A 144,179-nucleotide genomic window follows, 5' to 3' on the forward strand; every position below is an offset into this window, starting at 1 on the left:
TTCCTAATAGAAAATTGAAGTCTCTGACTTACCAGAAGTCCTTACCTTGAGTCATTTAAAAAAGGTAGATCCGGCCAGGCGTGGTGGCTCACACCTTTAATCCCAGCACTTTGGGAGGCCAAGGCGGGCAGATCATGAAGTCGGGAGTTCGAGACCAGCCTGGCCAGCTTGGTAAAACCCCGTCTCTACTAAAAATAAAAAAAAAAAAATATATATATATATATATATTAATTGGGCTTGGTGGCACGTGCCTGTAGTCCGGCTACTTGGGAGGCGGAGGCAAGAGAATTGCTTGAACCTGGCAGGCGGAGGTTGCAGTGAGCCAAGATCACGGCACTGCACTCCAACTTTGGTGACAGAGACTCCATCTCAAAAAAAGAAAAAAAAAAAAGGTAGATCCCAGACTCCAAATTTAATTACTCTTCTACAAAATTATTAAGGTAAGGTGAGGAGAAAGGGGTAAAATGATCTCGTTTTTCCTTTATGAGGTTCTCTCCTCCACTTCCATGTGTACATACCCTACCCTCTCCTTCACTCTTTATGCTTAGCCTCATGGACTCAAGCCAGGCACTTAAACATGACCATGTCATTGAACAGCCAGATGGGAATGCAGGCTGAAACCAACAGGAGATGCCGCAGAGCATGGGGATGAGGGACTGGTGGGTGAGGAGCAGGGATGGTGGCTGTCATTCAGGGTGACATGGCTGCAGGTGACGGTACCACTGCTGGGTCCAAGGTTGGGCCCAGGAAGATGCCATGTGGGACTCTTGCCCAAGATGAATATCAGAGCACTTCTCTGTGTTATTGTACAAAGTGGTGGTGGGGAAGCAAAATGCCCCAATTATATTTCCAAGCAATAATGTCCCATGCTTTGCAGGGACTGGGGGAGGTGAGTATTTCCTCAAGCTGCTGCTGCTCAGAACTGCCTCCACTGTGGGCTGCATCACACCTCGTGTCTGAATTCCTCAGCCCAGCTGACACTTATCTCCTTATACTAAGCCTTAGGGCCAATGTCACTGTAGAATTGATTCTTTCTGAAGAGGATGGAAAGTGAAATGGGGAAGCCTAAGATCTCTGAGGGCTTACTGTTAAAGGCGCTTGGCTAGGTATTTTCCTATGTGTTACTCTTTTCATCTTCACCTTTTTTCCCCATTAGGTAGTGCTATGATCCTGCATACTCAAATAATGAAACTGGCACTCAGTGGGGTAAATTCCTTTGCCCCAAGTCCCACAGTTGCATTTGAAGGCAGAGAGCTCTTATTTGAAACCAGTCCTTCCAAAATGGAAGTCACCTCTTTTCCTTCAAGTCAAGACAGGTGGAAGCTGGATGGCGAGCTGGCGTGGCTAGTCTCCCTGACCCCATCACAGAGTTCCTGCCTCCTACCCCTCTCCTCATCCCTGACTTTGGATCACCCATCCAGTCTGTGGACTGCTCTGGCTACCTTGATGGAGAATATTGTGCTCCTCTGCTTCTAAACAGTGTATCTGGGTTTTGATCTATGGTTTTAGAAGTGTGCAGCTTCTTCCTCCAGTTCTTTACCTGGCTGACATCTTGAGCTGGGCTCTTTTACTGTGTGGCAACTCCCCACTGACCCCACCGCAGAGATTAGCTCAACCCCTGAGAATGAGGTCAGTTGGAATGCCAGGTGTGTGGCCTTGGACCATGAAGTTTAAGGGAAAGCCAGTCACTCTGTTGGACGGGCCTGATACACAGGACACATGGGTCCAAATGCTACTGTTGATGCTAGCTCAATGTCTTGAGTAAGAGACACTGATTCCCTATGCCTCCTACACCACCTATAGCATGGGCCTCATACTGCCTTTCAGACTTGTCCCAGGGCTAAGTAATATAATGGTTGCAAACTGCAAAGCACACACAGTAGGAGTTCAATAAGTAGGAGCACCCCCTTAGTGCTCCCTGGCAGACAGAGACAGTGCCTCAACTAATTGACAAAAAGAGCCATTTTCCCTAGGTCACAAAAATGATCCATATCTATTTTCTCCATGTGTTATTTTCCTCCTGGATCTCTCTCGAGACATCTGTAACCAACAGAAATTAGATGCATAAATCCTTTTTGTTCCAGGGGGGCTTTGCAAACAGTTTACTCTCAAGCTGATCCCAGACCCTGGGTTTCTCATGTGGTCTTCAGACTATCCATATTACAATAGAAAACCCACTTGGGAAATTGGAGCTGACAAGTCTTGAGCTGGTTCCCCCACTAATTTCCATCCCTGCACCATTTACTAAAAGTGACACAGGTGGGTGGAAATCAGGTGAGGCCTGCTTCTCAGAAGTAACCAAAGATGCCTGCACACCTCTGTGTGTCACTCGGCCTATTCTTCCCGGGATGGCGAATGCAGTCAGGTGTGGGGCCTGGGCTTGTAGGGATACCCAAATATTTTCTTGGGAAGTAATCTCAGTTTATTAGAGTTTCTTGTCTCAATTCAGAGTATAGATTTTTGAATGCGTTTGCTGACAGATTGACCTGGACTGTGTTTTCCCCTTATTCAGGGAGCGATCGATCTTTATCAAAAGGATTTGTTGACTGACGGGCTTTCACGGTTCTAATGTGCTGTTTGATACTTTTAAAAGACATATGCCCCTTTGTATAATGAAATTATCTGATAAAACAGGGAATGAAGCTCAGGTTTTCTGAAGCATCTTAGCTCTTGACTGCTTTGGTGACTGCCAGGGAATTTTGTTTGTATTTGCCTGTGATGGAAACCTTACAACCTTAGTGAAATTGTTTTCGAATATTCAAGTTTCTAGACCATATACTGTGCTTCTAGGCCTAAGGGCCTGAACTAAACCAAGATTGTGTTTCCCTCAGGTAAGTACTTCCAGACACTCTATCCTCTCTGTCTTTACAACCCTCTTCTCCTCATTACTGTACTATGTAACACTAGATGCGCATTATAGTCCACATAAAAAGCCATTTCTGTAGCATCTTGTCATCGGTTCATGGACGCTGCTTTGAAGCCGTGTTGAGTTCTGAACTCAGAGCCTAACAGCAATGGCTCAAGTGCACCACACCGTATTATTTACCCAGATGGGGTTAATTGTTAAATAAAAGAATGGGCCCTTTCAGTTTACTTTTTTGCAATCTCTCTCACACTGATTATGGAAGACAGGGAAGTCTATGATAAATATCAAACTTTCTAATCAGAAACGAGTCCAGTTGTATTTGAAATCTTGAACTTAATCCAGAATCAGGAAATGTAGCCACTTGTGTTACTGTTGCTGAAAGAAGAAAATGACCTTTTTATTGTAGCTTACATTCACTATTGTACTTGAGAGCTACAGGGAATGGAGCAAGTAAATGTAAGGGCTTAAGTAGAGTTTTCCTTTTAACAGGAAGGGTACAGCTTGGTGTGCTGAAACCATCATCTTATATTTTCAAGGGATTTCTGCCTAGAGTGAAGCCTGCACTGAAACCTAAAAATTGTATTTTGCCTAAAACATTTATTACAAAAACCTTTAAGGTTCTAATGTCAGTGTGGCTAAATGGCTGCTACTATTAGCTTTATTCATTGACTGAGACATAATTTGCAAAGAGTAAATTTCACGGATCTTAAGTGTAGGGGTTTACAAATGTTTGTGTATGTATATACATATGTAATACTCATGTATGTAACTATACAGTTACATACAGTTACAGTGGTAACTGCCTAGAACAAGAACAGTTTAGTGCTCAGAAGTTTCTCTTAGGCGTCTCTCAGTCAAAGCCCTCAAAGGTAACCACTCTTCTAATTTCTGTCACCATAGGTCAGTTTTGTCTGTTTTTGAATTTTATGTCAATGGAATCATATTCTACATACTCTTTCCTGACTGGCTTCTTTTACTCAGAATGATGTTTTTGAGTTTTACCCCCGTTGTTGCGTGTATCATACCACCATCTTTTCAGATATCACTCTATTTTGGAGAATCATTGTTAAGTGCAGTAGATTTCCTGAAGAGAGGTGTTCAAGGCAACAGCAAAGTAAGGAGCAAAAGAGATTTTACTTCTTATACTCCAGTATTTCTTGTCGACCTTACTGTGGTAATATCATAAAGAGGTTCAGGGGATTTACATATCTAATACATAAAATATAAAAATAGATTTATTTACATGTACACATACATGTACATATGCATATACAAAAATATATTCACATTTTCATGAAATATCATCCACAGACAAGTAATTTGCCACTAAAGTCAAATTCAGGACAAATCAGCAGATTTTATAGGACTACATGTGGAAAAAATCTCTCTCAGACCTAATCAAGATGAAAGGATCAAACATTAGGACTTGAGCTGCCCAGCCTTCTAAGAAGCATATACTGAATGAAATTTTGAAGTTATTCTGGGTACATTTATTGTGAGCTAGGCTATTGCAAACTCTTCACCACTGTCTTATTACCCTGAGTTTCACAGGAATTGAAAAATTTGGCCGGGCATAGTGACTCACACGTGTAATCCCAGCACTTTGGGAGGCTGAGGCAGGTGGATCACCTGAGGCCAGGAGTTCGAGACCAGCCTGGCCAATGTGGTGAGATGTGATCTCCTTTAAAAATACAAAAAAGTAGCCAGGCATGGTGGTGTATGTCTGTAATCCGAGCTACTTGGGAGGCTAAGGCAGGAGAATTGCTTGAACTCGGGAGGTGGAGGTTGCCACAAGCCAAGATTGCGCCACTGCACTCCAGCCTAGACAACAGAGTGAGACTCTGTCTCAAAAAAAAAAAAAAAAAAGAAAGAAAAAAGAAAAAAAAAGAAAAGAAAAGAATGAAAAAAAGGAAACCTAGCATAGGCTAGAGTTCCCATGAATTATTTCAATCATTAACTCCTCAGACATTTATTGATCCACTGGATAATTGTTCTAGTTACTGTGGATTTACCAGTAAACAAGGCAGATTAAGGTCCCTATTCTTGTGGAGTTTATATTCTAATTGGAAATACACAATAAAAAGTGAATGACTACATAAATTAGCAAATAACAATCACTTCAGGTGGTGATTATTGCTAAGAAGCCAATAAAAAAGGTTACGGGTAAAAAAGCAATGGTGAGATTGGGTCTATTTTGGGTGGGGTGCACATGGGAGGCCGCTCTGAAGAGGTGAGATCTGAGCAGAGAATAGGGAGAAGGAGCTGATCATGCAGTGATCTAGGGGCAAGAGCATTCTGGACAATAAATAACAAGTGCTCAGGCCCAAGGCAGGAACTGGCTGATCTGGCTCAAGGGAGAGAAAGTATGTCAGTGTAGCCAGAGCTTGGTGGAAGGAGGCAGTGGTGAAGATTAGGTCAGGGAAGTAGGCAGCAATGTCCTGTTGATTCTGGTAGGGACACAGTATCTTTTAGTTTCAAATGCAATGGGAGATCATGGGGGGATTTGAAGCAAGGGTGATGACATGACCCGATTGATTCTGTTATTGAAAGTTTATTCTGGCTGCTCTGTGGAGAATGGATGGTAGAGTGGGGGAAAAAAATGGAAATAGGAAGACCAGATTATTGAAAGATGACTTCAGCTTAGACTTGGATAGCAGCAGTGATAAGGAAAGAAATGAGGATGTAGTGTTCATTATTACTTTGGCAGGCAGTAAAGCCAACAGACTAACTAATAAATTGGGTGTAGGGTATGAGAGACAGAATGGTTACCTTTTCATTTGTTGGCCAAAGCAAGTGAGTAAAAGATGGGGCCATCAAATGCCATGGAGAAGACTGGAAGAGTAACAGTTTGGGAAGGAGATACCCCTAAGTTCCATTCTGGCTATGTTAAGGTTCAGATGCAGATCAGATTAACAAATGAAGGCGTTAAGGAAGCAGTGGATATAGTCATCTGGCAGTCAAGGGAGAAGTCAGACCTGGAGACAAACATTTTGGAGCCATCAATATAAAGTCAGTATGAAAAGCCATAGGATTGGATAGGTTGACTTAGGAAAAGCTTATGAAGGACAAGACAGAGTCACAGGTATACTGGCTATGTTGCCATCAATTTTGTCTTCATCACAATGAAAATCATCATTATCACTATTATATTTTATTGAGCACAAAATGTTCTAGGCAAAATTGTTCTAGGTTCAAGAGAAATATTAATAAAAAAGAGGATTCCTTGCTATAAGGAGGAGAGGGGGAGGCAATAAAAACTTGGAATAATAAATGCTATGATCATGGTTAACTCAAGGGGCAGTGGAAGCAACAGACTCTGCAGGCCAGCCAGGCTTTGATGAGGAGGTGACATTTGGATATTTCAATTGTATGTGTGGATCTAGAGCAGTGTGATCCATGGAGAAAGCCTTCCCAGGCAAAGGGGCGCATTTATTAAAGTGGTAGACACACAAGGGGCAGGAAAAATCTGGAAGCTGACAGTGGTTCTGAATGAATGTGGTGCAGGGAGTGGACGTGGCGGGAGTGGAAGTTGAGAAGCATCTGGATCATCAAGACCTGTGAACATCATGCCGGGAAGATTGAAACTCTATCCTGAAATCCTGAAAGGCAATGGGAGAGGGATACATGGTAGACCAAGAAGTCCTTCAGAACATGACTTGAAGCTAGAGAGGACAGTGTGATGACATTGGTGACTATTGTTTAGCTTCTCTAGACCTTAGTTTCCACATCTGTATAATGGGTAAAATAATAAATACATGGCAAAGTTGTTGTGAGTATTGAAGATAGCAAGTGTAAAACATTTGTACCCAATGCAGAAAAAGTGACAGTGATTATTTCTGCTACTATTATTAATGGACATTTATAAAAGTTTCTTTTATAGGGGAAGGATAATAAATCGTTATATTAATGTGGATAAAAATGATGAGCCCTTGGTGGTGGGGAGGAGAGGACAGAAGTGAGACGGCTTGCTAACTGACAGGCCAAGGGAGAAATGGGGGTGGGAGGGAAGGAAAAGGAGGAATCTCAAATGACTCTCAGGTTTCAGAACTTGGCAGCCGGGTAGGGTGGTAAAGTACTTTTTCGAAATTGGGAATATTGGGAAATAAGCATGTTTTGTGGAGAAGGGGATGAGTCCATTGTCAATGTATTATTTTGTAAGATCTGTGAAGCTTACTTTATGGGTCTGGAGCTCAACAGAAAAAAATGGGCTGGAGATACAGATGTGTACAGCTCACAAAGACAAGGGAGAGTGTATTGAGTGAGAAGACCAAAAAAGGTTTATAGACCCCTGGGGAACATTGAGATGTAGAGATGGAGCTGGAAGTGTTAGGGATGTAGAGTAAGAAGAAGTGAGGCAGATCCATAGAGGGAGGTCCAGAAGGGCAGCTCTGAGGCGTGTTCCTCCTCCCACTCACCCAAAGGGATGCTCACACACACTGGCCCTCCAAGCCCTTGCCTCTTCTTAGGGGAAGGAAGAGATATCTGCACCTTTGTGCTATATTCAAATATGATTGATTAAAGTTCACAGTAGGAAATGTTCCATCAGATTGGCAGAAATCTTAAAGAGGTTTGGCCTCTTCCAACCTCCCTTTTAGTGCCAGGCCCTTTACTTCCGGACCCTACACCAGAAGGGTGTTGGCTGTTGAAAGCTGTTGGCCCTCCTGGGTCCCATTCATACAGGGCCAAGGGAACTGTAGTACTCAGAGCTGAAAGCGACCTCATGGATCACCTAATTGAATGCCCAACTCCCTTATATGAAAGGTCAGGACACCGAGCCTCAGAGAGGGCAAGATGTTCAAACAATTGATATTTTAACTGTAATTAAAATGCTTTCCCAAGATCTCTACTCAGCAGTACTGCTGCTCTACCTCATTAGGTGGTAATGGCCTAAGGTGAAGGCCTGCGCTGGAGCTGGAGTTGACATCTCACTAGTACTCAAACCCTGCCAAACTCAAATCTAATGGTGGTAATCCAGACTTCAGAATCAAAGAGTGGGAGAGAGACGAGGTCTGCCTCCAAACAAATATACTGTTCAAGCCAAAATTGGGAAACACCTCACAGAACAGGAAATACAAAGAGGATAATATGATTTTCCAACATCATTTTTAGAGGAAAATTGCCCTGCAAAGGCTCTGGATGGGATGTTGAATAAGGAAAAGGAAAAACAACATGTGATTTTTGTTGCTTCTGAGATCCAAATAATCAAAGGAGATTGTTCCATGAAGCATTGCAGACCTTTATATTGAATTATTGAGAAAAACCAGACTGGGAGGTGATCCAAAAAGAGGGGATAGCCTAAATTTACTAATAGATTAGCATAATTATTTTTACTCTAGTCTAGAAATTAGTTCTTATGGCAGAGAGGGTAGTTTTCTACCCCACTCCTATTTTTGCTTTTCTCCTTAGAAGCAGAACCCTGGTTTTTAGCAGGATATATTCCCACATGGCCGAAATAATCCATTTCCCAGGCTCCCAATGGTATAATGGGTATAGAATTGTAGTACTATTAACAGGAAATACAGTGTTATTAACAGGAAAAGTATCCATTCTTTTCTTTTCTTTTCTTTTCTTTTTTTTTTGAGACGGAGTCTTGTTCTGTCACCCAGACTGGTGTGCAGTGGCATGACCTCGGCTCACTGCAACCTCTGCCTCCCGGGTTCAAGCTTTTTTTTTTTTCTTTTTTCATCCAACTGCATTCAACATGGACTTGGTGGCCCTAATTCTAGTAGCCATCTTGGCCCATGAAAATGAGGGCCAAAAAGGAAACGCCCATATCAGCTCTGTACTTCTCCCTTCTGAACTTCTGTTACACAAGAGAGAAGTAAACTTCTATTAAGTTTCAGCCACATTGTTCTATTAATGCATCTCAACTTAATCCTTACTGATGAACTTGTTTTCTTTTATTGGGTTTTCAACACGTATTACAGCAAAAGCCATTGATAATAGTAACTTAAAGAATATGATCAAGAAGTTAATTATGAGTTTGTTACATAAAAAGGAGTACCTTGTATTTGCAGAGTGATTTAAATTTCACAAAGCACTTCTTACCTTATTCCTAAAATACATCTTTATTTTCAAGCTGAATTATTTAAAATAGGACTTTTAAAAATTGCTAAAATAGGCTGGGCGCAATTACTGGCTCACACCTGTAATCCCAGCACTTTGAGGCTGAGGCGGGTGGATCATGAGGTCACGAGTTCGAGACCAGCCTGGCCAACATGGTGAGACCCTGTCTCTACTAAAAATACAAAAATTAGCCGGGCATGGTGGCACACTCCTGTAATCCCAGCTACTCAGGAGGCTGAGGCAGGAGAATTACTTGAACCTGGGAGGCAGAGGTTGCAGTGGGCCAAGATCATGCCACTGTACTCCAGCCTCCAGCCTGGGTAACAGAATAAGACTCTGTCTCAAAAAAAAAAAAAAAAAGCTAAAATATAGGCGAAGTGCAGTGGCTCATGCTTGTAATCCCAGCACTTTCGGAAACCAAGGTGAGGATCACTTGAAGCCAGGAGTTTGAGAACAGTCTGGGCAACATAACAAGACTCCATCTCTCCAAAAAAAAAAAATCAGTTTAGTTTGGTGGCACACACCTGTAGTCCCAGATACTTGAAAGGCTGATACAGGAGGGTCACTTAAGCCCAGGAGTTTGAACTGCAGTGAGCTATGATTGTGCCACTGCACTTCAGACTGAATGACAGAGGGAGACCCAATCTCTTAAAAAAAAAAATAGCTAAAATATATACTCAAGTTACCATGGTGATTTCTAGCTTAGCTATTTATTGTTTATGTCCTAGACAACAATTCTTAATTTCTAACAGACTGATTTTTTTCCTAAGTCAATCATGGATAATGATTTCTTATGTATATAGAATTACAGCAAATGACAGAATGCAATACAATACACTGATTATAAATATGAATCTTTGCTGGGCACGGTGGCTCATGCCTGTAATCCCAGCACTTTGGGAAGCTGAGGTAGGTGGATCATTTGAGCCCAGGAATTCAAGACCAGCCTGGGCAACATGGTGAAACTCCATCTCTACAAAATATAAAAAAGTTAGCTGGGTGTGGTGGCATGCACCTGTAATTCCCAGCTACTTGGGAGGCTAAAGTGGGAGGATGGCTTGAGCCTGGGAGGTGGAGGTTGCAGTGAGCTGAGATTGCGCCATCACACTCCAGCCTGAGCAATAGAGTGAGACCTTGTCTCAAAGAAAAAAAAAAGTATTAATCCCAATTAACTCCCAAATTGCTGTGTGACCTCAAGCAAATTACGTTTCTGCACCTTGATTTTCTGGTTGTACAGTGGAGATCATAATGCATATGTCACTTGAGAATTTTGTGAAGTCATTGAAAAAATGCACATGAAGTATTTATCGGAGTCCCTGACACAGTGTAAGAGCTGAAGAAGCATTATTGTTTTACCCAAACTGTCTAGTAAAGAACCTTGATATGTCAGGGTCACTCAACAGACTGCATTGCTCCTGCTGTACATCCTTTGCAACTTTTAGAAATCTCAGAAAAATTTGGAGATTGGAGTAAGTTCAATGGTCCTGAGAAAGAAAGAGAGGCCCAAGGCCAGAATTAGAGGAGGAAACCTGGCTACCTGCCACAGCTGTCTTCTGGGGCATGGAGGAGGTCCTGGGTCCTGAGCCAGAAAAAGAACTGCACACTAGCTGACGACAGACCATTTTGCTCTGTACCCTTCACGCTCCCCAGAGCATGCCAGAGTCACAGACTCAGACTATTTGGGATTGAGTCAGCCTCTAAGATCATTCAGAGAATAATAAAGACCCTGTGGGAGTCTCCAGGGTAAGTGCACCAGCCCTGACAGGTGAACAGGGCAGATGGGGAAGGAAAGCACAGCCCCATGTGGACAGAAATGACACCATGAGAGTGAATGCAAGATGGGCTCCTGCAGGGGCAAGAGACCCTCAGAGAAGCTCATGCACATAACCATGGAGGCAAGGAGCCTGGGGCGTCTGCTGACTCCAGCAGTGAAACCAGATCAAGGAAATGCGAAGAATGTAGACTGCATGCCTAGCACTAGAAAGAAGCTTGTGGGAAAGGGTCTATAGTGAGACTACAACAGCTATCCTGAATTCTCAGGGAGGATACTGCCTAGAAGCCCCATGCCATCCCATACCAGTGGGGTGACCTTAAGTAAGTCACTGAGTGTATAAAATAGGCTTGTGATCAACAGCAAGGCTTCTGGAACTGGGTTCAGGCCTGGATCCAATTCACTAGCTCTGTTTACATAACCAGCCAAAGCCTCCATCTTCTCATCCTTAATGTGGATATTGTAATGCCTGTGCCTACCTTACAGTATTGCTCTGGGGCAGCACTGATTGATAGAACTTTTGGAGATGACAGTAATGTCCTACACCTGCATAGTCCAACACAGTAGCTACTAGACATATGTAGCTATTGAGTACTTGCAACATGATTAATGTGATTCACAAACTGAATTTTCAAATTTTATTTCATTTGAATCTAATCCATTTAAACGTAGCCACATGTGATTAGTGGCTATCTTATTGGACAGCTCTACAAACTAAATGAGGCCAGGTGTGGTGGCTCACGCCTGTAATCCCAGCACTTTGGGAGGCCGAGGCAGGTGGATCACTTGAGGTCACGAGTTCGAGACCAGCCTGGCCAACACGGTGAAACCCCCACCTCTACTAAAAATACAAAAATTAGCCGGGTCTGGTGGCAGGTGCCTGTAATCCCAGCTACTCAGGTGGCTGAGGCAGGAGAATCGCTTGAACCCAGGAGGCAGAGGTTGCAGTGAGCTGAGATTGCGCCGCTGCATTCCAGCTTGGGTGACAAGAGCAAAACTCTGTCTCAAAAAAAAAGAAAAAGAAAAAGAAAAAAAATAAACTAAATGAGATAATGTCCTTTATCACTGTGCCTGGCATCAGGGCTCAAAAACTACTAGTTAGTGTTTCCATTAAACTTTAGTCTCAGTTTCCTCATCTGTGAAATGATCTTAAAAATATAATAGTACCTAAAGTGAGTCCTGGCTGTTCACACCTGTAATCCCAGCACATCAGGAGGCTAAGGAGGGAAGACTGCTTTGCTTGAGCCCACGCCAACACTCTTATAACAAACCTATTGTCCTATTGTTGTTCAAGACCAGTCAGGGCAACATAGTAAGAACCTATCACTATAAAAAATAAAAAATTATCTAGGTGTGGTAGTGCATGCCTATAGTCCCAGCTACTCGGGAGGCTGAGGTGGGAGATTGCTTGAACCTGGAAGGTTGAGGCTGCAGTGAGCCATGTTAGCACCACTGTACTCCAGCCTGGACAACAGAGCAAGACATTGTCAAAAAAAAAAAAAAAAAAAAAAAAAAAAAGCATCTAACTCATGAGGTTGTTGGGAAGATTAAATAAAATATCATGGGTGAGACAACTAGCACAGTGGTTGGCACATTATAGGTGCTTAGTGAATGTGAATTTCTTTTCTCCTCTATTTAAAGTTCTTTGGGATGAATGAAATCACTGTCTAATAATGCACAAGGCCATTGAGAACCTATAGTGAGATTCTTGGCAAGCAATTGGATTGTTCAGTAGTCACATGCACATCTCTAATGCTGGCTTTGGCTGGGAAAAAAAAAGTCTGCTTGAGCAAGCAAGAAAAAAAAATATTGGCAGTGATATGTGCACTACGAGAGTTCCACAAATATGCATTTGGCAGAAGCCTGATTGTCCAGGCAGATCACAAACCACCAGGCAACGCACCTGCTAGACGACAGGGAATGTTATTACTGTTATAAAGATATGATTTATGAGTAATCTATACCCCAGGCAAAGACTCTCTTATAGCAGACCTATTGTCCAGACTAGTCATCATCTCTCCAACTGGGGAAATGACAGCACTGATGGAAGAGACAGCAGAGGATGCCATGGAATTAAGCAAAACACTTGACCCTTTGGTCCACGGGAGGCTGAGCCCCAAGACAGGAAAAGACGCTGTGTTGTAGCTACTTATCCAGATGTTGCACACTGGCTGGTGTGGCAGAAGAAAACAGAACAACTGCAGGTGCGTTGGTCTCCAAAGGAGTGACTGTTTTAGCCTTCTAACAGATATGGGAATTTGAAGCAATGTCTTGTCTGAAAGAAGTCAGAAAAAGAGAAAAGACATGATCAGAGATTGTCTCAGGAGGAGCAGCTTTGCTCATGTCCCCCAGATCATTCCCAATATCTACTCACTGCTTCTTGAAGTTCCAGCTAGAGACTGGATTCTTTCATTTAAGGATGCCCTCTCATGGGTAAACTGATAAAAGATTTGATTCCAAGTGCAGGTTTTAACTCTTGGGCTGTGGTGCTTTTAAATCTTATAAGTTATTTATTATGTTTTCAGATTCTTCCTAAAAAATAAGGAGAGGAGGGGCAATAACCTAAGTATATGGAGTCATCGAAGTGATTTGTGTCATGGAGGGATGACATTTGCTATGGAGATGGTAGAAAGATATTAAAAAGGGGACATTTCCAACCAGGGCTGTACTAAAGAAAACACATTTATTTCATGGGAGATTATCAAAATGCTGTAATAGTAATACAAAAAGCATTCTGAGGACAGAATTTGAATTCTCTTCTCCTTCTTTATCACCACCATCGCTATCACCATCATCATCATTTACCTTGCACCAGTCTGCTAGGTAACTACAGGCATGGAATTTATAATTATCCTAGCAAATTCTCACTAACAATGTAGGTATTGTTAGTCCCATTTTACAGATGAAGAAACTGAGGCTCAGAGGGTATAACTAAGTCAAGGTCATATAGCTAGTAAGTCACAGAGTCAGGATTCAAATCCAGATATCTCCCACATATGCCCATGAGTTTTTCATTACCAAACTGCCTCTCATAGTTAAAAACAAACAAAAACCAAAACTCTTTCTGTCTCTAGCACCCAGCTCTCTGTTTACAGTGGATACCGAATTCAGCTAATGTGAGGAACTAAATTTTTAGTGTAATTTAATGTTAATTAATTTAAATGGTCACATGTGAACAGTGGCTACCTTGTCCAGTGCAGCTCTGGGGGCCAAACAAGAGAATGTCCTTTATCACTGTGCCTGGCATCCAGACTGAAACTGGTAGACCTTCATTCTGATGTCTAGAATTTGTTGAATACAATGTATGGACCATTTCTTCCCAACCAATATGTTATTTCAATAACTTAATTGAGACCAGACAGTATTAAGTAATAAGTTATTCTTGTTTTGTGATTTTTCATTCTCTCATACTGTTTTACCTCTCCTTTCCATGTTTTGATCTTCTTTGTTTCTTTGTTTATAGCTGCTGTAGTAGCTGTAAACCCTGTGGTATTAAAGCAAAAAATATATTCTCTAAAATAAAAAAAATATGGTATTAGGAAACATATGAAAAATTATGTGATGGTACACTAACCAAAATCCAAAATTGCAGATATTGATACATAGCAGTATTTGCATAGTGACTGACAATTTGATACTTTTACATACTTTATTTAGTACTATTCATGAAATTCTCTACATTCTCTACCTATCCCTAAATTCATCAACCTTTTTTTTAATGTTTATTTTAATGGTCTCTTCCTATGTGTGTCTTTTATTATAGACTACTTCAAATACTTAAAGTCAAATTCTAATTATACCACACTAATCAAAATAAGTTAACCTACAAATAAATGATTAACAGCCTCATTAAAGGAAAGGAGAAACATGATGATCAGATATTGGCAGGAATTCTCTTGAACTGGCTTCGGTAGGCAGCACTAAAATAATATTTACTGTGAAGAACAAATTATACAGATCAAGTCTGTGTTGTCCCAATAGACGAACCAACACAGACAGAGAGAATTCAGAGTCAGCTTCACGCGGGAGGGATGGCTCCTACTGGTGCAGCTGCCCAAGCATCTGGATGGACACCAGGGCTCTGGTGTCCCTGGAAGCTTGTCTGTCAGGAGGACAAAGCTGTGGCCCCAAACCTGAAAAAAAAAAAGGATCACCCACAATTTCGCTGTTAACTACCCAAGTTCCCCTACAAATTGACTGTTCCATAAAATGGTTTTGTGGTTTTGTTTTGTTTTTGTTTTTAAGATTTACAAAGAGGAAGAAAATGTTCCTTTTAACAACTTCTCAGATTTCAGTTTTGTCCCTTTTGTTACATTTCGGGTTATCCATTCCAAAACATTGATTCTATTTCATGTCAGTATCATGAGGGCTAAGAGTTCCTATGTGCATTATTTCATCTGGTCCCTCAAAAACCTGTCAAAGCTGTATAATCATTATACATTATTCAAATGAGAAAACTGAGATAAGAAGTGAACTAACTTACATTTAGGTATTTAATCGAACATGTATCTGTGCTCACTGTATGCCAGGCAATGAATGCACCACTTGCCCATGTTACCTCCTTGGATCTACATAACCATCCTAGGAAGTGGGTTTTATTCTCTTTATTTTAGAAACTGACACTGAGAGGATTTAAATAGCATGCCTGCAGTTATCAATCATAGTAAGCTAGAATTCCAGAATTCATGGAACTTATGTCTGTCTAACTCCAAAAGCCTTGGTGTATTTATGTTGACAGATATGAGGTGGAAAAAATATATAATGTTTTACTCATTCCATCACTTAAATAAATATCATGCCTAAAATTTCCTGTAGTAGAGGAATGGAGCTTCTCTCCCACTAGCTAGCAACGTTTTGATCTTAATTCTATGATGATACTGATGTAATCAATTACTTCATTATAATTACTTCAAATTAGTTCAATATTTAAATAAACATTGGACATCTCTTTCCAGTGTAGGAACTCAGAATTAAACGGAGGCTAGGAACTGCCTTAGAGGTCATTATCTGACATCGCATAGCTCAAATCATGCTAAATCAAGATTAGAACCAACTGTCCCATCTAGTGTGCTAAGAAGACCATCTAACTGGGTGATAAAGACTGGAAGATCACACGAACCTCCGCGAGTAACTGAATGCAGATAAAAAACTTGGACATCGGCTGGTTCTTCAAAGTAACAGGCACCTTTGCCCTTTCCATGCCCTTCGCTCTGCCCTCAGCCCCTCACCTTGGGGCCGCTGCAGGAGTCCTGGAGGTTGCGCTGCCCCCAGTTTGGGCCCCCAGGAGCTCTGGCCCTGCCAGTCTATGGTGAAAACCTTCCTCTTAACCTATGCTCTTCTGATCAAGAACTCCCAACAAATCCTTCGAGTAACACATCTCCAGTGGACACCATCCACCCTGTATGGAAAGGAAAAGGTGCCCCATGGCCTTGGCCCTTGCTTGTAACAGAACATCCGTTATTTTGTCTGCCTTATAGTGGGGGTACTCTGTGAGATTTAGTTTGAAAAAAACTGAAGGCCACCAGCCTCCTGCATTATGTGCAGGTACCTTCATTTGTCCCCAAGGCCATTTCTCAGGACCTTTTTCCACAGTCATTAGTTACGGCACACAATAATAAGATTGATATTCTTTTGTGGCTCATGGGGATTATTTCTACAATTCTGAGCTATATCTAACTATCTCATATATTATCACCCTCAGCCCAGAGGCTGTCTCCCTGGCAGCAAGACAGGTCCTTAATTGTCCACAGGCTACCATGGTTTGCCCCATGTCGGAGCCTTTGCTACATCAGAGCTTCCTCAACTTGTGAGTCTGCTGATGAAATGCCAACTCCATCTTTCCTGCTAATGTTCAAGGACCTACTTCCACCATGTCTCTTAGTTCAAATTCCCTAAAAGGGTAAATTTGTGGTTTTATGTTCATTGCACTGGTAGGTCATAGGTCATGTGTCCACTCTGTTCCAATCATCTGTGGCCAGTGGACAGCAATGTGCTATGATATGGCATTGAGGATTGTCCCTTTAACAGGAGCAATGGGAAAAGAATGTTCCCAGAGTAGAATGCCATTGGCAAGGTAGACTATTCAAGACAGTCTGCTATGAAACTGTGTACAATCAAATTACCTGAATGCTTGTCAACCTCACTATTCTAAAAATGTCATTATTTTAGAGTTTGTATTTTGCCTGTGGTCTCAGTCTTAGTACTGAGCATAAGCTTGGGGTATGGCTATTCAATACATGTTTGTAGGACAAATGAATAGATGAAGCAATAGCTATGAGGATGAGTAGAGAGATGGATATAGCACTCACGAATGAATAGACAGAGTCTCCATAGCACATTGGTGGAGCACATGAGCTCTAGAGCCACACTGCTTGGGCTCAAATCCTGGCTCCCCTGCTCCCTTGGCAAATAGTTAACTTTTTTATTTTTTGGCTCAGTTACCACATCTTAAAACAGGAATAATACTACTACTACCCTCATAAGGCTTCTGTGACAAGTTAAATGAGTTAATCCATAGGAAGCACATAGAATAGCACATGGCATATGGGGACTTCTCAACCAATTCTTGCTATTAGTGTTATTGTAACTATTATCATTGATGGGTGAAGTCATAGGGCAGGATGCATAGGTAAAGGACAGATAAAATGTGACAAAATGGCTTATGAAAATCAGAAACAATCTTGAACTAATGACAAAGAAAAACAAGACAGAAAATTGTTTCCAATATCAGAGGAAATATAAGACTAAACTTGCAGCCTACTCATCAGAGGGAAAGAAAATGTTGGAGAAAAAGTCATGGAGGAAAGAGTACTTAGGCTGGCCAGGTGTGGTGGCTCACTCCTGTAATCCCAGCACTTTGGGAGGCCAAAGTAGAGGATCACTTGAGTCCAGGAGTTCAAGACCAGCCCGGGCATTATAGTGAGACGTCATCTCACACACAAAAAAAATTATCTGGGCGTGGTGGTGCATGCCTGTAGTCCCAAGCTACTCAGGAGGCTGAGGCAGAAGAATTGCTTAAGCATGGGAGGTTGAGACTGCAGTGAGCAGTGATTGTGCCACTCCACTCAGCTTGGACAACAGAGTGAGACCTTGTCTCTAAGAAAGACAGAAAGAAAGAAAAGAAAAAAGAAAAGAGTACCTAGGCAGTGTTTGTGTTCAAGATTTGTGTCCAAAGAGCTGGTAATTACTTCCTGGAACAGGACAGTGCAATGAAACCAATGTTGTTGCCTGTTTCCATCAGTTCATCTGTCCCATGGTGATGTTCATCAATATCTCTGAGGGGACTCTGCCTGCACAGTATTTGTTAAATGCAGAGGATTAAGAATACAGGCATAAGCAAGAGGACTTGGTTAGGATTCCAAGCGCATTCCAACTATGGACACTAGTCAGTGTCGATTTTGTGAGCCACAAAGGATGCTTTGTTGCCACGGCCACTGGACACAGTGGGGCCCAGCTGAGGGAAATCTTTGGGGGCCTAAAATCCAGAATGTACTCTGATTGCTGAGCCGTGAGCCCCAGCACAGGCCCGAGTTCGCCTGAAAGAAGGCGCCTCTTCACTAATTGGCCAGCCCAGAGGGGGCGTCTTTCTGCAAGGGTCCCTCCCAGAGGGACCGTCTTTTTCTAATTAGCACAGAGGCCCATCAGCGCTTGCAGCAGCCCCTATGTGCAGGCCTGGGAGGTTTTTAAACCAACTGCAAGGTAAGTTGGTTTTCAGGAAGAGAAGAGATTAATGGGGCCACAGAAAGATGGATGGGAGCTTGGCGCTGCCTCTGCCGCCCCTCACACACGCTGTGGCTAGCAGTGAGGCCAAGGGGAATGACCCTGAGTAGAGTTACATATTTTTCACACCTCCTACTAAAACTCAGCAAATGCTTGACTTGCCGTTCCCAGCACAATTTTTCTTCCTGCAAAACATGTCGGGATTATCGCTTTTAGCCGCATGTGTGCTGGAAGTATTTTGTAGGGGCCCCAGGGGCTGCAACTGTTCAAATCCCTATCCTGGAGAGGGAGCTTGGGGAGGCAGGGACCCAAAGTGCCTGTCCGAGAGCTCCCCCATAGAGGGCTGGCTCCCACTAATTAAGTCCAGTTTCCAAGACTGAATCAAAGCTGCCATCCCAATGATTTTAAGAGTCAGGAGGTAAAATACAAGTTTCAACCCCAACACCTTCCCCTTATCCATCTTCTTGAGCCATTTCAGGACATTGGGTAACATATGACTTTTCTTTAGTCAATTCGAGATAATTATCTGCTGAAATAGCTCTACTGGTATGAGAGGGAGGTTTCAAAATATGTAACAGATGCACAGCTGCCACCTGAGATGATGCATTATGAAGTCGAAACTGTCATCACCTCCCCCACCACCCCTACCCTCACCCCAAGCACATATTTGTTCATGTGGTTTACACCTGCGAGATTATGGGATGCAAGAGAGGAATCTGATTACTGTTTGGGAGACAACCCCATCTCTAAAACCGGTCCATGTATCTTTGTTTCCCTGGAGAAGCTTGAAATCTCTTGCCAACTCTTCTTGTGGCCTAGCTGAGTTAAAGCTCCAGTCCAAGTTTTCTGGAATTTGGTACCAATAACTAACTCTTGAGGCCATCATACAATAAGCCTTATGATGTCTCTCCATCTCAGTCTCTCCATTTGTATCCTGCCAGGAGGGCAGAGCAATTTTTCAGTGTCTTCATAAGTAGGTGCTCTTGTGTACTCTGGCTAAAAGGGAAATGGAAAACTCCTGGCCCATGCTCATCTGAGGCAAATGATGATTTTGTTTCACTGTATTAGAGGGAGGGTTCCTGCCACTGTCTGATAAAAAACACCATCTAAGTAAGTAAGTACCAGCAATAAAAAAACTCCTGAGAAGACAAAGACAAGCAGAAGGCTATTCCAAGAAGTTGCCATGGGTAGGCAAGAGACACATAATGAATGTCTGATTAGAGAGGGCCCTTCTGCAAGAATACAAATTGAAAGAATTTCTGCTCACCAAGACCCTTGCACAGTTTTTAATTATATGTTGATATATTAACTTGATTAATATTGATTTACTCCACTAGATTTTAAACTTCATGAAAGCAGAGAATCTGTTTTGCTCCTCATTGTATTGCTTATGTCCAGAATAGTACCTAGCACATAGTAGGTGCTCAACAAATATTTTTTGAATGACAGAATACCCCCGGAATACAAGCCATACATCTGAATAATTGATCTCTAGGATAAACTTCCCATTCTCTATGGAGGGAACTCTGCCTGCAGATGTGAATGTGAGGCAAACTTAGTCGTATTAATTCAAGCCCTTTTTTTTTTTTTTTTTTTTTTGTCAGTGTCTCTCTCAGTCACCCAGACTGGAGTACAGTGGCACAAGCTTGGCTCACTGCAACCTTTGCTTCCTGAGTTCAAGCGATTCTCCTGCCTCAGCCTCCCAATTAGGTGGGATTACAGGCGCATGTCACCATGACCGGCTAATTTTTGTATATTTAGTAGAGATGGGGTTTCACCATGTTGGCCAGGCTGGTCTCGAACTCCTGACCTCAAATGATCCGCCTGCCTCAGCCTCCCAAAGTGCTGGGATTACAAGTGTGAGCTACTGAGCCCGGCCAACCTTTGTCATTTTATACACAGGTTGGCAAGTGCTACTGATCACCACAGAGTCTGCTCTCCCAGTCTGGGCTCTGCAGCGGCACCCACACTGGAGCTGAAGCACTTCTTAAGTTGTTCTTATTCTTCGCTCCTAGAGGAAAGGCAGGAATTCTTGTCCTTGGCTCTGTAAGTTGCTACTTCTCATCAATGCATAGGTTTTGTGTGCTATCCTAGATGGGTCAGCTGAGGATTGAAGTTTGTGTTCACTGACAGTCCCAAGGCATAAAGTCATATCCTAGGCCTCCCTAAAGCATCTTAATTATGCATGTAGTCCCAGCCCTTCTCACACCTTTATTAGTCTATGAACCTAGAATTTGGTTCATGTCTGTTCAATCCTGGTTCCAGTCCCATATACCCATTTCTGTTTATCTAAGTCAGGAGAAGGGAAGTTAGTGGCAGGACTATCTCTGAAGAACTCACAAGACATTCACAACAGCATTGTAGGTTGGACTTTCCTTTTTCCCTAATCAGGAGCTCAAACTAAGTGTTTGAATGGGAATGTCAATAAACACAGGGGTCAGAAGTCAAACCAGAAGTTTGACTTAGATGCTTAATTATTAAGGCAGTGAAGATAAATGTCTCAGCATCACAAATGTATTGAACACTCATCCACCTACCAGAGGGAGTTCCACCCAGCCATAAGCTATTTCAAAGACTTGGATCCCAAAGGAGAGAGCAAGAAATTGATGTATTTATCACAAACCCTGGACAGAGGGATGAGATTTTAATTGATGTTTTGGTTTGTCCTTTTGGTTCTCTATTCTGACTGCCTAGTGATGAAGGATCCTTAGTTTTGGTCTGTTGAGGAAAGCCTCTCACTCTAATAGTAATAATGATCAGAGCACCAGAAATGTGGACTGCTCGAAGCAGCACTTTGGACCACATTCCTCAGTTTTGGGGGCTTTTAGTTGACTAGCCCTCTTCTTGCTTCCAAGTTTGCAAAACTGCTGGTAGCCAAAGTGAAAAAGCGGAACCTCACATTATTTGCTTAGTGAGCACATTGGGCGGTGTGTCTTCACTCAGACTATTTCTGCCTTCCACCCCCAACAAAACATTGGAAGGTGCAACACGTTGCTAATACCTTCCTTGTATAGCAAACATCTCCATCCCTCATCTCGTGCACACATATCAACACACCCCACTGCAAATAACTAAACAACTCTAAACCCAAACTTATGCAAGTAACACATTACCTTAAGGAGGATCCAAACTCTGAAGTCTTCTCCCAGTTCTACTCTCACAGAATGGAGGGGATATGATGTTTGGTACAAATGGAAAAACTAAACCTGGCTCACTGTTTAGGTTTGCAAGAATATATTTACTCCTTTCCTGGCCCAATAGCCACAGAGTGCTCTGTTGTTGCCTACATACTCTGAAGAAGTAGCTGCTCATCAGATTTAATAAAATAAGAGGAAAATGATAGGAAATTATTTCTGCTTTGAGTATCACAGGACTCCAAGAATTTTTTAAGATTCAAAACACAACTATTTATTAAAAGAACAAAACATGATTGCTAATGATTTTTAAGTTAAAGATGAGGTACAGTTTAGAACAATACCTAAAGAAATTCCTGGAAGCAACCTAAATGCCCATCAATTAAATTGTGGTACATATATACCATGGAATACTATGCAGCCATAAAAAAGAAAGAGATTATGTTTTTTGCAGGAACATAGATGGAGCTGAAGGCCATTATTCTTAGCACACTAACACAAGGACAGAAAACCAAATACCACATCTTCTTACTTATAAGTGGGAGCTAAATGATGCAAACACATGGACATATAGAGGGGAACAACAGACACTGGGGCCCATCAGAGGGTGAAGGGTGAAAGGAGGGAGAGGATCATGAAAAATAACTAATGGGTACTACGTTTAATAGCTAGGTGATGAAATAATCTATACAGCAAACCCCCATGATACAAGTTTATCTATATAACAAATCTACACATGTGCTCCTGAACTTAAAACAAAAGTTAAATTAAGAAAAAAGAAATTCCAACACAGGGATAAGCAAGTTCCTTACTCATTAGTCCTTGTCTGGTATTAATCATCCTGGTTTCTCCTAAACTGGAGTATGACATTGCTCATCTCAGTTAGACCCTCTAACATTAGAGTAAATGATTACTGGGCCATAAAGACAGATCCAGAAGAGTAGAGAGCAATTTGCTATTAAAAGCCTTTGCTGGAAGTTGCTTTCAAATTTTCATTGCTTTCTTTCCCTAACTAGCATATGAATAAGTCCCTTACATGACTGAAAAAGGCAACCGAAGACCTTACTATTCTCCCTGAATCCTCTAAGGTTAGCTCTTTCCTACTTTCTCTTTTATACCAGTTGCACAACACTTCTCCCATAAACAGCATGAATGGCCTGGTTACCTTCATTCCATGCAGAAGTGGCTCCTCTTTATGTGTTGTGGAAACTTCTCCCTTGCTCTCCAGCATTCTGTATTAGCAAGCGGTCTCCATAACAACAACTTCTACTTCACAACCAAGATATAAGACTGTTTTCTTCTTCAAAGGGATCAAATCCCCTTTCTTAGTGCAATTTCAAATTTATCAGGACATGATTTTAACCTACAGGGTTGCTGTTTCACCAATCCAAATGTCTGACAAAACTGAGCAAACTTACGTTGTGTAGTTTTATATGTACATTATATACCATAATGTATGTGTAGGCTGGGATAAGAAGTGAAGAGTATGTTTTCAAAAACACCCTAAAATTTTAATAAAAATAGTCTCCAGCCATATTTCTTGCCAGTTATCTTTGTTAATGTATGATTCTAACTGGGCAAGTACTGGATCTTAGTTTCCTCATTCATACAATGAGGGGCTTGGACTAGATGGGTGGTTTTTGTCTCTAGAGTTACAGGATTTCACAAGCATATCCTCAGTGGCTACAGAGTGTGGGGTAGGGGGATCTGGGGAGCTGAGTGAATAGAAGTCATAGCTTCACATCCCTACTTCACAGAGGAAATCTACTTTTTATGTGTTTTATACATGAAGTTTCTAAGTAAGATTTAATAAAATTAAATGCTTGTAGCTTAACCATTTCTTTGGAAACCACTGGCCTATGTCAGCTCCAAATTTTGTCATTCTTGCTCTCAGCTTTCAAGAGACTGATTAAAATTATAGTCCCCGTTATACCTCATTGGTATAGACCCTGTTAAGGTTAGAGTGAATTAGGGTGATGGAGTAGAGAATCAGGAAGCATTGGAGACCTGGACTTTAAGCAGCAAGGCTTTCGAATCCTCAAAGAAATTCGGTCCATAAAATAGTGATAATTACCTACTAAATATTTTTAGTTGTTGGGAAAAAAATTATCTTGTGCTGCTCAACAAATCCCCTGCAAACCTCTTTAGCGAACATTTTTACAGTTGTCAAATCTGAACACCAAGGATTTAAGGTGCTTCCAAGTGAGAATGCTTAAATTTGTCTGAAGCTGGAAGCATTCTTCTACCTAAAGGAAATAAGTGAAATGTCAGTTATGTATTAGACAAAATTCCCCTGCCAATTAAAAACAGATAAATAGATTGCAAAAATTTTCTCCCATTCTGTAGGTTGCCTGTTCACTCTGATGGTAGTTTCTTTTGCTGTGCAGAAGCTCTTTAGTTTCATTAGATCCCATTTGTCAATTTTGGCTTTTGTTGCCATTGCTTTTGGTGTTTTAAACATGAAGTCCTTGCCCATGCCTATGTCCTGAATGGTATTGCCTAGGTTTTCTTCTAGGGTTTTTATGGTTTTAGGTCTAACATTTAAGTCTTTAATCCATCTTGAGTTAATTTTTGTGTAAGATGTAAGGAAGGGATCCAGTTTCAGCTTTCTACATATGGCTAGCCAGTTTTCCCAGCACCATTTATTAAATAGGGAATCGTTTCCCCATTTCTTGTTTTTGTCAGGTTTGTCAAAGATCAGATGGGAGAAAATTTTTGCAATCTACTCATCTGACAAAGGGCTAATATCCAGAATCTACAATGAACTCAAACAAATTTACAAGAAAAAAACAAACAGCCCCATCAAAAAGTGGGCAAAGGATATGAACAGACACTTCTCAAAAGAAGACATTTATGCAGCCAACAGACACATGAAAAAATGCTCATCATCACTGGCCATCAGAGAAATGCAAATCAAAACCACAATGAGATACCATCTCACACCAGTTAGAATGGCGATCATTAAAAAGTCAGGAAGCAACAGGTGCTGGAGAGGATGTGGAGAAATAGGAACACTTTTACACTGTTGGTGGGACTGTAAACTACTTCAACCATTGTGGAAGTCAGTGTGGTGATTCCTCAGGGATCTAGAACTAGAAATACCATTTGACTCAGCCATTCCATTACTGGGTATATACCCAAAGGACTATAAATCATGCTGCTATAAAGACACATGCACACGTATGTTTATTGCGGCACTATTCACAATAGCAAAGACTTGGAACCAACCCAAATGTCCAACAACGATAGACTGGATTAAGAAAATGTGGCACATATATACCATAGAATACTATGCAGCCATAAAAAAGGATGAGTTCATGTCCTTTGTAGGGACATGGATGAAGCTGGAAACCATCATTCTCAGCAAACTATCGCAAGGACAAAAAACCAAACACCGCATGTTCCCACTCATAAGTGGGAATTGAACAGTGAGAACACATGGACACAGGAAGGGGAACATCACACACGGGGGCCTGTTGTGGGGTGGGGGGAGAGGGGAGGGACAGCATTAGGAGATATACCTAATGTTAAATGACGAGTTAATGGGTGCAGCACAACAACATGGCACATGTATACATATGTAACTAATCTGCATGTTGTGCACATGTACCCTAAAACTTAGAGTATAATAAAAACAAAAAACAAAATAAATAAATAAGTAAATAAATAAAAATACAATTTTGAGTGTTTGAGGTCAATTTTCCATGTGATGATACAACAATCTGTTTGCTCAGCTAGCTCAGCCTTTTCATTCCTGGTCTCAACCTGAACACACAAGGCACTACATCCCCCAGGCAGCCCACCTGGGGTCCTTTTGATCGCCAATTGGCCCTTCACACTTGTTCGGCCCTCTGTAGTAGTAACTGAACCCTGACCTCTAGTGGCGGGAAAGAATTAGCAAGAAGAACAATGAGATAGTATCTGAATTCCTAACCAAGGGAGGTTTCCTGTGGTTCATGGGTCCTATGTGGCCCAGTGGCAGAGGCAGCTAATCTGGGAAACTAGTGACACACAACAATGAGTAACCTGTAAAAATCTCAGTCTCAGGGACCTCAGATGTTACCATCCTGGCTCCACTGAGAAGGTGGAGGTATAATCCTAGCATGAGAAACTTTTTTTTTCTAATCTAGTAGGACGGACCCACATTGGACTAAAGGATAGGAGTTGGGGATGGATGGCAAGGAAAACATATTCATCATAAACCAACCTTATATACAAGGCAAAGAAATTTGGTTGATAATTTTAGAAATAAAAAAATTTCCTTCTTAGGGGGACATAAAACTTCATTGGAAAAAACAGGACCTGTTTCAGGTAACAGCATAAATAATTCCCACAAAGATAATATTGAACAGAAAGGGATACAAAGAATATATGCAAAATTCTAATCATATCAGGTTCAAATCTAATCTCTGGTGCCAGAGGTCAGGATAGTGATTAAAGGGTGTATTGACTGCAAGAGGACACGAGAGAGCCTGCAGGGAGAAGGGAAATGTCTTTTGTCTTGACCTAACATTTAATTCCACAGGTATGTGCATATGTGAAAATTCCTCAAGCTGTACATGTAAGATTTGTGCACTTCAATGTATGTAAATTATGCTTTAACAAAAAAATCAAATTAATACAGTAGTTCCTGCTTATCCACAGTTTTGCTTTCTATAGTTTCAGTTACCCGAGGTAAACTCTGGTCTGAAAATATTAAATGGAAAATTCCAGAAATAAAACAATTCATAAATTTTAAATTGTACAGTACACCTTCCTGAGTATTGTGATGAAAGTGGCATCCTGCTCTGTCCTGCGTGGGATGTGAATCATCCCTTTGTCCAGTGTATCCATGCTGTGGACACTAGCCATCCTTAGTCACTTGGTAGCCATCTCGGTTATCAGATAGGCAGATCACAAGAAGAAGAAGAAAGGTGAGTACAGTACAATAAGATATTTTGAGAGAAAGAGGAAGAGAGAGAAAGAGAGCGGGAGGGAGGGAGGGACATCACATTATAACTTTTATTACAGTATGTTTTTATTGTTGTTCTATTTTATTATTAGTTGTTGTTAATCTCTTACTGTGCCTAATTTATAAATTAAACTTTACCATAGGTACATATGTATAGGAAAAAAACATATAGGGTTTGGTACCACCCAAGATTTCAGGCATCCACTGGGTATCTTGAAATGTATTCCCTGCAGATAAGGGGGGTCTACTGTAAAAACGTACCTGGCACATAGTTTGAACTTTCTAAATATTAATGAAAGGAATGAATTAACTAATATTTCAGCCCCATATTATCACCAAAAGAAAAGTGATTGGTGCCCAGTGCGGTGACTCATACCCGTAATCCCAGCACTTTGAGAGGCCAAGGTGGTGGATCACGAGGTCAGGAGTTCGAGACCAGCCTGACCAACATGGTGAAACCCCATCTCTACTAAAAATACAAAAATTAGCCGAGCGTGGTGGCAGGTGCCTGTAATCCCAGCTACCCAGGAGGCTGAGGCAGGAGAATTGCTTGAACCTGGGAGGCAGATGTTGCAGTGAGCTGAGATTGTGCCACTGCACTCCAGCCTGGGCGATAGAGCGAGATTCAGTAAAAAAAAAAAAAAAAAAAAAAAAAAAAAAAGTGACTGGTTTAGAGAATAAATAGGACAAAGAGAAGGAGAAGAAAAAGGAAAAGAAAGACAACAGTCTTTTAAAAACAGGTATGGAAGAAGGTCAGGAGAAGAGAATAAATAAAGAGGACAAAACATGAAAAGAGAAGGGAGAAAGCCAGATCCATGTGAGGATAGAAATGCTTTTCTCACGCTGTTGCTTTTCCCTATGATTGCCCCTGAAAACTATTCTCTATTTAGAAATAGCCTTTTAGATCTTAGGAAAGATCTAGTCTTTTTTTAATGTTTAATTTCAAATTTTCTTTTTAAAATATTTCTTCATAAAATTTTCATTTTATATTTTTTAAAAGAATGACTAAAGTTGTAGCTTTGCACTTTGAACCATAAATTGTCTCAATTATCTGTGAAATTTATCAGCCATTCCCTGAAAGGTCATCTATTGAACACATATTTATTGAATACCCAACATGTGCCAGACCCCGTACTGGCTGCCAGGAATACAACAGGGAGCAAAGCAGACAGAAACCCTGCCTACCTGATGCTGCCACTCTTAGTTTCCTGTATTTATTCTTTAAAAACACTGGCATATCTAATTCACAATATCTAGCAGCTGTCTTAGAAGCCATCATATCCCTCTTAGCTGTTTTGTTTGTGTTGGTGTTAGTTTTAATTAAAATCAGGTGTTATTTTGTTTGTTTGGTGATTGGGTATAGAGAGGTAATAATAATAAAGCAAGAACACTTCTGGAATATATAGGTTAACTATTTTTTTTTCCAGTTGTCAAGCTGCCCTTAGTATTCTGGCTCTTGCTTTTCTCACACTATAGCCAGAATGGCCCACCAGGAGTGAAGTTACAACTCAAGCTCTGCAACCTGAGCAATAGCTTCTTATACTGAACAGGATGACATGAAGCAATAAGCCGGACACTGGATGTGGGCTGCAATGCTCACCCTTGCCTCCAACTGTCAATAATTAATAGCCATACAAAGTCTTGAAGGCCTTCAGTTACAGTTCCTTCCTAGTATGATGCAAGTAATAAATACAACAATAGCAAACCCTTGTTTACCATATGCTAATTATTATTTATACATATATTTAATTTACAACAATCCCATATAAAGTGGGTACAGATGGGGAAACTGAGACACAGAGAGTAAGTGGAAAAACCAAGATTTGACCAAGCAGTCTGGATCCAAAGTCAGCTTTCTTCGTATAACCTTATCAATCAAGAAGATTTTCATAATTTTATAAAATCAATGTGTACAGGACAGAGAACAGGGGATTGCTTGGATTTTAGACTTCTCCACTATCACTTACTAACTCTGTTAACTTTAATCACTTGACCTCTTTGGATCTCAGTTTCCACATTTTACTTTATTTTATATTTTATTTTTTGAGACAAGAGTCTCGCTCTTGTTGCCCAGGCTGGAGTGCAATGGCATCATCTCGGCTCACTGCGATGTCTGCCTCCCAGGTTCAAGCAATTCTCCTACCTCAGCCTCCCCAGTAGCTGGGATTACAGGCACATGCCACCATGCCCGGCTAATTTTTTTGTATTTTTAGTAGAGACAGGGTTTCAGCATGTTGGCCAGGCTGGTCTTGAACTCCTGACCTCAAGTGATCCTCCCACCTCGGCTCCCACAGTGCTAGAATTATAGGTGTGAGCCATCACACCTGGCCTAGTTTCCACATTTTAAAATTGAAGGTGTTAGTCACTTCCAGCCTTTAATACCCTTGAGCTTGTGGGTCTTACATTTCAAGATGCCCTTAAATATCGTTTAATCCGGCAGTGATTTTACCTAGATGATGGAATAATCTGGAGAGCTTCGAAAAGATATAGAATCCAGAGCCTCATCCCAGGTCAATTGAAACCAAATTTCCAGGGGTAAGGCCACAGATTTTTGTTGTTTAAGTCTACCCAAAGGATTCTGATATGTTTTCGAAGCACTGAATTTGTTCACCTTCTCTCAGTGCTTGTGTCCTCTCCGTATCATTTTTTTTCTTAGAAAAAATGTTAAAGATACAAAAAACCGGAGAGAATATGATAATAAACCCATCACCTAGCTTCAACAATTATCGACTCATGACCAATCCTATTTCATTTTTATTCCCACCCACTTCATAAAATTCTTGGCAGGTGATGGTAAACCTGTTTCCCTTCAATACCTCCAAAGTTGGAGGCCTCACTACCTCCCGAGACAGCTGGTATTAGTTAGAGCCCTTTGAACTGAAAATGACAAAAAAAAAAAAAAAAAAAACAACCCGACTCTAGTTTAATTAAGAGAGGCCACCCTTTGGAATGATACTAGGGTATTTCATACTCTTCAAGAAAGAGCTGAGTGACAGGATTGTGGGAGAATAAGAGGATTGTGAGATTCAGGAATATCTGGAATTCAGAACTCAATACTTTTCTCTCTGTTTTCCATCTCTCTCTCTTCTCCTATCCTCTCCTCCTCTTCTCCCCTCTCTTTCTCTCCCCTCCCCTCCACTCTCCTCACTTTCTCCTTTTGATGAGAAACTCTTCTCTAGGTTAGCCTCTTAGAGCTTCAGCCACAGGCAGCCCAACTGTTCTTCACTCCTAAATCCCATAATCACAGGGACAGGGCTCTTTGGCCTGACTTGGGTCAGGTGCAATCTACAGTGTATTCCTATAATATCCATGAGGGTGTGGAAAGCTATTCCCCAGAAGCTGGGGTGGATGAGATAAATGTTCTGGCACCCATCATGTGTCCAATCCATCGTATTTTCAGATCTCACTGACTATTGAAAATGTCTTTCTTGTAGAAGACCAATCCCTCCCTCTGTCAACCTCTGCCTCTAGGTTTCTACTCCACTCTGGAAACACACAGACCCTGTCTGTTTCTCTTTTCATGTGATTTGAAAACAACTACGAAATCCCCATTTAATCTTCTTTCCCCTAAGCTAAACAGCCCTGGTTCCTTCAACACTTCCCCGCCTAATATGATTTTGAGCCCTTTCTTCGTCCTGGTCATTCTTGTCTGGATGTGCTCCAGTTTGTCACTTAAAAATTGGCACCCAGACTGAAGGCAATAAATATTCCAGATGTGGATGGGCCTGCAGAGCCAAGAGCAGGCCTAAGCAAGCCCCATACACCACACACGTGCACATATACATTGTGGATACAACATTGTGTCAGCACCACTCCAGCCTGCACTCCTCCTCTGGAGCCTTGAAATTCTTAACTCAGGCTGGGTTTGCAGTCAGCTAAATCCCAGCTGTCTTCATGGGAATGGCCGTTAATCCAGCAACCCCTCCTTTTCTTCAATCTTTTCCTTGAACTCAAAATATTGATTCCAGGTTTTAAATCTATCTTGTTAATTTGGCCTGATTATTGACTGCCATCAGAACCTTTTGGAATCTTTATTTTGCTCCCTCAAATATTAGTTGTCTTTCTCAGTTCTGTCAGCTGCAAGTGTGAGAAGCAGGCCTTCTTTGTCTTCAAGTCATTGGTAAATGGTTAAAGAGAACCAGTCAGAACCCCAGGACACAGGAACATACTGTTAAAGACTTCCTTCTTATTAACGTGGCTCCATTAATCAGCTTCTTTTGCTGTGATGATTAGTCACTGTACGGAACTACAAGTCCACAATTCCTTATTTACAGTTCTAAAATTTTAAAATAAAGAAATTAAATTTAAAAACCCTCTCTTCAACAAAATACTAGAAAATCAAGCCAACAGCACATTTAAAGGGTTATATGTGATGACCAAGTGGGACTTATCCCAGGAATCCAAGAGTGGTTCAACATATGAAAAATAATGTAACACATTACAAAAAGAGGGAAGAACATCTCAATTTTTGCAGAAAAATATTCAACAAAATCCAACACCTTTCTATGATTAAAATCTCTCAGAAAACTAGGAATAGAAGATAACTTTTGAAACATAATAAAGAGTGTTTATTTTTTAAAACCCACAGCTAATATCATATTCAATGGTGACAGACTGAAAAACCTCCCTTCTAAGATCAGGATGCCTGTTTTAACCAGCATTATTCAGTATGGTACTGAAAGTTCTAGTCAGAGCAACTAGAAAAAAAAAAGAAATAAAAGACATCCAAACTGGAAAGAAAGAAGTTAAATTATCTTTATTTGCAGAGGAGACAATCCTATATATAGAAAAGTCCAAAGGATCTATAAAATAGCTGCTGAAGCTAATAAATTCAACAAAGCTGCAGAATATAATACCAACATATATTAAAAAAGTTGTTTCTGTATACCAACAATGAACAATCTAAAAAGAACATTAAGAAAATAATTCTATTTATAATAGTATCAAGAATAAAATATCTAGTATAATTTAACCAAGGAGGAGAAGGGCTTGTATGCTGAAAATGATGAAACATTGATGAAAGAAAGTAAAGACTTTAAATACGTGTGAATACATCTACGTTCATGGATTAGAAGATTTAATATCATTAAGATGGCAACACTACCAAGTGTTCTACAGATTTAATACAATCCCTATCAAAATTCCAGGAATTTTTGTTTGTTTGTTTCATTGGTTGTTTTTGTTTTTGTTTGCAGCAATGGAAAAGCTGGTCCTCAAATTCATGTAAAATTCCAGGGAGCCCTGAATAGCCAAAACAATCTTTTAAAATGAAGAACAAAGTTGGAAGACTCACACTTCCCAATTTCAAAATTTATTACAAAGCCATAGTAATCAAAACAGTGTGGTGCTGGCATAAATATAGGCATATAGACAACTGAAATAGAATTAAGAGTCTAGAAATAGACCCATACATCTATGCCAATTAATTTTTGATGAGTGCCAATTACAGTCAATGGGGAAGGAATAGTCTTTTCAACAGATGGGACTGGCACCACTGTGATTTCCATGTGCAAAAGAGTGAAATTGGACCCCTGTTTCATGCCATATATAAAAGTTTACTCAAATGGGATCAACAACATAAATATAAGTATTAAACCCATAAACCTTTCAGAGTAAAACCTAAGAGTTAATTTTCATGATTTTGGACTTGACAAAGAATTTTTAGATATGACAGCAAAAGTTTAAATGACAAAAGAAAAAATAGATAAATTGGCCTTTATCAAAATTAAGACATTTGTGCATCAAAGGATATTATCAAGAAAGTGAAACGACAAATTACAGAATGGGAGAAAATATTTGCAAGTCATACATATGATAAGGGTCTAGTCTCTAGAATATACAAAAACTCTTACAACTCAACAAAAAGAAAAACGAACCCAATTAAAAAATGGGCAAAGGATTTGAATAAACATTTTTGAAAGAAGATACACAAATGGCCAAGAAGCATTAGTCACTAGAGAAATACAAAGGAATACCACAATGAGATACCACTTCACACCCACTAGGATGGCAATAATACATTTAAAAAAAAACACATAAATAACAAGTGTTGGTGAGGATACATACCTCTTGCCCCCACACATGCATAAGACCCCCCCCATTATCAACATTCCCTCCAGACTGGTACATTTGTTATGATTGATGAACACATGACACATCATAATCAACCAAAATTCTTAGCTTACACAGGGTTCACTCTTGGTGTTATGCATTCTTTGGGTTTGGGCAAATGTATGGTAACATGTATCTGCCATTATAGTATCATCCAGAGCATTTTCACTACCCTAAAATCCTCTGTGCTCTGCTTATTCATGGCTTCTCTCCCCCGCACCCTAAGCCCTGACCACTACTAATCTTTTTACTGTATCCATCATTTTGTTGTTTCCAGAATGGCACATAGTTGGAATGTCATACAGTATGTAACTTTTTCAGGCTGGCTTCTTTCCCTTAGTAATATGCATTTGAGGTTCTGCCATATCTTTTTCTGGCTTAAAAACATATAGCTCATTTCTTTTTATCACTAAATAACATTCAGTTTTTCTGGATGTACCACACTTTATTTATTCATTCACCTACTGAAGGACATCTTGGTTATTTCTAAGTTTTGACAAATAAAGCTGCTATAAACACCTGTGTGAAGGTTTTTGTGTGGACATATATGTTCACCTCCTTTGAGTAAATAGCAAGGAGTACAATTGCTAAATCATATGATAAGAGTTTGTTAATTTTGTAATAAACTGCCAATCTTACAAAAATGCAAAGGATCATAAGAGACTACTATGAACAATTATACGCCAACAATTTGGATAACTTTGAAGAAATGGATAAATTCCTAGGAGTGCACCACCTGGAAAGACCTAATCATAAAGAAATAAAAACATCTAGTATCTAAGCAGACAAATAACATGTAAGGAGAATCAGTGATCAAAAACCTGCCAGCAAAGAAAATCCCCAAATTAATGGTTTCACAGGTGAGGTCTATCAAGAATTTAATGAAGAATTAATGCTAATCTTTCTCAAACTCTTCCAAAAAACTGAAGAGGAGGGAAGATTTTCAAGCTAATTTTACAAGGTCAGCATTAAACTTACAACAAAGACAGATTAGGACACTATAAGAAAAGAAAATTATAGGCTGATATCCTTGATGAACATAGATGTAAAAATCCTCAACAAAGTACTAGCAAACCAAATTCCAAAGCACATCAGAAAGATTATACACCGTGATCAAGTGTGATTTATCCCTGGGATGCAAGTCTGGTTCAACAGATGCAAATCAATAAATCTGACATACCACATTAACAGAATGAAGGATAAAAACTGTATGATCATCTCAACATACACAGAAAAAACATTTGACACATTTTGGTATCGTTTTATGATAAAAACTTTCAACAAATTAGGTATAGAAGAAATGTACCTCAACATAATGAAGGTCATATATGATAAGGCCATAGCTAACATCATACTCAACAGTGAGAATCTAAAAGGACTTCTGCTAAGATCAAGAATAAGACAAGTATGCCCACTCTTGCTACTACTATTCAATATAGTACTGGATGTCCTACCTAGGTCAATCAGTCAAGAAAAAGAAATAAAAGGCATCTAAATTGAAAAGGAAGAAGTTAAATTGTTTCTGTTTGTAGATGACATGATCCTGCATATAGAAAACCCTAAAGATTCCACCAAAAATTGTTAGAAGTAATAAGCAAATTCAGTAAAATTGTACAATACAAAATTAAGACACAAAAATCAGCTGCATTTCTATATAGTAACAATAAACTACCTTCAAAATAAATTAAGAAAACAATCCCATTTACAATAGTATGGAAAAAATAAAATACTTAGAAATAAATTTAACCAAGTAGGTGAAAGATTTATATACTAAAACTTATAAGATATTGATTAAAGAAATTGAAGAAGATACAAAATAAATGGAAATATATTCTGTGTTCAGGGATTGGAAGAATTAATATTAAAATGTTCACACTACCCAAAGCAATCTATAGATTTATTGAATCCCTATCAAAATTTTGAAGACATTTTTCACAGGAATAGATAAAACAATCCTAAAATGCGTATGCAACCACACACACACACACACACACACACACACACACACACACACACACACACACACCCTGATGAGAAAGAAAAAACTGGAGGCCTCACACTTCTTGATTTTATACTACATTACAAAATTATACTAATCAAAACTGTATGGTACTGACATTAAAACAGACACATAAACCAATAGAACAGAATAAAGAGCTCAGAAATAAGTCCAGACATATATGGTCAACTAATCTTTACAAGTACACCAAGCATACACTATGGAGAAAGGACAGTTTCTTCAATAAATAGCACTGGGAAAATTGGATATCCATATCCATAGGTGCAAGAATAAAATTTGATCCTTGTCTTACACCATACAAAAATTAATGCAAAATGGATTAGAGACTTAAATGTAAGATCTGAACCTATCAAATTTCTAGAAGAAAACAAAGGGGAAAAGCTTCTTGACATTGGTCTCAGTAGTAAATTTTGGATATGACACCAAAAGCACAGGCAAAAAAAAAAAAAAAAAAGCAAACATAAACAAGGGGGACTACATCAAACTGAAAAGCTTCTGCACACCAAAGGAAACAATCAACAAAATTAAAAGCAACCTGCAATTGGAATAAAAATTTGCAAACCATAAAACTGATAAGGGGTTATGTCCAAGTAGATAAGGAACTCACACAACTCAATAGCAAACAAAAACAAAACAAATAGCCCAATGCGAAAAATGGGCAAAGGATCTGAATAGATATTTTTCTGAAGACATACATCTAGCCAAAAGGAATATGAAAAGATGCTCAACATCACTAATCAATCAGGAAATGCAAATCAAAATCATAATGAGGCATCACCTCATATGTATTAGGATAGCTATTATGAAAAAGGCTGTAGATAAGTATCGGCAAAAGAATGGAGAAAAGAGAGCAGAGAGCCCTTATACACTGTTAGTGGGAATGTAAATTGGTACTATGGAAAACATTATGGAGATTCCAAGCACTCCCATATTAATTGCAGTGTTACTCACAATACTCAAGATATGGAAACAACCTAAGTGCTCATCAATGGGTGAATGGATAAAGAAAGTGTGGTATGTGTACACAATAGGATACTAGTCAGTCTTTTTTTTTTTTTTTTTTTTTGTCAGTCTTTAAAAAGAAGGAAATTCTGCTATTTGCAACAACATGGATGAACCTGGAGGACATTATGCTAAGTGAAATAGGTCAGACACAGAAAGACAAATACTGTGTGATCTCATTTATCTATGAAATCTAAAAAAGTTGAACTTCTAGAAGCAGAGAGTGGGCTGGTGGTTGCCAGAAGTTGGAGGTGGAAAAAATGGGGAGATATTGGTCAAAGACTACAAACTTTTGGTTATAAGAGGAATAAGTTCTGAGGATCGAACGTACAGCATTGTGACTATGGTTAATAACTATATTGTTTACTTGAAATTTGATAAGAGAGCAGATTTTAAGTGTCTTCACCATGCACACACACACACACACAGTGGTGATGGATGCAGTAATTGATTGTGGAAATCATACACAATGTATATGGATATCAAACCACCATATTATACAACTTGAATATATATATATAATTTTGTATGTTAATTAAATATTTTTAAATAAAAAAAATAGAAACTGTTAAACTGCCTTCCAAAGTGGCTGTATTATGTTGCATTCCCACCAGCAATGAATGAGGGTTCCTGCTCTTCCACATCCTCATCAGCATTTGGTGTCATTGTTCCAGATTTTTGCCATTCTAATAGGTGTGTAATGATATCTTGTTGTTTTAATTTGTATTTCTCTGATGACAAATAATGTGTAGCATATTTTCATATGCTTATGTGCCATGCGTATATCTGTGGCTTGTCTTCTCTTTCTCTTGACATTGCCTTTTGGAGAGAAGTTTTAAGTTACTCAATTCTTTCATAGATTGTGCCTTTGTTTTTGTATCTAGAAATCCATCACCATATCCAAGGTCATATAGGTTTTCTCCTATGTTAACTTCTAGTTTTATAGGTTTGCATTTTACATATAGGGCTATGATCCACGAGTTACTTTATGTGAAAGGTGTAAGATCTGTTTCTAGATTCATTGTTTTGCAAGTGGATGTCCAGTTGTTCCAACATCATTTGTGAAAAGACTCTTTGCTTCATTGTATTGCTTTTGCTCTTTTGTCAAAGACCAGTTGGCTAATTATGTGAGTCTAATTTTGGGATCTCTATTCTGTTCCATTGATTTATTTGTCTATTCTTTTGCCAATACCATGCTGCCTTGATTAGTGTAGCTTTATGGTAAGTCTTGATTAGTGTAACTTTATGGTAAGTCTTAATGTCAGCTAGTGTTGGTCCTCTAAATTTTGTTCTTCCCTTTCAATACTGTGTTGTTTATTCTAGGTCTTTTACCTCTTCATATAAACTTTAGAATAAGTTTGTAAATATTCACAAAATAACTTGCTTGGATTTTGATTGGGATTGCACTGGATCTGCAGATCAAATTGGGAAGGCTCACATCTTGACAATATTGAGTCTTCCTGTCCATGAACATGGAATATCTTTTCATTTGCTTAGTTCTTTAATTTTTTTCATTGGAGTTATGTAGGTTTTTTAATAAATATCTTAATATATTTTGTTAGATTTATACCTAAGTATTTCATTTTGTGGGGTGCTAATGTAAATGGTATTGTGTTTTTCATTTCAAATTCCACTTGTTTCTTGCTGGCATATAAGAAAGGAATTGACTTTTGTATGTATGTTAACCTTGTATTCTGCAGCTCTGCAATAATTGCTTATTAGTTCCAGGATTTTTTTTTTTTATTTTTAAGATATGGGATTTCACAATGTTGCCCAGGCTGATGTGCAGTGGCTTTTTCCAGATGCAATCATACTGCACTACAGCCTTGAACTCCTGGCCTCAAGTGATCTTTCCACCTCACCCTCTTGAGTAGCTGGGACTATGGACACACACCACCATATTTGACTTTAGTTCTAAGAGTTTTTTGTCCATTCTTTTGGGTTTTTACGTAGACAATCTTGCCATCTGTGAATAAAGACAGTTTTATTTTTCCTTCCCTATCTGTATACCTTTCATTTCCTTTTTTTATATTATTGCATTAGCTAGAAATTCCAGTACAATGTTGAAAAGGAATGGTGAGAGAAAAATCCGTGCCTTGTTACTGATTTTAGTGAGAAAACTTTGAATTTCTTGCCATTCAGTATGATGCTAGCTGTAGGTTTTTGTACCATGCTGTTTTCATTATCTTGTGAGCTCTTAACCAGGGCTCCATAACCCCAGGTGAATCCCCTGAAACTTAGATTTCTGGGGAGGATAGTTCTATTGCTTGCAATAGATTTTCAAATGCCATGTTAACTCAAAAAAAAAAATCACATACATTGTGAAATAGAATAACAGAATCTAAATATGCAGAAACTTTAATTACCAAGAATTTTTGGTCTTCATTTTTGGAAGTAATGGCAAATACCAAGTGAACAAATTCATACTAAGTTTTCATTCCAAAAAGCAGCACACCAGACTCTGCTTTTTCACCTTGTGTGCCAGCATCACAGCAGGGAGCGTTAGTAAGCATATGTGATCATCAGCTGGAACATCCTGGACCCCTGGCTCCAGGTGTTTCAGGTTGCGATTTTGTTATCCAAATAATACTTAAAATAGTCACATTTTTTAAAAAAAAGAATAAGTGAGGCCAGTATGAATGCTGGTTGCTAAATCTCCTCTACAAGGTGTAATTGGATATTTATCAATTTCATACTTCTGAGAATCATGGGGAATCGGAGCTGAGGAAAGCTACATTCATAGGAATGTAGACATCCATTTTCAAGGGGTAATGGGATTTACATAGCTTTTGGCTCTAAATATCCCCATTTCAATGTATTTGAATATAGATATTCCCAAGTTTCTTGTGCTGATGAAATGAATGTTCTAGAAGCCTGTTGTATATTCATTGCTTGTCATGAGTGATTGTACCCTCTGGATCTACTAAGATACCTGTGTAGTGAAAGAAAGGCTCAGGGGATTCCAGTAGATTAGCCCCAAGCTCTGTAATAATACTCTTTGCAAAAAGTATTTTTGGCCATAGCTAAGTACATAAAATAGCTTTTTCTATCCTATTGACTATAATCCCAAGGCTTTGGGAATTTTACTTTTACAACATGAAGAGAACAGTTAGTTACAACTTATACAAGCAATCTAGCCAGCCAAAATAAGAACAAAAACTCAGGCTCCATTTTTGTTTCATTGAAGTTAATAAAAACATTTCTTTATCTCTCTGTTCCCCCTTCAAACAACAACAACAATTAAACCAGATAACCTCCTTACTGGAGTGTCACTGACACTGAAAGAAGTAGGATTATTTGTTGCAGGTCTGATCCTCCAGGGAGTCTTGTCTAAACCTTATTAAGAGAAAACCATGATTATGAAGGATTATTCAACAAATTTGAAGGAGGGTTTTTTACTGATGTAAAATAAGGTTATTTTATCCTTGTCCATGACCTTTCACATGGCCTAAATACAAGAGGTCAGTGAACAAAAAGGTCATTATTCTTCAGAATCCAAACATGCAGATTCTGGTTTTATAGCTGAGATGCTAGTAAGTAAAATGAAAAGTCTTCCTTAGAACCACAGGCTTGATCTCCACCAGTGACCACTGACAGTGTTCTCTTGCCCCTTGTGGGTGCCTCAAGACCTTGTCAACAGGCAGAGCTGCTGGGCATCGATTCACCAATAATAATTTAGTAGCTAACATAGGCAGACTTATTAGGGATTGTCAGAAACTAGAATAATTACCACACGGAAATCTAAACCATCTGGCCCATAACAAAGTATGTTCTTCCATAGGTTTTATCTTGTTTTTTCAGTAATAAATTATTCTATCACATTCTCAATAAAGTGCTGGAGAGAAAAGGTCAGGTGACCCTAAAGTCTCTGATTTAATTCAGTCTCTGCAGCTCCACATTTTATCACCATCTCAAAAGCAGAGGAGCAGTTCTTTCTTTTCCTACTTGCCTGACAATCAGGAATGCTACTAGCTGAGTTATAGGAACCGTGGAAGCATTAGTCAAGCCCTGTTCACATGGGCAGGTGGCAGGAAGGAGAATAGGGGGTGTAGGTAGTCCAAGAGAGTGGTTCCTAAACTTGACTTATTACCAGAATCACATAAAGAACTTTTTTAAAACACAGATTCCTGAGCCTCAGAGCATGTACTTCAGTGACTGTGGAGATTAGTTTTTGCTAAGGTAACACACCACCTGAACATCTCAGTGACTCACACAAACATGTGTGCTCACGTTTCATGAGAGTTGTGAGTCTGCTGCAGCTCTGTTGGGCTTGCCTGGGCTTGACCTAGAAGCATGTGTATTCTTACTCCAGAAGCCAGGCTAAAGGAGTATCTAGTAACTAGGGCATGCCATTCTCATAACTGAGGGAAGAAGCTCAAAGGGATGCCAAGACAAACCATGCCAACACATCTAGGGTTTCTACATTGGTGTGGCATGCATCATGTCCACTTATAATTCATTGACTAAGGCAAACCTGTGGCCATGCCAATGTTTATGAGGTGAGGACTAAACTACCTAAAGGAAAGCATGGCACATATGGCAACTCCTCGTGTAACCAGGGAAACAAATGATTGTGAACAAGTAATACACCAATTACACTTAAGAATATATCATTTTAAGAGCTTCCTAGAAGATTCTCATGAATCCTCCATCCCTGCTATTTCCTGGAAAAGCCATCTTCCTTTATGCACCTGCTGTGACAACCGAGCATCCATTAGTATAGACTCTTCAGCAGACAGGTTGAACTAAGTAATTGGTTAGTGCAGCTCAAACTCTCATTCCATCAACAGACATGTCTATCCAATGCATGATGAAGTCTGATGCTTCTGTAAGTCTTAGCAGTTTGTGCAAAGTACATTTATATCCTTAATCTCATGTCATCTTCATAGCTATCTTATTCAATAGCTATTGTTATTCCCATTTTGAAAATGTCAAAACTGAGCCTTGGGGAGATTAAATGCTTGATGGCAACACATATAGAAGAGTGGAGCTGGCTTGATCCCTTACTTGTCCAAGTCCAGTCCTCCTTCTTCTACATTGAATGTCCCGAAAGCCAATCCTTGGTATTGCCATCACTTCTTCTCTGAGGTACATTTACACAGATATGGGGATCTGTAACATAAATGTTAACTAATTTACTTATTTGGCAAATGTTTTTTAAGCACTTACCACATTCCAGGCACTATTGTAGGCACCAGGGAAGTAACACAAACAAAACTGATAAAAGATTACAAGCAGGGGCTTATAATCTAGCCAAGAGAGATGAATGTTAAACAAGCAAACAAGTAAACTCATGTTAAATGGCCACAGTTGGAACATATGCCAGGTGAGGACAGTGCAATAAAGGAAAATGACAGATTTTTGGCATGGTCAGAGTCAGCCATAGCTAGATATTACAAGAAGCAAATCCTTTTAAATAAATGAAGAAAGAATTATTAAACTGTTTTGGTTCTCAGACTTCATCAGAGGATGAAATATTTCTAGAACATCCTTTAAATTACTCCCATGCTGCAAATATAAACAATAAACTCACACTGAATTTGATGGGATAAATCACAGTTTTTACAGGTCAATTACTAAAATCCAATCTTATTAAAATGATACATGTGGCCATTTCAGATTCTTTAGTTATTAGTAATAGTAAAAGTAAATTAAAATGAGCACATTTTTCTTCTTCTGTAATGTTAGCTGATAATCTGGAAGGAACATCATTGGCTGCTTTGCAACTTAACCTTGGAATTAAGAGCACCTATTACAATGATGAACAGGTATCCTGAAGTATCTCGGTTTTAATGAAGAAAATTCCTGTAATCAGTATATTCCCTACCTGTGTATTTCTGTTGAAATTTCTCTTCCCTTGAGGAAAACTGAGGAAAGACCTTACTGTTGGAATCTCCTCTTATTCACTCATATAACAAATACAATTTGAGCAGCTATTATATGCCAGGCACCTATCTAAGAACAAGGCATACAACAATAAACAAAACAGACAAAAATTTCTTGCTCTTATGGAGCTAATCATCCAGCTGGATGAAGACAGATTATTAACAAAATTATTTGCTTGTTTGATGGAAGTTCATGGGATCTTAGGATGAAAAGTCCAGATGGGCCCTTGCCCTCAATCCCTGAGGCCGTGCAGACAGGAAGCAGCTCAGTGTTTCAGCACAGTTGTTACCACCTTGTTACCACCGACACAGTTGTTAGGTGTGGGCCCTGGGCACGTCCCTCACTGGCAAGTTGGTTGAGAGATGTTGTACTTTAAGCCTTCTGGCTCCAACTTGGATCATCTGTCAGGCAGTATTTCTGTCTAAACTCTCAAATGTGGTTATGGGCCATCTAAAGGGAGTGCGACACGATCAATCGTTGCAGAATAATTTGTTTGAAGAGGCATCATGGGCCACAGCTGGAAAGGAGCACATTAGGAGTGACAGGATCTTGGCAGTGACATAATCTGAGACTTTGCGTCTTGCTTTTCAACCAAACCAAGTGGGATGGCTGGGCATTCATTAGGAAGAAACAGCCTTCCCCATTTCAAGACTCTCTCATGACATCAACACCACCAGCTCTCATCCAAAGACTGAAGAGGGCAGCCCCAAGGTTTCAGTTGATCAAAAGTAGCCTTGATCGACTTTCATTACAGAAATAAAATTTATTTTGTGAGTCCAAAAATGATATAATAAAATCATTACTAATTTGGGTGTTTACTTTTTGAGTAGCTTCAAGCATTCAATAAAGAAAACACAAACGGAAGAAAATTCCTATAGGCACCTTTTGATAAAAGTCAACAAACTTTAACCAAGAGCTTGTTCTGTATATTATGTGCCTGAAGTCCAGCCATTAACTCAGCGAAAAAATAATAATGAGGAGGTTGGGGAATTGTCTTAGCAGCTGGTAATTTTACACTGCAGGCAAAAGGATCTTAATATCTGGAACATCTGTGATATTCAATTGGACACAATTATCAAATGCCTACTTTGTGCCATGCCCCATGCCAAGACCTTTTCATGCCTAACCTTTCTGCCTCTCCGTAACCTTATGAATTAGTGCTGTCATGACATTCGACATCTAAGAAACTGAGATTCAGAGAATGTAAGTAACTTGCCCAAGGTCAGAGCTGAGATTCAAGTCTGGGTCTGTCTGGCTCCAAAACCAATGTGCTCTTTTCACTGTTTCTAACCGACAAAAGTCCTGTTTTTGACTTGCAGCAGCAAAGACCAAGAACCTAGCCACACTCCCTCCTGAGACAGTTCTTTATTAAAGACCAACAGCTAATGGTAACACGCTGAGGGTGGGATTTCAGAGGAATTTCACTCTCTTTATCAAATACGACACAATATTTTACTTTTAAAAATAAAGGGTGTATACTTCTTTTGTAATATAAGAGCATAACTTGTATTTCATAGTTATAGAGCAAAGTTCAGTGCCCTGAAATCTACTCATTGTCTTTCCTGTCCTTTGACCTTTCTCTTTCTGATGCTATCTTATCTAGGTTCAAGGAAACCCATGCATTGTTGTGAAGTGGTCTAATCTCTAAGGAATCAATGGCTAAGGAAGACTTGGATTGCAAATGACAATTTATGTTCAAAATCTTCAGAAAGGGGCCACATTGAGAGGTTGAGAGGCTTCTCTTCCTGGAGGCCTTGGGGGAAGAAAGGACAAACATATATCCTGGTAATTCAGGAATTCCCCCAAGGGGCTGGATCAAATGATCCCTTATCTGCAAAGTGGAGATAACATTTCAAGTCCTAGCCATGGTGTGAGGATTAAACAAAATAAGCCATATAGAATAACCAATGTTATGCCTGAAAATAGTTGGAGCTCATCTGATGCTACTTCCTGGTCATCAACCAATGGAGACCAAATGACATCCAAGAAGTCATTTCTAATGGAAAAGATCATTTTAATATAGAGCCATTTATCCTCACCCAGTTGTGTGGCTCAAAATTGCTTCAAATTGAATTTGATTTTAAACTTAATGTTCTTGGGTTAAAAGTTCACACAAACTAAAAGAGGCCAAAGAGGAAACAGAGCAGGGCGTTTTATTACCTGCTTGTCTTTGTCTTGCAGATGGGCCTTGAAATTGCTTGGTTCTAATCCCAATTTCCAAGACTTTGTCATTTACTAAACACTCGGAAATTTCATTGGAGTAGGATTATTCTTTGTGTGAAAAACCTCAAAGCAAAAACAGTTCATATTTCCAAATAGAGACCCCACTAGTAGTCAAAACAACACTTTGGATCATACCAACTAGTTATTTACTTAAAGTTCCACATCTTCTTTCTATGACTATAGATAGTCTCTGGGGAGCATGACTTGTTTTTTCCTTACAGTTATTATATTAGGTTACCCCAGTTAACGCACTACATCAGGAATGTTCCACTTGCTAAAGTTTTTGAGGATTTCTTCAATTCACTAACATATTCATCAGCTAAATGTGAAATCCTCTAGAGAGATTTTGTCTTTCCCTTTCGTATTCCTCCCTCAGCTCTGAAGTGAAAATATAGGCTCGATAAATAATAGCACTGTCACGTTCTTTGGGGATACCTGTAACTTTGCCAGAGAGGGGCTTTCTGAGGGCTTATGTAGTTCAGCTTGACTTCTGAATATCTGTACGGCTCACAAAGGAACCATTCTGGGACAGCTTGCCCATCTGTGTGCATTTTCTCTGAAAAGAAAAGGATCAAGAGATGAAAGAGGAGAGGATGGAGGAAAAGAGAAGGCTCAGAGGTGAGAAAGAAAGACATGGAGACAGGACAGACAGAGTATCCCACACTCTGGAACTCCTCCTGGTATGATATTGAATGGAATTGCTCCTGGCTTTACCTTGCGAACCATATCCTTCCCAAGCCCATGAATAATCTGACAGGGATCAAAATTGCCTCTGAGTAGCAGAGGCCCCAGATTACTCACACAACATTCAGGTATGCAAAGGAAATTAGCTACTTTCTTTCTTTATACTTGATCTAATTTTTTAATGAGCCTTCCACCTGTTTGGGTAGCAAGAAAAAAAACCAACTATATTTAGTCCAATTTAGTTTAAAGTTAGTTTGGCCCAATTATTTATGCAGAAACTCTGTATTAACTAGTTTTTCTGCTCAGTTCTTCACAGCTATCTTCTTCCTTTCTTGCTTCTCTCTGGGTCCCATGGGCCGTGGCTCCGGGGGAAGGGAGGCTGTGGATTTGCACTTGTGCTTGGGTGTGAGGTGCCTTGTGTCTGCTGAGGAATGATTGGCACCACCCTATGGCTGGCATCCCCAGCTGGTGCCCACAGCTGACGTCTGTGGCTGATGGACTTGTGGTCTATTTCTGCTTTGCTTGCTCAGAGTATGGGGGCCCCTCCATGAAGCCTTGCCTCATTCCCCACCCCACTCTTGCTGGTGAAGACCCTTTTGAGTCTCTCCCATATCTGCGACTTTTGGACCCAGCTGACAACCCTGGAACTGAGGCTGCAGGTCACCTCAGCCTCCATCCCAGCAGTCTGTGGCAGGTCTGTGGCTTCTCAGATTGGCATCCATACTGTGGGAGGACAGGGAAACTCAGGTGTGCACACATTTGTCCCTTTCTCAATCTGCATGTCCCACTCCACACTCTGAATTAGAGGAGGCTCCTGTAATAGTTGTCTCCATCCAAACAAGGGGTGGGTCAAGAATCCCGATGTTCTTACTCTGGTCCTAACATATCCACTGCCCTCCTCACGCCATGGGGTTTGAAGACCCAGAGAGGAGATATTCAGCTGGCTGCATTCTTTCCCACTTCTCTGGGCTCTTCACTCCATCATTCCCTCTCCACAATCCCTTAGGTCTAGAAGAGGCAAACTTTTCTTTTATGTTCCCTTCTTTTCTCCCTTACATAAAACCATATAATGTATTCCAGTAGGACTAGTATTGACATGTTAAAGGGCACCAGAGTAATTTAGAATATTATCACTCTAATAGCCAGTGATGGTGATCATTTTTTCATGTGTTTTTTGGCTGCATAAATGTCTTCTTTTGAGAAGTGTCTGTTCATGTCCTTCACCCACTTTTTGATGGGGTTGTTTGTTTTTTTCTTGTAAATTTGTTGGAGTTCATTGTAGATTCTGGATATTAGCCCTTTGTCAGATGAGTAGGTTGAGAAAATTTTCTCCCATTTTGTAGGTTGCCTGTTCACTCTGATGGTAGTTTCTTTTGCTGTGCAGAAGCTCTTTAGTTTAATGAGATCCCATCCATCAATTTTGGCTTTTGTTGCCATTGCTTTTGGTGTTTTAGACATGAAGTCCTTGCCCATGCCTATGTCCTGAATGGTAATGCCTAGGTTTTCTTCTAGGGTTTTTATGGTTTTAGGTCTAACGTTTAAGTCTTTAATCCATCTTGAGTTAATTTTTGTATAAGGTGTAAGGAAGGGATCCAGCCTCAGCTTTCTACATATGGCCAGCCAGTTTTCCCAGCACCATTTATTAAATAGGGAATCCTTTCCCCATTTCTTGTTTTTCTCAGGTTTGTCAAAGACCAGATAGTTGTAGATATGCGGCGTTATTTCTGAGGGCTCTGTTCTGTTCCATTGATCTATATCTCTGTTTTGGTACCAGTACCATGCTGTTTTGGTTACTGTAGCCTCGTAGTATAGTTTGAAGTCAGGTAGCGTGATGCCTCCAGCTTTGTTCTTTTGGCTTAGGATTGACTTGGCGATGCGGGCTCTTTTTTGGTTCGATATGAACTTTAAAGTAGTTTTTCCAATTCTGTGAAGAAAGTCATTGGTAGCTTGATGGGGATGGCATTGAATCTATAAATTACCTTGAGATACCATCTCACACCAGTTAGAATGGCAATCGTTAAAAAGTCAGGAAACAACAGGTGCTGGAGAGGATGTGGAGAAATAGGAACACTTTTACACCATTGGTGGGACTGTAAACTAGTTCAACCATTGTGGAAGTCAGTGAGGAATCTAGTTCTAGATTCCTCAGGGATCTAGAACTAGAAATATCATTTGACCCAGCCATCCCTTTACTGGGTATATACCCAAAGGATTATAAATCATGCTGCTATAAAGACACATGCACACGTATGTTTATTGTGGCACTATTCACAATAGCAAAGACTTGGAACCAACCCAAATGTCCAACAATGATAGACTTGATTAAGAAAATGTGGCACATATACACCACGGAATACTATGCAGCCATAAAAAATGATGAGTTCATGTCCTTTGTAGGGACATGGATGAAAGTGGAAATCATCATTCTCAGTAAACTAGCACAAGAACAAAAAAACCAAACACCGCATGTTCTCCCTCATAGGTGGGAATTGAACAATGAGAACACATGGACACAGGAAGGGGAACATCACACTCTGGGGACTGTTGTGAGGTGGGGGGAGGGGGGAGGGATAGCTTTAGGAGATATACCTAATGCTAAATGACGAGTTAATGGGTGCAGCACACCAGCATGGCATATGTATACATATGTAACTAACCTGCACATTGTGCACATGTACCCTAAAACTTAAAGTATAATAATAATAAAATAAAATAAAAAAAGAATATTATCACTCTATAATATTTGGCTTCAAGACCACTGTCTTGCTGTCAGTTCCTATTTTGAATGTCAAAACTCCAATAATAATTTTTCTTTATTTTTTTATTACTTTGCAACAACATTATTTTGTATTGATTAGGAAGCTGATCATGGGAGAAGAAAAGAGAAATAACATTAAAAAGAAAAGATAAATAATATTAACATCATTCAGAAATATTCAAAATATTATGTTATCATATGTGTTCTGAGAAAGAAATTTGACCACCAGTAGGGGGATAGTAGAAGGGAGAGATGTCCTCCCTGGGCTCTGCCCTCAGTGGGTTGTGCCTCAGGATTTCTAATGCATCTGACTGGTGCTGGGGCTTTCAAGGTAGCAGCTCCTACTCCATCTCCTAGAAAGTGTCTGTCACTGTTTCTTCAGGCTCTAGGCTATGGGGGCCACCTTCTCATGGGATGCTGCCAAGATCCTGTGACTAAAAATGCAATCATTTTGATATTCTATCCATTCATCAAACATTTCTTGAGCACCTACTAGGTAATATACACTGATCCAAATGCTATATGGCACTGAAATGAAGAAGATGAGATAAAATAAATCTTCCAGAAAACATTTTAGCTAAGAATTTGAGCAGCTTGAAGTAGTGAAAGTAGTTGATTTCAGTTGCCTCTCCGTGGCTTTCTGAATAACAAGAGTTATTTAAGCCTCTTCATTTATTCGTTTGTTCATCTTTCCTTTCAAGATATGGTTTATAATTATCCATTATATGTCAGGTGCTTTGCTAGGTTCTAGGGAAGCTGAGATGATTAAAATATATCTTCTTACTCAAAAAGTTCTAGTTCATAAGGAATATGGGCATTTTACTGGCAAGAGTAATGCAGTGTTACAGCTATTCCCTTTACCCTTTGTTGGTGGACTGTGCACAGATTCATTAAACCACCTGCAGTGAGCACCAGGAAAGGCATGGTCAATCGACATTTGATTGAAGGGGAAGGTGCTCAGGAAGGCTAAATGAAGAAGATGATGACTTAATTGAGACTTCCAACATTCACAGTGTATTCTTTTTCTGTTTGTTGTTCTCATATAAGCAAGGAAAGATTTCTAGACAGAGTGAAGAGCAAGAGCAAAGGCCTGAAGGTGATCAGTGCATAAAGTGTCCAGGAAGCTACAAGCAGATGGAATGAGTATAGAAGGAGTCAGGAGACAGAAAGAGGTGGAGACCAGCTCCTTTTGCACATGCCAGACAGTGGGGACAGGGGCCATTTCTGGGTGGAAACTTTCCTGGTTCTTTTCACATCATACTCCTGATATGGTTTGGCTGTGTCCCCACCCAAATCTCAACTTGACGGGTAGCTCCCAGAATTCCCATGTGTTGTGGGAGGTAATTGAATCATGGGGGCTGGTCTTTCCTGTGCTATTCTCATGATAGTGAATAAGTCTCACAAGATCTGATAGGTTTATCAGGTGTTTCCGTTTTTGCTTCTTCCTCATTTTTTTCTTGCCTTCGCCAAGTAAGAAGTGCCTTTCGCCTCCTGCCATGATTCTGAGGCCTCCCCAGCCATGTGGAACTGTAAGTCCAGTTAAACCCCTTTTTGTTCCCAGTCTCGGGTGTGTCTTTGTCAGCAGCGTAAAAATGAACTAATACAGTAAATTGGTACCAGTAGAGTGGGTCATTGCTGAAAAGATGCCCAAAAATGTGGTTGAAACGTTTGTAGGGCTCAGAAAAAGACAGAAAAATGTGGGAAAGTTTTTTTTGTTTGTTTGTTTGTTTGTTTTTTTAATGGAGTCTCACTCTGTCACCCAGGCTGGAGTGCAGTGGCACCATCTCGGCTCACTGCAACCTCCGCCTCCCGGGTTCAAGCAGTTCTCCTGCCTCAGCCTCCCTAGTAGCTGGGATTACAGGCATGCACCATGACGCCCAGCAAATTTTTTTGTATTTTTAGTAGAGACGGGGTTTCACCATATTGGCCAGGCTGGTCTCGAACTCCTGACCTTGTGATCCACCTGTCTCAGCCTCCCAAAGTGCTGGGATTACAGGCATGAGCCACCGCGCCCAGCCCAAATGTGGGAAAGTTTTGAACCTCCTAGAGACTTGTTGAATGGCTTTGGCCAAAATGCTATAATGGTATGGACTATGAAATCCAGGATGAGGTGGTCGCAGATGGAGATGAAGAACTTGCTGGGAATTGGAGCAAAGGTGACTCTTGTTATGTTTTAGCAAAGAGACTGGTGGCATTTTGCCCCTGCCCTAGAGATTTGGGGAACTTTGAACTTGAGAGAGATGACTTAGGGTATCTGGTGGAAGAAATTTCTAAGCAGCAAAACATTCAAAAGGTGACTTGGATGCTGTTAAAAGCATTCCATTTTAAAAGGGAAACAGAGCATAAAAGTTCAGAAACTTTGCAGCCCGACGGTACAGTAGAAAAGAAAAGCCCATTTTTTGAGGAGAAATTCAAGCCAGCTGCAGAAATTTGCATAAGTAACAAGAAGCCTAATGTTAATCCCCAAGACCATGGGGAAAATGTCTCCAGACCATGTCAGAGACCTTCATGGCAGCCCCTCTCATCACAGGTCCAGAGGCCAAGGAGGAAAAACTGTTTTTTTGGGCCAGGCCCAGGGTCCCTGTGCTGTGTGCAACCTAGGGACTTGGTGCCCTGTGTCCCAGATGCTCCAGCCATGGCTGAAAGGGGCCAATGTACAGCTCAGGCTGTGGCTTCAGAGGATAGAAGCCCCAAGCCTTGGCAGCTTCCACATGGTATTGAGCCTGCAGGTGCACAGAAATCAAGAATTGAGGTTTGGGAACCTCTGCCTAGATTTCAGAAGAGGTATAGAAACACCTGGATGCCCAGGCAGAAGTTTGCTGCAGGGGCGAGGAGTTCATGGAGAACCTCTGCTAGGGCAGTACAGAAAGGAAATGTGGGGTTGGAGCTGGTGTTTCCTGTGCTAGCCTCCTGATAGTGAATAAGGCTCATGAGATCTGATGGGTTTATCAGGGGTTTCCGCTTTTGCTTCTTCCTAATTTTGCTCTTGTTGCCACCATGTAAGAAGTGTCTTTCACCTCCCGCCATGATTCTGAGGCCTCCGCAGCCATGTGGAACTGAAGTCCAATTAAACCTCTTTTTGTTCCCAGTTTCAGGTATGTCTTTGTCAGCAATGTAAAAATGAACTAATACAACCCCAGAGAAAACCATCAGCTTATGAAGTCAGTCACTAACCAGCACTTCAAAGGAAGGCCACATGCAAAGGGCTGGAGAGAAGGGAGAACTCATACTCTTGTTGTGGACAATCTGGTCTCATAATTTGGAAAAATCTGCCAGTGGCACCTGCTCCTTTTGTTACATCACTAATTCCACATCCCCAGTACCCAGAAATTTCAACACAACCATCTCCCTGGAGTGACAGGCAACAGTTTCCAGTACTATGGACATTTCCCAATCATTTAAAATGTCAACTTGAATCATATGACTTTTTAAAAATTCACCCAATTTTGCTCCTCATTTTAAGTTTCTTTCATTTTTATCCTCATAAGCTGCTCGGGCCTGCACATAGTAGGTCTTCTGCACTGCATATTTCACAACCACTAAATGAGATAAATGCAGAAACTATCAATTTTCCTATTTTTACAGATATAACATGGAAAAGCAGAGGGCAAGGAAGGACTAGTTACAGAAGAGAAATAGCTAATGATTATTAAGTACTTGTGTGTGCCAGGCAATATTCTTAGCAGTTATGTGGATTAACTCTTCAAATCCTCAAGATAATTTTGTGAGATGGGTACTATTGTTACTATACCTATTTTACGGATGAGGAAACTGAGTCACAGAAAGTTTAAGTGACTCTTGCAAGGTCACACAGCTAGGTAGTGACAAGGTAGGCATTCAAATGTAGGCAGCCTGCTTGAGTCCACACTTATTTATTTATTTATTTGAGATGGAGTCTTGCTCTGTCACCCAGGCTAGGGTGTAGTGGCAGGATCTCAGCTCACTGCAACCTCTGCCTCCCGGGTTCAAGCCATTCTCCTGCCTCAGCCTCCCAAGTAGTTGGGATTACAGGTGCCTGCCACTGTGCCCAGCTAATTTTTGTATTTTTTAGTAGAGACGGGGTTTCACCATCTTGGCCAGGCTGGTCTTGAACTCCTGACCTCATGATCCACCCGCCTCGGCCTCCCAAAGTGCTGGGATTACAGGCGTGAGCCACCACACCTGGCCTGGAGTCCACATTCTTTTGGGCCACTTAGGCCAGGGATATGCCCATGAGCAGAGAGCTGGGTAGTCACAGGGAAGAAAAATTGTTTATCTATCTATCTATCTATCTATCTATCTATCTATCTATCTATCTATCTATCTATCTCTATCTATCTCAAATCCGGGACAAAATAATTTATCCAAGTCATGAAAAATATTATGAACAAAGAGGGAATTAAATTAACATTTGTTAAGTGACTTCCATGAACTGAGGCCTATGCTAGATGCTTTAGAGCAAGGGTCCCCAACCCCCAGGCCATGGACTGGTACTGGTCGGTGGCCTGTTAGGAACCGAGCCACAGAGCAGGAGGTGAGGTGTCAGTGAGCAAGCATTACAGCCTGAGCTCCACCTCCAGTCAGATCAGCGGGGGCATTAGATTCTCATAGGAGTGGGAACCCTACTCTGAACTGTGCATGCGAGGGATCCAGGTTGCAAGCTCCTTTTAAGAATCTACCTAATGCCTGATGATCTGAAGTGGAAGAGTTTCATCCTGAAACCATCCTCCTGCCCCCCCGCCACACCCCATCCATGGAAAAATTGTCTTCCATGAAACCAGTCCCTGGTGCCAAAAAGGTTGGGGACCACTGCTTTAGAGTGGTTGCCACACTGAATGCTCACAACAGCCTGGGTCTGCATGAAATGGTGAAGTCGCTGCCAAGAGGGTGCCTGGGAGTGGTGGCTTGGACGTCCTCCTCAAGTGTCACTCTACAGCGCGCCCACTGCATGCTACCTGCTCACAGTGTGGAGTGCAGAGAGATGCCAAATATCCCACACAGCCCCTATCAGATTTTAGGTAAACAATGGGGAGAACGAATGAAAAAGGAAGGTTCCTTCTGCAATAATTTTAGTTTATGATGGATGGGATCCAACCAGGTGCCAAGTCCTAGCTCTGTATTTCTTTATTTTTGTGGGGTTGATTAGCCCACAGGCAGCCTGCCAGGTCCCTGTCCTCTTCCAGCTCAATTTGCTTCAGAGGAAATGCCACACGTGGAAGAAACGTTCGGGAATTGACAATTTGGTTACATATGCCTGGGGGACAATATAAAGTAACCACAGAACGATGTGGAGCTCTGTGGCTCCCATCCTGCCTCATTCTCGCTATGGCTGTCCTGGTGAGCCGAGAAAGGCAGAAGTGGTTTTTGCAGCTAATTTTTACAGAGCCCAGACACACTTAAATATCCGTTTCCATCTGTCACTCAAATGTAACCTGTGTCTGCACAAACTAAGCAGGAATAATTTGATACCTACTCTCTTAGGTCTCATTATTCAAAACAGACAGAAATAGTGGAGTGTCACCCACAAACCAGAATCAATGGTTAGCAGTCGCTGGGATCTCAGGCATATCACCTAATGTGCCCCTCAGTTTCCCTCTTTTTGTGGGAGGCAAATGAGATCAACCCTGGGGTGCTTGGAGAAATTCTTGATTCTAGGTAAGTAAGAGGAGGCATAAGAGTTGAGTCTTTAGGAACACCAAGGAATCAGATCTATTTGAATTCCAGTGTTTCATTTGCAAATCACTTATAACCCCCAAGCCACTGATTCCTCATCTATAGTATGGACATGATAATAAAGTTCACCCGTGAGGGGCATTATCAAGTTCCAATGAGATAATGCATTAAAAATGCTAAGCCCAATGCCATTCTAGAAATAAGGAATCAGTAATCATTTGCTTTTTTGATTAAATAAGTCATCTTTATTCTCTATATCAGCAAAGAACTCTTGTTTAAGTAGGAAGCACCATAGAAGAGAAGCAAGCCAGATTATTAGAATGCATTAAACAGCATTAAACAGATCACTTGGCATTAATAAACACACACACACACACACACAAAATCTAAAAACAAAACATTTTCATTGGTATTTGAAATGGTTATCATATTAAGAAAAAGAAAAGTCCTAAAACTGGGTGATTTCCCAGACAAAATATATAACTGAGGGTGATAATCAGTTTTGATGTCTAGCTGAGGAATGCTGCACAGAGATGGGGAGTGAAGAAAGGGATATTGAGGGCTGAAGGGATTCAAAAGCACAGGATGTTGAAGAAAGTCCACAAGTTGGTTGAAAGTTTTTCGCTTGGGTTTGGTTTATCTACCAGCCCTGAAAACAGCCTTCTGTTTTCAGATCAAAAGCACCTACTGGAAATGTATCATGTGCCCCAATAAATGCCTCAAAGAATTCATTAAATTTGCACACAACTAACTCAACTATGAGGAATGCTGTGATAAATTCTTTAATGAAGACACAGCAAGATCACCCTTGGAGCATAATGGAGGGGGTGGAATTGGGTACTGGAAAGGATGGAAAAAGATGACAGATATATCTCTGACCTCCAGGGATTTACGGTTTGGCTATAGAGACAAGACAAAAGCGTTAGGAAAGGACTAACAACTTAAAGACAAGTTATGACTAAAAGGGGTCAAGTTGTCCCGGAGAACATATTTTTGCATACAATTTTTTGTTGATTAAAAATGCTATTTCATTCACCAAATGTGCAATGGTAACTATGTGATGTGATGGATATGTTAATTAGCTTGATTGTAGTAATCATTTCATAATGTCTATGTATATCAAAACATCACATTGAACACTGTAAATATGTACAATTTTGTCAATTATACCTCAATAAAGCTGGGAAAAACTAGACACAGGAAGATTTTATTCTTTAAAAAAATTAAAAAGCTATTTCATGCATGAGTTATTGGATCAGAAGAAAATATCATTTTGCATACCCATTCTTCCCAAAACAGCAGAAAACCTATGTCCTCTACTTGAGGAAATATTTTATTTAGCAAATAGGTATTGAGAACCCACTATGTGTATTGCACCTTAATATTACAGACCTGCTTTTTTTTTTTCTTAAGTCCAATCAGAACAGAACTAACCTACATGTGGAAGTGGTAGGTTTCTGTACAAAGGGGCTGTTTTGTCTGGTTCCAGACATGGCCTCTGCAGTGAGGCTGTGTGAGAGTGAGTGTGTGCTTCTACTCACTTATTCTGTGACTGAGCAATTCACTTAATCTCTCTGGGCCTCAGTTTCATCTTCAGCAAAATAAGCATAGTAATGGAACCTGCTTTGTAAAATTGCCATGAGGATTAAATAAGGCATTGTATGTAAAGTTTTTAATAGTGCTTGGCAGATAGAAAATATTCAATAAATGAAGGAATAATATTATGATTACAGCCTAAGTAATACTATTATAATGTTCATAATCTGTTTTCTGTATACACAAAACATTGATAAATTTTATACTATCTCACAACCAGTGGAACTGAGGCTGCTTGGAATATCCCTTCTCTTTGCCATCCACTTGACCTGACTAGTCGCGATTGGTTCTTTAGGAGCCTTTCAAGACCCCTTCAAAACCAGGGTGAGCGGCTCTTCTTTGTGTCCCTGGGGTACCGTATACGTAGTCTTGCCATAGCAATGTGGCTTTTAGAATGTGTTTAGATGTGATTTTCTACTCATTTGTCTGTTTCTGCCTCACTCACTACCACCATTACTGCCCACAAAGGCCAAGGGCTGCATCTTGTTTTTCGTTATTTCTCCAGAACCTAATGTGATGCCCGACATAATATTAAATACCTACATGTTTCAAGGAAGGGAGGGAGGGACGGAGGGAGGGAGGAAGGAAGGAAGGAAGGAAAGAAGGGAGGGAGGGAGGAAGAGAGAAAGGGAGGAAGAAGGAAAAGAGAAAGAAGGCAGGAAGGGTGGGTAGAGGTGCTCTGGTCCTGGCAATGTGACATTTGTCTGAGTCTGCACAGCCTCTTCTCTCCATGCTCTGTCCCTCCTGCCCTATAAAGTGGAGGGAAGTTTGAGCAATGAGAATGTTTTACTTACCCTGAATCGCCACTGGAGAAATCCATTGCATTACTGAGCACTGGTAATGGGTTGGCCCTCGTTCAGAATATAGGGTTTTGCTGTCCCTGCCAAGCAGGCTTATGCACGTGGGGCTTAGATGGTGCCTTGCCCACACCTGTCTGGCTCAGAGACCCTGCTGGGCTGTCAAGGGGAGAGCTGGGCATTGAGAGAGGCTGATGGACTTTGACGAAAAAGAGAACCGGGCACACAGATCTCATTTATAATCCATTCCAGCTGCTCCTCTGCTGGGGGAAACTGGCATTCTGTTTTGTTGGCCCCTTTTCCATCAGGACAGCTGTGAAACCCTACTCAGTGAAGTAATCGCAATAACAACTGCCACTTTGCATGTTGATGCCTTTCTTCCAAGGAACTCAAAGTTCTTTGGAGACGTAACCTCATTAATCCATCCTGCATGAAGTGGTGGCTGATGGGGAGGGGTAGGACTTCTTACTCATATTTCCAGGGCTGGGGGATTTAGGAAGGGAGAGTAAAAAAGGAAGAGAAAGAGGTTTCAGAGGTGGGAAAGATAAGCAATGGTATCCCTTTCCCCTTGAACCCCACTCTGGGACAAAGATAACACTTTGCAGGACAATACTCAGCTAAATGTGTGAGTAAAAGACACACACCATATACTCCTCACTCTCCCCAAAAAGGAAGAGAATTCTAGATGAGGAGTTAGAAAATCTGATTTCTAGAACTGGTATTGACCCTGAATAGCTGTGTGACCATGAGCCAGCCCCACCCTTAGAGTAGTAGTTTCATATTAGAGCATGCGACCTCTTGGTAATGTCGAAGAAGCACAGAACCAGAAGTCAGTAGACTGATGCCTGCCTTGAGAGGGGCATGGTTTAAGCTCCTGAGTCTCAATTTTCTTATCTGTGAGATGAGGAAGTCAGACTGGATTATCTCTAAAGTTCTTTTCAATTCCAATAAAACCAATGGTTTTAGAATTGGTGGGCTGGGGAATATCAAATCTGCTTGGGGCTTAGATTTTAGGAAAACCAATGACTATTTGTTTCAGTTTTCTATTACCGCCACTCCAAAACTCAGTGACTTCTATGAAATGGTAATTTATGATTTCTTACAATTTTGTGACTTGCTTAGGCAGTTCTATGGCTTCACCTCAGTGCCCAGCCCACCCTCAAGCTGAGGTTTGGCTGGGCAATGAGCTTAGCCAGGACATGTGAGATAGCTGGGCCTTGCTGGACTGTAGTCCTTTCATCCTCAAAAAGGCTACACCAGGCTTCCTCATACAGTGGGCTCAGCACTCCAAGAGGGCAAGCCTCAGTGCTCGAGTGCCCATCAATCCATCCTTCCTTCCTTCCTTCCTTCCTTTCTTCCTTCCTTCCTCTTTCCTTTCTTTCCTTTCCTTCCTTCTCTTTCTTTCTTTTTCTTTCTTCTTTCTTTCTTTTTTTTCTCCCTTTCTTTTCTTTATTTCTTTTATGGGGTCCCACTCTGTTACCCAGGCTGGAGTGCAGTGGCACGATTTTGGCTCACTGTAACCTCCACCTCCCAGGCCCAAGCAATCTTCCCACCTTGGCCTCCTGAGTAGCTGGGACCACAGGTGCAAGCCACCATGCCCAACTTATTTTTTTGTATTTTTGGTAGATACAGAGTTTTGCTATGTTGCCTGGGCTGGTCTCCAACACCTGAACTCAAGCTATCCACCCATCTTGGCCTCCCAAAGTGCTGGGATTACAGGCATGAGCTACCATGCCCAGCCCAGCCCAGCCTTTTCTATGTCAAATTTATTGCTGTCTTGTTGGCAAAAGCAAGTCATATGACCCAGAATCAATGAGGGAGGAAACAACACAAGGCCATTGTTATGAGCTAAATCGTGTCCTGCAAAAACAGAAGTTGAAGTCCTGACCCCCAATACCTCAGAATGTGACCCTATAGGGTAGAAATAGGGTATTTGCAGATATAATAAAGTTAAGATGACACTGTACTGGAGTAAAATGGGTCCTGAAATCAAAATGACAAGTGTCTTTATAAGAACAGGGAAAGACTCACAGACACAGAAGGAAGACAGCCAAGTGAAGGTGGCAGAGATAGGAGTTATACCGCCACAAGCCAAGAAACACGTGGAACTACCAGAAGCTGGAAGAGGCAAGGAAGGATCCTCCCCCTAGAGGCTTCAAAGGGAGCATGGCCCTACCAACACCTTGATTTCAGACTTCTGAGCTCTAGAACTAAGAGATAATAAATTTTTGTTTGAAGCTACCTAGTTTGTGGTACTTAGTTACAACAGCCTTAGGAAACCAATACAGGCCCAAACACTGGGCAACATGGTTCTTTGGGAACCATTAGTGTAACAATCTAACATATCACCTATTTTAATCGGCATAAATACATAAGTATTATGGGATTATTGTCCAAAATATGAGAAAATGCAGGTGTGATAGATTGCAATAATGATCTCAATTCTTTACCCTTTCCTAAATCCATGCCTTTTGCCATATGACCACATGTCCCAGTGCTGCTAAAGAGGTAGAGTGTATTTCTTCTCTCCTGACGTTGCAATGGCCATGTGACTTGCTTTAGGGAGAAATGCCTGTATGCCAGTTTCTTAAGAGGGTTTTTATGTTTCTGCAACACACTGCCTACTGCCACTGCTCTTGGAAGCCAGTCTCCTGTCGGAGATATTTTCTCTTGGTGCTCCCAGAGCAGTCTCTCCTAGGTTGAACACAGCACCTCCACTCTCAGCATGCTCAGGGTTCCAGAGCCATGTGCTACTTTCGGTTGAAACTGGAGAGAATGCCCCCATCTCTATAGGGATCAAACCATTACCTAGGTCTGCCACGGTCTTCCCTCCTGCTTTCTCCTTTTCCTCCCCTGGGCACAAGTGTCCCTAACACTTCTCTCTGGTGTCCTTTTCTCCCGTGCTTAGCATGCATGCCAATAGAAATGAGATCCAGCCTTCCTACTCTGGTTAGAGACATGCAAATGCCTTTATTACTGAGATGGGATCCTACTATACCAATTACTCTGCAACATGCTGTTTTTATTTAACATTATATCATCAAGGTTCTTCCATTACTGTAAACACAAACTCATGTCATCATTTTAATAGCTGCATATATTTCCATATGCACATAGAACCCTATTTTACTTAATTCTCTATTATGTAACTTTCTGTTTGTTTCCATTTCTACTTATAAATAATGCTGCAATAAACACACTTTTAAATTAACCTTTGTATACTTGTTCAGTTATTTTCTCCATATAAATTCATAGAGCTACAATTGTATGCATAAAATGCTTTTTAAGGCTTTTGATATTTGTTTCCCGATTACCTTCTAGAAACACTATATCAATTTACACCCACCAGTGTATGAGTGCTAATTTTTTTATTTTCATATAACCACCATTTTTTACAACCTTTGCCAAGTAATAAAAAAAGTTTGCATTTATAGTGTATTCTTCAGCCCATTTTATGTTTCTTTAGTTCCCTTTTAAACAATTGGGTAGCTTAAAAATGCATATCTAATGTTGAATAGAACAGGGATCACGAGAATAGAGAATATTGATGAAACTAGAAATGAGTTCACAAAAAGAAACAGAGAGCAAGGAAGGAACAGATGCAGTATATTGAGGCACAGTTGATAATAGTAGTGCCTCATGGGTTTTTATCTGGCTCGTTAATTTAAAGTGGCTAAGATCTGAGTGAATTCACACTGTAAGTCAGCCTGCTCAGGGAGGTTGGTAAAGCAGTATAGAAATACCAAGGAAGAGAAGATCTGGAAAAATATAAAATAATACATCAGGGAAGAAAATTATTCCAACAATATGATACTAAGTAGGAGAAAAATGCAGTACTCAACAAAATATACTGGGGAGTAGCCAGATTAGATATGTGCTTGCAGAGTGGGAGGACTGAGATCAGCCAAGATTAATGATTTGAGCATGGGGCTGTGCCTGCCATATTGCTCTAAGATGGGACTGGGTTCTGCAAACTGTGGACAAATCCACTTGGTTTAATACCTCTATATCATCTACAGTGGGTGGCGGTTTTAGAAACGGAAGGCCTGTTCTATCTGTTAGCTAGAGGTCAAAGGAATTAAAAGGATAACATTATATCTGTCACTTTCATTCAGTGCCGATAGGAGGAAGTTGGTTCAGCCTCCCTAAAGGGTATATAACATATATGTATTTGGTACATGTCAGAGGTCTTAAACATATGCATACCATGTGACCCACAATCCTACTTCTAATAATTCATCCTAATTAAATGATTTAGCATTTACCCAAAGATTTAGCTATAAGGATGTTCACTGACCCACTTCTTATAAATAAATTGTGAGAAAATCTATATGCTGAAACCACTTGAAATGCTATTACAGAAATATATTTACTGGTGTCAACAGAAAATCATAATATACTCAATTCTTAAAAGCAGGTTATAGAGTATGACACAACATTTGTATGTGTATGTTAGGGAGGACATGACAACAGTCTGTGAAGTTCCCATTAAGGACAACTATTATTGATGCCTGAGTTTTACCAGCTTCTTAATTCTCTTTTTATGCTGAGGTAAGGAAGAACTACTGCAAGGTTGTTTGGAATCCTAGATTTTAAGCTCTCACTTTTGCCCACTGTGTCTTCATCTCCATAGTGTACTAACCTAGGAGGCTGGGGCATTGGGAGCGGGATGGACAGGGGTTGACATTATAACTACACCCTGAATCCAGAATCATGACTTTCTCCTTCAGTCCCTGTTTCTGAGTTTGCCCCAATTAGCTTGACTTTTAGGATGGGTTCTTTCTCAGGGACTTCATAGATCCTCTTTGATACTGGCTTCTATGGAGTAAACATCACTCCAAACATCTACACACTAAGTTTTCCAAACATAACTATATATGTCAGAACCTCAAATTTGGACATGTTTTGAATTCCTTTCCCATAAGACTCCTCAGGCTCCATGTAAATCATGTGGAACAAACAGGTATTTGAGAAGAGCAGGAAATAGGTAGATGGTGACACCAAATAACATATACCAAATGTATCTGAATCTTAGCTCTGCCCCTACTCAGAATATCTTGTCACATGTGTTTGTGTGTATATTATATACATATACATAAATATATTAAATATTACTATTAAGTCTTGAAGGATATACATCAGAAACATCAATAGTCTCATGATGGAGTCATAGATAACTTTTTATCTATGTCTTCTAATTTTCTACAATGATCATGTATTTCTTATGAACCATTAAACATGAAAAGTAAATTTTTAAAGGTACTCTTAAAAGTACCATTTTGAACAGCCACTGAGAGGAATCTATTAGTTCATCTTCAATCATTCTATAGTGACAGCTATTACATTGGTTTTCGATCCCAGTGCTATCAACTCCATTGCTTTTGCATCTTATAGTAATTTTTAGTCTTTTTCAAAGGATCCAATCCATTATTTCACAGCAAACCTACAGATGGTCTGTTTATTTGGGATTGATAATTTTGATGAGTACTGTGGAAAGAATAGGTAAGGTATCCAGGTTTGAAAATACAAGAGAAAGCCTTACAGAGAAGCTTCATGAAACACTTGGGAAAGCAATTGGAAATTATTGTAGGATTATAAGGGGTACCGTACAAGCTGGAAGGTTTGTAGTATGATGGAAGTGGCCAATTTATGATAAAGACACTGGCTTAAAGTGCAGGAGATGGAATGAAATGTGACTGCAAACAGAGAACAAATAGAGACTCCGGTAAAGACTGGAGTGGGGGGGGGTGAAAGATATAAATGCAGATTCCAAATTTATGGTCGAAGAAGAGGAGGAGACACTTGGCAGCAACCACAGATTGACTCCTTCAGTGTCTGTTCAATTTTTCCCCAACATTCCAGCCCCTCTGACTTTACGTGGGCTGCCCCACCCTTCAGATCCACCCAGCCTTGATCTCAGGAGTGACCTCCATGTTCATGAAGGCATTCGGCCACTATTTGGTCCAGCCTCAACCCCACCAGCCTTCTCAGAGATGTGACATGCCAAAGTTCTTTCGCAAGTATGTAGTGAGAGTTTGAGTCACACTCTTGCTTAAGAGGATACTCTATGCATTTTCAGACGTATGACTAACTGGGCAAAAAGTTTAAAGAATAAAATTCAGAATAACAGTGTTCAGCAGGACAGTTGTTCTTTGCTTTCCATGTTATTTGGGGAGCTTAGGAAAAGGACAGAATAGGATTGGCCTGAAACACGGAACACCATAAAGAGACAGATAGAGAATCAAAAGTCCCTGAATGGCATTTAATTTCCATGTTGCTGTTTTTCCTGGTCTGGTTTCAGAAATCCTCTGACAGTTGGACTATTTGCTATTTAGTCATTCTACTGTACTCATTTTACTGACAATCAACAGGCATTGCCTAATTTGACACTCAAATGAAAAAAAAAAGACCAAAGTAGATTACGATGTAAAATATACATTTAATTTGATGGTACTTTGTGAATATTTTCAAATAACATATCAATCATAACAGCAGCAAATATCCACCGTTGGAAGACATTTAAGTACATTCGGGTTTTAGCCAAAACAGCTTGCAATAACTAGATTTAAAAAAAAAAAAAAAAAGCCTAATTGGAGGCTTTCACATTAGGTTCTGACACACATTTTTTGGTCCCCTTGTGTCTTATTTCCAAGATGGTAGCACCTGGAAAAACATGCAGCTTGATTTTCGTAATAGATATGAGCTCAGATAGTAAGGACTGCATTACAGCAGTTCCTTTGAAACTGGTGGCAGTTATTGCTGGAGTCCAAGTGGCTGAATCGCATGCTTGGAAATAGGAGTATATTCATCTGTTTGTGAAAATCACCAGGCATAGACCGTTTCCACCCAACACACCGTAGAAACTCGCAAGCCTCCTGTTACCAGCAAGAATTGAAGCCAAAACTCAGCAAGAGCAATGCCAGATAATTGCTGCTGTTTTCCTTAAGCCTTTATTTTGAATGCTGGACCTTGCATTACTATACATTCTTTCCTAAGTGAGAACCTTCTGCCAGACTAATGACAGTGCCCTTCATGAGGCAGTGGCAATTTCCAGCAAATCCCTGACCCAAAAAAAGTGTCCAGTGTGTGTTAGCTTTTCATCACGACTTGATTAATTACCCCAGGAAACTTCATTTCATTCTGCTTGCTAAAATGAGAGTAATTAGAGCAGCCTTTGACCCTTTCTTCCCTACCCCTCTTAGTTTACAGTGAGCTGTGAAATGTGATAAGTTAATTCTTAAATATAGACTTTTATGCCAAGAACAAGTATCTCCTATTTGACTTGCTCTTCCCCCACAGGAAGTTGGTATTGTTTGTTTAAGAATTTGACATCCAACCTTTTCGTCAGATGAAATTGAGAAGAAATGTCCTCCAGATGACACAACTGCCCTATCAATACAGGGTTCATGAACTTGCCCCTTATCTTAATATCTGTAGTAATAACTGGACTCCTGCTCCATGTGGAAGGTACCGTTTTCATTACCAGTTTGAACTAAATGTGCAACAGGGATAGATCCAGTAGGTGAGGATCCACTGTAATGAGATACACAAACACCGAAGGGATTGCATTTGGAAGTTAAATACTCAATTGTTCAGGTGTTTTGAAACACAACCTTTGATATGTTTGGAGGTGCACTGTGGGCTAAAGGAAGCTATCTTGAATTAACTCATAAGTATGAATTTTCAGACTTTAATAGTATACTGTTTATTCAAGATTATAAACAGTTTATGTGTAGTATGGAAAATCTGGGAAACAAAGAAAACTATAAAGAAGAAAATTAAAACTAAAATTTTTAATTCTACCTACATAGATAACCACTTCTAAAATTCTGGTATATTTCTTTCCAGTCTACTTTGTATTGAATTATATAAATATATCTCTCTCACACACAAAAAAACTAGATCTTGCACTATAAACAGTTAACGGTTTTATCATGAGCATTTTCCCATGTCGTTAAGCTTATGCCAAAAACATGATTTTTTTGTGGCTGCAAAGGTTTCATAACATAGGAAGTCTTTCCCACTGCATCAAGAGTACCCTGCATTCTTACTGAAATGCAGTGAACAAAGAACACCATATAGTTGCTAGAACACCTCAGTTGCAAGAGACACAAACACAAATAAGTGTGATTCTTGATCCATGTGGAAGGTAGTGTCTTCATTACCTGTTTGAACTAAAAGTGTATTCTTGCTGGAACGCAATGAACAAAGAACACCATATAGTTGTCAGGAATCCTCAGTTGATATCTACTGTTTCCAGAGTTTAGCTATTGGCTTCAGGTCTCAAAATCTCTCCTCTCTCTCAGCAAGAGAGCACTGACATATCTAAGCCTACTTTCCTCACAGATTGAGATCAACGAGAAAGATAAAGTACTTTTTTTTTTCCACTCTATCTCTTTTTTATTTAACTTTTATTTTAATTTCGGGGTAAAAGTGCAGGTTTGTTACACAGGTAAACTTGTGTCATGGAGATTTTTTGTACAGATTATTTAATCACCCACGTATTAAGCCTTGTACATAGCACACATCAGTTATTTTTCACGACCCTCTTCCTCCTCTCACCCTTCACCCTCCAAAAGAACCCAGTGTGTGTTGTTCCCCTCTATTTGTGCATGTGTTCTCATCATGTAGCTTGCACTTATAAGTGCGAGCATGCAGTTCCTCAAAGACTTGAAGACAGAAGTACCATTCAGCCCAGCAATCCCATTACTTGGTATATACCCAAAGGAATATAAGTCATTTTACTGTAAAGACAGACACATGCATATGTATGTTCACTGCAGCACTATTCACAACAGTGAAGACATGGAATCAACTTAAATGCCCATCAAGGATAGACTGGATAAAGAAAATGTGGTAATATACACCATGGAATACTATGCAGTCATAAAAAAGAATGAGATCATGTCCTTTGCAGGAACATGGATGGAGCTGAAGGCCATTATCCTTAGCAAACTAACACAGGAACAGAGAAAGTACGTTTCTTAAAGGTCCCAGCAAGACCCATGGAGATGATATCTGATTTCTGTGTAGCTGACTGTCCTCCTCATAGTAAACACTTCATACATATTTGTTGAGGGGGTGAGTAAACACTCAAGACATAATTTCCCCATCATCCTTGTCCATATATCTGATCTGCCACCACATTTTCTTGAGGGAAAAATAGCTCTTTAATCTGCCCAGTTTCTTATTTCTCAACCAAATTCTGCCCTTGGATGATGGAGTGCTCTGACTGAACATGTCTAGACCACATCAGGGTTATATATAGGAGTCAATTGCACAGGATGGGGCTCCAGGCAAGGTCGATGGGGGGAAAGCCTACATCCTCATCCTCTCTCTACTGCTTTTCTTTCTTTTTCTTAAAATTTGTCCTTATTAAGCATCAGCACCAGTTGAACAGTGTGAGTCAAGCCTTGCCTCTCATGTGATATCTTTAGATAAATGTACTAAATACATTTATGAACAGTGGACTAAAAACCAACAAAATTGTTTTGTCAGAACACAGAAGAAAAATTAATTCCAGAAATCATGAGAAAACTATTTATCTTTGCATTTTCAAACCTTGGGACTGTCATTAAGATTATCATTCAATCTGATAGATAGCAAGTGAATATAGCTTAATTTTACAATACTGAATGGAAGTTAATAATATAATAACTTAGAAGGAGGGTCAACACTTAGAATTACAGGCACAGTTTACTTAGTGTTGCTACCATCACCCCTGATTCACTAAAGTGCTATTTGTCTCAGAAAGAGAAGTTAATACAGTTTTCCCCTGGCTTACCAGCCAGAATGAGAGACAATGCACAATCTTAGGCGCTCAGCTATTGGAACACTATGTAGAGTGCATTCTCTTTTTTTTTTTTTTTTTTTTTTGAGGGTGTAGTGTAGTGGCATGATCTTGCCTCATTGCAACCTCCACCTCCTGGGTTCAAGCGATTCTTCTACCTCAGCCTCCCGAGTAGCTGGGATTACAGGCACGCATCACTACACCCAGCTAATTTTTGCATTTTTAGTAGAGATGGGGTTTTGCCATGTTGGCCAGGCTGGTCTCGAATTCCTGACCTCAGGTGATCCACCTGCCTCAGCCTCCCATAGTGCTGGGATTACAGGTGTGAGCCACCATGCCCAGCCTTTCCCCATTCTTAATGGTGGTGAACAATCTGTTCCTTATTCCTCTGGGGAACACTATTTCTCCATTTTAGCCCATAGTGGCTGAAAAAAAGGCATGCATGTAATGGTTTTGGAGGTGCTAGATGATATCTTATCAAGTTAAAATGCCAATTCTGCAGCAGGTTGAGGTATCTTCAAGGAAATAGTTATGACTTAGGGACTCAAACCCAGTAGAGTTTGATGGAAGTCCTTTGACCTTGTAAAGATCATCTTCATAATGCAACCTGGAAAGATTGGCTAATAACTCTAAGAATACCAGCTGGGAGGATGGCACTGTTAGTGGCATATCATGGCTTCAGGGGCTTTAAAGAAGACAGAGGAGAAATTACAAAGATATTATACCAGGGACACTTCCCCATGGGGACTAACTCTGCTTTATTATTCCTGGATAACTACGATCCATTTGGCACTCCCATTCCCAGGAGTGAATGCTCTGGTCTAAACTTCATAATTTGGATGGCTGAGAGGCTAATTATTAACAAGTGAAGATAAAATAACCCACGGAAAACTGATTCCATTCTGAATTAATTTCCTGAACTATTCTGGGCAACTGGTAAGTGGTCTTCTAGGGCCACTCAAGTAGAATCCATTTATGATCATCTGTGTTGGTGGAAGTAACCTTGATTGTGCTAGTTTTTAATGAGATCTGGAATGTGCCACCATCATAGCAACTCTACTGGAATTGTCTGTCTACATCTCCATCTTCCTTACTGAACTGTGAGTCACTCAAAGGCCAAGCTGGAGTCTTATCAATCTTGGGATTCCTCTGTGTAGCAGACTGTCCTCCTCATAGTAAGCACTTCATATATATTTGTTGAGTGGGTGAGTAAATACTCAACACATAATTCCCCCATCATCCTTGTCCTCATATCTGATCTGCCACCACATTTTCTTGAGGGAAAAATAGCCTTTAATTTGCCCAGTTTTCATCATCTCCACTGTCACAAGTGTCACCAGTCACTAATCCATACCATCAACCTTCCTTCCCTAGACTACTGCAACTACTTTGGAAAAGCTTCTCTGCTTTCCCTACTGCAGAGCACAATTTTTTATTTTTTTACAAAAACCATAGAGGGTTTTCAAATATTTTAAAATACCTCTACTGGCTTTAAAATCCAGAACTCAACCGCCTACATCTCTAGCATGTCTCACTCCTCTCTTCCCAACTTCCTCTCTCTGCTGAGTCATGTTGGGGTCTTTCTGTTTCTATAGCTCACCAAGACCTATTCTGCCTCCAATTTTTGCACAGGCTGTTCTCTCTGTGATGTCCTTCCCCACCACTTTCTCCTGACCATCTCTTGCTCATTCTGCAGGTGTCAGCCTAAATGTCACTCCCGCAGAGAAGGCACCCTCATCATCCCAATTTAAGTTAGGCTTGCCTGTTATTCTCTGTCCTGGCACCTGCCATTTTCCTTCATGATGCCTCTTAAAATTTGTAATTATGTAGTTGGTTAATGTATTTAATAAGCATCTCTCTTACTAAACTGTAGGCTTTTCCTTGAGAATAAGGACTGTATCCATTTAGCTCACTACATCGGACATCTTGGGCACTACCTCATATCCTCTCAGCCTCAGCTTGTGGCCCTGGCAAGGACTTCCAGGAAGTTTCATACTTCTCTGCATTAAAAGAGAACACATGAAGCTTGCACCACATACCTCTGCTGCCTGCCCCGAGGCTTCCCTGACTTCCCTGGGTGAGGCACCTGTAGGTGCCTGCTTGACATTCATACATGTGCAACCCAGAATTGTGCAAATGTTAATGCTGTGTGGGGTAACTTCCAATAAAAGCAGGCCAGGAGCCAATGAATAAATGCTTCTTCCTCCAATCCCTTTTATGCACCTTTTGAGAGGTACCAACAGGACTGAGCACCAGCCACCCAGACTGGTGGCCACCTCTATAATGTATCCTTCTATTGACTTCTCCCTTCCTGTTTCACTCTCCCTGGCCCCTCACTTCTTCCCTCCAAGTTTACTTCCCAAATAAACCATCTGCATGCAAGCCTTAGTCTCAGGCTCAGTTTTAGGGGAAACTCAGGCTAAGATGACCACTGCACACCAATTGCCTACCACAGTACCTGGCATACAGTAGTGACTGAATAACATTTTTAAGGCAATGAGTCAGTCAAGTATAAATGAATGAAAATTACTGCAAAGCCAAGGGATAAGAACAGAAGTAGGATATTCAAAAAGCATTTCCCCATTTGGTACAATAAAATTCATCATTGCTTAAACTTACCAACTCAGCAAGGACCCTCAGCATGCCATGTTGGAGAACTCAGAAATGTGCTTTATTTTTAGGCAGATGACTTTTTGCAAAGACCTGTCCACTTAGCCCTCCCCCCATAAGCTTTAGATAACTTGGGATAGTGAAACAAGAATGAAGTTTAGAATTAGACCTAAATGGAGCTGAGTCCCCACATTGCCACCACTTTCAACCTTACCAAGTTCTTCAAGTTCTAGTTCATCTGTCTGTCAAATGGGAACATAAACATTTGTTTTATAGAGTTGCTATAAAGATTTAACATTAGGTCCTTAAAAATACTGGTTTTCTTTTCCCAAAATATCTACCTTCCTTTCCTCCCCTCTTCAGTGAAACACACACATTGCATTTAAGAATTTGTTTCTACAATGAGACCACATGGGCACAGGGAGGGGAACAGTACACACAGGCCTGTGAACTGGGGGTGGTTGTTGGGAGAGAGAACATCAGGAAAAATAACTAATTCATGCCTGGCTTAATAACTAGCTGATGGGTTGATAGGTGCAGGAAACCACTATGGCACACATTTACCTATGTAACAAGGCTGCACGTCCTGCACATGTACCCCGGAACTTAAAAAAAATAAAGAATTTGTGTCTAAATGTGTGGCCCATGGCTCTGAGCTGAACACTTGGTGCAGGAAATCATCTGACTAATTTTTTTTGTCTTTGCAGTCTCTGCACCCTACAATACACCAACTGGCAGTTCCATCATTTGAAAGAAAATCTTCAAGGTAAAGACATTTACAATGACACAAAATCCTTTCAAAGGTATCATGGTCCTAAAGGGCTTTCCCTAAGGGACAGCACAGTGTGTTCCAGGCCCTGACAAGAGGTGAGTGTGTGGGCACGGGTGTCTCATGAGCCTGATGCTCTCCATCCCTCTCTGACCATTTATGCCTTTTGTCTATCTGTGCTTTCAAAGGTCAGACCCTTGTGAGAAATACTTGCTCTATTAATCATCTTGGAAGACTGCTCCAGACACATTTTCAGAAGGGATGCAGTAAGTTTTGTCTGCACAGTGCACCCTGGGAAAAGAGTTTCCCTTCCGAAAAGCAATCTTGCTTTCAGCCAAGTCTTGTCTTTTCCTTTTTTTTTTTTTTTTTTTGTAAAGCAATGAAGTTATTGCATGTTCCAAAGGCATCGTGAGGTATGGCCACCCCTTTGGCATGGCATGTCTGTATGCCCAGGATGCATATACCCAATTAGTGAGTTCCACATGACTGCTGGTGTTGGCAAACATCTACATCCAGCTGGTGCTCAGACTTTTGGGGATCAGTGGAAATTTTAACAATTATTTGACACAGACTTATTCAGTTAGAGAAACACAGTTGTGTCACAGAGTGCTAAGTGTCCAGAGCTAATGAAAGATGATCCAGTGATTAGATTGACTCGCAATCTGGGTAATAATTTCTATACTTACATTTTTACCACATAAATAAAAGAGTGGGACTGATTTTCCCACTGCATTGCATATGAGGAGAGGAGAATGTTATTCTCTCTTCCCTCTTCATCTGAACATTAGAACTTTTTAAACCTTCAAACATGGCAGGGGCACTTCCACCCATCATTTGAATGAAAGCCAATCTCACCTGTCTGTCTTTCCATTCAGCAGGGAATCACTTCATATGTGAAGCAAGCAAAAGAGATAGATGTGTCAGGGCTTTCTCTGTCTCCTGTAGAATTTTTATCTTTTGGCCTTTTCCACTTCCTAGTCTGCATATGACCTAATATCCTATTCCTCATGGCCAACTCTTGATAACAATGAGAAAACAAGTCCTGATAAATGTGTTATGTATTCATTAAGCATTTCTATCTCGCAAGACCTTTTCGTTTTTGTTTTGTTTTGGCAAAATCATGACAATATCTGTTATATTTCAGATATTGTTTTAACAAATCTGTAATCTGAATGAAAGCAGGATTCATTCTATAATTCTCAGTTTGGATGAGAAATAAATGATAAACAATGTCCTACTGGAAGAGACCCCTCCAAAACATCATGCCAAAGGTGGTAGACCACCATATTCAGTGAAAATATTTAACACCTTGGACTGTTTCCCAGTGGGATGCAGCCCAGACAAGAAGAACAATTCAGGCTGCTTAGGATACTGTCTGGGGATCTCTGTGAATGGCATCTGCACTGGGTAGATATTTCTTCTCCTCAGATTCCTGCTCCTGTGTATGTGCACGACTTACAGCTGAGTCATACTTTTCAAGAATGAATGTGGGTGTCACAGTCAGTGATCTGTGATCTATTCCTGCTCCTGTGTATGTGCACGACTTACAGCTGAGTCATACTTTTCAAGAATGAATGTGGGTGTCACAGTCAGTGATCTGTGATCTATTCCTGCTCCTGTGTATGTGCACGACTTACAGCTGAGTCATACTTTTCAAGAATGAATGTGGGTGTCATCGTCAGTGATCTGTGGCCTATCATTTCACAAATAGATTATTCCAAAAGTACTCTAGGCACAGCTGAGCACAGATAGTCTTTGGATGGCTTTAATCCAAGCCCATTTCAATATGCCTCTTTTTATTTCCACACTTCTTTCTACTACCACTAACTTAAATAATTCCTATAATCAGCTAGAAGAGTTTTCAATGAAAAATCATCTTTGAACACAAGAAATAAGGACTGGGAAGTGGTAAACAACTTGCAACTGAGGTATTCTGAAAATAGTCCTAACATAATGTCCCACAGGTGTAGCCATATATGGTAATTTGGTAAATCAACAAAGAAGTCTTATGCAACAGTGAGAATCTAAGTATCAAGCACTAGATGAGGTACTGGGCAAGAGAAATACAAAAGAGAACACTGCTTTACCCGAACCCCAAGGAGATCTCAGGGACAGAAATGTCAGCATCTACCTCAATACAATGACAGCTGAGTGACTATCTCAAGTGAGAACTGAAGAACATATCACAGGAGAGCTGATCTTGGAGAAAGAAGAGGAATTGGCTTATTAGAAAAGAGAGACTGGTCGTGGGTGCCTGTAATCCCAGCTACTTGGGAGGCTGAGACAGGAGAAATGATTGAACTCAAGAGGCTGAGATTGCAGTGAGCCAGGACCACGCCATTGCACTCCAGCCTGAGCGACAAGAGCAAAACTCCATCTCAAAAAAGAAAAAAAAAGAAAGAAAGAAAGAAAGAGAGAAATGAAAAGAAAAAAGAAAAGAAAAGAAGAGGGCATAGTCATTGAGAGAACAATGGCTCTGTGGTCAAAGGCATGCCAGTGTGAAAATCATGACACGTTCAGAAGATCGTATAGCTGGGTATGTCTGGAGAAGGTCATGGGTGGGCCACGGCACAAAATGAATTTCTTTGTCAAGACACTATAAAAACCTACACAGATAAATCAGGGGAGATTTGTTATAGGGAATAATGATATTTCATTGAACTCAAGGCTAGGAGATACAAGTAGGCTGAGGAACAGGAACAGTATTGGAAACTGAAGCTCTCTACCTTTGTCTTTGTCTTCCTCTTACTGGGCCATGAGGTCACTTGAGGCTGCAGCTCAGTTCACTGGTCGACAGTTCTGAATTGTTCAGTCATTCATCATTCAGCAAGAATGCATGTGCCCATCCTCTGTGCTCTGTGTGCTCTTTATTAACTACATTGTGGTGGAAAATGGATCAGGGCTGGCTTCATGGGCAGAGACTTGCACAGTCAAATGGTCCCACATTTAGTTTAATGCACCGCTACCACTATCTTGCAATTCTGAATAATTTCATGGAACTTGTGTTTTGTAAGAAAGTCTAATGGGATGAGGGAGCATGCACATGAGCAGAGGAAATGTCCACAGTGCCTTCCCATTCACATATAGCATTTGTGATGACACCCCATGAGCACAGAAGTTGGCGGCCCACAATATTCAAGCATTCACTGAGACTAAAAGCAAGTACAAGACAATTGTGTTAGGGCTACTACTGAGAAAGGTGGGGAGGAAGCAGGTGCTGACATCCTAGAGGTCATGCTTTTTTGTTTGAAAGAGAACAAGAACCAAGGGACCCTATTTCATTCTTTCTTATTCATGTTGTTTCCCTGTATTAGCCAACTACTTTAATGTGGAAATGCTAGAAGAAGAGAAAATGTTAAGACAATAGTTTCTTTTCCTTTCAATTTTTCCTTACCCATCAGTAAGCTGAAGGTAAAGAGTGTTGGTAGAATGTATCAAGATGTGAATTAAAAACTGTTGAGTTTCGTGTAGCATTTCCACTGTTCTGGTAAGAGTGAAATAGATATGCATTTTTGAGCTACGAATATTAATTGTGTAATTTTGGTAATTGTTCTGTTTTGTTTTATTTTGTTTGTTTTTTCCCTCAACTTTTTTTAGATTCAGGGAGTACATGTGCAGGTTTGTTACATGGATAAATTGAATGTCGCTGAGATTTGGTGTACGAATGATCCCATCACCCAGGCAGATAGCATAGCACCTGATAGATATGTTTAGCTCCCACTTATAAGAGAGAACATGCAGTATTTGGTTTTATATTTCTGCATTAGTTCAGTTAGGATAATGGCCTCCAGATGCATCCATGTTGCTGCAAAGGACATAATTTCATGCCTTTTTATGGCTGTGTAGCATTCCATGGTGCACATGAACCATATTTTCTTTATCCAGTCCACCATTGATGGGCACCTAGGTTGACTTCATGTCTTTGCTATTGTGAATATTGTTGCAATGAACATATGAGTGTATGTGTCATTTTGGTAGAACAATCTATTTTCTTTTGGGTATATACCCAGTAATTGGATTGCTGGGTCAAATGTTGGTTTTTAAATTATTTGAGGAATCTCCACACTGCTTTCCACAGTGGCTGAAGTAATTTAGATTCCCACCAGCAGTGTGTAAGTGTTCCCTCTTCTCCAGGACCCAATTTTAAAAGTGGGCAAAGGACATAAACACAAACTTCTCAAAAGAAGAAATACATGTGGCCAACAAATATATGAAAAAATACTCATAATCACTAATCGTTAGAGAAATGCAAATCAAAATCACAATGAGATACCTTCTCACACCAGTCAGAATGGCTATTATTAAAAAGTCAAAAAGCAACAGATGTTGGTGAGGTTGCAGAGAAATTTTCATGATTTCTGTGTAAGAGTTACATGCTGTTATATTTGCACTTAAAACTCACATTACGCATTGTAAAAATAAACAGTAAACCATGCTAATAATTTTAAATTTTCATTTTTTAACTTAGAATATCATTAAATAGCAAATAAAGAAACACAATGGCAAGTTGAGAGACCATTCAAGAAAGGAAAATATCACACTTTAGTGCCTTTAGCAGCGCTTTTTCCCCTTCTTTTTTTGAACAAGGAATCCTACATTTTTATTTTGCACTGGGCCTCACAAACTGTGTAGCCAGCCCTGACCTGGAGAGGAGTGGGTGAACAAAGCAGACAGAGTCCCTGTCACCATGGAGCTTACTTTCCATTGGGGAGAACAATAAAAATAAATAAACAAGAAACCTCATGGTCTCAGAACTGTTTTGAGGAAATAAGAAGAGTAACATGATTAGGCAAATCAAGGGAGGGAGATCTACTTGGGTGACAGAGAAAGTCTCTCCAAGGAAGTGATCTTTGAGCTGAGACCTGAAGTAGGGACTGTCCATCAACTTTGCTGAAGTGAATTCTCCCCCTCCATTCTGATACCCTCTATTCCACACTCTGCAGCCAGTCAGACTGAGCCTGTTTCCCTTGCACAGTTTCAAAGATCCAACCAGGTCTTCCCCAGCCTTCCACATTTCTATCCACTCCACCTCAGTTCCTGGGTGACCATCCTCTAGGCTTCCTTGTCAAAAGAAGTTCCAGAGACTTTTCTTGTCAAAGCTATCAGTAGGCCAGAACAGGTTGAAGAGAATAACATGAAGTGCCCTGTTTCTTCCTGAAAGCTTTGAAGAGCCCAGAAACATAGTCTCTGGAGTAAGAATTCCCTTTTTCCCAGTAACTCCTGGGAAAAGCCACCTGACCAAACCTCCTGCCTTTGTGAGTCATGGCAAAGAAAGTCACATCAGAAGGAAGGGTGATTTCAATGAGCCCAGATGTTCCACTTAAAACCACAACCAGGCATAGCATTTGAGCAATTTTTATTTGCAGTCATTTCTTTTCATGTCATGCAAATGATCAAAAGTGGTCTAGGGAGACTGCATGTCTTAAAAGATGACGATTGCAAATGGCAGCAAATAGCAAATGCAATAATAGCTTGTCATGTTTAACACAAAGTTACAGCAAAGGCAAGCTGTTTAGCAGTAAGCAGATGTGGACTAAGTAAAAGATAGTTTGCAGATAGCTAAATGCAGGCAGGTCACAAAGCATTTTGATAAAGGATTATAAAAATACTACCCATGGTAGAACATATATAGTAAATATAATATTTCAAGAAGGATTTAGAAATATACAAGATTTACTACTGGAGAGTTAAAAAAAATCACAGTTGATGTCTCAATCATAGAAGTTAAGAGTTTTGCCAAGTGAAGCAGAATATGATTATGTAGACGATTTTAAACTAGGATTTACTATTTTTTTTTTCCAAAAAGAATGCTGCACTTGGCAGCTCTCTCAATTCCAGTGCACAGAAGTTAGTAAACTGATGAAATAGCAGGGGATTCTTCTAGAGAGGCTAATTGCTACATCAATTTCTGCCAACACCATTTGAAAATAAACCCCTCTGTCCTTTTTGTGCTGTTTCTGGAAAAAAAGACTGGAGTTGACAATTAAAAGCTCAACAAGTAAGATGCAAATTTAGACATCTGGGCATAGTATGTTTTCACCAAATATTTGTTGAATTAATGAAAAGATAGAACCTAGAAATTTAGGCTGTAGGACAGTCTTCTGGACTGTGCCATATATACAGAGCTATAAATGCTTTTCAAGAGTATAAGCATAGATTCTTACACAATCCTGTACACATACATGTGAAATTACCTGGCATACCTGAGCTGGGAAGTCCTAACTCATGCCAATAAGGAATTTGAGAAGTTTGGTCAAAACATGGAAAAGATAAGTTCACTTGCCAATGGGACACCTTTGGTATGAAAGAGGACAAGGTGGCTTTGACAGGTGACTGCAGTCAGTAGCACAGGTTGCATAGAGGCTGCCATTGCCTCTTCCTGAAAAAGTTGGGACTGTGACCTCTGTGGGGAGGTCCATGTGTGATGCAATGCAGCAAATGATTCCAACTGTGATGGTTCTTCAAGCCAGTCCCCACAGCCATCATCATTTTATTAGATATTTTGAAGCACATAAATCAGTGTAGGCAGATGCTGTTTATTTTTAAGCCCTCAGATGGGGAAACCTCATGAGATTCACTGAGCTGCCTCCTCAGATCAAGAACTTTGGGGATGAAGGACTGAGAAACCCACATTGTTGGAGTGCTTTTTGTTCACATGACGATGCTTTCTCATGGTTGTGACAAAACATGGATGTACACTGAATTCAAAATTTCAAGAGAAAAGCAAAGTGCAGAGCATCACCGATAATTTCAGAAGTGCAGCTGTCTGTGTTCAAACTGGATAGATACCTTTTGAAGAAGGCAACCATCATGCAATAAAAATGTTGAAGGATTAAAGAAGTATTGATGAAAACAGAATTTTCATCAATTCCAGAAGCAAATTATGGTCTTTGTTGGATTGGAATCACAAGTTCAAAGAATGAACAAGGATTTACTTTGAAAAAGTAGCACTATTTAAGAGCCTCCCATAGACTTAAAAGCAATGCAACTTCCACAAACAGCTTTGTTGATAAGTACATGAATTCCAGTAACTGATATTCCTACTATGCGTCAAATTCTGGAAAATGTTTAGATTCCCCTGGGTCTGTTAAAATGGATTGTGATTTTTATGCTTCTGAAAATCCAAGCAGTGAGTCACCATTGATGCTACAAACCTGGAGTCTGAATCAGGATGTGGGTCCTAATTAAATATTAGAAATTATTCATTACGTTAAATATCAACATTCTCATCAACGTGCTCAAAATGAATCAAATATATAATCTGGCACATACGCTATATGCAAGCAGTAATAAAATTGATTAAAACTTGTTATTTGGGGGCTGGGTGCAGTTGCTCAATCCTGTAATCCCAGCACTTTGGGAGGCTGAGGCGGGCATATTGCTTGAGCTCAGGAGTTCAGGACCAGCCTGGGTAACACTGAAACTCCTGGCTACTTGGAAGGCTAAGGTGGGAGGATTCCTTGAGCCCAGGAGGTCAACGCTACAGTGAGCCATGATGGTGCCACTGCACTCCAGCCTGGGACACAGAACAAGACCCTATCTCAAAAAACAAAACAAAACAAGTTTGTTATTGGGAGGGACTTTTAAAAATTATTATTGTTGTTACTGTTTTAAGTCTTTCATAATTTTGAATCACTAGTGAGCTTTTCCATTTTTGTTACCTTTACCTCTTAGGATTTCTAATTATGTGGCTTACTACCAAAAATAAGTAAATAAACAAATAATGCATCTGGGTTTTCCAGCTGTAGGGCATAATATTTGCTGAAAGTGAACTCTGCCTTGGAATTTAGTCCTCACTCCCTGAAGCCACTTTGTACTCCCTCTGGGCAGGCAGTAAGATCCATCTGTTTATCTTCAGCCTTGTCCTCACTGGCAGACCCACTCACACACTGGTAAAGAGATGCTTGTCACCTTGCATTTCATGGAGTCCCGTGGACTTTGTGACTCAGACATTTATGGTCTATTCTCTTCCATGCTGTCTGGGTCCAGGATACTGGGGAGTGACATAAATGGTTAGTCATCAGCTGTTCTGAGAAGACTTCCAAGAAAAACTGCTACAAAACTTTTAGCAAAACTGAGTTTTAAAGATCTAGAATGTTGTCCATCAACTGGTCTAGAATGGAGACCATAAACTGATGGCCAAATCATCCCACAGGCATGTTTTGTTTGGCCACACTAGGGTTGGCTTGCGGAGTGCTTAAAACGTACTTAATTAGTTCCCAACATTGAAAAATCGGGAGATTTCACGTAAAAAATCCAGATTTCTGGCATTACTTGACCTAGTCACATGGAGTCTGCATTCCCACCTGGCAATCATCTGCTTGCAGCTAGAGAGCAGTTGCCCCATCTACATGGGGCAAGCCAACTCCAGTTCTCATCCCTACCATTCTCCACCAGGCCTGCTTCACTTGTCTCCATAAAATGCCTGGCTTTGGTAGGCCTTTGAAGTTGTGATATTTACTTTAGAACTACACTGTGCTAAGAAGTGTAGGGAAAAACAGGAAAAGGATAAAGCATTTGTAAGTCTTCCTGGGTTATCCTCTGGTTAGAGAAAACAATGATATAATAATAAACAATAATAGTAATAAAGCTAATTTATGGGCCAATTAAGGTCTTCATTGTGAGGTATCAAGCACAGAAGTGGTCCTGACCTACTGTGTTAGTCTGTTTGTGTGGCTATAAAGGAACACCTGAAGGTGAGTAATTTATAAATAAAAGAGGTTTAATTGGCTCATGGTTCTTCAGACTGTACTGGAAGCATAGTGCCAGCATCTGCTTCTGGTGAGGGCCTCAGGAAACTTACAGTCATGGTGGAAAATGAAGGGGTAACCAACGCATCAAATGGCAAGAGCAGGAGCAAGAGAGAGTGGGGGAGGTGCCACATACTTTTAAACAAACACATCTTGCATGACCTCAGAACAAGAACTCCCTCATCACCAAAGGCATAGCACTAAAACATGCATGAGTGATCTGCCTCCATGATACAAAATACCTACCAAATCTCACCTCCAACACTGGGGATTATGTTTCAACATGAGATTCAGAGAGAACAAATATCTAAATGATATCACTTACAATACCACTAGTACCTGGCTCATCCATAGAAGTGATGGCCAGGAACAGCCAGTTTGCAGGTCCATTCATGAGACCAGTTGAAGGGTTCAAAAAGAATTTGTCTAGTTAGGCCATGTGGGCTCCTCTAACATGGAATTCAGAGATTTATCATGCATTTATCCACTCATTTTTTCTTTTAACAAATGTCTAGGAACTGCTGCGGAGACCTTGGGTTCACCATTCAGGTACCTCTTCAAGTTAATCTACATGGGGAGCCTTGTGACTACAGCCCCAGAAGCTGCCCATTTGGGTCCACTATGCACCCAGCTTTCTCAGGCTCACTCTCAGCTACTATCTGAGCATGGTGGGGGGCCTGGAACCAGCCCATTCCTGTCCAACATGGGGCTTTTTTAATGGGCAACCTTTGAAAGGGCTCTCCTTTTCAGCCTGACCAAGACTTTCTCAGAACTACACTGTGGTCTGAGGTTCTTCTTAATTAAACCTCCCTTCTCTCTCTTCTTTCACAGGTTTAAGACCTGTGACACAGTCTGAAGCTCTCGTGGCATACTCTGAAACTCTCCGGGCACCCTCCCCTTTATCCTTCACAGGTGTTTCTCCTAATAAGTTTCTTGTATGTCTCATCCCATCTGGGAATCTGCTTCTCAGAAGACTCAAACTGACACATCTGCCCACTATGCATCAGGCACTGTGCTAGGTGCTGGAGACCTAAAAATGGATAAAACAGATAAGAGCCCTTCATTCATGGTGCTTGCATTATAGTGAGTGTAAATATTCCATAAGCAAGCGAATAAATAGATAAGATAAATTTAAAAACTAGAGAATGACTTGTTATAAATTGATTGGTAATCAGGGAAGGTCTTCTGAGGAGATGACACTTAAGCTGACAGCTGAATGAGAAGAAGGAGCTGGTCAGCTGAAGACCTAGATGAGAGTATTGTAGGCAGAGGGAAGAGCAAGGACCATGGGTTGAGAAAGAAACTAGTTTGACATATCTGACGGGGGAAAAGCCAGTTTGAAGAATAATAAAAAGGGAATGAATGGAATAAACAAGGACATTAAAGAACTAGAGAGGAGCCTGATCATCACAGTAAGGCATTTAGAGTAGGTTAGGGAGAAGACCATTCTCTATCAGGGTAGAACTGAAAAGGCTATGTTTGCTGCTAAATGCTGCTATAAAAAGACAAGGGCTTTCATCATACTACAGAAGCAATCTTTTGGATCCACTTACATTGAGCAGACTTCGTGGACGCTCCTAAGAAAGTAGGCACCACAAAAATATTACATCTATACAAAATGCAGGGCTCCAAGCCACAGATGTATATATCACATTGTATATGTGTGTGTGTGTGTGTGTGTGTCTGTAAAGCCAGCCAGTTTGTGAGCTGAACATGACTCCTACATGCTTTCAGAGAGAAGAGAAAAGAGAGATGACCGTGCACTGGAATAAGCCCTAGAGAACTTCTTGGAAGAAGGGGAAGTTAGCTGATCAAAATTATGTTGCCTTCTAGAAAAGAAGTAAAAAGCCAGGCAGTTTCTTTTGCTAAAACAGTCTGGGTAGATTTCCATTCTAAGAAAATGACAACAATGTATAGTTTTAAATAGCTAGAAGAAGAATACTGAATGTTCCCAACACAAAGAAGTGATAAATGTTTGAAATGATGGATATATTCATAGTCCTTATCTGATTGCTATACATAATATGTATTGAAACATCATTATGTACCCCATGAATATGTGCAATTATTATAATTCAATTTAAAAAATAAAATTAAACAAAGAAAGCAAGGAGTCAACAGCATCCATTGTAAATGTGCTACCTCTCCACCTGTCTCATTTATGAAGTTGGGGGAGCTCCTGAACAGATAATGAAGTGCAGTGAAATTTGGAGAAGAAATCTAGTACCTGAGTCTAGAGGGCAGATGTGCAACTTCTTTGGAGAGTATGTTTCAGATAAAGCTTCAAGAGCTGTTACTAGTAGCATATGGCTGTTGCTCTTGGTGTGGAGGTTCATGGAGTAATGTTTCTTGATCAGAGGATCTTGCAGGTTATTGTTCACTTCTACTGCTGCCTCTACCCAATGTATAGTTTGAGTCCTAAGAGGCTTGGCCTTTTTACTTTGCCTTCCACCCCAACAGGGACAGCACAGTGAGAAACAGATCTACAATGGCTCCGCAGATCTTTCCTTTGGAGAGTTGCTGGGCAGCTGCACACACTAAGAAAGTTTCCTGAAATAGAATTGCATTATCTGAGGCCTGGAAAATGTGTTGGAAAAGCTCACTTAGCTATGGAAAAGCCGATGAAAGACCTGTCTGGTTTCTGAGCATTGTCTGGGGAGCTCAAATTCTCTAAATGGGCCCCCAAGGTGTCCATCATTTAGCCCTTGCCAAGGCTGGGTCAACATGCTGGCAAAGAACTGTCTGAACATTGAAAAATCCTCCAACCTATTATCTCATGAGAGAAAGCTAGTTATTTGAAATACAAGTTGGATTTTAAAATTTCTATCAGCATGTTTTTAAATTAATCTTTTGTTAATATAAACATACAGAAAATTACATGCATTATAAGTGAACAGATCAATGAATTTTCAAAAAGTGAATATAACCTTCTAGGCACATCAGATCAAGAAACAGACATTACCAGCACACCAGGAGTCTTTCTACTATTTCCTTCCTGCAGAGGGTAACTACTATTCTGGATTGTAATACAGATAAGTTAACTTTGCCTGTTTTGTATTTTATGCAAATAAAGTCATACCATATACAGTACTGATCTCAAGGAAGAAGTTTTTAGCATTTTAATATTAAATACAATAACATGTAATTTTTTGGTAGATTGTTTAAATCGAATTTAGAAAGTTCCCTTCTATTTCTAGTTTGTTACAAATTTTCATCATGAATATATGTTGAATTTTGTCAAATGCTTTATTTTATTGAGATAATCTGCTGTTTTCTTCTGTTAATATAGTGAATCACATTGATTCATTTTTCTAATGTTGAATCAACCTTTCATACCTAGAATAAAATATATTGGTCATATTGTATTTTCCTTTTTATATAACACTTGTTTGCACTTTCCAAAATTTTGTTTAAAAATTTGCATTTATGTTTATAAGAGAGTTGATCTGTCATTTTAATAGTAAATTTTATTATTTAAATAGATCTTGTACCAATCAAAGTTTCTTTTGTCAGTCGGTATAAGTAATATTTTTATCTGAATTACCAAGTATGTTCATGTGAAGTTTTTAATAATACCTTCTTATTATAATTTGATCTATAGGATCTGTAGTAATGTTCTCCTTTTCAATCCTGATATTGATAATTTACTTTTAATTCCCAATCAATTTTGCTAGGGATTTATCAATTTTATAATTTTCTTAAGGACCTAACTTTTTGGTTTTGATGATTTTTTTCTATCGTATGTTTGTGAGTTTTCTTAATCTTATTGATATGTACTCTTACCTTTATTGTTTATTTCACTTAATCTCCTTACATTTGATTTGATGGTCTTTTTACTCATTTCTTGAGATGGAAGTTTAAATCATTGATTTCCTGAATTTGTTCATTTATCTTCATTTAGAGTTATAAATCACACATTAAGTAGCATATTAGCTGCATGCTACAAGGTTTAATATGTCCTATCTCTCACAATGTAGTTCAAAATATTTAATTTCAATTTGATTTATTCTATAATACCTGAATTATTTATAAATCTATAATTTTCAGATAGTTAACATTTTTCTAATCATCTTTTTATTTGATTTTATGTTTTTTATTTCCATAGGTTTTTGGGGAACAGGTGGTGTTTGATTATATTAGCAGGTTCTTTAGAGATGATTTGTGAGATTTTGGTGCACCAATCACCAGAGCTGTATACACTGTGCCCAATTTGTAGTCTTTTGTCCCTCACTCCTGCCCACCCTTTCCCCCAAGTCCCCAAAGTCCACTGTATCATTCTTATGCCTTTGCATCATCATAGATTAGCTTTCAATTATGAATAAGAATATATGATGTTTGGTTTTCCATTCCTGAGTTACTTCACTTTAGAATAGTGGTCTCCAATTCCATCCAGGTTGCTGCAAATGCCATTATTTCATTCCTTTTTATGGCTGAATAGTATTCCATGATTCCATGGTGTATATATATATATGTCTCACAATTTCTTTATCCACTCATTGATTGATGGGCATTTGGGCTGGTTCCATATTTTTGCAGTTGTGATTGTGCTGCTATAAATATACATGTGCAAGTATATTTTTCATATAATGACTTATTTTCCTCTGGGTAGATAGCCAGTAGTGAGACTGCTGGATCAAACAGTAGTTCTATTTTTAGTTCTTTAAGAAATCTCCGCACTGATTTCCATAGTGTTTGCACTAGTCTACATTCCCACCAGCAGTGTAATGCTCACCACATCCCCACCAACGTCTACTATTTTTTTATTTTTTGATTATGGCCACCATTCTTGCTGGAGTAAGGTGGTATGGCATTGTGGTTTTCATTTGCATTTCCCTGATAATTAGTGATGTTGAGCATTTTTTTATGTTTGTTGGCCATTTGTATATCTTCTTTTGAGAACTGTCTCTTCATGTCCTTAGCCCATTTTTTTGGTGGGATTGTTTGTTTTTTTTCTTGCTTATTTGTTTGAGTTCACTGTAGATTCTGGATATTAGTCCTTTGTCAGATATATAGATTGTGAAGATTTTCTCTCACTCTGAGTTGTGTGTTTACTTTGCTGATTGTTTCTTTTGCTGTGCAGAAACTTTTTAGTTTAATTAAGTCCCACCAATTTATTATTGTTTTTGTTGCATTTGCTTTTGGGTTCTCGGTCATGAAGTCTTTGCCTAAACCAATGTCTACAGGATTTTTCCAATGTTATCTTCTAGAATTTTTATGGTTTTGGGTCTTAGATTTAAGTCCTTGATCGATCTTGAGTTGATTTTTGTATAAGGTGAGAGATGAGGATCCGGTTTTATTCTTCTACATGTGGCTAGCCAATTATCCCAGCACCATTTGTTGACTAGGGTGTCCTTTCCCCACTTTTATGTTTTTGTTTGCTTTGTCAAAGAACAGTTGGCTGTAAGTATTTGTCTTTATTTCTGGGTTCTTAATTCTGTTCAATTGATCTATATGCCTATTTTTATACCAGTACATGCTGTTTTGGTGACCATGGCCTTATAGTCTAATTTAAAGTCAGATAATGTGATGCCTCCAGATTTGTTCTTTTTGCTTAGTTTTGGCTATGTGGGCTCTTTTTTGGTTCCAGATGAATTTTAGGATTGTCTTTTCTAGTTCTGTGAAGAATGATGGTGGCATTTTGATGAGAATTGCATTGAATTTGTAGATTGCTTTTGGCAGTATGGTCATTTTCACAATATTGATTCTACCCATCCATGAGCATGGGATGTGTTTCCATTTGTTTGTGTTGTTTATGATTTCTTTCAGCAGTGTTTTGGAGTTTTCCTTGTAGAGGTCTTTCACCTCCTTGGGTAGGTATATTCCTAAGGTTTTTTTTTTTTTTTTTTTTTGCAGCTATTGTAAAAGGGGTTGAGTTTTTTATATGATTCTGAAATCAAAGAACTGCTCGGTGTTGGTGTATAGCAGAACTACTAATTTGTGTACATTAATTTTCTCTCCTGAAACTTTGCTGAATTCATTTATCAGTTCTAGGAGCTTTTTGGAGGAGTCTTTATGGTTTTCTAGGTATATAATCATATCATCAGCAAAGAGTGACAGTTTGACTTCCTCTTTACTGATTTGGAGGCCCTTTATTTCTTTCTCTTGTCTGATTGCTGTGGCTAGGACTTCCAATACTACATTGAAAAAAAGGGGTGAGTGGGCATCCTTGTCTTATTCCAGTTCTCAGAGGGAATGCTTTCAACTTTTCCCCATTCAGTATTATGTTGGCTGTGGGTTTTTCATAGATGGCTTTTATTACATTAAGGTATGTCCCTGTATGCCGATTTTGCTGAGGGTTTTAATCATACAGGGATGCTGAATTTTGTCAAATGCTTCTTCTGCATCTATTGGGATGATCATGTGATTTCTGTTTTTAATTCTGTTTATGTGGTGTATCACCTTTATTGACTTGCATATGTTAAACCATCCCTATATCCCTAATATGAAATCCACTTGATCATGGTGAATTATCTTTTTGATATGCTGTTGGATTTGGTTAGCTAGTATTTTGTTAAAGATTTTTGGATCTATATTCATCAGGGATATTGGTCTGTAGTTTTCTTTTTTTGTTATATCCTTTCCTGGTTTGGGTATTAGGGTGATGCTGGCTTCATAGAATGATTTAGGGAGGATTCCTTCTTTCTCTATATTGTGGAATATTGTCAATAGAATTTGTACCAATTCTTTTTTGAATATCTGATAGAATTCAGCTGTGATTCTGGCTGCTCCTGGACTTTTGTTTGTTGGCAATTTTTTAAAATTACCATTTCGATCTCACTGTTTGTTATTGGTCTGCTCAGGGTTTCTGATTCTTCCTGTCTTAAGCTAGGAGGGTTGTATATTTCCAGGAATTTATCCATCTCCTCTAGGTTTTCTAGTTTATGTGCATAAAGGTGCTCATACTAGCCTTGAGTGATCTTTTGTGTTTCTGTGGTGTCGGTTGTAATATCTCCTGTTTTGTTTCTAATTGAGCTTACTTGGATCTTCTCTCTTCTTTTCTTGGTTAATCTTGCTAATGGTCTATCAATTTTATTTATCTTTTCAAAGAACCAGCTTTCTGTTTTATTTATCTTTTGTTGGTTTTTGTTGTTGTTGTTTCAATTTCATTTAGTTCTGGTCTGATGTTGGTTATCTCTTTTCTTCTGCTGGGTTTGGGTTTGGTTTATTCTTGTTTCTCTAGTTCCTTGAGGTATGACCTTAGATTGTCTATTTGTGCTCTTTCAGACTTGGGGATGTAGGCATTTAACACTATGAACTTTCCTTTTAGCACTGTCTTTGTGGTATCCCAGAGGTTTTGATATGTTGTGTCACTATTATCATGCAGTTCAAAGAATTTTTTAATTTCCATCTTGATTTCATTGTTGACCCAATGATCGTTCAGGAGCATATTATTTAATTTCCATGTATTTGCATGGTTTTGAAGGTTATTTTTGGAGTTGATTTCCAATTTTATTCCACTGTGGTCAGAGAGAGTACTTGATATGATTTCAATTTTCTTAAATTTATTGAGACTTGTTTTGTGGCCTATCATATGGGTCGATCTTGCAGAATGTTACACGTGCTGATGAAGAGAATGTATATTCTGCATTTGCTGGGTGGAATGTTCTGTAAATACCTGTTAAGTCTATTTGCTCTAGGGTATAGTTTAAATCCATTGTTTCTTTGTTGACTTTCTGTCTGGATGACCTGTCTAGTGTCATCAGTGGAGTAATGAAGTCCCCACTATTATTGTGTTGTTGTCTATCTCATTTCTTAGGTCTAGTAGTAATTGTTTTATAAATTTGGGAGCTCCAGTGCTACCTTTAAAATGTGCACATATACTTAGGACTGTGGTACTTTCCTGTTGGACAAGGCCTTTTATCATTATATAATGTCTCTCTTTATCTTTTTTAACTGCTGTTGCTTTAAAGTTTGTTTTGTCTGATATAATAGCAGCTACTCCTGCTTACTTTTGGTGTCTATTTGCATGGAGTGTCTTTTTTCCACCCCTTTGCCTTAAGTTTATGTAGTCCTTATGTAGGTAAATCCCTTGAAGGCAGAAGATACCTTTAAGTGGGGCACTTAGGCCCTTTACATTCAAGGTTAGTATTGAGATGTGAGGTACTATTCTATTCATCATGCTATTTGTTGCCTGAATACCTTGTTTTTTATTTTAATATTTATTGTGTTGTTGTTTTACAGGTAGTTTAGATTTATGCTTTAAGGAGGTTCTGTTTTGATGTATGTTGAGGAGTTGTTTCCAGATTTAGAGCCACTTTTAGCAGTTCCTGTAGTGCTGGCTTGGTAGTGACATATTCCCTCAGCATTTGTTTTGTCTGAAAAAGACTATCTTTCCTTCATTTATGAAGCTTAGTTTCACAGGATACAAAATTCTTGGCTGATAATTGTTTTGTTTAAGGAGGCTGAAGATAGGGCCCCAATCCCTTCTAGCTTGTCAGGCTGCTGCTGAGAAATCTCCTGTTAATCTGATGGGTTTTTTTAATAGATTACCTCATGCTTTTGCCTCATAGCTCTTAATATTTTTTTTCTAATGACTATGTGCCTAGGTGATTATCTTTTTGTGATGAATTTCCCAAGTGTTCTTTGAGCTTCTTGTATTTGGATGTCTAGATCTCTAGCAAGACCAGGGAAGTTTTACTTGATTATTCCCCTAAATATGTTTTCTAAACTTTTCTCTTCCTCCTCAAGAATGCCAATTATTTTTAGGTTTGGTCATTTAACATAATCCCAAACTTCTTGGAGGCTTTGTTCATTTTCTAAAATTCTTTTTTTCTTTGTCTTTGTTGGATGGATTATTTCAAAAACCTTGTCTTCAAGTTCTGAAGTTCTTTCTTCTGCTTGTTTGATTCTATTGCTGAGATTTTCCAGTGCATCTTGCATTTCTGTGTGCACCTTGATTTCCTGAAGTTGTGATTGTTTTTATTTATGCTATCTATTTCACTGAAGATTTCTCCACTCATACCTTTATCTTTTTTTAAAAATTTCATTAAATTGGACTTCACCTTTCTCTGGTGCCTCCTTGATTATCGTAATTATCAAACTTCTGAATTCTCTTTCTGGAAAATCAAGGATTTCTTCTTGGTTTGGATCCATTGCTGGTGAGCTAGTGTAATTTTTTTCAGGGTATTAAAGAACCTTGTTTTGTTATATTACCAGAATTGGTTTTCTGGTTCTTTCTCACTTCGGTAGGCTATGTCACAGGGAAGATCTGGGGCTCAGAGACTGCCGTTCAGATTCTTTTGTCCCTTGGAGTGCTCCCTTGATGTAGTACTCTCCATTTTTTCCTAGGGATGTGGCTTCCTGAGAGCCAAACTGTAGTGATTGTTATTTCTCTTCTGGACTAGCCACCCAGTGGGGCTACTGGGTTCTGGGCTGGTACTGGGGGGTGTCTTCTGGTCTCTAAGCCATAGATAGCAACACCTGCTCTAGTGGAGGTGGCAGGGGAGTGAAATGGACTCTGTGACGGTCATTAGTTGTATTATTGCTGCTTATTGCACTAATTTTGTGCTGGTTGGCCTCCTGCCAAGAGGTGGCACTTTCCCTGTGAGACAAATTCAGAAATGGCTTCCCTGGGGACCGAAAGAGCTGACAGGGCTCTTCCTGCTGCTTCCACTACTCCTGTATTTCTCCCGGCTCTCTAAATTATCTTAGGTCTAGGTAAGGTCAAATGCTTTTCCCATGATCTGGACCTTCACGTTCCCCCATGAGAGTGTGTGCTTGAGGGTGAATGATCCCCTTTCCCACTTTTATGCTTTGGGCACTCACAGTATTTGGGCTGTCTCCTGGGTCCTGCAGGAGCAATCCACTTTCTTCAGAGGGTCTGTGGGTTCTGCCAGCTTTCCTGGTATGTTCCTGCAGTAGTTCTTGGAGCAAAAGTTCATGAGGTGAGTCTCCACACACTGCTCTGTCTGTCCAAGTGGGAGCTACAATTTAGTCCTGTCTCCTGTCCACCATTTTCCCCTAAAATGTCTGATCATCTTTTTGTTACTGATTTTCTTTTTCTTGATTCTACTGTAGTCAAAGAGCATATTCTATATATCAACCTTTTAAACTGTGTTTAGACTTGCTTAATGGCCTAGCATCTGCTCAATTTTAGTAAATATTTTATGTGCATGAAAAGCATGACATTTTTGGTGCAATGTTCCATATTTATCAAGTAAGCCAAGTTTGTTAATTGTGTTATTCAGATTTTATATTTTGTTCTGAATTTTTTGACTGGTTGTTGTATCAGCTATTGACTATGTTAAAATCTTCTGCCATGATTAGGTACCTATCTATTTTTTATATCTTGCCAAATTTTCTTGAAATATTTTGAAGATTTATGGGTGCAATCAGATTTAGGGATATACCTTTGAGAAGGATTGAACCATTTATTTTCAGGAATTATTAGAAACTATCTAAAAGCATTATTTTATAAATTCAAATTTTCTGTTAAATTCTGTCTTTTCATTTAATTTGTCCATCTTCTGTTTTCTTTAATGTATTAATCTTTAGTCTTCCTCTGCTCATTCCAATAGCTAGAATATCTGTGGATTTGTTTCTATTATTTCTCTTTTCTCCTGATTATCATCCATGTTTTCTTATTTGTTCACAATGTATTTTAAAGTATGCCAGACTTTGTGTAAAACAACAACAACAACAACAACAACAACAAAAACTATAGAGGCTCCGGATGATATTATCTTCTACCAAAGATGGTTCTTTCTTTCCTTTGTTAGATAAGAAGGATGAGGGGCGGTTTACTTCCATCTAATTGAGAATTGAGCTGGGATGGTGCTGGTTGCAGTTGTAGATTCAGTCGACTTCTGATTCCTTGTATGGCCCTGCAGGCTCTTGATTAAAGGCCTGCAGGTATAAATTGTCTCATCCGTGGGATACCATGGAATATAGAGCTTTATGTTTCAGAGGTTCCCAGACCAACTCTCCAGCCTCCTGCCTCAGGACTTCAAAACATAGCAGATGTATTGAGGGGCAGACTGGACATGTGCTTTAGACTGGTCAATTTCCCCAGAAACTCTTTTTTTTTCTTCTAAGCACCGAGCAGTGGAGAGGGATTGCACTCTGCCTTTTTGAAGCTCTTGACCTCAGTCCCCACATATGATGGTTATTTTTATGTGACAACTTCACTAGTCTATAGCACCCAGTTATTTAATCAAACACTAATCTAGGTGTTGTTATGAAAGTATTTTGTAGCTGTGATTGACATCTATAATCAGATGACTTTAAATAAAGGAGAATGCTCTCAGTAATGTGGGTAGGCCTCATTCAATCAGTTGAAAATCCATAAAAGCAAAAACAGGTTTTCCAGAGGAAAAAAATCTGCCTCAAGACTGCAGCATTGACCCTTGCCTGAGTTTCCAGCCTACTGGCTTACCTTTAAAATGTCAGACTTTCTAGTCCCCAGAGTCACATGAGCCGATCCCTTGATATTGTTCCCTCTCTCTCTCTCTCTGTAAGTATGGATGAATAGTTATGAACAAGGTATCATTTTATACACACACACACACACACACACACACACACACACACACACACACAGACTTGTTCCTCATTATCCATGAGGAATTGGCTCCAGGACACCTTGCCTTGCCTCCCGAGACACCAAAATCCATGGATGCTCGCTCAAGTCCCTTATGTAAAATGGTGCAGTATTTGCATATAACCAATATGTATCCTCCTGTATTATTTAAATCCTCTCTAGATTACTTATAATACCTCATGCAATGTAAATGCTATGTAAATTGTTATTACACTCTATTGTTTGGGACTAATGACATGAATAAAGTCTGTACACATTCACTACAGAAACAAACATCTATTTTTTACAAATATTTGAAAGAGAATGATTTTCAATTTTTTATTCCAGTCTTGTAAGAGCACTAAAATCGTTGCTACTTTCTTTTTCCCCAGCAGAGGTTTGCTCCCTTGGCAAAGATCAATCATGCACTCATTCCACAATTCCCAGACTATCTAGGAAATGTCTTCTATTCTTGCATTTCAGTTCTTCTAGTTCTTACTTCCCCAGCTCTCAGAGTCTGTTAAAGGTATGATTTTTAGAATATATCTGTAATTTTCTGATTGTTGAACTGCCATAATCTACATGCTTTCTGGAATTAGCAGCAAGAAAATACCTTTAGCAATGAAAATATTAAGGGCATGATCTCAGAATAGAGAAAAATATTTCCAAAGAAAAGAAAAATCAGTTATTTTATACCAACATGTACATTATGTTATCTTTATCTCATCTCAGTGTGTACCAGTAAAAGCTGGGGCTTTGTATTTATTTTGGGCTTAATTGTTCTGCTAGCAACAAAAACTCCTTGGCAGCAGGAAAGTCAGTTTTTGATGTGACAGAAGCTCAAAAATTAGTGAAGTGGGATATATGGGTGAGTAGTTATGAACAAGATATCGCAACAAAATCTAAAGTCTTCGTTCTGAAGTTCAGTCATTCACCAGTCAAAGAAGGCATTACAAACGCTGGGAGGTGCCAATGAAAGACCAGGGAGTCATGAAAATATATGGAGCATTTAGGATATTGTGAATGTATCAGTACAATTTTACCAGAGGCTGAGGGTGGAAGAGCAATGGAAGAAGCTGGAAAGAGGGTAGAGATGATGGAAGAAGTTTAGATCCCAAAATCACTCATCTGCTATGAAATTTTTTATGGCAAAGAAGGGAGCCATCTGAGAAATTTTCAACAGCTAAGTGACACAATCTCATCTATATCTTTTGTGTTATATACACTACTTACAATCTTTCCAAATGAGAACTGCACTTAAGTACAAGGGTTTATTATAAAATTACTAAAGCATTATTTTTTCCCCAGCCTTACTAAGGTGTGTGTCTCTTTCCAACTCCACTTTCAATTACTTCTGGTGGATAGTAGGAGTATTTACACCACAGAAATTTACATTTGCTACAAATTGTGGTTCTTTTTTTCTTCTGGAGAGCAAGCTGTTAAATACTTTTCATCCCATTACTGCCTGCAGGCAACAGAGTTGAGGCTGCAGGGGACATGGGGCTGCTGTTCTGTTATGGAGCCCTGTGCACTCTGTAATGTCAGGGAGCCTCCAGATGAGGGTCAGTGAATCACCTAAATGACCACCAATGCCTGGGCATTGCTTGGGGCTTAGTCTGGTCCAGCATCTCACCCAATGAGGAATCCAAGGGTTTTTTTCTTCTCACTACTTCCCAACCTACCATCAGGATAATCACCCTAAAGAAGTAGGGTAAGCATAAGAAAATAGCCACTCCTCTGTTTCACCACCTCTAAACCGCTGGAGCCAAATGTCTGAACTGCCCTCAGGCCAGGAGGAGTGCTATAATATTTACAATGGATGGAACCAAGCCTTTAATGCCAGAATGAAGCTGCTTTATCAGCTGAAATTGTAGAAAAGTTAATATGACTAACATGTTGATTGGTGGCCATTTTTGGGGAAAAATAAATCTCATTTTTATGCCAAAAAGTAGTTGAGATGTCTTATATGATTGAAGAGGAATAAACCTAGTGATTCAGAGCCCTAACCATCTATAATTCAGGGTGATCCAAGTTAACTAGAATCTTAAAATATTTCATCTATAATCTGAAAGGGTTTTTGAGAGATGAGTATTTACTGAGAGGAGGTTTGATGGATGACGCAGTGAGCTGAACTGCTTTCCCCAGCGGGTGTACCCTCTGATTCCTGGACAGATCTGTGCTATAATTATCCCACAATAGATTGCTGCAAATGCTCATTTGATTCTTCTGGATTTGTACTGAATAAATGAAAATAGGAAAGTCAAATCCACTCAATTTGTAAATATCTGACACTGAGAATCCAGTTTGTGAATTCTCTCTACATCCTTTGTCTCTGTCTGTACATACCCGCTGTCAATCAGTTCCAAAGAGGAAACTTGTTCGAAAGAAGAAAGACAAATTCAAATTTACCTTTGTATTGTAGCAATTTATCAGCTCTGATAAATGTTTGGTGGGAGGAAGAGTTTAAAAGTTACAGTCATATTGAGTTTTAATAAGTTATCTGTTGATTTTCTTTACCTAACTGTATTCTCCCTCAATATGAATCACTAATAACAGCAGAAAATTGGTGAAGACATAATTACAATAAAGAATATGTGTTTTGTAGCTTCCTTGGGCTGATTATTTTTAATTTCATCAAATCTTAACAAGGGCCTTGTTGAGGTAGGCGCTATTGAGAGGTGACAGCGTGCTGGCAGTCCTCACAGCTCTCGCGTGCTCTCGGCGCCTCCTCTGCCTGGGCTCCCACTTTGGCGGTACCTGAGGAGCCCTTCAGCCCACTGCTGCACTGTGGGAGCCCCTTTCTGGTCTGGCCAAGGCCAGAGCCGGCTCCCTCACCTTGCAGGGAGGTGTGGGGGGAGAGGCGCGAGCGGGAACCGGGGCTGGGCGGGGCGCTTGCGGGCCAGCTGGAGTTCCGGGTGGGCGTGGGCTTGGCGGGCCCTGCACTCAGGGCAGCCGGCCTGCCCTGCCGGCCCCTGGCAATGAGGGGCTTAGCACCCGGGCCAGCGGCTGCGGAGAGTGTACTGGGTCCCCCAGCAGTGCCAGCCCGCAGGCGCTGCGCTCGATTTCTCACCGGGCCTTAGCTGCCTTCCCGCAGGGCAGGGCTCGGGACCTGCAGCCCGCCATGCCTGAGCCTCCCACCCCCTCCATGGGGTCCTGTGCGGCCCGAGCCTCCCCGACTAGCGCCACCCCCTACTCCACGGCGCCCAGTCCCATCGACCACCCAAGGGCTGAGGAGTGCGGGCGCACGGCCGGGACTGGCAGGCAGCTCCACCTGCAGCCCTGGTGCGGGATCCACTGGGTGAAGCCAGCTGGGCTCCTGAATCTGGTGGCCAGGTGGAGAACCTTTATGTCTAGCTCAGAGATTGTAAATACACCAGTCAGCACCCTGTGTCTAGCTCAGGGTCTGTGAATGCACCAATAGACACTCTGTATCTAGCTACTCTGGTGGGGCCTTGGAGAACCTTTATGTCTAGCTCAGGGATTGTAAATACACCAATCAGCACTTTGTTTCTAGCTCAAGGTTTGTAAACACACCAATCAGCACCCTGTGTCTAGCTCAGCCATTTGTGAATGCACCAATCGACACTGTATCTGGCTACTCTGGTGGGGCCTTGGAGAACCTTTGTGTCGACCCTCTGTATCTAGTTAATCTAGTAGAGAGGTGGAGAACCTTTGTGTCCAGCTTAGGGATTGTAAATGCACCAGTCAGCGCCCTGTCAAAACAGACAGCTGGGCTCTACCAATCAGCAGGATGTGGTGGGGCCAGATAAGAGAATAAAAGCAGGCTGTGCTAGCCAGCAGTGGCAACCCATTTGGGTCCCCTTCCACGTTGTGGAAGCTGTGTTCTTTCGCTCTTTGCAGTAAATCTTGCTACTGCTCACTCTTTGGGTCAACACTGTTTTTATGAGCTGTAACACTCACCGTGAAAGTCTGCAGCTTCACTCCACGAGACCACGAACCCACCAGAAGGAAGAAACTCCAAACACATCCGAACATCAGAAGGAACAACTCCAGATGCGCCGCCTTAAGAGCTGTAACACTCACAGCGAAGGTCTGCTGCTTCACTCCTGAAGCCAGTGAGACCATGAGCCTGCCAGGAGGAACGAACAACTCCAGACGCGCCGCCTTAAGAGCTGTAACACTCACTGCGAAGGTCTGCAGCTTCACTCCTGAAGCCAGCGAGACCACAAGCCCACCGGGAGGAATGAACAACTCCAGATGCGCCGCCTTAAGAGCTGTAACACTCACCGCGAGGGTCCGCGGCTTCATTCTTGAAGTCAGTGAGACCAAGAACCCACCAATTCCAGACACACTATTACCCCATGTTATAGTAAATTTGAAGAAAACGAGGCTTGGAAAGACAATGTGACTTGAACAAAGACTGAGAGTAAATGGTAGAGTCTATTTTACACCCTAGTTTCAAATCCAATGGTTTTCCCAATATACCAAAGCCATCTTGATATTCTGACTTGGTTTCATATTAATTGTATTATTGGTCATGGTAGGAATATTTATGAATACAATTACCAACTATTTAGTAAGGGAACAATTTTAAAAGCTTAAGTTTATTAGAAATGGCCAATTTAGTTTTATAAGGAATAGGTCATCCTGAAATAAGTCACTGGATTTTTCTAGGATATAGTTTCCATAGTGACCTTGGAAAGACTGGCATTATATACTTGGAATTCTAAAAAGGTTTTAGTAACATCGCAGAGATTATTAGCTCAGATCTTGGACTGTGGCTAAAGTACCTTATTAGAAATCAGGCTCAAAACAGCAAGTGGAAGGACAGAGTTCTGTGACTGGAAAGTAGGCAGAAGTAGAACACTCAAGCGTCAGATTAGGTATTTTTATATTTGTGATTCCTAGCAATGTTTATAATTGTAAATGTAATGTTCCTGATTGGTTAACAATATAGAAATTACAAAAAAGTAGACAAATTCGAAAGAATATATTCACTTTAACACACTCTAAATAATTATTATAATCAATCTAATTCCTTTTGCAAAAGATAATGGGCCAACTGGCTAGACAAATGTCTGGATGTACAGTCCAGTTCAGAGTAATCCCCGTAGGAGGAAGTACAAGAAACACTGAGTCCTTTTTTTTTTTTTTTTTAAGTAGGAGAGGTATAAATAATAAATATGTAAGAAAGGAAAATAAGATAGAATTAAATAGGAATATATGCAACTCAATGTCAAAAGAAACGACTAAATTGCCTTCTAATTTTTAATCTCTGTTAGCCATTCTACATTGACCAAAATGTGACACAGAGACACAAAGTGCGCACATACTGTTAGAAATACGGCACCAATAGACTTGACTCAGGGTTGCCACAGACTTTCAATTTGTAAAAAATGCAGTGTCTGAGAAGCACAATAAAAAGAAGTGTAATAAAACAAGGTGTGCCTGTAAATGGAACCATACAACATTTGACTCTTTGTGTCTGGCTTCTTCCACAGCATAATGCTTTTGAGGTTCATCCGTATTTTAACATATATCAGTACTTCATTTTTTGTAGATGAATAATATTCCAGTGTGCGTATATACCTCATTTCATTTCTGATTTCATCCCTTGATGGATATTTGGGTTGTTTCTACCTGTTGTCTCTTGTGAATAGTGCTGTTATAAACATTTATGTACAACAATTTGTTTGAATACTTGTTTTCAATTATTTGTAGATATATATCTAGGAGTGAAATTGTGGGACTATGTGGTAATTCTATGTTTAACTTTTCGAGGAACCACCAGAATGTTTTTCATAATGGCTGAACCATTTAACATTTTCCAGCAGCAATGTATGACGGGTTTAATTTCTCAACATCCTCACCCCTACTTGTTATTTTCTGTTTTAGTATTATTATTACTATTATTGGTATCTTACTGACTGTGAAGTGGTATCTCATTGTGTTTTTGAATAGCATTTCCCTAATGACTAATTCTTGTTGGCCATTTGTATATTTTATTTCAAGAAATGTCTATTTAACTCCTTCACCCATTTTTTAAAATTGGGTTGTCTTGTTGTTTTTGAGTTGTAAGAGTTCTTCATATATTCTGAATCTAGAACTTTATGGTATATATGATATGAAAATATTTTCTCCCATTCTGTAGGTTGTCTTTTCACTTTCTTGATAATATTCCTTTGATGCACAAAGCTTTTTAATTTTGATGAAGTTCAATTTCCCTATTTTTTCTTTTGTTGCTCATGCTTTTGGTGTCATATATAAGAATCTATTGCCAAATCTAAGTCATAAAGGTTTACCTCTATGTTTTCTTCTAAGAGGTTTATAGGTTTAGTCCTTATATTTATGCTGTTGATCCATTTTGAGTAAAAATGTTGTATATGATGTGGGGTAGGGGTTCAAGTTCATTCTTTTGCATGTGGAAATCCAGTTGCCCAGAACCATCTTTTCAACAGACTATTAGCTCTTCTTTTATTGAACTTGCCACCCTCATTAAAAAAATCAATTGACAATAGATGATGTATGAGATTTTTTTTCTGGACACTTAATGTTATTACATTGGTCTATATGTCTATTATTATGCCAGTACTATACTCCCTTGATTAATATAGCTTTTTGATAAGTTTTGAAATCAAGAATGTGAGTCCTCCAACTTTTTCCTTCTTTTTCAATATTGTTTTGTCTGGCCTACATTGAAAAGAATTAATAAATTGGAGTTTAAGACTAGGATATAGTTCTAGATATTGATACCAATATCACGTTTGGCTAATAAACAACATTATAGTATAAATAGTCAAGATAATGCATTACCAACAAACTTGTAGTAGAGATCAGATCTTCCACTGGTGGAAATATACCTCCAGGAGTTCATCTTGCCTTTAGCAGAAGATGACTGTCCATTTTTCACCTTGATCCACAGTCATAGAAAATCTTCCTTCATCTCACTTCTCAGTGCACTACTTCAGTTGGGCCATCATGAACACTTGAGAGATTCACTCCCAGATGGCTAACAATGCAACCCAGAAAGGGTCAATGACTATAATATGTTTCAGTTTGAATATACACTTGTAGTATGGAATTGTTAGAGAGAAAACCATCACAATATTGGAAAGAATCTATTTTAATATCTAGGAAAGATTGGCATATTCTGCTAACACTATATTTTTTTTAGTGGCTAATGTTGCTCAAGTACCTCTGGTTTTTCATATGAATAGTTTATCTTCTGTTAATATATCTTCTAAGTAAACCCACTCTGTTTTACTTGCTGACAATTTATTCTAGTTGCTCACTCTGTCATATCTGTTATATTAAATGAAAATATTGTTAATTTAGGTCTACTTGATCTCACTCGTAAGATACAAGGACAAAAAAATGGATGTTGTATTCATAAGGAGACCATCCTATCCCCTTTATGTTATTCACCCAGACTTTGACAAAGTTATTCCAGTAGAAATCTATCTAGAGCTTCCTCACAAAACACGCTTTTTTAACAGTAGAAAAATTAAGAAATAAAGGATTTATTTCTGGGTTCTTAAATTCATCTACTTATAAGTTTCGATCTGCTTTTCTTTAAAGTTAAAACAATAGATCCCAAAATCTTACTTAATATTCTCTCCTTGGAACAACTTTTCTCTTAAATTAAAAGGTCACAAATTCACTCAACTTCCCATTTATATTTCTAGGTTTTATTTATCTTCCTATGCTATTTCTTAAGCTAATAGATAGTTCCATTCTTTATGAAGGCACATATTTCAGCTAGTTCACATTGATAGCCTTCAAGAACCATTGTTGCCAATGGAAAGAGGGAAGAGCTATGGTCTATATCTCAAAACCCTAAATTCCCATATAATTTCCAACTCACCTACCAGCCTTCTGAAACTGTCTGTTCAAAGATATCCCAGGAAAATGGGATATTCACCATTTGGGAGCTTCATTCCTAAGCTCTCTCTGGTTTCTCACAAAGTAGAATTCTCAAGAACCTCTCTTGCTTCTTTAGCACTTGCCCTAGGTCAGAGGCAGAACAAAGAGGTTTGCTCCAGATACCCCATTCTTGGGTTCTTCACTGGCTTTGCCTGGACTTCTAAGCTGAGAGCATCTCCCTGTTACAGCATCATCACAACATTTTAAAATGAAAGAGAGAAGAGAGCACTGAGAGAAGAAAGATAAAAGGGAGAAAATGCTTGCATTCATTTCCACTTATAGTCCTTTTATTCCTTCTCCTAAAATTCCACTCCTGGCTGACATTTGGGTCCCCTAAGAATTCTGCAGTCTTTGAATGTCTTCCTCATTCTCTTAACATGTATGTGACAGGCACTATGGTGGGCATATGGATACAATGATGGACATGGCGGCAGAGGTCAAGCCTGCACAAGACTACAAGCTACTCCATGGTGAGGGATGAGAAAAGCTTAGAGGTCACAGAGTTGTTCTACATTTATCTATATTCTCCTTAATAGCCTGAAAAATATGATTATCATGTGTCTAACTCAGAAAGTAGTAGAATAAGCTTTTAAAATCTAAAATAAACAATAACAGAATAAGCTAGGTACAAAGCACAAACATTTCTTTCCACTCAATACATTTTTATGAATACCTTTCATTGCTCCAAGAACTGTCATATGCACTGAGGATATAGCAATGAATAAGTTTCACAAAGGTCCAGCCATCAATAGCCTATACTTTGGTGTAAAGAGATAGATAATATAAAAGTACACAAGTAAATGAATAAATATAATAAATTCAGAGAGTTATACGGGCTATGAAAGAGATAAAATTGTACTGTGAGACTGAGAATGACCAAGATGGAGCAAGCAGGAAGGTCTACTTTGGCCAGGATTGTGGAGGAAGTTCCCTCTGAGGAGAAGGTGAAAAAGCCCTCCCATACAAAGATCTGGGGTAAGAATGTATTGGACATAGGAAAAAACAATGGTAAAGGCCTTGAGTCAGAGATGAGCTTGGCATGTTGTAGGAACAGAAGGTGCCTAGATAGTGACCAACGTTTAATGAATGATGGGTGAGCAGTGAAAGATGAACTTAGGGGATGATGGGAGCTGGACCATGTATGATCTGGTGAACCAAGGTCTGGACTTCAGATTTCACCCTAAGTGAGATGGAAAAAATTTGGAAAGGTGATCTTACATACAAATCAAAAACATCTTGCTAATAGAAAACTAAATAAGCCTATATCCAGTTAAAAAATCAAATCAATAATTAATAACCATCCAAAATAGAAAGTACCAGGCCCAGATGGGTTCACTGGAGAATTCTACCAAACATTTAAGAAAGTAACTATATAAATTCTCTACAATCTCTTTCAGGAGACAGAAGCAGAGGGAATACTTCCTAATTCATTGTATGAGACCAACATTACCCTAATGGCAAAACCAGACAAAAGCATTATAAGAAAACTACAGACCAATGCCTCTCAGGAATACAGCTGCAAATATCCTCAACAAAATATTAACAAATGAAACTCAACAATGTATAAAAAGAATAAAACACCATTACCAAGTATGGTCTATTTCAGATATGCAAGACTGGTTCAACATTTAAAACTCAATTAACGTAATCCATCAAATCAACAGGCTAAAAAAGAAAAAATATATGATTACATAAATAGATGCAGAAAAAACATTTGACAAAACCCAACACTCATTCATGACAAAAATGTTCAGAAAACTAAGAATAGAGGGGAACTTTTTCAACTTGATAAAGAATATCTACAAAAAACACTACAGCTAATATCATATACTTAATAGTGAGAAATTCAAAGCTCTCCTATAAATATCAGGAACAAGGCTAGGATGTTCCCTCCCACTATTGCTTTTCAACAGCATACTGGAAGTCCTAGCAATGCAATAAGACAAGAAGGTGAAATAAAAAGTACACAAATTTGGAAGGAAGAAATAAAACTGTCTTTGCTCCAAGATGATATAATTGTCTATTCAAAAAATATAATTGTCTATATAGAAAATCTGAAAGAATTAAAAAAAAAAACCTCCTGGAACTAATAAGTGAGTATAGTAAGATTGCATGATAAAAGGTTAAAATATAAAAGTTAATAACTTTCCTTTATACCAGCAATAAACAAGTATAATTTGAAGTTAAAAACACAATATTATTTACTATAGCATCCCCAAAAATGAAACACTTAGATAACAAAATATATACAGGACTGATATAGGGAAAATTACAAAATTCTGCTGAATAAAATTAAAGAAGAATGAAACAAATAAAAAGATAGCCCATGTTCATGGACAGGAAAACTCAATATTATCAAAACGTCAGTTCTTTCAGACATGATATAGAGATTTAATGAATTCTTAATCAAAATCCTAGCAAGTTACTTTGTGGAGATCAACAAACTGATTCTAAAGTTTACATGGGAAGGCAAAGGACCCGGAACAGCCAACACAATATTGAAGGAGAAGATCAAAGTTGGAGAAATGACACAACCTGACATCAAGATTTATCCTTGAAGCTACACTAATCAAGACCTCATGGTATTGGCAAGAGAATAGACAAATGAGTCAATGGAACAAAATAGAGAGCCTAGAAATAGACTCGCTTAATACAGTCAACTGGTCTTTGACAAATGAGCAAAGGCAATATAATGAAACAAAAATAGCCTTTTCATAAATAATATTGAAACAACTGGACATCCACTTGCAAAACAATAAATCTAGACATAGATTTTATACTTTTCACAAAAAGTAACTCATGGATCTTTGCCCTATATGTAAAATGCAAACCTGTAAATCTTCTAGAAGATAACATAGAAGAAAACCTAGATAACCTTGGGTATGGTGATGGTTTTTTATGTACAAAACCAAAGGCACAATCCATGAAATAAAGAATTGATGCACTTAAAAACTTCTGAGAAAGGAAATGTCAAGAGAGTGAGAAGACAAGCCATAGACTGGGATAAAATATTTGCAAAAGACACATCTGATAACAGACTGTTATTTAAAATGTACGAAGAACTCTTAAAACTCGACAATGAGATAGCTAACAACCTGATTAAAAATACATCAGTATCTTAACAAACATCTCACTAAAGGAGATATACAGATGGCACAGAAACATGAAAAGATGTTCCACATCGTATATCATCAGAAAAATGCAAATTTAAAAGAATGCGATACCACTTCATACCTATTAGAATGGACAGAATCCAGAACACTGAAAACACCAAATCCTGGTGAGAATATGGAATAACAGGAACTCTCATTCAATGCTGGTAGAAATCTAAAATCGTACAGCCACATTGGAAAACAGTTTGGCCATTTCTTACAATAAACATTATCTTATCTTGTGATTCAGTTATCATATTTCTTGATATTGACCCAAAGGAGTTGAAATTTGTGGCCACACAAAAACTTGCACATAAATGTTTATAACATCTTTATTTATAATTGCCAAAACTTGGAAGCAACCAAGGTGTTCTTCAGTAGATGAATGGATAAATAACTGTGGTACATCCAGAAAACAAAATATTATTCCATGATAAAAAGAATTGAGCTATAAAGACTTAAAAATGCACGGAGAAAACTTATTATGAAGCATATTACTAGGTGAAAGAAGCCAATATTACAGGGATACATACTGTAGGATTCCAAGTATATGTCATTCCGAAAAGTCAAAACCATGGAGATACTAAAAAGATCGGTGGTTGCCAGGGTGAGGGAGGAGGGAGAAATAAATAGGCAGAGCACAGAGAATTTTTAGGGCAGTGAAAATATTTTGTATGATACTATAATGGTAGATACATGTTATTACACATTTGTTCAAACCCATGGAATGTGCAACACCAAGAGTACACCCTAATGTAAACTATGGAGTTTGGGTGATTATGATGTGCCAATGTAGGCTCATCAGTTGTAACAAATGCACCACTTTGATGGAGAATGTTGATAATGGGGAATACTATGCATGTGTGGGAGAAGGGGGCAGATGGGAAATCTCTGTACCTTCCTCTCAATTTTGCTGTGAATCTAGAACGTCTCTAAAAAATAGTCTTTAATAAAAATAAACAGACACACAAAAAGCACCCTGCTGGTTGCTGTGCTACTTTATGGAAAATGAACATTAGGGAAGAAAGAGTAGAGGTAAGGAGACGGAGACCAGCAGCTATTAGACAACACATGGCATCTCTGAAGCTCAATACCTTGACTGTTTTCAGATGAGGAAAAATATGCAGGGTTTCCCATACCCAAACACAGGTCCACACAGCAAGAGACTTAGCCTACCTCAGGATGCCTGGGAAGAGAACTCAGAGTCTTTTCCTATAAAATTTCTCTCTCCAAACAGCTCTGTATAAAGAGGAGGGAAACTGGCTTTTAAATAAGAGACTTGTGCCGGAATCCCAGCTCTATCATGTCACCTCTCTAGCCTTCGTTTCTTTTCTTTGTAAAGTGGGACTACTGGGCCCTCCTCTCAGGTGGGGTCAGGGATTAAATGAGACAATATAAGCAGAGGCACTCCGGAAATGTTAACTTCCCTTCCCTCTGGGGGTGGTAGCTTTCAGAAATGTGGGTGCAAGAAGCTGCTCCTGTCCTATGCATTTCAGACCAGAATAGATCATGTTTAGAAACAACTCTTGTTTTTATTACTCTTCCATAAGAAGCGTGAAGGTAATGCGACCAGGGGACAAAGCAGTTCATTTCAATCTACCTTATTCAATCAACAATAAGCTAGAACTGAGAGTGACCCAAAAAATCAAGAAAAGCCGTCATGGAAAAGGTTAGCTCAGCTCATTCTATGCCAAATCAAACCACAGCATCACACCTACTCTGAGACAAAGCCGTGAGGACTAACTTTTGCATAGTTGCAAACTGTTTCAAAGTGCATTCCTTTCTGTAACACTCTCTGGGAATGTGATTTGGACAGGGAAGCAGTTTTGAAGAGTTTGGATCTGCATGTAAAGAAAGGGCCAAAATGAAGGTTGGAGTAATAGTTTTCACCTGACAGCCAGTGGAGGGGTTTACTTCGGTAAATGGTTTTCTAATTGACAGTTTTAGGCCCTGGCAACTGCAGTTGAAGGGGAGCCCAAATCCTTTGGAGGGACTGTAACTCTAAAAGCTGTGTTAATGCGATAGATTAAATGTACCAAAGCTGCGGCAGGCCAGCAGCAGACCCCGGTGCTGGGGATTGCCTTTTCCTGGTTTCACAACTGTTTATTTTGATTGCTTTAAGTGTTGCAAAGCTCCATCGCCTTCCTTTCACATTTCTGGCCCACCTCTACCCATATTGCTGGTTCATTGAAGCTTCTATCCAAGTTTTGATTCCTCACAAAGCCTCTGTTAATCATGTGGTCAAAGATATTGGGTGGTAAAGTTTGGTTACCCTGAATATCCATATGGTCTAGAATTCTCCCTTTTCCATGCATTTGCAGGACTTTTTCCACACACATTTCCATTGTAGTAGCCAGCTTACGGTGTATCTAAAACAACCTCAAAAATCTCAGGGCCTTGTGGGTTATAGGTCAGCTATGGTTTGGCTTATTTATTCTGGGCTCAGCTGAGAGGCTGTGCTTTAGGGTGTAGTTTTATTAGGTTGGCTCCAGGCTTTAGGTTGGATTCAGGTGTGCTCCATATGGCCTCCGTCCTACTGGGACCAGCAGCTACCTGGTGCCTGTCCTCATGGAAAATGGAAGAAGCTCAAGAGGGAAAACCAACCACATTTCAGACCCCTACCCATGTCACTTCTTCTAACATCCCATTGGCCACAGCAAGTCACATGGCCAAACCAAAAGTAAAAGGCAGGGAAACACACTTCTTCCCTAGTGGGAATAAGGAAAGTCACATGGCCAAGGGTACAGACATACAATTCTAACATAGGGATGTGTGAAGAGTTGGAAACCAATGAGCCAATCTATTACGGCCCTCTTCTTCAAGGCCTGGTCCCAGTGTTGGTCCTCGATAACAGTGGAAAGAGAAGACAGAGAGAATATGGAGCCCCATAGGAGATTATGTTCATTTCCTCACTTTCTACGCCATCTGCTCTTAAATTTGGAGTTTTCCTGGGTCTTACTAGCCCTTATGTACTGATGAAGTTATAAAAATCATGACAACTCCAACTTCACTAGTTGTGCTCCTATTGGTGTAATGTAAGACCCACTTCAAAAACTTCCCCAGTTAAATCTGGGACTCCCTAGGAGTATCTGACAAGATCTCACAAAGACTGCCTTCATGTCCTTCTGCCCTGGCACCCCCTTGCAGATGCTGATACTGACGTCAATGTCTGTGAATCGCCCAAGAGAGGGAGCCTCATCAGCACCAGTATTACCAGGGCCCATGTGACAGCTTCCCAGTGCTCTCAAACCCTAAACCTCAGCATTTCAAAAAGGCAATGCATTCCCTGTAAGTTCCACTGTGAGTCAAAGAAACAGAGCTACATGTTCCCCTCCAATACCCTGTCATCTTCCTTGTCATGTTCTGAAGAAGGCTTGCTTATTGTCCCCACACCAAACTAAGTGTAGCAGATGCTGTCAGCCCGCACCCCTCATGTTTCGTACATATTTCACTCTCCTCCAGATAACTTCCACTACCAATATCTGCATCTCTGTGGTTGGAAGATTTTTTTTTCCCCTAGAACTGGGAAAGATGACTCTTCCTGCATGTGCAGCAGGCCAGAGGTGCCAGGAAATTCACAAAAAATTCTCAGCAAATGTTTCTTCTATGAATAAAGTGCCCACCGAGCACTCCAGACAGACCAGGACTCCCTCGAGGAAATCATTTCACCTCCAAGGGCTTCAGTGTGGCTCTGCAAAATTAAAGGGTAGAACCAGAGCGACCCTAAGGTTCCTTCCATTCTCAAACATTCTATGGATCTATATATTCAGCCTATGGTTTCCAGGGAGGTACTGTGAGATCATTTCTAGGATATATTCTTGAGCCAAACTCCTAAATGATGTTAAGAGTGGGAAAGTTGTTCAGCAGAAACAAGAACGTTTCCTGTTAGATCTTAACAGGAAAGAATCAATATAAGAAAGATATAATTTTTAATAACTCAGAAATAAAGTGTGCTTTTAGCATGCTAAGAATAGGAGGGAGTGAAAAGCAGAGGGAAAAAATGTGGTCTGGTAGCAATTATTGCGAATGCCAATTATGAATTTGTCCCAAACTCTATTAATTGGGTAGAACCACGAAGAGGGAGAAGAAAACTCATACTTAACTTGCCAAATGGCCAGGCGCAGTGGCTCACACCTGTAATCCCAGCACTTTGGGAGGCCGAGGTGGGTGGATCACCTGAGGTCAGGAGTTCGAGACCAGTCTGACCAACATGGTGAAACCCCGTCTCTACTAAAAATACAAAATTAGCTGGGTGTGGTGGTGCATGCCTGTAATCCCAGCTACTTGGGAGGCTGAGGCAAGAGACTCGCTTGATCCTGGGAAGCAGAGGTTGTAGTGAGCAGAGATTGCGCCATTGCACTCCAATCTGGGCGACAAGCACGAAACTCCATCTCAAACAAAACAAAACAAAAAAAACAACAACAAACTTGCCAAATAATCATTCAGTGCCTAGTATTAGCCATATGCTGTGCCAGGCACGGGGGACACAGTACTAAGCAAACAGACATTCTCTGATCTCTTAAAGCTTGCTGTCATCTCAAATCTCACCATTTTACTGAGCTGGGTTCATTTAGCTCACATCAGTCCCAGTTCCATCCTTCCCGAGTCATGCAAAATGAATTCATTGCAGTCTCCATTTCCATAATTTAGCATTTTAGCTTATGACCTGTTTGGGGTTCAATGCCAAGTTCTTAATATTGCCCAAACATCACCTAAGAATGAGAGGAGAGGCCAGGCTCACAAACATTCTGGGGAGGGTGGCAGAGTTATGTTCAGAGGAGGAGGCTGAGCACAGTTATGTCCCAGAGGGAGTTCCTGGGCCTGTTGCTCTGCTGTAAACAGCAATTGTTCAAAGCAAGTCAGAGAAATGTAGGAACAGCAATGCCCATCTACGTGGCTGGCCATTTTCCTTTGCAATGTAAAGAAATAATTAACAAGAAATTGAGCTAGGGTCCTCACAGCTGCTTTGAGAAATTCTGAAGACAAGGCAAACCAGCAGGGGAGGCGAGGGAATGAGCAGGATACAGGAGAAAGATTAAAATATCAAAAAGGAAATCAGTAAATTTGAAACCTCAGACCTGGAAACAATTAGAAGTCAGCTGGCAACTGTCAAGAATCAATATAAGAAAGATGTAATTTTTAATAACTCAGAAATAAAGTGTGCTGTTAGCACGCTAGGAATTGAAGGAGGGAGTGAAAAGCAGAGAAAAAAAATGTGGTCTGGTAGCAATTATTGCGAATGCCAGGGGCAGCTTTAAGGAGTCACTCTCACCTTCTCAATGCACCAGCCTGAGTTGTGTTTCTGCCTCGATGCAGCACCCACAAGCGTGGCATCCCCAGGGCACAGTTGGTGTTTCTGCCACTCAGCTAGTTCAAAACACAATGTGTCCAGGGTTCCTCTACATGCCATCAGTCCAAACATGGATGTATCTGCCATTCTCTTGTTCTCCAAAAACCTAGTGTAATGGAAAACTTTTTTTTTAATTAAAGAGCCCTTGATTCACCTATTCATTCATTTTTGTGCTAAATTGATACTTTTAAATATTGAAGCTTCCAGGAGCAACTCAAAAGTAGCTTAAGTAAAGACTTTCACATTTGGCAAGTTGTTTTTTTTTTCTTTCTGAGGCAGGGTCTCGCTTTGTCGCCCAGGCTGGGGTGCAGTGGCGCAATCTCGGCTCACCGCAAGCTCCGCCCCCGCGGGTTCACGCCATTTTCCTGCCTCAGCCTCCAGAGTAGCTGGGACTACAGGTGCCCGCCACCACGCCCAGCTAATTTTTTTGTATTTTTAGTAGAGACGGAGTTTCACTGTGTTAGCCAGGATGGTCTTGATCTCCTGACCTCGTGATCCACCCGCCTTGGCCTCCCAAAGTGCTGGGATTACAGGCATGAGCCACCGCGCCCGGCCCCATATTTGGCAAGTTTTTGTAGATCTATAACTAAGATAGGAATGTGCAGCCAAATGGAAAAACATATTTTCAAAAGACTTGGGGATGAGCGCAACCTGAAGATAAATGGAAATGAACACTTCTCCAAAGAAAGAATGAAAACTATCTTAAAGACCATGACATGCAAACAGACAAGAGGATCCCTGAAAAGGTTAGACTGGCATTTTCCAAAGTAGGTTCTGTGGAATCTTAATTCTGAATTATTTTAATAGCCATTGCAGAAAACAAATCAAACAAAATGGGTCCCAATATCAAGTAAGTTCACAAAATGCCGGGTTACCCAAAGTTAAACAGATTCCTTTATTGTAGCAGTTTTCAGATCCTTTCTCGGATATGAATGGGAATTTAAATGGCATTGTGAAATGCAGAGTTTGTATGTGGAGTGGAATTTACTATTGTACCATTTTAGAGTTAAGTCACCCGTAAGACCGTTTTCCTGTTGACGATTTCACCAAATTCAGGTACCGGTTGGCCTAGGATTTTCCCTTTAACTCAGCAGATATCCGTATCTTAAGTACATTGAAATTCAAATGGATTATTACAAGAATAATAATCACAGAAAACACCTCTGGCACCTTTTTCAAATATTATTTCTTCTAATAAGATCTCTGGGATAAAAGAAAACTCTAATGTTCCTTGCTTCTGAATGCCTCTGATCAGTGAGTTTGACCCAATTCAGGCTCGTCAGGATCCCAGACGAGCATCAGGCAAGACTTCATGCCAGTCTCATTTGACCTTGGAGTACAAGTAATTGTTCCCTGCTTTGTTTCCCTGGAGCTGAAAGTTATTAGACCTGAAAGGAGCCTGAGAGCTCACCTGTCCCAGCAACAGCCAAGGAAACTGAGGCTGGGAGATGGGAAGCAACTGGCCTAAAAGCCACACACCAGCTTTTCCTAGAAGCCAAGACTTGCAAAGCCCACCCAGATGACTACACTATGCTCCCCCTCCCTGCACTTCTGTGGCATAAAGAACTTCACATTTCCTTCAACCTCATATCCCATTTGGCTCTTCAAGAGTCTAAAGTAATTCCAGTGAGCCTCCCTATGCCCTGTCACAGACTGGAGCACATTAAGGGCAGGAAATTAGGGCAGGAGTGTGTTTGTAGATCCAGTGCTGATTACTCTTCCACTCAGATTGTGCATCTACCAATACGGAATGGATTTATCTCTAATTTATTAAAGGTCGGTCAGCATGGATTGATAAAGGAAAGGCCAAGTCTGATACATTTGCCTAAATTGAATTCTTGGGCCACATTACCAAATCAGCAGACATAATTTATCTGGATTTCAGAAAAGCGTTTAGTGCTGTACCATGTAACAGATGCATTTGCTAAGGCAAGGCATTGTGTGACGGTTAAGTGTCAGGTGGCAATTCTGGAAACAGGTTTAAAATGGCCCAGAACCCAACACTGGGTGCACTGACAGGAGACGCTTAAGAGTACAGACAGAGAGGTCAGTCTAGGGGTCATTATTTCAAAGTCCTTGACCCTAATTATAATTTAATTTCCACAATGGTCATATCTCTTGAGGGCAAAATTGGGATGAAGGGGACAGTTTTAAAAGGAACAGACTGAAAACAAGTTCTGAATTTCTTTTTCAATCAAACCGGCTCAGGGATGAATGAGTTATTCTTCCACCAAATGAACACAAATAAACAAAAGAGAAAAGAAGCCAAAGACTTCTGTCCAACAAAGAAATGCAGCGAACTCTGAACAGGACGGCCATGGCAGGCGGTGGGTTTCACTAATACTCCAAACTCGCAGAGTCTGAATAGATACCTCGAGAAGAAGACAAATGGCATTTGGTGTTCCTGAGATATAAATAGGCTCAAATAATTACATAACTGTGAGTCATTAATATTCCTGCTATGGCCTCAAAAGGCAGGAGCTCCTAACTCTGGTTTGAATTTACTTCTTCTTAAAGTTAAGATTTATGCATCAGCTTTACATCTTTATGCAGGCAATGTGGAATGGATTTCTCTAATTCATTAAAGATCAGTCAGCATGGATTGATAAAGGAAAACCCATGTCTGATATATTTGCTTAAATTGAATATTTCCTCTGGGCTACTGCAAAGGTGACCTGAGGTGACTGAAATCAAGAATTGGGCCAGGCAGTGTTAAACTGAGATCTATGTCTAATGTCCTCACAAACTCCTCAGGAACCCAAAACAAAGCAGTAGCCAAATGCAGCCTCATTTTCCTAATCGGGAAGAAGCTGTGGTGTTTGGGCTACTCAATGACTAGTTCAGGTCTGCCTGCAAGGTTGAAGCTAAGGATGTCCACAGTACTACAGTGGCCTTGAGCATGTGTGTACTTGCACACATTGTTCTGTCTCCATGCCTCACTCTCCCACCCCACCCTGGACACCTGTCAAAGCCAGCTAGACACCACAGCCATCTCTGGCCGACACTTACTTCCCTCTGGGATGCTCTTCTTGTCTGGAACTGCCGAAGGTATGATGGCCAGTTTTATCTGTCAACTGGAAGGGTGTTTTTGGGTGAAATTAACATTTAAAGTAGTGAACTTTGAGCCAGCAGGTTGCCTTCCATAATTTGGTTGGGCTCCATCCAATCCATTGGAGGCTTAAATAGAACAAAAAGAGAAGCCTCTCTGAAGCAAGAGAGAATTCTCTAGCAGACTGCCTTCAGACTCCATCTACACCATGAGTTCTCCTGGGTCTCCAGGCTGCCTGTCCACGCTAAAGATTTGGATGTGCAAGTCTCCATAATTGTATGTACCAATTGCTTACAACACATTTGTTTTCATATATATAGTGTATATATGTGTGTATATACATATATATACACACACAATATGTGTACACACATATATATACACAATATTTGTGTGTGTGTATACACACACACAAATACACATCATGTTAGTCGTGTTTCTCTGGAGAACCCTGACTAATATGCAGAGATATTAATAATTACACTTCTATTCAGATTTGGGTAGCCTCCAACTTCAGGTAAGCTCTCAGTTTCCACTTCATTTCTCTGTTTCTAGGAAACTCTTGGGATCTGCAGTTTTAAAAAAGAAGTCACGGAACAGTAATGCTACAGGATTGTAGTAGCAGGAATTAGGTTGTATATCTACTCTAAGAATCCAGAATTCCAGAGATGTTATCCTGACTCCTACAGTCGGAAGCTGCTAGTCTTTTAGTATTTAAGACATAAGCTCTTTGCATCCTCTTTCCAGCTTTTCTAATCAGCTTACTGGGAAACTGGCATTTCCCAGAGAGTGGCCTGGAAGGCTTTGAGTGCCAGTACCCTGTATCTCCTTCCTAACAATCTCCTTGAACCACCACCGTACTCTCCTTGGGCCACCATCCCTTCATCCTTAAGAGCCACAGGCAGTTCACGTCTCCCTGTTTTGGCCAAAAGCCTTAATTCCAGTGTCCCAAAGCCTTTCTCATTTCTCCCATGGTATCTAGCATCAAGAACGTCCTGAGGGAGAGAGTCCTAAACCCAAGATGAAGAGTGGGACTACATCAGTCCAATTCCAGGGTGGGCATTGAGAACTAAGGGGGAAGCTGGCCCAGAGAAAAGGGAGAGAATACAATTTTTGAACGAATATACTGGAATTATTATTGGTGTCAATTACACTGTCAGTTCATTTCTGAAACAAGGCAAGGAAGAGCAGAACAAGTTCAGCTGGAATGAAGACAAGAATGTCTTCCCACACCTGCCTGGTGACATAGAAACCCCTGGTACCCCAAGAGACCTAGGCAGAAGCAGAGTAGGCAGAACCTCATGCTCCCCTCAAGGATATGAAGAGTGGGGAATGGATGCATCCTGATGGCATTGGGGGAGGTCATGGCACGTCCATCCTTAGCTTAACTTTAAGCTCCTAAAGTTGTGGGTTGAGGATTCTTACAGCATATAAGCCTTTCATTGCTTGAAAAAATAAAATGGATCACCTTACAAAAAATGGATCCTCCTTCTTCAAAGACAAATGGGGCTAGCAAATGACTAACATATATGCTTTGTAAAAGTGGGGTTTCTGGACATCTGCACTGACAATCAAAAAGTGGTTTCAGGGTATGCGTGGGGAAAATAATTAGTGAAGACTTTTTCTTTCCTACCAAGTCTTCTGAGTTATAGGTAGATTTTTTAAAGTAATTTTGTTGTTTATAAATATGTAAGTAAAAGATACAAGGCTCTAAGAACATATATAAGTCTAAAGGATTTTTCAACCAAATAACTCTTTCATCACTTCCTTTTTTTCAAACTTATAGTAATGTTGAGTAATAACAGTATTTGACTATATTGGGTTCTCGGGCCTCCAGTGGTGCTCTAAAGTGTTTCCAAGCTGTGGGCAAAGATTTGAGAAATACTCTCTTGGTTCTACCATGCATGTCATCAAGACTTAGATTGGGCATACCAAAAGAGCTTTGTTCACAAACATGATCTGGTCATTCATTTCCCTGTTCTAATGGTCCACCTCCCGCTTTTACACCCAAGATGATTTACAGCAATAACATCCAATCACAGCATTCCCTTTCAAATGCATTTGAAGCACAGAGACATAGATTTCTTCAATTCTTTAATAGAGATGATACAGAAAAACAAGCTTGCCAGAATATCTCATGAAAAAATATAGGACATAAAGACTGGAAACCATCCTGTGCTCTGTTCATTTCCTGTATCATAATTACATAAATTATCTTTGGGGCTGGAAAAACAAATTCTTATTTCTCCAGGAAATACATGGGACATACATGGGACAGTTTTCCATGTGAGTGAGAAACTGGCCAGGAGAGTAATCAATGCATGTCTGCAGGACTGTCCAGGGCTCCTGGCCCATGTACGTGTGCACAGCCAACCTCAGTGGGACCCAGCCTACACACCTATTAAATGGGCCATCAGATGCCACTGTGCCCACTGCACTGACCATAAGACATAGGCCAAGAAGGTGAGGTCATGTATCCAAGTTCATACAAGCCATTTAGAAATGGAGCTGAGGAGACTGAGTGCTGGGCTGTATCCTCATCAGCCAAATGGATCTTTGGATAAGATCATTACCTGGCTTTCCTCCAGAGGACTGCTGTGTTCAGAATCTTGAACTTGATTTAGAATAGCGCCTTCTGAGCCCTGCCTACCACCCTGTACCTCACACAGCTATTCAACCACAGAAAAAGAACAAATATAGAGAAAGAGAAGGAAGAATTTTGTGGCTTCTTGTCTTCTAGTCCTTGATGCAATCACTACTTTCAAGCTTTACATATGATGCTGATTTTGATGTGATAAATTCATGTTTTCTTGAGCTGCTAATATAATTTTTTTTTTAATTTAACATGGGAGGCAAGGAAGAGAAAGCATTTACTACAGTGATTCTGTGGAAGTGTTTGGGTAAGGCCACCGTTGTAGGGCCATAAACTAGCTACCCAGTACCATTTGAAATACCACTTATCGCTAACATGTTTCCTAAGAACAGAGCCTCTCCTCTCCTTCCCTTGTCAGCTTGCCAAAAGCTTTATATTGCCACAGCCAGTGACAAAATGGGATGGGATAGAAGTATGCATTAATTGTATTCTGAAGCTTGCCATAAATTCGCTGCAGTGAATCTGGATGGGAAGATTAAATAGCATTTAAGGACATTTTCCAAAAAATTACTTGAGGATAAAATAATGGTTTGTGTAGGACAGAAATAAGATGACACAAGATGACTCTGATTTATGTGTGTTGCTTGCCAGGTCACTGCTCTTTGGAGGAAGGAGTGAAGTCTTTATTCCATACAATTCTCCATGAAAACATATTCAATATCCCACCTATAGTGTCCATTCACTGAATAATGACATTACCTTGTGGGCCGAATCATGAATGAGGCTACTTTATGGGCACCCCGGGGACATAGCAAATATTAGGCTTTGAAGAAAGAAGTGACAAGTACATAACAAGGAAGAGATTGAGAATATGTGAGAAAATTACAAATAAGGGAACCAAGGGTTAAACAAACTTAGGATAGCCATGCAATTTATTGTCCAGGCTGAGATATCTTTGAGAGACAAAGGAAGCACTATGAACATTATACCAGGACAGCAGGCATAAACTGGAACTATCCTGTCCAACGAGGTATAGGCATCCTAAGCATAATGTTCTTTAGCAAAGGAACTTAAATACTACAAAGAAAGTGTATCTATGAATCGCACGAATTAATGACAAGGTCAGGAAGAGGTATTGTGTTAGAATTTTAGAGCTGCCATAACAAAATGCCACAGACTTGGTGGTTTAAACAACACAAATTTATTTTCTCACAGTTCTGCAGGACAGAGGTCCAAGATCAAGGTGTGAGCAAGGTTGGTTTCTTCTGAGGCCTCTCTCCTTGGATTGCTGGTGACCATCTTCAGCATTTGTCTTCACATGGTTTTCCCTCTGGATATGCCTGTGTCTTGATCTCCTCTTTTTATGAGGACACTAGTCATATTGGATTAGGGCCCGCCCTAATCCACCCTCCATTTAGCTTAATTACCTCTTTACACTTCATCTTAGCCAAAAGTCTGAGAAGCAATTAATTGCCTCTTTAAAGACCGTATCTCCAAATACAGTCACATTCTGGGGTACTGGGGGTTGGGATATCAAAATATGGATTTGGAGGGGACACAACTCAGCCCATAACAGGTACTGATTCCAACAAAGACTAGAGTTTTGTAAAAGCAGTTTGTGTATCCAAAAATGGCTGGGCCCTTAAAAACAAACAAACAAATAAAAACAAACACAATAAAAAGATCAAGGATTCCCAGATTCTGAGATTCTCAGACTCCCCAGGTAGAGGTCACTGGAGGCTGTGGTCACGTGCCAGCGCAGCAGATGGAGCCAAGTTTCACAATTAAGAATGGGAACCGTGTTTCAATATTTAACTGAGATGTTACAGGTCCCGACAAATTGGTAGGAATATCAGCCATTGAGCTACAGCAGGGTGCGGGAGGCTTCCTGCTGTGTCTAGGGCTGACCTTCAGTTGCAGGATAATGAATAAGGCCTGCTGGGTGAATGCTGGAAGAATTAGGGCAGCAGGGGTTACTTGGGGATCAAGGAAATAGCTATTTACTAACCATACAGAAATATGTCAATATTTTAGCAAATAGTGCAAGAGAGTTGAGTCTTACCAGTTCCTAGGTATACAGTTTTGTCTAATAATACCACCTCTTCGGGCTTTAGTTTTCTAGTTTGTGTGAAAGCTACATGTTTACTAGGCTCAGGTACTTGAAGTTCAAGGTATGGTCATTGCCATGTTAACAGTTTTTCCTTGTTTATTGACTGGCACAAAAGCCCCACCTTCCAAGGGTACCCATTTCCTTCACTTTCTTTCCTTTTCCATTCCCCTTTCTGTCTCTCAGGAATTATCTAGAAGGGTAACAGAGGTCTCTCTCACATAATCAGTCAATACTTTTAGCTTGACATGATGAAGTTAGCTTTTGAAAGTAACCAGTTGACACTTTGAGAATAAAAATCCAGAAAGCTTTCCATGGGCCAGGGAGGATTTTCAACCTCATCCAAGACACCGGATCTACTAACATGGAACAATTAAAATCTTTTAGTAAGCAACAAATTGTAAATTAATACTTTTGTATGTACTTGAATTGTTCTCAATTCCCTGGATATTTTCATCTTGTGATCTGGGTATTGGATTTTCCAAATTCAAAAAGATGAAGCAAGTGACAGACAATACATGGAGCATGGTATTAAAGGCTAGCTGAGTTGATTGAGCTATGGTGAAAGTTCAGCAACCCCCAGCTTGGAAGCAGCTCACCTAGAAAATATTTTCACCATTTCAAGTTGTGTCACCCAGAAAATAATGATAGACTGTTCACCATTTCTGCCATAATCTAAAATAGCAAGAAATGGGCATAAGAAACAATTATAAAGAAGTATTCCTGAGGTACCAGAATTCCTGAGCGAAACAGCAGAATTTTGTGCTTTTACAATGTTTAAAATCAAAGCAGAGATTTTTCTCTGGAGACAGCAGGATGAAAAGATGACTTTTAAATGTTCGATCCAGTTTTGTATGATGAAGATTAAAGTACTGAAGACAGTAAAAGCCAAAAATTACGTGTGAGGCTTTGTAGGCAACAAATAGGTGTCAGTTCTTTAAAAAACAAATGAAAAAAAAAGGTCTGATTTTCTTTCCTGGATTTATTGTAAAACCATTTGCAGAGGAATTTGGGGGAAACCCTGGAAGAAGAGATCGTTTTTTATAGTAAATAACTCCAGCCAAAGACCAGACACGTAGCTCACCCCTGCCTGACAGAGGAATTGGGAAACCCACCAAGTAAAGAGAGGATTATGTTGTATTGGAGCTAAATCTCAGAAGAAAATATTGCTGGGAGGATCTTCATACTTTTGTTTCTACTACGGAGGATGGAAAAAGGAGGGAGATAATGACCACCAACAGTGAATAGGAAAATGTAACTAAATATGGCAGCTCCAAGAAGATAGATGGGACGGGGAATCCCAAAGCGCTCAGACTCACTTTACAGTTTACAGGTGACGATTCCCTTTGATTCATGGTTGCCGTTCTTAAGGGCAAAAGAACTTAGTTGGCTAAAGATGGGATACAAACAGAAAGGCTACTCCAGCTGGGAAAACAAAAGATGTTTGGGATGATGTTGATGAAAGCTTTTTTAAAGTGAGAGGTACAGAGAGAGTGTAAGAGGAAAGCAGCTGGAGTTTTTCCAGGTCGGCTAATGATGCATGGAGCTGCTGACACAGCAGTTCATCCAGCCAGTGCAAGAGAGAGCTGCCTTGGGGACCTGCCCTTTCTCATAGGGCTGGACCCTAAGAGCCCAGGGCGGGGAGGCTTCACCACTTGGTTTATAAGACTTTTTTTTTTTTTTTCTTGAGCTCTAATTTAAATGCTCACCACTGGGACACACTTAACTAAAACTCAGCTTAATTTTCCCCTTTTCGGAATTTGTCCCCCCTTAGCATGTATTTAGTTTCTAAGATCAGAAATCAGCAGGGGAGACGACGTTCATCTGGGTTATAAAATAAAATGAAACGCCTCCACTTTTTCATCCTCAGTTACTCAAATGCCTGGTGCTTTGCTCATGAGGCTGAGAAAAATCCAAACTGGATGTAAAATGCTCACCTAGTTGGTGATCAATTTACTCATCCCAGGGACTAAGGGAACTGTGGGTCTTGATAATTATGTCCGCTGAGTTGTGAGGCTGTGCCTATGTGATTGGAAATGTAAAATATGGTGCATGATGAAATGTTGCATTTTAATCTCTCTTTTTTCATGCTGTTTCTCCAATTGAGCCAAGATGACATCCAACACAAAGCCAACATATTTGATGTTCTTCAAATTTATAACTTCAAACTGCAGATCCCATTTCACTGTCTCTCCATTATCAGTAAGTGATCTCTAACCCCTCCTTACATAATTTCAGTAGGGGGAACTTACTGCCTCTGAAAGTCACTCATTCCGACTTCAGAATTTAGTATAGGACAGACTCTAAATTTGACAAAGGTTCTTTCCAGGTGACAGCAATAAGGTTGATGTGTTGATGTCTGAAGCCTGTGCTCCCCTGAACCCACACCTATTTATAATTCACATCTACAGCCAAGCTCTTCCCGTGCTATCAGGTTTTATGGAGGAACAATTCAGATGCATTAGTGTTTGGCCTCATTTTGGTGATAATGCTTTACCTCTAGCACAATGGATTCAGTTTAGACCTTGGGAAGAATTTTCCTCATATGAAGGTTTCTACACATTGGAACAGTTACTATGGGGAGGAGTGGAGTATGAAGAATGTCCTCCAAATACCTTTCAACATTTTACCAATTCTAATGCCTCTGTGACAGTGCTGCATATGGCCATGCCTGAAACAAAGGAATGTACTAGCTGTCCTTTCCTTCATTACATCAGATACCTCTCAAATAACAACAGGATGGTCCCAGAGATTAGTCCATCTCAGGGGTCAGCAAACTATGGCCTATGGGCCAAGTATATTGTATTGCCTGTTTTTGTAAAGCCTTGTGAGCTAAGAATGGTTCTTAGACATTCGTTAATGGTTGAAAAACGATCAAAGAAAGATTTTTTTTGTGATATGTGAAAATCACATGAAATTCAAATTTTAATACCCATAAATAAAATATAGTTTTCTTGGACAACATCCATTTATGTGTTGTCTGTGGCTGATTTCACATTATAAGAACAGAGTCAAGCAATGGTAACAGAGACTGTATTGGCCAACAGAACCTAAAATATTTTGTGTCACCCTTAACAGAAAAATTTGCTAACTTCTGATGTATGTCCTCCCCAAATCTTCCTGATCATATGGCCTTAAATTCAAATATAGTCTTTTTGTAGTTCACTGTTTATAAACCTTTCTGTATAATGCCTGGCACATACCAAATTCTTCACAATGCTTAATGAATAAATATAACCGGTAATTTTATTATAAGACAAACAATAATATAATAGACACCCTGAAGATGAAAAACCAGTGGTACTTCTTGTTAGAAACAGCACAGCACTGTGCCTATTGATCAAAAGTTTTTCTTGATCAATAGGCAGAGTTTGCACTAAAATGTCTGCCATTTTCTCTGTATGATATCTGAAACTCAACAGCCTGTGCACTGGTTCTAGACCCTGGCTTGTAATTACAAAGCAAAATCCTCTAATGCCAATAACAAGACCAACCTCTATACCTTTTAAGTGCAATCTTCTTGATTATAAGCAGCCACTGACCAAAGACATCAGTTAGAGAGGGAGATTTCTAAACCCTGGGGCAAGAGTTTAGTTAAAAACAACTTGGGAAGTGGTTTGACTCTTTGGCTATCACCCACCCTCAGCACACGGCATTCAAAGCAGATCCATTATTTCCTACAGCAGGGAAGAAAATAACCACTCTGTGTTTCTAGTTGGGTGGCTCCTCTTTTCTAAACACCATCACCCCATTTAAAGCCAATGTAGAAGAAGTGCAGGCGAGGGATAGATCTGTTTGTTTGTCCCTGTCTTGTTATTCTGTTTCAAAATATCTGGCCCTGGTTTTAGAGCATTTGGGGGCTTCAAACCCTTTGGAAGATCACAGACATAAATCGAAGCTATACTTACCCCAAGGGACTGCTATCATCCACCATATCTCAGAAAGAGCCAAGAATTCCTGTCCTGAAGCCAGCCAGCTGGGAAGTAGAATGGCAAGGAGAAACCTAGAGAAATTCCAGAAAGAGAACCAAGAAATGCCTCACCCCCACCCACCCCAAATAGAATGCAGCCTGTAATTTACATGCATTTTTCAAGGAGGTAGAATGAAAAATTTGAGCAATCAAGTATAAACTAGAGCAAGGTGACACTCCTATACACATTCATACACTCACTCATTCTTTCTGTTGCCTTTTCTATGAAGCCTTTTTTGAGTATTTTTGAGTTGGACCAAGTCACTGTCTCTCATTAGTCTCACAGTTCCTCACACTTGGCTACCTTTCAACCTCTTTGAAGTACAATAAATATATATGTATATGGTAATGATTTGTTCTTTGTTCTTACTGGCACACTCCAGCCTCTAGAGGGAGTTCAAACCCCCAAGCCCTGAAGAGGAAGAGTTCTGTTGTGTTGTATGGGTTAACAAATCGGACTAAGGTGTCAGCAGTGGGGCATTTGGTAGGAGGAGCAACAAGGTTCAGAGCTCTTGCTCTTCCTGGAGAACCCATCAGAGGCTCCTCCTTTCAAGATCCCCCTTGTCCTCTTAGCTTTCTTAGAGAAACCCTTTTGAAAAAGTGTGTCACTTTTTTCTTTTTCTTTCTACCCATGTAGCTGCTATGGTCACCTAAGCAAAATAAATCCTCCCAGCTCAAATAACTAGGTAATGAAGAAAGGGGATCAGATAGGTATTTCACAAAAAATTCCAATTAGTAATATGTGATAAGATAAATATTGAGATAGCAGAGTTCCGAGACTCAACCCCCAATCGTAAAAAGGTTGAGAAAATTTTTTACTTGTCAGTTGAATGTCCAAAGCCTCCTGTCTACTCTTAAAGAGGGAGGCTTCTTTCTCTTTGGGAGCAAGGCTAAGTTGACCTACTTAACGATGTACACTCCAGGGGAGAAGCAGGAATGAAGGCAAAGAGAAGAGTGGCTGGAGGCGAGGCCCTGTAGCAGCTGTAGGTATAAGAAAAACGGATGGGAGAGGAAAGGGGCTCCAGCAAGTGTTCCCGTGGATCCCCTTTAATGTTCATTGCAGCACAAAGACCCGAATCCCTTTTTCATTTACTCTTGGCTTTAAATTTATTTCTGGACACAATGTTTTGAGACTGAACTACATGAGTCACCAGGTTAATAAGAGCTACCATAGAAAATGTTCATTTGTCTGTCCAGTATTCTTTGTACATTTCCTTTGAAACCCATAGAACGTGGTTGGCTGAAAATTTGCAGATATGTAGGTAACAAAATATCACTCTGTATTCCATAAATATGTATGATTATTACATATCAACTAAAAATAAAAGAGAAAAAAATGGAGTCTACTATTAACAGGATCCTCAGAATTCTCTAGGTATAAGTGCAACTGCTTGGACTATTGCATGACAAATCACAAAAATCATCAGGCATCTCATCTTGGCATTAATAAGAGCGCAGTTCTAGAGTCAGGGCAGGGTTGCCTGCATGCTCTTCGTTTGGTAGATGGCATGATATTTGCTTTCTCAATTATCTTTTTCCTCTTTAAGTTGCCAAGGATCTCTAAGGCTACCAGATGAACATATTACTCCAGAAGGAACAGATGTATCTGCTTTCACAGGTAAAGAGGTATCCCAGATAAGGCTTTCCATCTGAGCTGCTTTTCCCCAGTGATCCACCCCACACACTGCCACAAGCCAGACCCATTTTTCTGTCCTCTCATTGGTCTTTATTAATCAAATATGTACCATATGCTCAATACTACTGGGCTGAAAAGTAGCTTATAGGATCCTTCCTGTTGGACTTACAATACAGCAGGAAAGTGTAACATGTTAAACATTAGGAAAATCATTGCTGCACTAAAAAGCACTTGGAGCTAATCATCTAATGGCAGTACCCAAAAGACACAATATAGAAATTCATATTGCTGAAATCCAGAGACTAGCCCGGTTTCTGAGCTTTCTGATACTTGATTGATCAGCTCCTCCTCCCATTCTATGAGCTCCCCAGAAATCTAATAAATCTCTTTTTATTGTTTAAGCTGGCCAGAATTGCTTTCTGTTGCTTGCACCAATGATATCTAATTGATACTGAAAAACTGGAGGTTACACTCCCATGGGATGATTTTGGAAACAGAGAAATGTGAGAAGCAAAAGATGAACCAGGAGGCTACTCCAGTTAACAAAGTACAAAGCCATAGGGACCTGGACAGAAGAGCATGAGAAGAAAGGAGAGACCAAAAGGAGACATTTTGAAATAACAAAATTTTGTGACAGGTTTTATATCAAGATGAAGGAAAGGGACAGTCAAGTATAACTCCAAACTTCCTAGTTTAGTTTGCAATATAAAAACATGGGAGTAGTTCATTCATTCAACAAACCTTATGATGAGCCTACTATGTGCCAAACCCTGGGCTAGTTGCCAGTGATACAGAGATTAAAAGTGACATGCTGCACAGTTTAGAGGAAAGGGGATGAGCTTCACTTTGGACAGGAAGAGTTTAAGGTACCAGGAAGAGTTGGAGAATAGAAATAGGAAACTAGAATGCTTCTCAAGGATCAGAAATTGAGCATTCGATTTGGGTGTCATTGATTAGTTGAGATATTACTTTAGATAACAGTCTCAAGTGGGATTACCAAGCCAAAGTGATAAAAATATTACACGGTTCTTAATAAATATTGACACATCATTTCCCAAAACAACTATATCAATATATGAGTGCCACCAGAAAACTATGTCACTACAATTGTTAGCATGGTTGCTATCATCCAAAAAATTAAACTTTTGCTTATGTAATAGGTGTATATAATTGTACCTTGTTTTAATTGTTATGTCTTTGATTGTCAATGAGGTTTAACTTATCACCATGTGTTTAATAATTATATCGCATTTGGCCAATTCGTCTATTTACGTTTCTTTCCAGTTATCTTTCCAGTTATCTATTAAATCTTATTATGTCATTAAAGGGCTTTCAAATTTATCATATTTCTTTTGATTGTATGTTTGTTATTTTACTGAACAGTTTGACCTTTTCTATGTGTTCAAATATTTTAAATTATCTTATTGCTTTAATCTGACGTAATTATATTATGCCTCTATTAACAAAATAAATGTATTTTCTATTATTTAGGGGGTACGACATTTTTTGTAATTAGGAGTTTGTTTTGTGTGGCTATATAAGATGATTTATCTCAACTTGATATTGTTATGCAAAGGCATTTATTAAGTAATCTTGCGTCTCCACATATTCTAAGGGAAAACTAGTGAAAGAGTAACAAAATGTAGTAGTTCTACTACCTAGCCTCTGACAATAAAGGGCTGTGTGACCTTGGACAAGTCCCTTTGGTTTGATAGACATCAGTTTATGCATCTCTAAAACAAGTGAATTAGACTAAGGTCTTTTCCAGAATTAACGCTTGATGATTCTGTGAAAAACAAAGACCCTTATGTGAGGATAAGATAGGTGCCTCCTGGGCACCCATCTGCAGCATGGTCATCCAGCCCTTTGGCTCTTGCTTTTTGCACTTCACAGCTACCTTACAAATGTTCATGGCCATGCAGCCCTGCTGAAAGCCAAGGATCCTGCATATTTACTTCATTTAAGAAGGCTGCACAGGATATGCCTGGCTGACATAAACGGTGCCTAATGGGCTGTAAATGACTTTTGACCACTTGACCTTGGTCATGTTGATATGACCCCCATCAGGTCTCCTCCACTGTGGGACCACGCGGATGCCCACGCACCACTTCATAAATGAAAAGGTATTTCCCTTAATTGGGGAGAGGAAACAGGGTAATGCAGAGCAGCAGCAAGTCATGCATTTCATGAATGTGCAGCCTGATTGGATGCCACAGTAAATCACCCACAGCCTGGCCCTGTCAATTTCTCTGAGCCACGGCTTTGAATTACTTGCCTCAGCTTCCATTTAGCTCCACTCTAATCCCCACCCTCACCCTCACCCAGCAGCATCTCCCGCCATGCTTGCATGCTCCTCTACTACATTTTGCTTCCACTTTCTAGTCAAAGATATTTTTCCTATCATCCCAAACACAACATTTTCTTTCATCAAGATCTTTGTTCAGTACTCAGATTCCCTGAAAAGGTTTTCCTGTGTGATGATAATGGTAACAATAGTTACTCTACTACTGCCCCCACCATCACCACCACCACCGCGAACTGAGCCCCTGCTGTGTGGCTAGCACTATATTACATGTTTTATAAACCTGTTATCTCACAGCCAGCCTGCCTGAGTCTGAATCTTAGCTCTGTCACTTTCTAGCCTGTGTGACCTTGTTTAAGTCATTCAGATGCTCAATGACTCAATTACCTTATCTGGAAATTGGGAATATCCATAGTACTTATTTCATAGGAATTATATGAGGATTAAATGTCTTAATCCATTTGGCTGCTATAACAAATATAACTGGGTGGCTTATAAACAACAGAAATTTATTTCTTACAGTTTGAGATGATTAGAAATCCACTGTCAAGGCGCCAGCAGACTCAGCATCTAATGAAGGATTGTTTCTCATAGACGGTGGCTTCTCTGGCTGCATGATCACATGGTGGAAGAGGCTGACAAGCTCCCTCAGACCTCTTTTCTAAGGGCACTAATTCCATTCATGAGGGCTCTACCTCATGTCTAACTACCTCCCAAAGGCCCTACCTCCTAATACTATTACTTTGGGGGTTAGCATTTTAACATATGAATTTGGGGAGAACACAAGCATTCAGACTACGGCAAATGGGAAGTATTTAGAAGAATGCCTGGCACATAGTAAATTTCCAATAAATTTTAAGTAAAAATGATATTGATGGTATCTTCATCATATAGATGAGGAAACTGAGCTTCAGAGAGATTATTTACCCAAGTGTTCAGGTTACCTGCTGCTGCATAATTAACTACTCAAAATTTTAGTTGCTTTAAATAACAATTATTTTATTCTAGTTCATGGTTTTCTGTGTCAGGAGTTTGGGCTGGACTCAGCTACTCAGTTCTTCTGCTCCACCTGGCATTGACTAGGGTCACAGCTTGTGGCTGGGTTGGAGGGTCCAATGTGACTGAATTTACATACCTGGCACCTTTGTAGAGATGTCTTCAGACTGCAGTCAGCTGGGTCCTTATCCATCTCCATGGAACCGCAGGCCCCTCCTATGTGATCTCCCAATAGAATCACTTCTATTGGTCAAAGCAGTCAATGTCCAGCCCATATTCAAGAGGAGGGATGTAGACATGACCTCTTGTTGGGAGGAGCATCAAAGAACTTGTATCCACCTCTAATCTAGTACACTGAAATCTCATACTAGCAAATGAAGTTAAATCAGATATTACTTTAAAAGTATTAAGCATAATATGTAGTACCTATTGAGCATCCCCAAAGCAATAGCTATTAAAAATTGGAAACCTTTTTCTCTTTGACTGCAAATTCTGTGCGCTAAGCCTATGCTCATCTCACATCATGAAGGTAACATCCCTGAATAATGCACAGCCTGGGTTCAGCCGGCTTTTATGAAGGACTGCCCATGAACATGTCTTATTTCCTAACGTAGGCCCACATTTTCATGAGACAGGGATCTAACTTTATTTTTGTTTGAATCACTCAGAGTACCTAAAATAATGCAGTGCATTAAATAATAATTCAATGAAATCATTTAACTAATGTTTATTAGTCACAAAACACCAAAAGTAAATATTTAGTAAGAGTGTTGTTTCTAAGCATTTTGTCCATTCATTCACTCCTTCAACAAATGCTTGTTAAGCAGATAAAAACACATTCTATTTATGGAGTTTGTGTTCATAGATACAGAAAATGTTAGAGCTGAGGGGGAATATAAGGATCATCATGTTCGACACTCTTATTTTGCATAGGGAGAAATCCAGGTCCACGGAGCATAACTGACTGTCTTAGCTGGAAGTTTGCTACATCAGGGCAGAAAGTCAGGTTTTATGACAGGTCACTATTTTTTCCAGTGGGTCATCTGACTCTTCCCAATACATAGTCGGTGTTCCAATCCTGTTCTAAAGATGTGCTGTACATTTAATTAAATTTGAGTTGGAAATATTAAAATGACTGCACAATTTTGTATCTTTTTAAAAATGCATAGTTTTAGTGCTGTCCCCTGAAAAGATTCTAAAGCAATGATGACCCAGTAGCAATGAGCATCCTTAGCAGCCAATTAAATGGCCTGTAATAGCATTTCCAACAAAGAGGAACAAGAGATCTTTAAAGAAATAAATAACTCTTAGTTTGTGGCATTGTTTTGTGCCAGAAAGCAAGAAAGCTATCAAAGACTAGCTGGGTCCTGTCAAAAGGATAATGTGAAGGGATTTTCAGTAACAAAAGAATTAGCAAAGAATGATGACTGCAATGAATTTTACATTACAAGCTCATGGAATATAAAATTTATTCAATAAATGAAAACCTTTTTCTCTCTGACTGCAAGTCCTGTGTACTCAGCCTATTCTCATTTCATGTCATGGAGATAACATCCCTGATTAACGCACAGCCTGGGTTAATATAAAATTCCATGAGCTTGTAATGCTACTTTACACAAAGAACAAAAAATACCTAATTGGTCCTTATTCCGATTGCTAGAGTATCAAATATTTACTCTGAAATCTTATAAAGGAAAAGAATTAAGCATTTATTTTACCTTTCCTGTACAAGCTGTATCTTTGAGTTGAGTTGCCAAATAGAATGCCAAGGTAATGTTCTTTAAAGAGGAATTCCAGCCAATAAAGAATAATGGAATTAGAGAACTGCACTTGTACCACTACTAAAGAAATAATGGCTCTAGGCAGATTCCCATTGGATGTTAAAACCATTAGGTAGAACTTGGTAATGGAAGGATCAGGCTGAGTCAGCATTACTAAAAATAATATACATCATAATGGACTGCAGTAAGAAATATGCAGCACTACCTGTGCAATATTATTGCCTAAAAAGTTAAAACTGAATCTAACAAGGCCTTTATATCTAACTATTGATTTAGAGGAAATACAGGAGATAGAGGAATCAAATTAAACAACCAGGAAGTAATAAGCCCATCCCAGGATATAGGAGTGTCAACACGACAAGTAGCCTGGTTTCTCCAACAAATCAACTAGAAAAAAAGGTGAGAAAGAAATTGTTCTAGAATAAGAATTGTATATTATGTGTGGACTTTGAATCCTGATTCAAACAAACTAGTTAGAGGAAAAAAACCTTTAAACAATTGTAGAAATTTGAATATGGGAAAACTATTATGTGATATTGAAGAATTACTGTAGTTTTATTATAGCATAGTGGTGATAAAAAGTAAGTTCATTATCAGTTATAACTGTACATCAACATGAACCAATTCTCTGAATATTTCCTTTGGATTTTCTCTTGCATCCATCAACAGCTTTCCAGCACCATAATCTTGACCCCAATAGCCCTTTAAATAGTGCCTTTATTGACCTCATTTAACTCCTCCTTTAAACCAAACATATTTAAGAAGAAATTTGGCTTCAAATTGATCATAGTGACTTGAATGGATACAGGTTTATTTTTCTTATAGAAGAAGTTTGGAGTCAGGCAATTGCCAGCTTTGATTTAACAGACAATGAATAATAGAACTGACATCTACGTTTCGATTTCTTGAGCTTTCCTATGTAATAGCAAAGCAGCTACAACTCTTAGAGCCATCACATCCATGCTCAGGTTGGGAGTATGAATAGGGGTGTGACCAGCTGCATCTGTAAACCACTATCAAAACAAAAACATTTCCAGGAACTTCCCCACTAGATTTCTTATTATTTCTCTTTGGCCAAATCTGAGGGGAGGCTAGGAATGTAAGTCAGGATTGTCATGGCTGGGTTGCACTATCATAATCCAAGCCCTGGAAAAAGGCAACAGGGTGGCTCTGAACAAAACTGGAATTTGCTTAGTAATAAAGAAAAGAAACTGGCTATTTGGGTAAGTAACTAACACATATATAATAATTATCTAGATAAGTCTTTCTAAAATATCAGTTTCATCAGTTCATCTTTTTCACTGCTGTTCAAAAGTTTTCAGTGGTCCTTGCCTGAAGCAATCTTCCCAAGATGGCTCCCTGGCATGCTGGTCTTGGAAGATATTCCTCTCACCAAGGCTGGATTATCTAATTACTGCCACAGCTGAATGTCCAACATGCCAAGAACAGAAACTAATGCTGCCCCTCGATATGGTAACATCACCTGAGGAGATTCAACAGTCACTTGGTGACAAATTGATTATATCAGAATCGTTGCATCTTCAAAGGGGAACAAACATTTTATCTCAACAGAGAGGGACATGTGTTCTAGATGTGTGTTTGCCTTTCCTGCCACACTGCCTTAGCCAGCACCATTCCTTGGGGGCTCTGATCTATTGGCATGAGATCCCTCACAATACTGCCTCAGAGTAAGGCACCTACTTAAAACAAAGGAGGGATGACAGTGGGTATATGACAGTGGGTCCTACTGACCCCACCATATATGGCACCATCTAGAAGCTATCAGCACTGGAATGGCCTCTTGAAGGGGAAGCTAAGGCTTCTGCTTAGAGATGACCCTGCAATGATGGGGTGCCATTCTTTAGGATGTGCTACATATCTTAAACCAATTACCATCATATGGTGCCCTGCCCCCAGAAGGAAGAATACATAGGTCTGAGAACCAAGACATGGAAGTAGGGGTGGCCCCACTGACCATCACTCCCAGGGACCACCTTGAGGAATTTGTGCTTCCCATAACCACAACTTTAGGTTGTGTGGGTCTAGAAGTCCCAAGTCCTGGATAGAAAGATTCAATCGGGTGATACAGTAAGAGTTCCACTGAACTTACAGCCAAGGCTTCTGCCTGACCCCTTTGGGCTACTTCTGCCAGTAGACCAGCAGGAGCAGAAGGGAATGATGATACCAGCTTGAATAATTAAACCTACTCATCATGAGGAGGTAGGATTGCAGTGACCTAATGGAGGTGGGAAGAAATATGTTGGGCACTCATGGTCAACTGGGTCACTCAGGCTTTCACTAGAAATTGTCAAGTAGAGCAAATGAGGCCTAATAAGGGAATGATAGAGAGAAACTCACACCTACCCCACCCCACGCAAACCACTTAGACTAGCAGAAGTTTGGCCAAGAGATAAGGAAAATGTAGAAGGAAAGGGACTCCTGAGAGTCAGCTACAGGACCAACTGTAGCAGCCACTAGCCATCACTCCTAAGCTTTTCTGTAAAATGTGACAGCCAAAAGCTGAAAGAAATTGTGCCAGAATGAAGGGAACTTAGTGTGAAAGGCAAGCAGATCTGAACAGGACCAGGGGTGAAATGCGGTAAATGCGGTGAATGCAGTCGGAGTCCCACCAGATCCTATTCACCAGGCTGATGTCCCCATCCCCAGCTGCTGTGTGTGTTGGCTGCTACCTGCTCATAGCACCTCTTTCTCCAGAAAACTGGCTCACCATGAAGTAATGCATCCCCCTTCCTCAGGGGCTGGGGAACCACAGCCAGTGACAGGGAGCGAACGGACATAGGGATACAGCCTGGCCCCTTTTCCTCAAGGTGGGGCGACTCTGTAGTGCTGTTTGTGATCCAGAGCCCCTCATGAGACCAGGCTGAAACTGGACTCCAGTTGAACTCACTTCCTTGGCTGGCTTCTTGACCCTCTCTTAGCCTGCTCACCTCACTCTCTGTCTCCTGAGAACATGTTGTCCCACATTTATCTTCTCAAGATTCCCCATTTTGGGGCTCTGTTTCTAGCAAACCTGATCTAAGATATTGTCTGTTTTGGGTTAAATTGTGTCCCCCAAAAAGATATGTTCAAGTGCCAACCCCTGGTAGTCATGCATATGAACTTATTTGGAAATAGGGTCTTTTAAAATGTAATCAAGTTAAAATGAGGCCATATTGGCTTGGGATAGTTCCTAATCCAACAACTTGTGTCCTTGTAGGAGGACAGACACAGATAGACACACACAGAGGGAAGACTATCATGTTACAATGGGAGCTGAGATTAGAGTTGTGTTGCCATAAATGGGACCATCAGGGATTGCCAGCAACCACGAGAAGCTAGGGAGAAGCAAGGATGGATTCTTCCCTAGAACCTTCAGAGAGAGCATGGCCCTACCAACATGTGGATATTGGATTTATAGCTTCCTAGTTTTAAGTCACTCAGTTTAAGATACTTTTGTTGCGGCAGCAACAGGAGCCACATACACTGTCATTGGAGGTCCGACTTAGATTTCATTTTCTCTGTGAACCTCTGTCCCTATTGAGTCCTGCCCCACTGACACCAGGATCTCCACAATAGCACCAGTAGCTCACATTTTCCCCTCCATTCACTGCCTCTTACCACATGCAGCCTGGTAGTACATCTTCACTGTTTGTAGGTGCTAGACTATAAGTTCTTGGAGAGCAGACACCAGAGATGATACTTATGCCACTTTCCCAGTTTAAGGAGTCTCTTTAGTTAGTATTATCTTTGTGATAGAAAACTCGAAAGATGTTTTATTGTGCATTCCTATTTTAGCAAACGCTCCTTATGAATAAGAGATAGAAAAAAAAGTTGAGAATCGTTCAAAATAAAGTTTTTCTGTCTATGAAAGGTTTCATTTCATTTATGTGTTGGACCACTTTGGCTGGTGAGGAGGAGGGTATGTTAGAGCACTGACATAGCTAGGGAGATAGACTTTTTAAAAATGTGGACTGGTAAAAGTATTGGCAGATGCATAGAATACTTTTAAAAGTTGGCATTTGTTAGCCTGCTTGCTTAAAAAGGTGCTAAGACTTGGTATTCTGAAGTCATCTCATTTTCAAGGCTCATGTCCTTAAATTCCTCTGGAAGCTGAAGCATATCTAAAACAAATACAGGTGAGTGGGAAAAGGTTATTTATAGACTTAGCTGGAAAACAGAAACATGCTGGCCTCAATTTCAAACTCTTTGATTTTAGCATCCAACAACATTTATTAATTAAGGAGACATTCACGTTCTTTTTAGTGTTCTCAATTCACATCTGGAATGTTTCCTTTGAGAACAAGTGTCCTACAGAATGCCAGCGATCTATTAGGACCACATTTCTGGGACTATTCTCTTCTGATTAGACTGTTCTGGGAGGTTAGTGGAAGGGAGGCAACAAGGAGAGTATTGCTAGCCCCATAGAGCAAGAGATTGATAATATCAATAAAACAACCTCATTCTTGGGAGCTGCTGGAAATTGAAGCCTTAGTATACATTCTTCATAAACAATTTGTGAGACTGAACTTCAGGGAAGGAATTCACTGGTCAATGTGAATAACCACAAATGCTTTAAATTTAACATTTTTGCCTAGTCATCTTAAAAATAAGTCCTAAGAAAATTAAGCCAAATGTTAGTTTTCTTCTAAGTTCCCAAAGGACAGGTGGAGATGATTCAACTGTAAATTACTTGGATAACTTTAAATACAGTAAGATGGGCCATCATCAGAGTTTTGATCTGGAATACTGCAGATGGTGAGCAGAATAAAGGCAGGATCACTTACTGACATATCCAATTTTATATTTGTAATAGAATTAAAAATAAGAAACCCATTACTGACTTTCCTGGAGGATTTAATTTTGTCCCTTAAGGCTATCTTGTTTTCCTTCTTCTTCTTAAAATATGTCAAAATGTTAGCAGAATGAGGACACTGTTCTTCTGTCCTAGATGTCTTATATTCAAAATATTCAAATGTAAAATCAGATCAAAAAAGAGGTCCAGTTTAAGAAGGCAAAGAACATGAGAACATTTAGAGTATCTAGTGTCATTCTACAAAAACCTTTTCTTTCCTCGTGAGGGCCTTTGATACCCTGCCCTGGAAAACCAATACACATTATTGTACAACTTGATAATGTGTGCATACTGCTCTGTGAGAAATTGGCAGAAAAAGTAAAGTGAAGAAATAATACTCGTAGTTATAAAGGAAAATAATAAGGTCACTGCAAGCACAATTTTTCTTTTTTCCAAGGCTCAGTGCTCATCATCTTTCTAAGATTGGATTTCATTTGCACTTTAATACTGGATGGGAAAACTTCACGTTAGTTCTATCAGCTCACCTGCCTGTGACAATCTCAAGATCTTAATAGCTAGACCACCAAACAGGAAATAGTCTCACAGATCAAGTTTTTGAAGCTATCAGTCCACAAACCTTGCTTGCCAAGAATATTTTCCAAAGCCTGTACAAATTTACCATTATTTTACATAAATTTAAGACAAATATTTTGTTTATGTCTTTTTATATACAACAGAAAATAAGATATATCTCAGGGTAAATTAATTCATTTGCATGTATCTATTTGTTTATTTGCCTTTTTTTCATCATTTATTCCTTCAACTAACCCAAGTCAGGAACCCTGCTAAGTGGTGAAAATGTAAAGATGAATAATCCATTTTCCTTCGAAGAGTTCTTAGGCAAGTAGGTGGGCAACCACTTGAATCCAGTTCTAAATAGGCCAAAACAGCTCCACCCAAGTGGAAAGAAACATTTAGAGCCCTTCAGAACCACTAGGACAGTTGGCTCTGATCTCAGATAAGTGGAGAAAACAGATCCCCACTCAACTGGGAATTTGTTTCTCTGTGCAACTTTCTAAATCTTCTTGGGTAAATCTTTGAAAGCCAAGTTCTTCATTTTCTTTCTTGTTCTCATTCCAAGAGCAGTTAACGTTGAGTTTGCTCTGCCCCAAACCCCTCTTCAAAGTGCTGGTATTTCAGCTGGTTTTAAGTAAACCTCAGTGTTTTGTTTTGTTTCTTTAATGCTGAGAGGAGGTGGGGGGAGGACAGGACTGCACCTCTTTCAGGAATGTTACCTGCCTATGAGCAGAATCACTTGCTGCCTACACTCTGCTTACCCGGCCTTCAATACCCATGCAGCTCCGCAATCACTTATCGGGTAAGAGACAAAAAAGGCAATCAGAGCTGTAGCAGCAAACTGTTTCAGCTATCAAGTCTTGCTCTAGCTAGTCTGATTCCTCTCAATTGTTTCTTGTCTATCCTTCCCACACTCACTAACCCCTCAGCTCCTGGTCTCCAAGTTTGTTTCCTCATACAGTAGGTCAGTGGCTCTGCTAGTCTCTACTCCCTTGTTCTGCTTATAGATGAATACGTATTACAGACTTTCAGCCTCATCCTCGCATTCAAATTTCTCTGACCTTTATATTTTACTGCCTCTTTCCTATAACTAGGTACCTTCCTTGTTCTCAGGGAGAGCTAACAGCATAGTGGATAGAATGAGGCTTTGCAGATAGAACTGGGTTTACTTCTTGGCTATAGCATTTCTTAGCTGTGTGACTTTAAGCAAGACCAAACCTCTCTAAGCCTCAATTTCAAATACTATTACCTTACAAGGCTTCTATGAGGATGAAATGGGATAACAATTAAAAAGCACCTAGCATATAGTACAACCAATAAACAGTGGCCATTTTATGATTATTTTTGTACACATCTTGCTTATCGCCAAGGCTGGGCATGCCGACTTTCTGGGAAGTATATATTCATTCCATTTGCAGTATGCCAAGAACAGTGCAAAATCCTGACACTGTAACAGTGATATATACAAGGTCCCTATCTTAAAGGAACTCTTGGATCTTTTAAAGGAGACAAGTGTGTGTACAAATTGTTATGACACTAAGTTATCATACAATGGCAGAAAGGAAGATACAGTGCTTTGGGAATAGAAGAGATAAGACTGTAGCTTGCAGCTCACAAGAGCTGTTAAGTTAGAATTCCAAAAAAAACCAGTTGTACAAAAATTTTGCCCTGGGAGAAGCCAAATTAGCACAAGCATACTTATCAACAATGAACTATAAAAGGTACACAGTAATCCCCACAGTTTCCTGAGTGTACCAATAAGGGTTTGGTCAGAAACTCAGAAATAATTCTAGATATTTCAAGCAAGAAGATTGTAATACAGGGAACTGGGTACTAACAAAACTATTCATAGAACTGGCACAAGGGAGATCAGAGAAGACCACTGCTAGCTTTAAGGAAGTCAAGAAATTACAGGAACAAGAAGAAACTGCTGGCAGTACTCACAGCTCTGAGCTGGGTGTTTAGCAGGAAATGGCTCTGGGGTTGACGCAAAATCTCATGCCTGCCTACTGGTGCTGGAAAAACAATAATACAACTTCTGCTTCTGCTCAGCCTTCCAAATCTCATGTGAGTGCCTACATTACCCATGTCTTTATTTTCTGATGCTTTGACATCTTGGGACCTTGTTTACCCAAGAGGCACTGCCCCTCCCAGGGTTAGCTAATTCCTAGAGACAGCAAATAAATATCCTCTGAGCATACCTTTTAGAAACAAGCTAGCCCATCCGGACTCCATACCCCAACCACCTCCTTTATGGGAGTCTACTACTCTGGGTCACTATCCATCTGCCCTAATCACTCCAGGCCCAGATACCAGACAACTAAGGACAGCCCCTACATCCCAGAGCCCACTGAAATTATTCAAACAAGCCAATCCTAAACCTGTATACCCTACCCCACCTGTTCTTTCCAGTGGAAACCACAATAAAGGTTCTTGTTCACATTTCACCCTCGCCACCCACCCCGCCTCCTGAGCAACTCTGGAGCTTCTCCCATGTGCTGTCCCCCAGTGGTACGACATATCCCCTCTCTTGGGATCTGTAAACAGAACTAGCTTTTCAATGGCAATTGTATCCTGGTCTGCTGGCCTCACCATACTTGAATAACTTTAAAAACCTACATTTTAATAAAGTGCTTCCCATTGAAGAAACCTAATCTAGAATTTGCTGGCAGAAATTTTGAAAACATAGTTCCCAGGCTTCAGACTACTAGAAGAGAGAGGATGGAAAGAGAAAAAATAGTGCTGAGTTCCCAAGACACAATCCAGCACACTGAGCCACAAATGGATGATAGCCGTCATTTACTGTGGCTAAAGAAATAGCTCTAGTGTGGTCTGGATTACTCCATCTGAGCAGGGTTGGCTACATTTTACTAAATTTTTGATTACTTAATAAAGTTACTGATTTTTGTTTCCAATTTTGAATATTTTTTTTTGAGACAGAGTCTCGCTCTGTCACCCAGGCTAGAGTGCGATGGCGCTATCTTGGCTCACTGCAACCTCCGCCTCCCGGGTTCAAGCAATTCTCCTGCCTCAGCCTCCCGAGTAGCTGGGATTACAGGTGCCCACCACCACGCCTGGCTGATTTTTATTTTTATTTTTTTTAGTAGAGATGGGGTTTCACCATGTTGGCCAGGCTAGTCTTAAACTCCTGACCTCAGGTCATCCACCCACCTTGGCCTCCCAAAGTGCTGGGATGACAGGCATGAGCCACCATGCCCAGATAAATCTTGATTACTCATTGCTCAGATGAGCCTCTCCACACTCACTGGTGATCTCCATAGAAGTTTTTGTGGCCTTCTTTGAGTCCTGCACACTGCTTGCCTCACACTTCACTTACTAACCAGAAAAGCTGTGCAGTGACCCAGCCCCTTAATGACCATGAATGACCCTGTTTTCTCTCTCTTCTCATTGGTGCCACATATAGTATAGCAACAGAAGAGAAATTTAGAAATTCTTTTGGCAGGAAAAGGCACTTCCTGCTTAAAATATGAGCTCAAAATGGATCCCTCCCGAGTACCACGACAAGTGATACTTCCTTTGCAGTATCTTTAAACCTTCCCCATCCCAATAGTGGGGTCTTGGTAGTTTTCATGTTTAATCTCCTCCTATTGCCCTGCCACTGGCATGGAGAGAAAGTTCAGAAGCTGGAGAGATTTAGGCTCAAACATGTGGGTTAGCCACCAATCTATGGAGAACTGTGACTATAGAAGTGTATGCTAAAACCTCTTTGAAGATGGGTATGACTTCCAGCTTCGATTTCAGTTAGAAATTGATCCCTCCTATCGTGAACAATGTAACACACTCCCTGTACAATATGGTTAGGCATCCTATAGGGAGCAATAGTTCAGCAGCATGGGATTTTTTGGCATTTATTTATTCAAGAAATACTTATTGCTTCCTTTTCTCCTTCTTCTTTCTCTTCTCTTCCTTTTCAGAACAATTCAGTCCTAAATCCATTTTGAGGGCATCTTCACCAGGGTGGAGGAAGTACCAAGGCCCACAGCAGGTGTCAGAGTCTGACCAGGGAGGAGGTGACCACACAGAGGGTGGGGTGGGAAGCACCTCCAGCGGGGTATGTTAGAGCTCATGTGGGGTGAGGAAAACATCAGCAAAGGAGGACATACTGCACAGGTGCCAGCTACAGCAGTGAGTAAGGCATCTCCACCTTCCGCAGTGGCCTGGCGCACTGTGTGGGAGCCCACAGGGGTGAAAGGAGCATCAGTGCAGGGAGACACAACCTGGAGTGGGGTGTTAGAGTCTGAGAGGGGAAGGTGGGCATCGTGCTGGGCAGGCAGTGGGATGAGAGACTGGTTACATGAGAAGGAGGATTGATCAGCAAATATACTAAGGATAATAGACGCTGGTGTTGTCACTGTGAATGGAGAAGTAACAAACATGGAGAAGTAGAAAACTAGACTGAATCTTGTGCAGTTTGGATTAGAATGATATGTCTCAGTGAGAATTTATGATCTTTGGGGGGTGTGTGTGTGTGTGCGTGAGCAAGCATGTGTGCATGTGTGTATTCTCAACGAGAACAAGGACAATGAGCACATCCTGACATCAAACCTGTCTCTGGATACCATTCTCCACTGAAAAGAACCCCTCTCTGGAGGAACTGCTGGTTTCAGGGCTGGGATAAGGAAAAGCTAGAGGAGTCTCAAACATTCTCTTGTGTTTGAAAAGTAAGAATGATGATGAGACACCAAAAGTCCGCAGAACAGCTTAAATCTAAACCAATGCAAACATCAAAATAAAAAATGATAGCCACAGATTATATAACCTGTTGAATACAACAAGAAACCAAGAGTCAAAACTGATATAAAAAAGTAAATGAAGAAATTGAAAAATGGATGAGAAAGAGGATGTATACATTGTTTCAAAGTATATCCCCCAAAATAATTTTTAGCTACAAAAGGACCAAGAGTAACTTTACTGTGGAGGAAACTGGTAGACACTACCTAAACTGAGTGATTAAAGTTAACTTCATCATTAATGGGACACATCCCCACCTGATATCATGCAATAAGAATAAGACCATCACTTCTGTGATATTCCTGCCGAAGATGCACAGCTTGAATTCAACCTCAAGAAAACATTATATAGGCCAGTGCAGTGGCACACTCTTGTAATCCCAGCACTTTGGGAGGCTGAGGAGGGAGGATCACTTGAGGCCAAGAGTTTGTGACTAACCTGGACCACATGGCAAGACCCCATCTCCACAAAAAATAAAAACAAATAGGCCGGAGTGGTGGCTCACGCCTGTAATCCCAGCACTCTAGGAGGCCAAGGCGGGCAGAACACTTGAGATCAAGAGTTCAAGACCAGCCTGGCCATCATGGTGAACCCCGTCTCTACTAAAAGTACAAAAATTAGCTGGACGTGGTGGCAGGTGCCTGTAATCTCAGCTACTTGGGAGGCTGAGGCAGGAGAATCGCTTGACCCTGGGAGGTGGAGGTTGCAGTGAGCCAAGATCGCACCATTGCACTCCAGCCTAGGCAACAAGAGTGAAACTCCGTCTCAAAATAAATACATAAACAAATAATATTAAAAATATTATACAAACGCAAGGTGAGGGGCATTCTACATGATAACAAGTTTGTAATTTTCAAAAAAATCAAGATCATGAAAATCAAGAATATTGAGAAAATATTCCAAAGTGAGTGAGATTTTTTAAACTTGACAATTAAATGCAACGTGTGATGGACTGGTTCCTATGTAATAAAACGGACATTATTGAGATAATTGCAGTCTGTGGATTTGATGGTAGTGATACATCAATGTTAATTTCCTGATACTGATGGTTGTATTGTGAGGATGTAGGAGAACGTTCTTGTTTGTAGAAAGCACACACTTGAGTTTCTGAGGGTGGTGGGGTATCTGGGGGCATCATTTCAAATGGTGTGGGAAATAAAGACTTCTTTGTACTAGCAAGTTTTCTGTAAATTTGAGATTGTTTAAGAGCTTTTAAAAAATACACTTGTAAATTTAAAATAGTTTTAAATCTACAGGAAAACTGGGAAGATAATGCAGAGAGTTCTATATACCCCACACCTACTTCCCCTATTAGTAACATCTTACATTACATGTATTAGTATTGTGCACTTCTTACAATTAATGAACCAATATCAATACATTATTATTAACTAAAGCCCATAGTTCATTCATGTTTTCTGAATTTTAGTTTTCTTTCTGTTCCAGGATAGCATGCAGGATACTCCATTACATTAGCCATCATGTGTCTTCGGCTCCCGATAGTTTCTGAGACTTTCCTTGTTTTTCATGACCTTGACAGTTTTTAGGAGTACTGGTCAGGTATTTTGTAGAATGTCCCTCATTTGTTATTTTTCTGATGTCTCTTCTCATAAGTAGACAGGTGTTATGAGTTTTTAGTAGAACTACCACAAAGGTAAAGTGTTATTGTCACCATATCACATCAAGAGTACATAATATCAGTCTGGGTGCAGTGGCTCATACCTGTAATCCCAGCCATTTGGGAGGTTGAAGAGGGAGGATCACTTGAGCCCAGGAGATTGAGACTAGCCTGGGCAACATAGCAAGACCTTGTCTTTGAAAAAAGTAATAATTATATATTATATATATTATATTATATATCCAGGCATGGTGGTGGATGCCTGTAGTCTCAGCTATTCATTAGGCTGAGATGGGAGGATTACTTGAGCCTGGGATGTTAAGGTTGCAGTGAACCGTGATCACGCAGCTGCCCTCCAACCTGGGCGACACAGTGAGACCTCATCTCAAAGTTTTTTTTTTTTTAAAGAGTACATACTATCAACAGAACTTATTACTGCTAATGTTAAACTTGACCACCTGGCTGAGGGACTGTTTGTCAGGTTTCTCCAATGTAAAGTCCCTTTTCCCCAGTTTCCACGCAATGGGAGTTGTGCTCCAACTCTTTGAGGACAGAATATCTACATAAATTATTTCAAATTCTTCTGCATAGGAGATTTATCTATTCTCCCCCATTTATTTATTTACTTTACTTATTTATATCAGTATGGACTCATGGATATATATTTTATACTTTCCAATACTACTTTATTTTTTTCTCAAATCTTTTTGCTTACTTCATCTACTCAATTGTCTCTATTACCCCTGAACTTCTGGTAAACACTGATCTCTTTACCATTTCTTTTATTTTGCCCTTTCCAGAATCCCATATAATTGGAACTATACAGTAAGTATGTACTGTTTTCAGACTGGCTTCTTTTATTTAGCAATATGCACTTAAAATTCATCCATGGCTTTGCATGGTTCATTAGCCCATTCCTTTTTATCACTTTTTGTTGGACTAAAATTTGGGAGGCACTATAAGATGCTCCAGGCTCATCTATATTTCATCTTTATTTCTTTTCCCAATATTAGAACCCATTATTTCCCTAAGGAGCTCTGGATCCTTTTATTGGAGAATAGCACTAGAAATCAAGACCTGGGTGCTAGGTATGCTCCTTGCTGCTGTGGTGTTGTTGCTTCTAGTACCTCCCAGCCGATAGAGCAAGAAAACCTGTATCTAAACTAAACTTTTTATATATACATCTCTATAAATATTTCTATATGCAATATTCTATATCTATACTAAACTAACTGCGAGTTTACACAAATGCCTCCAACTCTAATTCATTACTACATGAGCCATCATAGCCTCTTCCTCCCTTGCTTATCTGTAACTTCCTACTTCAACAGTGAGAAATTAGGTTCCCACCATCTACCATCCATTTACTTAACTGTATAGTTACATGCATATTGGAATCAAACAATTAGGTAAATGGGTGCCTGATGCTGGAAACCAGGTAAAGAATTATTAAACTTTACTCCCACGGGAAACAACTTCATCAACTAGACTTCAGCGCTTACATATAGTTCCTTCTGCCTTAATCTTACAGGCCACACTCATCTCCAAAGTTACTTAGGCCATTCCTTCTTCTGCCTTCTCCTGCAGTGAGATTGTTTCATACACTGAAATACAGTTAGATTATTTTGTTACATTCTGAGTTCCATCCTGAGATTCCCTGACCTCCTAAATATTTTTTTTTAATTTGCATACATTAAGGTTCACTCTTTGTGCTAAAGTTTTATGGGTTTTGACAAACAGATATTGTCAAGTATCCATTATTGCAGTATCATACAAAAGAGTTCTACCATCCTAAAAAATCCCATGCTTCATCTACTCAATCGTCTCTATTACCCCTGAACTTCTGGCAAACACTGATCTCTTTACCATCTCTTTTATTTTGCCCTTTCCAGAATCCCATATAATTGGAACTATACAGTATGTGTGTACTCTTTTCAGACTGGCTTCTTTTATTTAGCAATATGCACTTAAAATTCATCCATGGCTTTGCATGGTTCATTAGCCCATTCCTTTTTACCACTTTTTGTTGGACTAAAATTCCTTTATATGTATGTACCATAATTTGTTTATCCAGTCACTTATTGAAGGATTATCTTTTCTCCCAGTTTTTAATAATTATAAATAAAGCTGCTATAAACATTTTATTCATGTTTTTATGTGAAGATAAGTTTTTAAATCAGTTGAGTAAATACCTAGGAACACAATTGCTGGTTCGGATCATGTTTAGCTTTGTAAGAAACTGCAAAAGTTGCTGTACAATTTTGTATCCCCACAGGCAATAAAGGAATATTTCCATTGCTTCACATTTTGCCAGAAATCAATATTGTCAGTTTTGGGATTTTTGCCATTCTAATAGGTATGTAATACTTTCTAATGGTTCTTTTAGTTTGCATTTCCCTGATGATAAATGATTTTGAGTGTCTTTTGTATGCTTATTTTCCATCTATGTATCTTCTTTGGTGAGGTGTCTACTCATTTCCCACTTTCAATTGAGGTGTTTGTTTTAAAGTTTTTAAAGTGTTTGTGTACTTAGAAAGAGAAAGAAAAAAAGAGAAAGAGAAAACAAGGAAGGAAAATTTATTAAGCATATACTCTATGCAGGCACTATTCTGGACACTGGAGATATATTAGGGAACAAAATAAACAACACCCTGCCTGTATAATGATTTTATTCTACTGGGGAGAGTAGAAAAAAGCAATGAATAATATAAATGAATGAATCAAAAGGAAATACAAAAAAAAAAGAAAATAGTAAAAGGGATGTGGAGGGTGGGTACAGGTAGCAGTATAAACATTTGTTGTCAGAGAAGGCCTTATGGAAAAGGTGATATTTAAACAAAGACTTAAAGGAGATAAGCAAGCCAAGGAATATCTGGAGAAGAGTTCCTGAGCTACAGAATACTTGAACAAAGGACCTAAGGCAGGAATATGCCTAGAGCATTTGAGGAAAGGGGAAAGGCCAGAGTGCCTGGAGGGCAGTGAGTGAAAAGAAAGGAGGAAGAAGAGGAAGTCATATAGGTCCAGAGTCAGCAGATCAGGATGAGCATTTTGGTCACTGAAAGAACTTTGCCTTTTATCTGAGTAAAAGGATGTTTTGAGTAGAGGAGTGACATTACCCGACTTACATTTTAAAGGGATTGCTCTAGCTGATGTGTTGGAGAAAGACTATAGTGGGGAAAGGTTAGAGCCAGAAAGACTTGTTAGAAGACTACTGCAATAGTCTAGGTAGAAAAGGAGGGTTGCTCTAGACCAGAGTGGTAGCAATGGAGGTGGTGAGAAACAGATGGATTATGGGTATACTTTTAAGTACCCACAGCATGATTTCCTGATGGGTTGGATATGAAATAAGAGAGGAATAGAAGAGTTAAGGTTTCAAGATTTTTAGGCCCAAGCAAGTGGTAAGATGGATTTGCCATCACCTGAGGTGGAGACAGCTGCGTGGGAAACACTCAACAAATGGGCTGGAGTAACACACCCAAATGAGGAATATGCTGCCTCCAAAATCCAAATAAGCCCACTAGGCATTGTGCCCCTTTCTTGCTTGTAGGAGGGGCCAAATGCAGCAACTTATCCTTCACCTTAGAATGAATATCTTGACAGGCCCCACACCACTGGACCCTAGAAATTTTACTGAGGTAGAAGGTCCCTGAATTTTAGTCAGATTTGTTTCCCATCATCTGTCATGCAAATGTCTCACAAATTAAGTCCAGTGTGTTTGCTCACTGGATTCAATCAGCTTAATGTCATCAATGTAAATGACCAGTGTGATATCTTGTGGAAGCGAAAAGTTATCAAGGTCTCTCTGAATAAGATTACGACACAAAGCTGGAGAGTTGATACACCCCTGAGGTAGGATAGTAAAGGTATATTGCTGGCCTTACCAGCTGAAGGTTGCTTCTGGTGGGCCTTATGGACAGGAAGGGAGAAAAAGGCATTTGCCAAGTCAATGGGTGCATACCAGCTACCAGGAAATGTGTTAATTTGCTCAAGCAATGAAACCACATCTGGTATAGCAGCTGCAATTGGAGTCACCACTTGGTTAAGCTTATGACAAACCACTGTCATTCTCCAAGATCCATCTGTCTTTTGCACAGGCCAAATGGGAGAGTTGAATGGGGATGTGGTGGGAATCACCACCCCTGCATCTTTCAAGTCCTTGATGGTGGCACTAATCTCCAAATCCCTCCAGGAACGCCATATTGTTTTTGATTTACTATTTTTCTAGGTAGAGGCAGCTTTAATTGGCTTCCATTTGGCCTTTCTCACCCTGATAGCCCTCACCCTACCAGTCAGGGATCCAATGTGGGGTTTCTGCCAGCTGCTAAGTATGTCTATGACAATTCTAGCTCTGGGAAAATGGCCACAGGATGAGTCTGGGGACCCAATGGATCCACTTTAAGTCAGACCTGAGCTAAAACTCCATTAATTACCTGACCTCCATAAGCCCCTACTTTAACTGGAGGACCACAATGAAGTTTTGGGTCCCCTGGAATCAATATTAGCTCAGAGCCAGTGTCTGGTACTCCCCAAAATGTTTGATCATTTCCCTTTCCCCAGTGCACAGTTACCCTGGTAAAAGGCCAGAGGTCTCCTTGGGGAAGGATGGGAGAATGATTAACAGCATAAATTGTTGGTAGTGTAGTGGAGTCCTTCCTCAAGGGGACCCAGTCTCCCCTTCATTGAAAGGGTTTTGGGGCTCTAAACTGGCTCAATTCTGGAAATTGATTGCGGGGCTGTGTTCTCTGTTTTTATAATTCAAATTAGTATTTTGTCCATTCGACCTAGAAGTTTTCTGTTTATATAAATTAAGTAGGAATATAGTAGGCTTCCTATCAGTTTCACTTCTAGGAACACCAGGATTAATTAGCCAATGCCAGAGCTCTATATGAGTCAGACTATTCTGATTGCATCTTTGCCTCTGCTGTCCATTGCAGTAGCTATGCCCACCTTGCCTTTGACTGTTGAGTGCCACCACTTGGCCCCTGTCACCTTGGGATCTCATTATTCCCATTGTATTTGAATTTTGTAGTTGAGTGACTGTGGTTCCCACTGTTAGATCTGACATGCAGAGAAGAGCAATTATAGGACTCTTCAAAAATGCAGGTGCTGCCCTTGCAAATTTATTTCACAAAGCACTGGTCAAGGGGATATCTTCTGGACCCTCCCAGATGGGATGAATAGGTCTAAAGTGACTAATCCACTCCACCATCCCAATCTCCCTAAGTCTTAGGGTCCCTCCCTCCCTTCCCAAGGGAGATCAGGCATTTCCAGCTCACTCACAGTGGGCCGTCTTTTAATCCATATATCAGTTAACCAAGCAAATAAACCATTAGAACCTTTTTTTAACTCTGCAATATTAAATGCAGAGTCCCTATGTAGTGGGCCCAAAACAACAAATTCAGCCTGATTCAACTCTATGTTCCTTCCACCATTATCCCACACCCTTAATATCCATTCCCATGCCTGTTCTCCAGATTTCTGTTTATATAAATTAGAAAACTCAAGCAGTTCTTTTTAAGTATAGTGCACCTCCTCATGGGTCACACTCTGAACCTCACCTCTAGGGGCCTGCCGGGACTTCAGTTATAGGTCTAGAAGCAAACAGGGGTGTTAGGGGTGGCTCCGGAGGAGAATCAACATTATCTTGCCTGGAAGCTGCCTCAGGGGAGGCCATCACTGTTGCCTCAGGCAGTGCAGTGTTTATCTCCTCAGACAAAGGTGGAAAAGCTGATGGCAGCATGGGTCGGGGAGGGGATGTTGCCAGTACTGGGGATGGGGAAGCTGTTTCTTCTGGCAAGAAAGTTTCATCAGAGTTTACAAGCTCAGTGTCCCCAGCTTCATCAGGGTCCTCCCATGCATCCCCATTCCAAGTTGCAGGGTCCCATTCTTTTCCAACCAATTCCCTCACTTTAACAGTGTCTACTGGCGGGCTGTGCATGTACCTTTTGTTGCAGGTCAGCCACTTGCATGATAAGAGTTTCTGTCTGTTTTTCCAAAATTTCAGCTCATTTTCTACAAGAGATAAGACCCTAATCCAGGACAATCTTAGAAGATATGAGGCTCAGTATCTGCTTCTGAAGTCAGAAGTTAGAATCCCTGAGTTCATCATTTTCTTTCATCACTTTGTCCACTAAACTTAGGGACAACCAACCAGCTTCATTAATGTTCTTTGGTTCTCCACATATGGTCAAAGGTATTATGTACGGAGTCACTAAACTCCTTGCCTCTCATGAGTGGTGAATCAGGAGTGTCAAATGCATTTATTTTGCATAACTCTCTAAACATTTCATGCCAAGGACTACCAGTATTCTTCGTACTATTAGAAGTAGAGTCCTTAGCATTTTTGTGTCTAATCTTATTAAGCAGCCAACTCCAGCATCCCAAAAACCAACTAAAGAACCCTATCCTTAATTTTCTGTCTCTCTAGAACCACCATCCCTTGTACCAAAATCTGTATTAGTCAGGGTTCTCTAGAGGGACAGAACTAATAGGCTATATATATATATGAGTTTATTAAGTGTTAACTCACATGATCACAAAGTCCCACAATAGGTCATCAGCAAGCTGAGGAGCAAGGAGAGCCAGTCCGAGTCCCCAAACTGAAGAACTTGGAGTCTGATGTTCAAGGGCAGGAAGAATCTGGCACAGGAGAAAGATGTAGACTGGGAGGCTAGGCCAGTCTAGTCTTGTCACATTTTTCTGCCTGCTTTATATTCTAGCCATGCTGGCAGCTGATTAGATGGTGCCCACCCAAATTAAGGGTGGGTCTGCCTTTCCTAGCCCACTGACTCAAATGTTAATCTCCTTTGGCAACACCCTCACAGACACACTCAGAATCAATACTTTGCATCCTTCAATCCAACCAAGTTGACACTCAGTATTAATCATCACACACAAGAGCAGGTTTTGCTTTCCTTGCCCCACTGGCGTATGTGTGTGCACCCTGTGCTGCCACTGCTGAGGCAGGAGTACAGTTCATCCCTTCTCACCACTGCCGACTGCCATTGCAGTTAGAGCCTTGGCAGGTACAGAGTCTGCTAGCCCCACCCCTGCCAGCCCCCTGCCCTGTGCCAATACTGCCACAGGAGTCAAACTAGGCACAGAGAACAGTAGACCCTCCCCTGCCTTCAGTGACCACCCCTGACTGTGGTGCACAGACGACACATACAGACCTGTACCTGTGAGTTTCCTGCCCCCATGCCAACACCACCACCAGTGTGACCACACAGTTGCCAGCAGAGGCCCCCTGCTTCCCTGAGCCATGCTGATTCCACCACTGTGGTGAACAGCTGCACAGAGGCAGGCACCCCAGTACCTGCCAGCACACTGCTGCAACCAATAAGTGTGCACCCTGCTGCACTGCCACTGCCACTGCTGCTGCCATGTGCAAAGAACGATGGATCCCATTGTCACCACACTATAAAACATTGTAGCTGACACCACCCATTGGAGTGTAGTGACCAGTGGTCCAGGAGCACTTCAGCACCCCTTGCACAATGGATTCCAAACCTTGAGGAGCCAGAGAACAAAGTTGCGGCCGAAGACAAGTCCCCCAGAGTCAGGGTACACAGTCCAGGAGTTGAAAGCTGAGTGTCAGTTCCCTAAAGTAGTCCAGAAATGAAGCCAGTTGGCCATATGCACCTTACACCATAATCGAACCCCCAAGGTTATCAAGCAGGGTAAAAGAGAAAAATCCAAAGGTCAGCAACTTCAAAATTGAAGGAACATAAGCCCATAAGGTGAGAAACAACCAGCAGAAAAATTCTGACACCTCAAACATCCAGACTGCCTTCTTTCCTGCAAATGGCCACACCACCTCTCCAGGAAGGGTTCTGAACCAGGCTGAGATGGCTGAAATGACAGAAATAGAATTCAGAATATGGACAGGAATAAATATCATTGAGATGCAGGGTACATTGAAACCCATTCCAAGGAAGCTAAGAATCACAATAAAATGAGACAGGAGCTGAGAGACAAAATAACCAGTATAGAAAAGAACATAACCAACCTGATAGAGCTGAAAAGTACACTACAAGAATTTTATAACGTAAGCGCAAGTATTAATAGCAGAACAGACCAAGCAGAAGAAAGAATATCCACAGCTTGAGGACTGAAATTAGGCTTTCTAAAATAAGACAGTCAGACAAGACTAGAGAAAAAAGAATGAAAAGGAATGAATGAAACCTCTGAGAAATATGGGATAATGTAAAGATACCAAATCTACTACTCATTGGTGTCCCTTAAAGAGATGGGAATAATGCAAACAACCAGGAAAACATATCAGGATAACAACCATGAGAACTTACCCAACCTAGCTAGAAAGGCAAACATTCAAATTCAGGAAATGCAGATAACTCCAGTAAGATATTTCACAAGAAGATCATTCTCAAGACACATAATCATCAGATTCTTCAAGTTTGAAATGAAAGAAAAAAAACATTAAAGGCAGCTAGAGAGAAAGGTTAGGTCACCTACAAAGGGAAGCCCATCAGACTAACAGTGGACCTCTCAGCAGAAATCCTACAAGCCAGAAGACATTGGGGGCCAATATTCAACACAATTGAACAAAAGAAATTTGAAACTAGAATTTCATATCCAGCCAAACAAAGCTTCATAAGTGAAGGGGAAATAAGATCCTTTTCAGACAAGCAAATACTGAGGGAATTTGTTACCGCCTTACAAGAGCTCCCAAAGAAAGCATTAAATTTAGAAAGGAAAGACCATTACTGGCCACTAAGAAAACACACTTAAGTACACAGACCAGTGTCACTATAAAGCAACCACATAAACAAGTCTGTATAATAACCAGCTAATATCATGATGACAGGATCAGATCCACAAATGTCAATAGTAACCTTGAGTGTAAATAGGCTAAATGTCACCAGTTAAAATGTACAGAGTGGAAAGCTGAATAAAGAACCAAGACCCATTGGTATGTCATCTTCAAG

The sequence above is a fragment of the Pongo pygmaeus genome, chromosome 7, assembly GCF_028885625.2.
Source record: "Pongo pygmaeus isolate AG05252 chromosome 7, NHGRI_mPonPyg2-v2.0_pri, whole genome shotgun sequence".
Lineage (NCBI taxonomy): Eukaryota > Metazoa > Chordata > Mammalia > Primates > Hominidae > Pongo > Pongo pygmaeus.